The sequence below is a fragment of the Microcebus murinus genome, chromosome 8, assembly GCF_040939455.1.
Source record: "Microcebus murinus isolate Inina chromosome 8, M.murinus_Inina_mat1.0, whole genome shotgun sequence".
Lineage (NCBI taxonomy): Eukaryota > Metazoa > Chordata > Mammalia > Primates > Cheirogaleidae > Microcebus > Microcebus murinus.
The window spans coordinates 86,736,113-86,858,008 of NC_134111.1; the positions used below are offsets into that span (position 1 = coordinate 86,736,113).

At 41.9% G+C, this 121,896-nt stretch overlaps 2 protein-coding genes, 1 long non-coding RNA gene and 2 pseudogenes across 3 annotated transcripts; 2 read left to right on the top strand and 3 right to left on the bottom strand.

Annotated features, from left to right (window-relative positions):
• Nucleotides 1-4,012: 4,012 nt before the first annotated feature.
• Nucleotides 4,013-58,860, bottom strand: MREG (melanoregulin). The gene is made up of 5 exons (XM_012785170.3): nucleotides 58,406-58,860; nucleotides 44,205-44,364; nucleotides 8,058-8,148; nucleotides 6,620-6,783; nucleotides 4,013-5,871 (listed from the first exon to the last, which is right to left on the bottom strand). The coding sequence occupies exons 1-5, from the start codon at nucleotides 58,498-58,500 to the stop codon at nucleotides 5,737-5,739; spliced, it is 645 nt and encodes a 214-aa protein (XP_012640624.2). The 5' UTR covers nucleotides 58,501-58,860; the 3' UTR covers nucleotides 4,013-5,736.
• Nucleotides 58,861-73,256: 14,396 nt separating this feature from the next.
• LOC142872777 (uncharacterized) lies at nucleotides 73,257-73,407 on the top strand (annotated as a pseudogene).
• A 4,040-nt stretch (nucleotides 73,408-77,447) lies between these two features.
• On the bottom strand, nucleotides 77,448-114,689 carry PECR (peroxisomal trans-2-enoyl-CoA reductase). Its single transcript, XM_012785172.2, has 8 exons — nucleotides 114,486-114,689; nucleotides 103,279-103,412; nucleotides 101,623-101,788; nucleotides 97,595-97,676; nucleotides 89,697-89,793; nucleotides 87,686-87,796; nucleotides 81,321-81,432; nucleotides 77,448-78,092 (listed from the first exon to the last, which is right to left on the bottom strand). Exons 1-8 carry the CDS (start codon nucleotides 114,607-114,609, stop codon nucleotides 78,007-78,009), a joined length of 912 nt encoding a protein of 303 aa, XP_012640626.2. The 5' UTR covers nucleotides 114,610-114,689; the 3' UTR covers nucleotides 77,448-78,006.
• On the bottom strand, nucleotides 97,685-101,616 carry LOC105882611 (aldo-keto reductase family 1 member D1 pseudogene; annotated as a pseudogene).
• Nucleotides 114,690-114,756: 67 nt separating the features above from the next.
• Nucleotides 114,757-115,739, top strand: LOC142872305 (uncharacterized). The gene is made up of 2 exons (XR_012920511.1): nucleotides 114,757-114,831; nucleotides 115,569-115,739. It is a non-coding gene; the product is annotated as an uncharacterized LOC142872305 (long non-coding RNA).
• The last annotated feature ends 6,157 nt before the right edge of the window (nucleotides 115,740-121,896 follow it).

The window sequence follows — 121,896 nt, forward strand, 5'->3', positions numbered from 1 at the left end:
TATCTGGACTAAGATTTTGAGTAGTAATTTCTAGAATTGAGTTGGCTCCCATTTTTATAGTTTATATAATTGTTTTGGAACTGCCATGGCGATGTTAAGGGCAAAGAACTTTTAAAACCACAATGTAAATGATATTGTAATTGGCCAAAGTTTATGTAAGGTGGCCTAGACAGCTGACAAGCCAGTTGAAGCCAGTTTTTATCTGTGGATATTATGAGTCCCTCTTAGACTATAACACCTGCATTCATTCTGCCAGCCCCTGTATCCAGCTCCCAGCCTGGTAGCCTAACTAGTTTTTTTCTGAGGGTTATTTTAACACCTGTACTCACTCTGTAATCCCCTGTATCCTATCTCAGCTCTGTCTCCTAGTCTCCTACTCTAAGTGGCTGGCCATTGTCATTCTGCACACGGTTGTGATTTGGAAATTATGAGAGTGTACTCCTTTTAGTGCAACATATTTCTTGTGATCTTAGAAATAAAAAGTGATAAATGATAATACGTTAATCCAATGGAAGGGAAGCCAGGTTTGTGCCATGATCCTGTCCTGATCATTGGAAGGTTATTGGATAAACTAGTTTCTGAGGCTGTCAATGTAGTTCTCTTCCAAAAGTTACTGCCTTTAAACAAGTAATTCCTAGGAAATTGTATACTTAATGTCTTAACTAAAGAAAGGAAGCTTTAGTGATAGTCATTAAAAATTATTTCACCATTTATGTTAAAGAAACTTACAGATAATAACATCTAAGAAAGATCAAATTTTTAAAAATAATGTCCTACTTAATATAAAAGATAAATACATTTAAAAAATGATTCACAATGTGTATTTCAACAGATAAATCCTCTGGGCTAATTTTTTTTTCCTGCAAAAACTCTATTTCCACTTGGCCCAAGGCTTGGGAAAGGACTCTAGAATGGTTAAAAAGTTGCCTAGTGGCTGGAGGGAGAGGCACAGGCAGAAACCCTGATACTTTGCGAGGGGCTCCTCAGAGGTCCCTGGGCTTGGTGGGCTCCTTGTCGTGCTTGAGAGTGAGCCCGGCCCAACCTGGGGGCCGGCTGGCCTGCAGGGGTTGGCCAGGTGGTTGCCCATCTTGTTGATGAGTTTTGATTCTTCAATGAATCATGATAGTGCTTCTGCCAACTCCCAAGTATGTTCAGCCCAATTATTTATTCTGAAAGTAGGAAGATGGTCATTGAGTAGACCCATAAATTCAACACACCTACTATGAGGAAGACCTGGGGAAGAACTCCATATAGTACCTGGATCCCATATGCCCCACTCTAAAGATGGCCTATGTTGGTACTCTGGCCCTGAGTTTCAATGTCAACTTGGACCTTGTGTTCCATGGTCCTCAGGGTGTTTGTGTATTCCCTTCCCCAGTGTCCAGTTATCCAAGTAAATAACCACAGGGGCATCACTGCCATCTATACCTGCAGCGGTGTTTCAAAGACCTTCTTGGGGATCCAGCCTTTCCTCCAGTCAGTAGTTTCTGGGTTTGAAAAAGAACAAAGGTCTGGAAACTTGGCAAAAGATCATCACCTTTTATTATGGTAGCTGTGCCCTCTCTTCCAGTCATCCATCCTTAAGATCTCTTGATGGTATAGCTTGAACAATAACTCACTGTTTGCTATCTATTTTGCTTCCAGGGATGCTGTGTTCTAATAACCATCTCCAAAGCTCTCTGCAGGTATCCTTCAGATCTGGCCACTCATGGTAATCGTGTCTTTGTTCCTGATAGTGAAGCACTGCCACTGGGCCTCTATTCTTCCGTGCCCACGGCCATCAGGGAGCCACCTTCTGCATCTTCTGGCCTACAGAGCTACCACTGAGCTTGTCAGTGAAGCTGGTGCCCCTCACCCATGAGTTCCTTATCACTTTGGTAAATGTGTTCTTCCTGGTGTCCCCCCACCTTAAGGAAACACAAATGCTTTATTCTGTGCAAAAATATTCATGAAATATGAAACCAGGTGTGTGACCTGCTAGTTACAGGGTTCTTCCCCTGGTGCACATTAAAATAAGGAACTATTAAGAATTTCCATCTGTCTAGCACCTGAAAGCAGCCTGCATACACAGATGAACCTCTGAGAAGCATTAAGGTAGTCAACAGGGAGATAATAAAAAAGCAGGAAAACCCTCTAGCCTCCTATGCATGTGTGGCTCCTCATCCTGCTGTGCACACTGTGACTTCAGAAGTGGCCACCTCAGTCACCGTGAGCCTCTGTCATACACTGCAGCATCCATGGGCACACATCTCACTCCTGACTGGCTTTAGGGTCATGGGAGGTCCTTAAACCCATCTGTGCTTCAGCTTTCTCATTATTTTCTTAAAGGATTAAGAAAATAATGTCTGTTCCTTCTTCTTTGTCAGAAACATTGGTCATTAAATATGACATATCCAGTTTCAAATCAAAAGTTTAGTATATATCTCAATTAAGAAGCAGTACAATGAGCCAAAGTATGCACCTAAACTATCAACACGGTTTTGCCATCTTCACGACAGCTTGTTTATGCAGCAGCGAAGAAGCCTGGAGAGCGAGTGGTAATGAGATCATGACAGGTGTTTTCCACGGCTTGGTGAGAACTGAATATCTTTCCTTGTAAAAAGTGGTCCGAAGCCTGGAAGAAGTGGTGGTCAGTTGGTGCAAGGTCTAATGAATACAATGGATGAGAGAGAATTTCCAACTCCAGCTACTGTAGTTTAAGCAGAGTTGTTTGTGCAACATGTAGTCGAGACAGGCAAGAGAATTGGCCTGTCTCTGTTGACCAATCTCAGCTACTTAATCACAAGGATCCTCATAATTTTGTCCAATTGGTTGCAGTAGACATTGGCTGTAATCGACTGACCAGGTTTCACGAAGCTGTAGTGGATAATACCAGCGCTGAACCACCAAACAGACACCATTAGCTTTTTTTGATGAACATTCAGTTTTGGACTATGTTTTGGCACCTCATCTTTATCCAACCATTGTGCCAAACACTTGTGATTGTCAAAAAGAATCCATTTTTCATCACACATAACAACATGGTATAGAAATGGTTCACCTTTATGTTGTGACAGCAAAGAAAGGCAATCTTTGAGACGATTTCTCTTCTGACACTCATTTAATTCATGCAGTACCCATCTATCCAGCTTCTTTACCTTGCCGATTTGTTTCAAATGGTCCAATATTGTTGGAATAGTAACGTCAAACCTTGCTGCTAATTCACACATAGGTCGAGATGGAATTCTTCCACAATAGCCTCCAGCTCATCATTATCCACCTTGGTCTCTGGTCACCCACGTGGCTCATTTTCAAGATTAAAATCACCAGAACAGAACTTCTGAAACCATCAACGTACTGTGTGTTCATTAGCCACTTCCTTCCCAAATACTCTGTTGATATTTTGAGCTGTCTGTGCTACATTTGTTCCATGATGGAGCTCATATTTGAAAATAACACGAATTCTCAACTTATCCATGGTTTCCCCAAAATTGCTCTAAAAAATTTGACAGATAATCACAAGCCAAACTATGCATTTGAAAGAATGAGGATGTACCTTCACAATAAAAATAAAACAAGAAGTGTCAAAGTGAAATGAGATATTAGCTGTTAAACCTAAGGGAATCGGACATTTCATACTTAATAACCTAAATCTAACACATGCTGGTCACAGTGGTTCATGTCTATAATCCTAGCACTTTGGGAGGCCGAGGTGGGAGAATCACTTGAGGCCAGGAGTTCAAGACCAGCCTCAGCAACATGGCAAGACCAGGCATGGTGGTGCATACCTGCTGTCCTAGCTACTTGGGAGGTGAGGCTGGTGGACTGCCTGAGCCCAAGAGTTTGAGGTTGCAGTGAGCTATGATGACCCTAGGCAACAGAGTGAGAGTGAGATGGAAGGAAGGAAAGAAGGAAGGAAGGAAGGAAGGAAGGAAGGAAGGGAGGGAGGGAGGGAGGGAGGGAGGGAGGGAGGGAGGGAGGGAAAAGGAAAAGAAGAAAAGAAAAGAAAGAAAGAAAACACACACATCCAACTGAAAAGTAAATACAGAAACCTTTTAATTCCTTGTAAGGAATTCTTGGATAATTTCATGTGTTTTAATAATCATAGAGGCAATCTTACCCTTATTCATTACCAAAAATAAATACTATGGTAACAATTTATATTCCACAGATGCAAACAATCTCATTTGACATTAAAAAAAGGCAGAAAGACAAAACACAAACTCTGAGGGCAGAGATTAAAACAATACAACATTCTAAGATTGTTAATTTTATTGTTTGTTTCACTGTTGTATGTTTATCTTCCAAGAGCCTACAGAGGTGAGGGAAAATATCTTCAGGCTTATTTTAAACAACTTGAGAAAGGGATTAAGCATTAAATATAAAAAATAAAACTTTTAGCTTATTGATTAAACTAGGAAGAATTTTCCTGAAACTTGTCAGTTAAATTGGTCTGTAATGCATTAATAAATGAACAACATGGATCTCTTCTAAGAAATATTTTAAATACTGCATATACTGCCAAAAATCTAATCAGAATATGAAAATGTTAAAGTCATAGTCCCCTGGACAGACTAAATACAAGTTAGTCTTTAACCTGAAGTCAGAAGTGCAAAGTCTATAAAAATAAAAATATTGCCATTGTTCTCAGCAATCTCCTGATAAATCCTATAAATCCTTAAAGCCTTTCCAATAAATAAACCACAGTCTCTTGACAAGCTCCTTGCTTAGGTGGAAAGTAACTTTTGAAGCTGGACTTCTCAGTCTGTGGACAGCAGCAAGCTGCACGGGCATCATTGCTCCACTTTGAAAATCATCTTCGGAGCAGAAGAAAGTCCAGCAATGACCTTCTTCATTGAGACACTGCCTGCATAGCTACAACTCTGTATAGCAGAAGGTCTCCAGACAGGCACAACTCTCAGCTGATAATCCAGAAACAGATTTAAAAAGAGGAAATAGATGTCAAATATTTCAGTTTACAGATGCTATCCCAGATAAAATGTCAAGGGTTTTTGGAATAAAAATGGACAATATGCAAAAATGAGGTAACCAGATATCAACAAAGTTGGGGATTTAAGATGCACGTACTGCAAGCAAAAACAGAATTTTCTACATGTAGCTGCAGGAAGTTCTGCTTGGGGTCATTCTATTTGGAACTCATTTCCGAGAGGCACTCCTAGTTATTTCTATTATCTGCTATGTCTACACTTGTGAATAATAATCATAACTGATACTTAAAATGATGCCTTGTCACCCTCCAGGGTTCTACAGGTTCTTCCAAATCAAAGAGAGGCCACATAACGCCTAGTATTATTTGGGGGTTAGCGTATCCTTTATAATAATTATTTTTAAATTGGTAATCCATCTTTGGGCTCAATGATAGCTCTCTCTATAAATAATGTTTTTATTAACCAGAATATTCCACTTTCTCGGTAGAATTAATGTTCAGAACTTATTTGACAACCAAAACTAAAACTGGGGCGATGGGCTCTTGGAATGTAAGCACCCATGAAGAACCGTCCCACCGACCAACTCTTCCACTTTCTTTCTAGATGTAGGATCACCAGGGTGTTTCGATGCAACCTGAACATTTCAGAGAGGGGGGTCTTCATGAAGATCTTATATGTTTGTGGGATTCAGAATCACTGTTCACTTAGCGATCCTATTTGCTCACTCTCTTCTGTGTGCAATTGTACAGCTTTGCGTGGCTGTTGAGCCCGGGTGGAAGAACTCCCATCCTGCCTCAGAGCCTCTCCTTTAGGGACTTGGAAACGGAAGGTAGCGCAGTTCCTTCTGGCCATCTGCCGGGCATGGGATGCCGGGCTGCTTGGGGTAAGTTCGACCAGCAATTTTAAAGAACTCTTCTGCAGCGTCAAGTGCAATGAGACGGTCCTGCCAACAAAAAAATAGAACAAAAAAATCAGTATTGCTAAGATGGAACACAGACACATCCATGGGATAATCCAATCTAACAACAACAAAACCCACCTTGGAAATCATAAGGAGCCAGTAAAACATGTATTAACTTTTTCCCAACAAATCACAGACACACCTTAATCCTTTATTTACATTATCCAAGAAACACTGCACCTCTCTTAGAGTCCATTCAAATTAGTTTTCAGTCTTAGATTATATAAACGATACTTCTCACATCTCTTGGATCCTACAAACAGTTCAAAAAGCAGACTGTACAATAGAATCAGCTGAAAAATACAGTCTCGAGTCATAACCCAAGCCTCAGTGGGTCTAGGATCCAGAAATCGGAATCTTTAAAGCTCTTCAGATGACTCTGATACACCGGAAACCAGTGCACACAGTGCCGGCATCCCCGCCACCTCCTACTGCAGCACTGCTGCTAGTGTTGGAACAGGGAATACAGTCAGTGCTCACTTAACATCATTGAGAGGTTCTTGGGAACTGCAACTTTAAGCCAAAGGACATAAAACAAAACCAATTATTTTCTCCTCATTGATGTTATAACAAAACACTATTCAAGGACCTGCTGTATATTGTTTCACTTAAAGTTGCAGTCTCCAAGAACCTATCGTGCCGTTAAGTGAGGACTTATTGCAAATGGGCCAATAGAAAAGGTAAACATGTTAAGCAAAATTGGAGCAAATGACAAAAGGTATCCACTTACCACAACAAAAAGATATCTCTCTGAGAGCTCCCAGCTTGCTGGAAAGATAGTGGTCTCTTCAGCCAGTTTTAACAACATCTCTCGAGCTTTCCTTGTGTTTTTGGAATCACTGACGGTGCTGAGTTTAGTCACTGCCAACAAAGAGTCTGCTTCCTTTTGAAAACCTAAGGTAGAAAAATTTGCCCCTCATGTAAAGTAGACCCAAGGTAACAACTGTCCTGCAATATGGTCCCTGCAGGAGATTAAGAAGGGACCCCAATGTGGATTCTGTACAAACATCAGAGAACTGAAGCCAAAGGCACTGCTCCATGTGCTGCTGCCCAGCTCAATGTGACTCGTGGGGTCTTTAAATTCTCTTGATGTTTTTTCTTATTTAACTTTCTTTGTTACTTTTTTCACTTGGAGCCTCAGATACTCATCCACTGGCTGCTTGCTGCCTTCACTTTGGTTTGAAGCCCTCTTTCCTGTCCTCCCTACTCTTCACTTTCTCCTCGGTCCCCAAAAATGCCACCTGCCTCCAAATCTGCAAAGTGGTCCCCTCCAGGCCCTACTGCTCCAAGCCCAGATTTCCTTGCTCAGGACAATATGGTCAGCTGCTGAAATTTACTCACCCAAAGGTGTAAAAGACTCAAAGACTTAAACCTGCTTAGAGTAACTTACATTATAAGAAGGAGACTATTAGCTCACAACAATATTGGGTGATCAAGGAGGACAGAGGTCCCATCCCATCCCATTGCATCCCAACTAAGGCAACAGGGGCTAGCAATGTGGCACCCCACGTTTGAAAAGTTATGATGCCAGGGTGTCATGTTCTGTTTCCAAGCAGAAGGATTAAGGACTTCAAAGTTGATCAATTCATTTTCTAAACATTAAAACAAGCTTATTTTACAGTGTGGGGGCCATGTTCATTGCAACACAATCCTGGTAGAATTAAGGAAAACCATTACCATTAATCACCAACGATTAGGGTAGATATCTACTTTAATGCCACAGGTATTTTCCCAACTTTGAAGCTTTTCTTCCTTTCATGTCTTCTGAAATCTACACTGACTTTTTTCTGTTTATTTCTCCCAACCTGCCCCATCCTATAAAGCTATTACTAATTGGCCAATCACCCTCATCTAATTTAATCAATGTACAGTGCCAGAAAAGTAAATGGTAATGCCCATATGACTGCACTGCCCTGCGCTGCCCTATACTGGGGACAGATGGAGTAACACATGGCAGAGTGTGTCCCCAAGACATGAGCTGGTGACAACAGAAGTATCAGATGTTTATGCTTGAGGATATAAGGGCAAGGTTGGAAAAATAGTTAGTCCACAGTAGCCTTAATTAGTAAATTACCAACATTCCTTTTATAAAAACCATGGTGGAGTAAATGAAGAGTAATGATCACAAGTAGTTATTTTTACCATTTCACAATCTCTTTCGGACTCACCTAAATCTTCTAAAATGCGTTTCCATCGGTTTCTCACTTCCCTTCGAATCTGCCGCAGGGTATAGATATCATAGTTGAGTTTCTGCCACTCCTGCAGGAAAACAGAAATTCGGTTTTATTCATACCTTCCGGCCTAAACCCTCTACCTCATTCCTAAACTTTATGTTTCTTAAACATGTGGTTCCTCTTTCATTAATCTTCAAAACATGCCTAAAAGAAGAGAAGGAGCTGGAATGGATAGAGGCGATAGGAATACTATTAACTGCCATTTCTGGAGAATCTTCTGGACCAAGTCATATGGCACTTAACATGAATCATCTTATTGAAACTCTTCATGTTATGTATCCTCTCAACTTGAGTGATCTCACCTGTAAAGTGGGGTTAACAATGGTAAATATTCCATTTAAGACTATTATAAAGATCGAAGGTATGCAAAAGCACAACACCTGCACACAGTGGGCACCTAATAAAATCCATGTATTATTAAATCTGTTTTATAGATGAAGAAACTGAGACCCAAAGAGTTTCATTGACTAATCCAGTATCACCCATCTAACAGATATTGGAACTGGCATTTGAGCCCAAATCTAGCTCTGAAGTTCATGAGCAAGCTGACACATGAAAAATCTCTGCCTCTTTTGTTGTCAGAATAAAGTAGACCTGGGAATCCCAAGGCTGTTGAAACCTAGCCAGTGTTTCCGTCACTGTATCTCAGCACTGATCTTTTTAATTTATATTCCTTTGATAGGATGAATCTGTCAATAATTCAGCAGAACTAGCAAAAGGTTATCATTCTGGAAAATTCTTTATCAGTCTTATGTGTTTCATGTTGGCCCCAATACAGAACTTAAATCCTTTAGGAGCATTAGCATCTTCATGGAGATAAGTGTTCCTTTAAAATGTCATGAAAATTTGTTTTTAAGGAGCCTTGTCGATATAAAACAGTCATTTTATAGAGCATACCTTTTTGTCGTTCTTAGCAAAGACATTAGCCACACAACTACCCTAATGCACAGCTTAAAAGAACATCATTCTAAATGCCCAATTTAAGACTCAAGTTATATGATACTTTGACTCTTCTAACTGAAAATGTTTCTGTGATACCATTAGTTCCCTAAGAAGTTCCTTTCAAGGCTTGCCTTGCTCATGGCTGGTTAAGAAAAATCAATTTGGCTGCCATTCACAAATGTTTATAGACACCATTTTGAGAAAGAAAAGCTAGCAAAACTAAGTGTTTTGTTACGATTGCATTTTGGATCTTGTATCTGAGGATATGCCATCAACAGGGCATGGACTTTCAGTGTTTGCTAGAAGTCAGGAAGGGGTGAGTTTGAGTACTCTTTCCTGGTCCTCTTTTCCTGACCAAACCATATATGCACATGCATGTGCACGAGCGTGCGGTGACTGGAGTCAGGGACAGAAACATGCAACCCTGGGCTCATCTGTAGCATCATGTTAAAGCAGCCTTATCTCATCTCCCCCCGCCCCCCAGACTGTGTAAGTTGTGGAGGAAAAAAACTCAAGTATTGCTGTTTTCATTGGATGGGCATTATTGTACTTAAATGGCATTCAATATAGCATATGGAGTACAGGTTTGGATCCCAGCTCCATTATTTATTAACAACCTTACTTTGGGGATGTTCTTAAACTCTCTGCGTCTCAACTGCCTCATCTCCAATGTAGGGATAATAAAACTACCTCACCCCATTGGTTTATTGTGAAGTTCAAGTGAGCTAATACAAGCCCTCAGAATGGAGGTTGATGAACATTCTTCTCCAAATCAGTGCAGGCACAATTAAGAAGCAATCCTCCAAGATTCAGAATTATTTCTGTTATGAGGATGGAAGACAAAATACACTACCTTATGCAGTATCCCATTTGTGAGCACCTTCAGAAGGCAAATTTTTCTACTCTTAGCACCAGATATGATTTTACTTTTCCTAAAAAAATTGTTTCATCTTTTTGGACATTGTGAATTTTGAAAGTCATCAATTTCCACTCATACATGAAAACTTAAAGTCCTTTCCTGGAAAATATATAGGATTTGGCAATCCTTTTTTTAATTCCTACTATTTCTGGCTACATTTTATGTCTTTATTCATATATATTTTTTCTCTTTATTCCTCACTTTCTTCTAGTAAGATAGAATAAGATAAGATAGTAAGATAAGATTTCTGCTAGTAAGATAGCACTTTTGTGCTATCTTACTATACTTTCACATAAGTTACCTTAACTCCTTTTAGATAAAAAGACAACAGTACAGACAAAATACTAGACAGAGCCACACTGTGTTTGTTCTCAATGAAAATGATCCTGCTTTCTGGACTTAATGAAAAGTGCCCAGACTGTTAGTCAGACTTGATCAGAAACCCACGCTATCTGCAGATGAGTTGCCTCCTATGTTCACACAACCTTAATTTATGAAACAAACCACTAGGTGGCTTCATTAACTTGCAATTAAAGGTCTCTCATAAATTTTCTTTTAGCTCCTAAGGCTGATGCTTCAGATTCTCTTCTCTCCAAGTGTAGCCAAATCTCTGTTTTTCAGAGACTCACCCATCATTGGATCATCCGGGCTTTGGACATTTTTTTAAACCTTTCCTTTCCTACTGTCCATCTATCAGTCATTTTGCTATTCCTAAGTATCAACACTGAATGTCACACAAATTCATTCAGTGTCTGTTTCTCTAATAAAACACTTGATGGGGGAGCAACATATAGCTAGTAATCAATATGAGATTTAAAGATCTGCTGAGCATGGAGGCATAACTGGCCTATCTTTGGATCCCACCTCATCCTACTGTGGCTTGTGGACAACTTTCACGTGATAGGTGCTTTTTAAAATTAGTAGAATGAAACTGTAGATCTCATACATCCATATTATTACTATCTTGTTTTGACAGAGCAATCATGGATAGTCATATATAAAAGCATCTGGAAGTTTTGTGCAAAATTTAAAGCTCTAAAACCAGTAGAGGCTTGGGTAAGGTTTTAACTAAGAATTGGCATTTGATAAAATAAATGGTAAGAAAAGAATGTGAATTCCTCTTAAACATATGACCCTAAAGAATAGAATCTAAATGCAGCAAATGAGAAATGGTGATGTACAAACTCTTATCCAATTATGTGTCTCCACAACTAAAAGAACTAACTCCCCTACTCCCTAGTATTAGAGAAGAGCAAGTCTTCTGACGTCCTCCTACAATTTTTAAGTTGTAATAATTTACTTTTTAAGCTTGAGATAAATAATTTGAAAACAATAAAGATTGTCAAATATTCTTCACAAGTGACTTCAATTCTAATAGACATCAGAAGATAAAATCTTATTTTCTCCCATCCAAGTACTAACCAGGCCCAACCCTGCTTAGCTTCTGAGATCAGATGAGATCGGATGTGTTCAGGGTGGTATAGCCATAGGCAAGTCTTATTTTCTAAAAGAAATATTTTATTTCCCTATAATTTCTGAAATAAAATATTGTGGTCAATGTGATGCTATGGCCCTAAACTTTAACAATGGGTGAATCAGCAAATGTGTAGCAAAAGAAATAATACAGATCTAGTTTCATAAGATACCTGGGAACCAAGTCAAATTGAAAAACATGATTGAAAATGAATTCCTGTTTCCCAAGAATGGAAAAACAAGCACCACATATACTCACCAGCAAACTGGTATTAACTGAGCAGCACCTTAAGTGGACACATAGGTACTACAGTAATAGGGTATTGGGCAGGTGGGAGGGGGAAGGGGGGCGGGCATATACATATATAATGAGTGAGATGTGCACCATCTGGGGGATGGTCATGATGGAGACTCAGACTTGTCAGGGGAGGGGGGAATGGGCATTTATTGAAACCTTAAAATCTGTACCCCCACACCCCCATAATATGCCAAAATAAAAAAAAAAAGTGAAAAAAAAAATCCGGAACTTAGAGGTCTATCTCAGACCTACTAAATCAGAATCTGCATTTTAACAATAAAAAAATAATAAAAAGGGGGGAGGGGGGGAAATGGGCATTTATTGAAACCTTAAAATCTGTACCCCCATAATATACCAAAATAAAAAAAATAATTAAAAAAAAAATAAAAAATAATAAAAAAAATAAAATGAATTCCTAAAGACATTCATAGCTGAATTCTTGAGGTTATTCTCCTCTTCATCTTTTGGCCAAATCAGATTAGAACTGCTAGATAAGAAGGCTGAGGCAACAACATGAAAGGCAGAAAAAGCTCAATGTGCTGCCACCATCAACAGCCAATTTTCCCCCAGCTTTTGATCCCTGTGAGCTGGCCTCGACCTTGAGTCCTGACTTAAGCTCCTCAGATCACTTTCTCATGCACAAAATTAAGAGCATTTGATTCTTTAACCAACAGTTCCCCACTACCCCCACCCCCTGGCAATCGCCATTCTACCCTCTGTTTATATGAGTCTGACTATTTGAGACTCCACATGTAAGTGAGATCATGCTGTATTTGTCTTTCTATAGCTGGCTTATTTCCCTCAGCACAGTAACCTCGAGGTCAGGCGTCCTCAAACTACGGCCCGCGGGCCACATGCAGGTGTTTCTGCCCGTTTGTTTTTTTACTTCAAAATAAGCTATGTGCAGTGTGCATAGGAATTTGTTCATAGTTTTTTTTAAAACTATAGTCCAGACCTCCAATGGTCTAAGGGACAGTGAGCTGGCCCCTGTTTAAAACGTTTGAGGACCCCTGGTCTAGGTTCACCCATGTTGTCACAAATGGCAGGAATGGATATGGCCTACAGAGGATGGCACGTTATTGGCTCTGCCTGGACCCCAATCTTTCTGTCCTAAGAGCGTCTAGGCAATGACACGCCAATATACACACCAATACACACCAATATACACACCAATATATACAATATACACACCAATACACACCAATATACACACCAATATATACAATATACACACCAATACACACCAATACACACCAATATACATACCAATATACACACCAATATATACAATATACACACCAATACATACCAATATACACACCAATATACATACCAATATATACAATATACACACAATATACACACCAATATACATACCAATATATACAATATACACACAATATACACACCAATATACACACCAATACACACCAATATACACACCAATATACATACCAATATATACAACATACACACAATATACACACCAATATATACAATATACACACAATATACACACAATGACACCCCAGATATACCAGCAGCCCCTGTCTGTGTGCAGGGCTCACTCTATGGTGCCTTCCCTGAATTCTGTCTAGCAGAGCAGAGTCTCTCACTCTCACAACACTGTTGTTTTAACAGGGGAAAGGGGTGGCTTATATCCAATTGGCTTATATCCAATTGGCTTATATCCAATTGGCTTAACCATTCGATGTCCTTAGGAAGACATGTTGAATCCTTCTGGCTGGATCTAACAATCAGTTCAAAGTTAACTTTGGATTCATAATAACTTTGAGCCAAAATCTATTCACCATCTGAGGCCCGAGCACTAAGATAACCTTGTCTTTTGTCTTTCTTGGATGGTTAAAAACCATCTTCAGAGGAAGATGTTCATACCCAGGCTGAAAGGGTCCTTATTACAGTTGATTAACACAAAAGAACCAACCAGAAAGGTCTTTCTCAAATGTTATAAAGGACACTTTGGTGAACTTATGTAACTTGCCCCATGCCCAACTGCCAGTGGCAGTTAAGCCAGAATTCATATCTAAGAGTATCTAATTCCAAAATGTATATACTATTTTAAAAAAAGAAAGAAATAGAAGACTACTTATTGTTGCTTCCCAAAACTCGGCCTCTTTTTTCTTATAGATTTATCGTTTGTTTAAGTTAGGTAATACATTCATATGATTCACAATTTGGAGAGTATTAAAGGCTCTGTCCTCCAGGGCTGGTGTTCTCCCCACAGGTAAGTAATGTTACTGATTTTTTTCTACATCTTTCCATTTTTTCCCCCAAAAATGGTAGCATGCTATACCCTGCACTTGTCACTTAAAATATTCTAGCAATCATTTTGTATTAGAATATAAGACTTTGGCTCTTTCTTTAATTTGACTTTTTCACCATCTGGTATAGATACAAAAAGAATAAACATTTGTTTTATAGAAAATGGGTCCCCCCCATAATGTTTTCCTCAATCTGCCTTAAAACTAGAATGTTCCTTAAGACTTTTTGATTCCTAGTCATTGTTTCCAATATCACCTCAAAAAGTAGTAAGCATTCCAGTGTATGCACTATATACAACGCTTTGGGAATTTCCACTTCAAGTGAAACAAGGGGAACATGAAAGAAAGACACCACACAACCAGGACGGATAACAAAAGTACATTGCAAAATTTAAACACATCTAAATCAGAGAGCTACAAATTGTATAGTAAATACTTTTATTTCAAAGTAGTAGCTGCTTAGTAAAATGAATTCTTTGAACACAGTAACTTACCTCTTTCTTTTCAGTTTTCACCAATTCACATCATCTTATGCTACTTTCTACTTAAAACGAAGAGGGATTCTCTAAAAGAAAAGTCATATTGACTGCTTCTACAGTTTAGTGTTCTCCCATTTTGAAGGTACTGGGAAATATCAGATAAGTAGGAGAAAGACACGTAATACAAGGTGGGAATCTGGATTGTAACATGCATCCAAGAAATCCTCTCATGTGTGCCTTTCACAGAGGAATTCGAGAGGGATACAGCAGACCAGGGTAGTTCTGCAGCTATTGAGGGGTCCTCAAAGCTGTGGCTGTCAGTCTGGAGCAGGGTCCTCAAACTTTTAAAATAGGGGGCCAGTTCACTGTCCCTCAGACCATTGGAGGGCCGTTGGAGAGTGTGGCACACATTCCACGCATGCGCACTGTGGGCCTGGGCTAATCGGGACAGGCAGCGGTGGCAAAAACACCTGGCGGGCCAGATAAATGTCCTTGGCAGGCCGCATGTGGCCCTCGGGCTGTAGTTTGAGAATGCCTGGTCTGGAGAAAGATCTCCATTAGTGAACCACTGACAGGGGCTCAGTCCACCAACAGGGGCTCAGTTTCAGGGCATGTCCTCATTTTTATCAGTGACCCGGTGAAGTCAAAGATCACCAAAGTAGGGAGAATTACTAACACTAATAGAATGAGCATCATGATCTGAAACATATAACAAATAAGCCCTATGAAGTATAAAATCCGAAGGTCAAAAATGTATGAGGAATATATTAAAATACACCCTAGTTTTAGGCTGGAAAAATCAACACAGCCAAAGCACCAGATTCAGGGACCTGCCCACACAGCAGGTCATGTGAAAGAGAGGCTCAGGGTTTGGATAAACCAAAGGCTTCAAATTCACCCAACATATGGCATTCAGTCTGCATTTATTGGGCACTGAGCCTGTGCCAAGCACAGCGCTGGGCTTGCAGAGAATGAATAGCATAAGGATCTTAAAAAGGAACAAAAATGTAGCCCAAAAAATGTAATATTATACTGCATTCATACAAGCATTGCCCGAAAAAGGAAGCAGCAATCAATGTTCTCTTCACAGAACACCTGGAGAAACTGCCTTTCAAGAGATTTTGCCAAACAGCGCGCAGCCAGGAAGATAGCAACTAAGAGGGTGCAGTGCTTGGAAACCGTGCCATGGTGACCCAGCTGGCAGATCTGGGAATTAGAGGACTTTGAAGGATATGATAAACATCCTTCTAACTCCAGCAGTGCTATGTGGAAGGAGGATTCCTTTTTTCTTTTTCTAAATTGCAGAGCTCCAAAATGCAGAACTTAAGACTAACAGGTGGAAGTCACGAGAAAGAAGAACTCTCTACTCGGAATGAAAGCTCAGTAAAATAATGACTGGGAGGCTCAAGAATAATTTCTATGTTTCAGGTAGAAATATACTATATCATTTTTTAATTTCTAGAAATGTGGTTTCTTTAATTTCTGCAGGCTCTTTCACATATTTTTCTATCACCTGACAAAATCCAAAAAGGATTTAAAGGTATTTGCAAAAAATAGATAGATAATAGATAAATAAATGAGGACAGGTAGAGAGGTAATATTCCTAGAGCATTCTCTACTTCCCAGGCACTGCTCGCTGAGCTCCTTACACATATTTACTCCACTAATCCTCACAATGTGATGCGTCACCCTATGAAATGGACACTGTTATAATCCATCTTACGAATGAGGAAACTGAGGCTCGAAGAGGTTGCGTAACTTGCCCGGGTACGCACAGTAGTAAGTGAGGAGCTGGGGTTTCAAACCTAGGCAGCCCGGCTGTGCGGCCAACACGCTCTGAGAGCAGGAAGGGAGCAGGTAGGCCAGAGAGGAAGGGAAAGAGCACAGAGAGAGAGGGAGCAGCTGATCAGAGACGAGGCCAACCTAAAGCCGCAGCAGCTGCACCTGAAGAAACCAGAGAAACCAGGAAAACACAACCGAAGTCTGGGGAGAAATCAGAACTTTTCGAGAGGCCAAGCGTTCCCAGCAAGAATGCTGCCTAACACAAGAACATTCTTCTTCTAAGGCAGCGATTCCCTGGGATGTAGGGAATCTGAATCTTCTCTGGGATGTAGGGAATCTGAATCTTCTCTGGAATCTTCAGTTCTGCTCTTCCTCCTCAAAGACAGTGAAGGGCAAGCCCAGTGCCCCACCTTGGCCAACCCTTCCTCCTCAGCCTCGCCACTTGGCCTCCACTTCCGCCCTGGGGCAGTCAGACCAGGCAAACCACTCCCTTCGAGAAGCAGGGGCAGGGAGGGAGGCGGAACTCGCAGAGGTCTAGGTTCTAAGGACCGAGGAGAAAAGGCAAATACTGTGGACTGAGCTGTGCCTGTCTGCCACAGAGAGGGCAGTCAAGGCTCCCCATACCTTTCTGCAGCTAGGCTTCAGGGCTGAGAGACCCCTGGGGAGGACTCCCCCAGGGACCCCCTCTGCCCTCTCCCTAGAGCCCCACCTCTCATCTGAAGAGGAAGCCTTTCCTTGGAGGCTCCCCCAGAGCTCGCACCCTTCCCGTCCTGCTTGCGAGATCACAGGGTTGTGAGAAAGCCCAGCAGAGCCTCCTACAGAGCAGCAAACCACAGTTTCGCTCACTCACATGACGGCTTCCTCCTCCCCGAGTTAATCAGCTGGCACATTTGAACACACCCAAATGCTTGACCTCATATGCCAGACCCGAGAGAAAGAGGATTTTGTAGGGAACTAGCTCACTTTCTCACTGTGACAGCTGGCTTCACTGACGCAGGCGGCCACCACACCCTTCCCTTAACCCCTTCACCTCCTCGAGCTGTGGCCATTTTCCATCCCTTCCTTCCCTGCCATGTGACTTAACGGGGAGTCCCCACCACTGAGCTCACCTCCTCTCATCCCCTCGTCACCAGCCCCCGGCCCTCTGCCTTCTTCAGGGCTCCTACTCTCCCCACCCTCCCATGCCACACTAGCGAACCCAGGGGGGCTTCACAGTCCTTTCCCAAGACCCTCATCCTTCTTAAAGTGTTTAATCCTGGTGGCTGTTCTCTTCTCAACACGCCTTTCCAGGTTTCTATGGCAAAGGGAAAAAGGAATGAGCATTTATCATGCCCAACGCAGTACCACAAGCAGCAAGTCCTCTGCCCTCCGGTGAGATGGCCATTATTACCCCTGGATTGCAGAGGAGAGGGTCAGGATCTTGCCCAGAGTAAGTCAGTAGCAGGCCTGGGATTTGGGATCTGCTATCCCTAAAGTGCATCCTCCTCACTTGCTCCTCTCTTCCTTTGCTGCTTCTCCCTCCTCTGTCTCTTCCTCCTCCCAGTTCTTCCCTGAGGTTCTGTCTTGGGCGCTCTTCTCATCTCTACCTCCCTAGATAATTTTCCCTAACATCTGAACTCCTGTTGTCATTACTTCCCTGTTGGTGACTTCCAAGTCTCCTTCTTTGGTCCTGTCCCCAAGCCTCAGCTCCAGGTCTCAGTGTCCACCCTTCTGCTGGATGTCTCCAGTGGGCCAGCCCCGTCAGGCCGCTCCTCCACCCTCCACCAAGCCAGCTCCGTCCCGCTCATGTCCCCTCACCCCATCTTCAAATCAGGCACCTCATCCTGCTGACTCTCCCTCCGCACAGGATTCCTCTTTCCTAGTCCCACTGCCTGTGCCTCGGTTGGCCTGAATGGCTGCAAAAATAGGTCCCTCTGCTTCCAGAAGCTAAATTCCTCAATCTTCTCCCAACCCAGCTGTCTTCCTAAAAATGAGATTAGGTCACTTCCCTCCCACAATCTTCAGTGGCTCCCACTTTACTCTCAATCCCAAACAAGCTACCCACGATCTGACCTTTCTGGTCTTGCTGCCAATGACAGCCCTTCACACATAACATGCCCCTGACACTTGGGACCCCCACTCCATCCTCTAGCCCACCCTGAACCTGCGTGCCTTTGCCCATGTTCACTCACGTCATCCCGATTCCTCTGTGACTTACATCCTACTCACTCTTCGGAGGTTCAGCTCGAATGCATTCACCTCTAAGAACCCTCCACCTTTCTTACCACCTCTCTTAATTGCCTTTTCCTTTGAACTTTTCCAGCCCCTTTGTGAAAACGGATGTAGAACTATTCACTATACAGATATTGTTATACTATAGGTATTTGTAATGCCTCCTGCACTGCTAGAGTGTAGACTACTTGGACACAAGAACCTGGATTCATCCATGTCCTCCTGCCCAGTCCTTTGCACTCTGCAGGTCCTCCAACGGGTTTGCTGAACTCAACTGCACAAGATGATGCATATAAAAGCCACGTTCTGCTGGTAGTTGAGTGCCTATTTTCAATGTGGAAAGCAGCACTAAATCTTACCCTAAAAAGCCACTTGGGCTACAGTCCATGCCATTTCTGAATGAGGTAGGTTTATATAATAAAGATATTTTGATTCTGACATTTTTGGAAAACAGAATAAATTCAAGAAAGGTGATATAAAAAGAAAATGATCCATCCACCTCTTCCGCCCCGTGCCAGATCAAGCATTTGATATTTGAAAAGTACTTTTTGGATATGTCTCTTTAAATCATAACTATTGAGGATGCGTTGTGTGGCAGGCACTATCCCAGGCACCCCACGTGGCTGGGTCTATGGATCCCTTTCTGGAGAGGTGTTATGGGAGGCTCTGGGTCTGGGAGGTTAAATGTCTCAGCCGAGATCTCACGGCTGCTAAGTGGGGAACCTAAAATTTAAACTCAAATCTGTCTGACCCCAAAGCCCATGCTCTTCTTACTACTCTAAGCCATCACTTGATTAGGCCCACATTTAGCCCACTATATTGTCTTTCCCAATCACCAATGGGGAGACCGGGACACAAAGACAGAAATGCAACATAACATGCAGGGACATTCTTTCCAAAAGTGGCCTCTGGCGTGCTGGGTCCATTCTCCAGCTGCCCTCGCCAGCACCCTCCACCCTGCCCCGCAATAGAGAGAAGGTCAATGCCACCAGATCCCCATCCAAGCTGCAGGCTGACAGACTTGGCAGGAGATGGAGTGGACAGTTGATTATGCAGAGGAAGCTCAGAGCTTCCTTTAAAGATACCTGGGCCAAGGCCGGGCGCTGTGGCTCACGCCTGTAATCCTAGCTCTTGGGAGGCCGAGGCGGGCGGATTGCTCAAGGTCAGGAGTTCAAAACCAGCCTGAGCAAGAGCGAGACCCCGTCTCTACTATAAATAGAAAGAAATTAATTGGCCAACTGATATATATATTAAAAAAAAAAAATTAGCCGGGCATGGTGGTGCATGCCTGTAGTCCCAGCTACCCGGGAGGCTGAGGCAGAAGGATCACTCGAGCCCAGGAGTTTGAGGTTGCTGTGAGCTAGGACGCCACGGCACTCACTCTAGCCTGGGCAACAAAGCGAGACTCTGTCTCAAAAAAAAAAAAAAAAAAAAAAAAGATACCTGGGCCTGGATGGTGTCAGGCCACCTGCCCAGGAAAGCATCCTCCTTCAGCACTATCAAAGCCTGTTCTCTCCTTCCCCAAGGCATGGCGTGCACAATAGGATTGTATTTCACTGTTCCTAGACAGCTGGTGCACTCATTAGCTGTCTGCCCCCACATCAGCCCACATGGCAAAGGATCAAATGACAGAGCAGAGAAACCCAGTGTATTAGAGGATAAGCATCAGACTGGATGAACCCAGGAGTGGCAGGGAGGGAGGCCAGGAGGGGCTTGTACCCAGGGAGGCCTTAGGTCTGTGGGAGCTCCAGGACTTGGAGGGGCCCTCAGCAGCTCCCAACGTGGGGTGGCTTTATTGCTTCAGCCTGGACATCTCATCACCCTGGAGCACTCGCTCTAAGAAAGGTACCCAGAGCCAATGCAAATGAGCCTTTTAACCTGGGTAGGTCAAACTCTGATGTGGTGTCTCTCTCCAAGCCTCATGGGGCATACCTATCCAGTGAGATAAGAACCAGCTTCTGGTGACAGATCCACATCTGGGTCTCTTCCTTCCTGACCTTCCAGAGCTATCAAATTGCCCTTTTTCTCTGAATCCCAGGGGCATATGGGGCTTGGAGGAGTTCACGATGCCTCCATGCCTAGGACCAACCTGCTGCTCTGACCACTAGGCCCTGAGGCCCCCTCCCATTTGCTTTATTACTTAAAAGATTAATATAGTAAAATTTCCATGCAGTTCATCTCTACATACCATGCAGAGCCTCAAACCCCAAATATTAACATCATCCTGGAGTTACTGCTTGGAGCACCTTGGAACAGACTGTGTGTACCCTGCATGCTAGTACAGTCCCACTGCCTTTGGCCAGACTCCTCTGTTTTGATCCCAAATCAGAGCTAGAGTTTTGACCTGAAACCAGTCAAACGTGAAGGCTGAGTCGTGCTTGTCCAACTCTTGCAGTTTATTTTTATTCCACAGCTCTGCTTGAGTTCTGGAAACAGAATTCTTTGCAGCCAGAGGCCCCTGACCTAATTCTTTATCTGGTTTTAACCAGATTAAGCCAAGGGATAGCTCCCTAGCTCCTGCTGCCAAAGAAGTGTGCCAGCAAAGCCACAGGAAGGGGCTAGGCAATGAGATTCCAGCTAGCATTCTCTAATTTGAGGGGCTCTGGCCCATGTATGGCTTTCGGGTTAGAAAGGCCAAACCGAGGCTGTGATTTTGCTCATGCTGACTGCCAGCTGGAGGACTGGGGCTTGGAGTCTTCCATGTGACATTGTTATTCCTAAGCAACTAGCTGGAACCAACTCAAGGTTCTGGGGCTGCAGTCACTGCAGGGAAGAGGGACAATGAGTTGCTGTCACCAAAGGCAAAAAATAATATGACTAAATTCCTGCTCACAAAGAGGAAAGAAGGACTTAAATTTCTAACAAGGCAAAAAACAGTGAGTTCATTCAATTACTTTAAGTATGTGCCATTGAGGAAGACCACTTCTTCAAAGTGACAACCGAAGTTTAGATTTAACAATGGCTTGTCTGCACCCAGGGTCTAGAAGACATATCAAAGATCAGGCGGTTTACTAGCAGCACCTAGACCTGCACAGGCCGACACGGCAGCCACTAGCCACACATGGCCACTGAGCACTTGAAGTGTGGCTGTCCAAACTGAGATGTGCTGTACGTGTCAAGTACATATCAAATTTTTGAAGACTTAAAAAAAAGAATGTAAAATCTCTCATTAACAGTTTTTATATTGGCTGAGCACAGTGGCCCATGCCTGTAATCCTAGCACTCTGGAAAGCCAAGGAGGGAGGATCGCTTGAGCTCAGGAGTTCAAGACCAGTCTGAGCAAGAGCAAGACCCCGACTCTACTAAAAATAGAAAAAAATCAGTCAGGCGTCATGGTGAGTGCCTATAGTCCCAGCTACTTGGGAGGCTGAGGCAGGAGGATCGCTTGAGCCCAGGAGTCTGAGGTTGCTGTGAGCTAGGCTGACATCATGGCACTCCAGCCCAGGCAACAGAGCGAGACTATCACAAAAAAAAAAAAGAAAGAGTTTTTATATTGATTACTTCTTGAAATGATAATATTTTAGATATGGTTGGTGAGATAAAACATATTATTAAATTTAATTTCACCTATTTATTTTTACTTTTTTAAATGTGGCCGCCAGAAAATTTAAAATTATTTATGTGAGGCCGGGTGCGGTGGCTCACGCCTATAATCCTAGCACTCTGGGAGGCCGAGGTGGATGGCTTGCTCAAGGTCAAGAGTTCGAAACCAGCCTGAGCAAGAGTGAGACCCCGTCTCTACTATAAATAGAAAGAAATTAATTGGTCAACTGAAAACACATAGAAAATATTAGACGGGCATGGTGGCACATGCCTGTAGTCCCAGCTACTCGGGAGGCTGAGGCAGGAGGATTGCTTGAGCCCAGGAGTTTGAGGTTGCCTGGGCAACAAAGCAAGACTCTGTCTCAAAAAACAAAAAAAAATTAAAATTAAATAATAAAATTACTTATGTGGCTAGAGTGGTATTTTTATTGGATAGCGCTGTTCTCAACAACATAATACTCAATTGTGTAATTTCAAAACGTGGCAAAATTTGCAAAGGAACACCTCCTCAGCCCAATACCACCAGGAAACACTCTCATGTGGGCCCTTCAGAATTGCAGGTTCTCTGCAGGTGACAGTGCAGGTGTCAACATGGTAGGCTTTAACGAGTCCACATAAAGCCCTTAGCACAATTCCTGTGGATTTAAAATCCCAGAATATAGGGGGAAAACAGTGGTATGGCACTATTCCAAGACAGGGTACATTTTAACATATTTGAAAATAAGAGTGCATTTTTTAATAGGTCACTGTATAGTCATTTTTCAAAAGAAAAAGAAATCATCAGTAAATAAAAAATGTTTTACACCCATAAATGAAATAGCTAGAAGATTCCCTTCTTTTATGCTCTTTTTATTTGAAGAATGTCTTTCAGCATATAAAAATGTTTCCATATCCATATCCTCATTTAATTGATAGCTACACTTACACAAATGTCTTATTACTTTTAAAAGACTTCCAAGACAACAGAAAAGATAAATTTGACTAATAAAATTTTAAAGCTTTTATATATTTAGTATATATAAATATATACATTAAGATAAAATAGAATAAATATATATTAAGATAAAAAATATATATTTATCTTAAAATATACCAGAAGAAAAATTCAATAAAATAGTATAATAGTATTTATCTCAGGGTAGGATTATGTAGGAGTGATTTATTTCTTCTCCTATATTTTCCACATTTTCCACAATGCTCATGTCCTTTTATAATCAGAACAGAAACTTTAAAATCCCCAAGAAGGATTATCTTTATAGCTTCTTTTGTTAACCTAATCTAGTGTCCAATTACCTCAAAAATAGAAAAGTCTAGGTATAGGTACTATTGTAATTTGAATTTATTTAGAAAAGCATTTACTATGTTCTGGATGGCAATGCACAGGCCTTAGCTCATCTGATCTCAAAAATTCTGTGACGCTGAACGTCCTGCTGATAACTGTGCAGGTTCCTGTGCACGTGTCAGTATTTAGCCGAAATCCCTGTTGCTTCTGTGGGGCATTGACTCTCTGCTCCAGGATCTCTGCCAGCTTCAAAGAGGAGGCAGCCGGCAGGGAGCAGGAAGACAGAGCAAGAACAAGGTGATGACAAGGACAGGAATCCCAGCAGAGCGGAGGCCATCTGAAGAGGATGGGGGGATGGCATTGGTCAGAGATAGGTAGGGGACACCGGGGGAGAAGGAAGGGAAAAGGGAAATTAGGAAGTTATTGTGTGCTTTTTTCTTTTAACCAACAACCCCAGAAATCTGACCATTTTTTTGTTCTTTCACCCAAAAACCTCTTATTGTGGGTGGTAACCCTTTTTGTAATTACTCTTCCAGGAAACCTTATCACCACTGTCTCTTCTTATAATTGCTCTTCCTTTACTTGAAAGCTGTCAAGTTGACTATGTCTGCTTGGTACTGAATCAGTCCTTTTCATCGTCGCTGCCTAGGAGGAAGGAGTTTAAGCAACAGGTCTGTGATCCATTCATTCACCTAAAGGGAGTGTGTGTGTTGAGGGGGATGGATACCCCCAGGAAAAAGGAAAGAGGGCAGGTGACCCTAATTTCTTCATCAACTGAACCTCCAGGTAATGATACAAATGATCTTCACAAGGAGGAAGAAACCTCATCTACAGACTGCCCTTAGCAGGATGTCTCTGGCCAAAGGATGTCTTAGAATCATGACATACCAAATCTTCAAGGCATGGCTCCCTGAAGAATGTCATGTGTACTACAAAATAATGAGGGGTATAAAATGGAGCTTTTGTGTAACTTAAATGCTTTGCACTGTGTACTTTAGACCTATCTAGCATGCTGAGTCCAGAGAAAAAAGGGGGTTCTAGGAAGATATCCTCAATGTCTCAGACCTCTCTGAGTCATCTGAGCCCCTCAATTGCCTGCATCTTTGAAGTTAGTAAAGCTTGATACTGGATTTGTGATCCACGTGAATCTGACTTGATGATGTGCTTTTTTGCTCACCCTACCCCCATGGCTTGATGTCTACTTTCTAACTTTTCCATATTTTCACTGTCTACCCTAGACCTTCTCTAAATTACCTATATCCTATTTTAAGATGTGGAGCTGCAAACTAACCCGCTTCCCTAATCATGACATCGAGAGCACAGTGTGTCCCCATGAACCAACCCAGCCACACGGACCCTTCCATAAGAGGGACAGGGTGCTCGCTCTGTTGCCTGTCAAATGAATGGCAAGAGGGCTCCTTGAGCAGCTGGGAGTTATTATATAAATTCAAGCCTTGCAAAATATTTTCCTTTACAATCTAGTATCTCCTTGGCTATCCATTTTTACCCTCCCAGACTCTTCCACTGAGCTGCCTCCCCAACCTGAGTGTTTGGGATTTTTCTCTTACAAAGCCTAAAGCGGGATCTGATGGCACAAGCCTCGAGGAGGCAAAATAATCACCTAAGCCAAAGCAGTCCTGGAACTGCCTGGAAACTCACTGGTTAATCCATTTGGTTATAATTATAGTCTTTCCTGGCTACTGTACACATGGGAATGACTCCTTGCCAAGCCAATTAGGAAGCTGCCTAATGAGTCCTGAATTCAGCAGCCATTTGCAGTTCTCAAGACCTTTGACCCATCAGTCATCCGCCTGCCTCCATATGAACATAGTAGGCTTTAACGAGTCCAAATAAAGCCCTTAACACAATTCCTGTGGATTTAAAATCCCAGAATGTAAAGGGAAAACAGCGGTATCGCACTAATCCAAGACAAGGTACATTTTAACATATTTGAAAATAACAGTGCATTTTTTAATAGGTCATTGCATAGTCATTTTTCAAAAGAGAAAGAAATCATCAGTAAAAAAAAACATGTTTTACACCCATAAATGAAATAGCTAGAAGATTCTTTCAGTTTCTAAACAGGACCTCTTTTTCCAAAGTATCATAAATCAGCGGGCACAGGAAGCCCGCCTCAAAGGGGTTGCTTATGTGTCCTTTTTTATAAAAAAAAATTACATGCACACAATCATTTGGGCCAAGTCTACTAGGCACTAAACAAAAGGCAAAGCTTCAATGGCCTCAAGTAGAGGCCAGCAAACTTTTTATGTAAAGAGCCAGATAGTAAGTATTTTAGGACTCTGTTATAACTACTCAACTCTGTCACTAATGCACAAAAGCATAAACAATATAAAACCAAATGGAGCCAGGCATGGTGGCTCACCCTGTAATCCCAGCACTTTGGGAGGCTGAGGCAGGAGGATTGCTTAAGCCCAGTAGTTCAAGATCAGCCTAGGCAATAGTGAGACATCGTCTTTACAAAAAAATAGAAAAATTAGCTGGGCATGGTGGTACACACCTGTAGTTCCAGCTACTCAGGAGGCTGAGGCAGGAGGATCACTTGAGCCCAGGGGTTTGAGGCTGCAATGAGCTATAATCCCACTCTGATCCCCTAGGCAACAGAGCAAGACCCTGTCTCTAAAAAATAGGGGGGAAGGGGAGGCATGACTGTGTTCTAATAAAAACAGGTGGCAAACTGGATTTGATCTGGGGGTCATAGTTTGTCCTTGATGTGAAGAGAAAGATGGCATGGAACAATTAAATCCACCTCTTTTACTCTCACAAATGCCCCAATTTCTACTCCAGGCCCAGTATACACCTCCTGCTCAAAAGGCATGAATGAGGTCTGGCTTCTTAAAAGGCAAAAACATAGAAATACAATATTTAATATTTCTTGAGTTAAAAGCCACATCCCTGCTCCACAGTTCATGGGCCTTTACATACACGGGAACTTCTGAGATCATGTCCTCATGACATGATCTGTCATGATGAGAAGACAGGCCCAGAGAGGTTGAGGGGTCAGCTAAAGGCCACACAGCAAATTAGCAATAGAGTCAAGAAACAATAAATGTGTACAACTATTATGTACCCACACAAATTAAAAAAAAAAAAAATTAACAAAATAAAGTATAAAGGATAAATCTCCCTAGCCTTCGAGAAGTGAATAAAAAGTAAATAAAAATAAAAAAATAAGTAAAGGATAAATGTCAAAAAATATATTATAGTAGAGTTGGACCTGAACCCCAAGAATCCTTTTCTGCTGAGCTACCTTCTTCCTTGTGCTCTGGGAAATAGGCATCTGTTTTACTTTTTAACACCATTACCAGAGCCCCAGGTAAAAGAGTGAAAAAGATGTGCTTTCAACCTTGCTTCACCAGAAGAGTAATTTTTTCAAATGCTGTCTCACACAGAACACCAACGTAAAACACACAAGCAAGAAGGGTGCTTCTCTCCCTCTGCCTGGCCCCAAACAAGGCCAATGGGGCACCTTGAAGGAATCCCAATGACCAAGGAAACCAAGTAGTTCAAAAGTGATTTTATTTGCCAACTACTACCCTCTCACCACTACCCTCCAGCATTCCCCCCTCTACTCCCCAGCCCGGCCTGAATGCCAGCGCCACCCCCACCCCACGGTGCCCTCTCTCCAGCCTTCCCCCCCATAAACTGCATTTATTTAAAACTGGATCCCAGTCCTTTGACAAACTAATTTGTGCAGACCTATTAATAACTAGTAAATTAATTTCTTTGCTACAACATAAATAATCTATCTCTGATAAGAGTTTAATATTTTATTCTTCCCAGATACCAGATTTGAGTTTTAAGGGGGGCCTTATAGTAGCTCAACATAGTGTTTTTGAAACTATATTGGGCAGCTTCTCCAAAGATGCCTGAAAAAGCTGCCTAAGATGGGGAAATCCGGGCTCCCACCTCTATGGCATCCAGGGAAGCTTTCATTTTATTGGTTTCCTGCTAGATTTCATTGGGGAGAGGGCAGGGCGGGAAGAGTTCCAGAGATAACAGAAAAAAATCTTAAAAAACCACACACACATGCCCAAGCACTGACCCATGATCAAGATCTCAGCCACCACAATGCCAGTACAGAAGCTATTTTAAGGGTGTCAAGAACAGCGAAGCATCTGAGATTTCACCCCCCTTACCAGCTAACAAGTTCTCCTGCCAATTTCACGGGTGCTGGCGAAAGTCACAAGACTCCTCGATCAGCCTTTTTTATGCCATTTCTGTGAAGCCCCGGGTTCCACGCAGAAAGGTGAAGAGGAACAGAGGCTGCACACGCGGTAGGCCGCGTGACAGAAGAGAAGCCCTGACTCGGGAAAGCAGTGTCTTTCATGACAGGCAATAAGCCTGCCTGCCCTTTGCGCCACAGGGAGATGCTATGTCCACGTCCCAGGGCTGTGCGTCCTATAAACATCCTTGGGAAAGAGTCCAGAACAAAGGACAGACAGCGCCTCTGCTCACGAGATGTGCAAAGACGGACAGGTCCATGAAGAACTGTCTCCCAGTGGGGCGTGGTAGGGTAGTAGAGGGGGCCTGGTTCAGGGCTAGGCCTGCTCAGGACTCCAGAGGAATGTAAGCTTAGACTGGGAGTCACAGGGGCTGGAGGGAAAAGGAAAAATCTTGCAAAGGGACAAATAAGCGTTTTCTACTTGTTCGGTTTCAAAGCGCATGCTCCCCATGCCTCTTAGGACAAGGTTAAAAGCTCTCAGTCTGGCCTGCAGGCCCTTCATGACCCAGTCCCTGCAGTCTCTCCGGTGTCTCTCGGCACCACTCCTTCCCCTGCTGGCTCTGGGCAGCCACACTGGCCTTCCTGCTGTTCCTGGCACGCACCACGCTCATTCCTGCGTCAGAGCCTTTGCACCTGCTGTTCCTTCTGCCTGGAATGCCCTCCACAAGGCTCACTCCCTCACCTCATTCAGGACTCCCCAGCCCAGAGTTACTTTCTTACCCCTTGCATTGTCTTATTTTTCTTCAAAGTGCTTATTACTACCTGACATTATATTATATTTATTTGCTTATTTGTTGTCTCCCCTCAGCAGAATGTAAGCTCCCTGAGGTCAAGTCCTTTATGTGCTGCTATAGTAAAGAAATAACTATTTTTGATCTTATTAATGGCATGCCTGCATTATGGGTCGAATTGAGTCCTTCCCAAATTCGTATGTTATTATTGCCCTAACCCCTAGTACCTCAGAATGTGACCTTATTTGGAGATAGTGTCTTTACAGAGCGATTCGAGTTAATATGAGGCTATTAGGGTGGGTCCTCCTCCAATAGGACTGGTGTCCTTATAAGAAGGGGCATTAGTGGCCGGGCATGGTGGCTCATGCCTGTAATCCTAGCACTCTGGGAGGCTGAGATGGCGGATTGCTTGAGGTCAGGAGTTCGAAACCAGCCTGAGCAAGAGCGAGACCCTGTCTCTAGTATAAATAGAAAGAAATTAATTGGCCAACTAATATATATAGAAAAAATTAGCCGGGCATGGTGGCGCATGCCTGTAGTCCCAGCTACTCGGGAGGCTGAGGCAGGAGGATTGCTTAAGCCCAGGAGTTTGAGGTTGCTGTGAGCTAGGCTGACGCCATGGCACTCACTCTAGGAAAGTGAGACTCTGTCTCAAAAAAAAAACAAAAAAACAAGGGGCATTAGGACACAGACACGCACCAAAGGAAGCTGTGAAGGCAGAGGGAGAAGACGGCCATCTCCAAGCCAAGGACGGGGCCTGGAGCCCTCCGAGGGAATCGACCCTTAACCTCAGACTTCAGCCTCTAGAACTGTGAGAGAACAGATTTCAGTGTGGAAGTCACCCAGTGCATGCTACTTTGGTACACCAGCCCTAGCAAACTAACATACCCACAAAATGAATGTATTTTCTATTTCAAACCCACAAAATGAAAAAATAAATCCATCTGTGAACTATCAGTTTTTCTACTTTGAGAGTTCTCAATGAAAGGACTATGACCCAAGCCTCTTTTAACAAAGTTTCTTGTTAGAAACTCCTGATCTTGAGCGATCCTCCCACGCCAGCCTCCCAGAATGCTAGGATTACAGGCATGAGCCACTGCGCCCAGCCCAGAAAGTTTTAAAAAACAGGTCCAAGTGATGGAGATAAAATCCACAGCAGTCAGATGTGTCGATAAGCCCAGGACAGGCCTCAGGGACGTGGCCTTTGATCCATTTGCTCCTGTCTCTTTCCCAGAAATCACCTAAAATTTGGGGGACCCCGAGAAGACCTAGAAGTGGGAATGGCAACAGCCTGTGAGAAAGGAGAGACCTTTAGATTAGGGACTGGACAGGGTGTCCAGTCTTTGAATCCAACCTTGGCAGTCTGTGAAAATACATTCAAAAAATACTCTTTGTAGTTTTATGGCGCATGTGCTGTTACCTGTCTAAAGTCAGCAGAGTGTTGATATTTCTTCTAATGGGAGTGACTACAGTACATGATCGTGAGCCATTGTACGTTTGCTTCTCCAAACAGAATTTTGGAAGGCATGGGCTTTGGAATAGGACCAGCCTACCCAGAGATGTATCTGTGACCAGCAAGGCTGGCAGCCTCTGCGTGCAGAACCATTGTGCCTGTCGTCCTGGGCTCCCCTATTAGCTCCTGGAGGGCCCCTCTCCCAGGGTCATCCAGCCTCCAGGGTCCTTGTCATGCTGCCTTATGGCTGTGCCCCCTTCAGCGGGCTCCTTACCAAGTCCAACTCTCCCCCCAAGTGCCCCCATCCTCAAATTTTTTCTCCCATTTTTTCACCCAGTTAAATGTCCATTTACTCTATGTAGGCTTAGCTTAACTGAGAGTTTTAAAAAGCAGGTATTAGGAGAAAACCAGAAGAATTCAGTGTAGGGTGTGAGAGGCTGATGAATTGAACCTGCTTTGCAATTTTGAAAGAGGAACCTGTGAACCCAAAGTCATTGTAATCGGTGAAATGTGAGGGAGAGGAGAAGTTTTCTGAACAAAGAGGCCAATTCAGCTCGGCGCTTTCTTGCTGGACTTCCAGATACATCCGTGGATAATGGTGCTGCAGTTTTTCCTGAATTGGGTCTGGAGCAGCCTCATCCCCTTGGAAACACTGCCAGAGGCCTGGGATCCAGGACTCCCGGGAAGGAGCCTGGGTCCTGAGGGTAGAGGCCATGGCACTGGGGGATTCAGAAGGCTTCTTGTCCCCAGTGATCTTGTGGGGCCCAAGGACTGAGATGTTCAGTGGCACGAGTGGGTGGTCAGTGTCTGACACATCTTTGAGTTGCGTCATGGGAGAATGTGGACACCTAGCTGCGGGTGCCCAGATGTCTTTCCCGTCCGACAGGTCACGTGAGGCAGAGAGTTTGAGAAACCATTGCCCTCCTCGCTGGCAGATCTTGGCTGATGTGGAAACACTGACTGTCCTCATACACGCCACCTGTTCCTCTGCCCTAGTTTCCAAAGGTCTTTTCTCATTCTCTTGTTTCTGCTGCCTCCAGTTCCTTTGGAGTCTTCTTCCAGCTACAGAGAGTTGAGAGCAGGGCTGTGTAAAACTGCCAGGAAAGGGCAGCAAGCAGAGCCACTCTGCCCCTGTGAGCCATCCTTGCAGGGCATTTTCACCTCCACCTGTCTGTGCCTGCCTTTATGTGAACTTCTCACCTGACACAGGGTAAGATCTGGTCATCTAGAGCAGCAGTCCCCAGCCTTTTTGGCATCAGGGACTGGTTCATGCAAGACAATTTTTCCATGGACCAGAGGCTGGAGGGAAGTTCTGGGGATGATTCAAGCACATTACATTTATTGTGCAGTCAAACCTCTCTGCTAATGATGATCTGTATTTGCAGCCGCTCCCCAGCGCTCGCATCACCGCCTCAGATCACCAGGCATCAGATTCTCCTAAGGAGCCTGCAACCTAGATCCCCCCTCGCATGTGCAGTTTACAGTAGGCTTCACTGTTCTTGTGAGAATCTGATGTCAACGCTGATCTGACAGGAGGCGGAGCTTATACGGTGATGCGAGTGATGGGGGGCAGCTGTAAATACAGATGAGGCTTTGCTTGCTCGATCGCCACTCACTTCCTGCTGTGCAGCCCAGTTCCTAAGAGGCCACGGGCCGGTACCAGTCTGAGGCCCCAGGGTTGGGGACTGCAGATCTAGAGGAACTAGCGTTTCATTGTCTCCTCAGTCCTCACCTTAATACTTTAATCCATGACATGGTATTTATCTTTTTTATGTGTTTTGAAGTGATGTTTGGGAAATAAAAAGCACCTGTGGGCATACGGAAACTAGAGAGAGCACATGCTGAAATGTTTCAGAACGCTGGTTTTCTATCCTCCGAGCGTGGAAAGCAGCTGACGCTGCTGGTTTTTAACCCATCATGGCAGCTGACGCTGTGCTTATCATCTCCCAGTAGTCAAAGTTTGCACAGCACCTTTCTTTACAGATCGCTTTCACACGTAACATTCCCGCTTCACAAGCCTGTGGCACTGGGTGTCCCCCATTTTACAATATTTGGTGAAACTGAGGTCACAGAGGCTGAATGACCTGTTAGTCGGGGGCGGAACAGGGACTCAGATCCAGAGCCCAGCGCTGCAGTCCTGCTCTCATGGCTGTACAGGGCTGTCTCTACTAAAAAAATAGAAATAAATTAGCTGGACAACTAAAAATATATTAAAAAATTAGCCAGGCATGGTGGTGCATGCCTGTAGTCCCAGCTACTTGGGAGGCTGAGGCAGGAGGATCTCTTGAGGCCAGGAGGTTGCTGTGAGCTAGGCTGATGCCACGGCACTCTAGCCCAGGTAACAGAGCGAGACTCTGTCTAGGAAAAAAAAAAAAAAACTTTCTGGCAGACTCACCAAGACTGGGAGGGGAGGGGAGGGGAGGGTTGGAAAAGTGTATCTCTACGGGCTACAGAGATGACATCCTTATTTGATTGGGAAGATAGTTACTAAGTCTCATGGGAAAAAAAAAATGGGTCAGTAGGACCCCGAGTCCTTGCTGAGCCTTGGTAGTGCATTAAGTTCTATTTGCAACAATCTGTGTGTTTCACAGGGGGGGGGAGGGGAGGGGAGGGGAGGGGAGGGGAGGGGAGGGGAGGGGAGGGGAGGGGAGGGGAGGAGAGGAGAGGAGAGGAGAGGAGAGGAGAGGAGAGGAGAGGAGAGGAGAGGAGAGGAGAGGAGAGGAGAGGAGAGGAGAGGAGAGGAGAGGAGAGGAGAGGAGAGGAGAGGAGAGGAGAGGAGAGACGAAATGAAACAAAACTAGAACAGATTAAAGGACACTCTGTTGTATAATGGAACAAAAAATATTTGGGTTGTGCTACGAAAGGCTGAGTCCCACTGCACCCCTCTCTGATGACGTGCCCGATATCTGGGCCTGGTTAATCAGCAAGGACACCTGAACCTTCTGGTTCTTCATTGAAAATGTGATTCCACAGCCAAGACTGGCAACCCGTGGCTCCAACACACGCTTGTGGCCTCCTCCCGCAAAACGCAGTATTTATAGAAGAAGGAACTAGGCTAATTTGGACTCAGGTCCATTGAAAAATTGCTGCAACTTAATTGCTTTAATAACAACAATGACAACAGCAAATTGGTAAAAGAGCTTGGGTGTGACTTCACCTCACCTAATTTGTTACTAAGCATGGCCATTATTTCCAGAGGGTGTGCCCAGCTCGTACTCCTTAGCTGTGTGGCCTGCCCCTTAGACTGCAAAACTATAAAGGGACATGGCTCCTGGGCTGTAAATAGCACGATCACGTGTGAGGATTATGTAATAACCGGTATCCAGGGACCTGGCACCCACATGGAAGGGTTGTTTCATGTCAGGAAAAACACAGTCTCCTTCCAGAACACTGGGGGTGCAAGTCTGAGAAGCAGCAAGACTGGCCCCGTCAGAATGGGGCAGGTGCTCCCGTCTCCCCACATCCAATCACAGCCAGAAAGAGGCCAGTGGTTCTCACTACGGAGGACTCCTCAGAATCCTCCCCCAGCCCCCAGCCAAGCTGCACGCACGCCAGGAAGTCTCCGTGCATCATCAGTATTGAGGGTTCCCTGCGCAATTAAAAGCCATTTTCGTTCATTCTAAGTGGAGCCAGAGCAACCAAAGGAAGGGGCCGGGGCGAGGGTGGAGGTGAGGGTGGAGGGTGAAAAAGCCTGCAGTAAGGTCTGCTGATTAGCACGTGAACTCGCAGGCTGTGGGAGGGGCAGAGGGCTCCAGCCTGGTGTACAGGAAGAACCTTGCAACGCTGGAGAGATATTAACACATCTGACTGATGGCTTGGCGCACGTTCTGCCTCCGTCCACTTGGCAGGATTCCTCAAAGCCTGCTCCAGCTCCTCCTAAACCCACAGACATACACACACACACACACACACACACACACACACGCACTCTCTCATTCTCTCTCTCTCTTTCTCTCCACCTCCCCCCGTCTCCAGCACACCCACAGCAAAACAAAGCAAAACACTTTAGAAAGACCTGGGGAAACACCACAAAATGTGTGGTGAAATAACAGGGAGAAAACTTTATTTTATATGCAGTAAATGTATATGCAATGATACATCCGAATGGTCTTCAAACAGCACAGAGAACCATAAAGTTAAAGCAAAGCCTCCTTCCCTCCACCTACTCCTAACAAGTTCCTCAGTACCTTTCCACAAATCTTATCACTGCACGTTAGCATATACACGCTTCTACACAAATGGGATCATACCATACCTGCCACCCAGCAACAGGCCACAACCGTCTTTCCAAGTCAGTACCTGTAAATCCTATGTCATTATTTTCCAAGCTATATTGCATTCATTAGTATAGCTATTCATGATATATTTAACTGGTACTTTCAATGGATAGTTTTATTTCCAGGTTTTTACCTTTGAGAACAATACTGCAAAGCGCATATATCTTTGTTGAACAGTGTGAGAATACTGATGGGGTAGATTGATAACAGCAAAACTGCTGGGCGAGTCGATTTAATTGAGTCTCGATATTTAGGCTATTCCACCTTAAGAAGAACCTCAGCCTGGTGACTGCGGCCTAAATGACTGCTAAGGAGCTATTTTGATCACAAGGAATACCACTCTGGGGCAGCCACTTCCCATGGGCCCAGCCAAGGGAAAAAGTAAATCTTGAATGAGTGCTGCCCCAGTCCATTCAGGCAGAGATTCCCCAAAGCTTAATAACTCCGTAGGTTTCTGTGCCCTCAGTTAGCTTTACATATTAAATAATAAATCAAGAAAAGGAATGAGCCTGCAGTTGGAAAAGTGTATCTCTATGGGCTACAGAGATGACATCGTTATTTGATTCGGAAGATAGTTACTAGTCTCATGGGGAAAAAAAATGGGTCAGTAGGACCCCGAGTCCTTGCTGAGCCTTGGTAGTGCATTAAGTTCTATTTGCAACAATCTGTGTGTTTCACTCAGATTACAATTTCTAGAGGTCCCTACCCCCATTCCATCCCATGCCTCTTGCCTTCCACTCCTAGTCTGTTGGTCATCTGGGTATCTGCCTAGCCTTCTCAAGTTGAGCCTTTATTTGAAATGCATCCCTTGCTCTCAGCCAAGATTCATCCATTACATTATTCTAGATTTCCCTTGATTCAGAATTCTGCTGTCTGCCCTCCCAAATGCCTCTCTGTCTCCAGTGCCTGCAGCTACTCTTTGTCTGGGGATGATGTTCAGGAATCTCCATCTAGCACCATCAAGAGGCAGGAGGTCCTAACCAAATGACATGAATAACTTTATACTAGAGATGAAAGCACCACGTTATCACATCTTGAAGACAATGGTAGTTGGGATAGTATACATAAAGTACTTAAAGCAAAATCTGGACTACAGTAGGTGCTCCATAAATGTCAGTTGCCATTGTCCTTACTGTCTGATTCCTTTTCACCAAGCCACCTTCTTGTATGGTCACTGGCTTTCCTTATAGATTTTATTACAGGGGAGGGACTGTACTGACCAGTCAAGTTTATGGCCCACCAGAGGATTATATGCATTTGGGTTTACATGGTAGTCTCTTGAGAGTTTGGTCAGTGTTAGCAAAACCCTGTGATGGTTAATTGGCAACTTGGCTGTGCCATGGTGCCCAGATAATTAGTCTAATATTATTCTAATATTTCCATGAAGGTGTTTTTGAATGAGATTAACATTTAAATCCGAGGACTTTGAGTAAAGCAGATTACCCTCCATGATGTGGGTGAGTCTCAGGCCTCAAGCAATCAGTTGAAGGCCTTAACAGGATAAAGACTGACCTTCCCCACAAAGGAATTTTGCCAGCAGACTACCTTTTGACTAGAACTGCAACTCTTCCCTGGGTCTCCAGCCTACCTACCTCCCCCACCAGATTTTCAAATTGCCAAACCTTCACAATCATGTGAGCCAATTCCTCAAAATAAATCTGTCTGTGTAATCTATCTGTCTATCTTCCTATCTATCTACACATCCTATTGGTTCAGTTTCTCTGGAGAACCCTTACCAATACACCCACTAAGTACGTTCAAATAGCTTTAGCCCTGGAAAAATCAACTTCAGAGATCTGCACAGCTGATCACCAGATCTTGAGCAGAAACTGCCCCCCTCCCCCCACGGTATTGCAAGCTCTTGAGCTTTGCATGAGCAGTCAGTCAACCGGCCTCCTTCACTGACATGTCCATCATGTTTCCCTAAGAATAGCTGCGAAACTGGAAATGGGCACACGCTATGATGAAAGGAGAAGCTCTAATTCAGGCATCCTCAAACTACGGCCCTGGGGCCACATCCAGGCCGCCTAGCACATTTATCCGGCCCTCCGGGTGTTTTTGCCATAGCTTAACAGCAGACTTGTCCCAGGCCCACAGTGCGCACTCTCCAACGGTCTGAGGGACAGTGAACTGGTCCCCTGTTTAAAAAGTTTGAGGACCCCTGCTCTAATGTATGGTAATATCAACCAGCTCGTTCTCATGCTGAGTTGGGAGGTAAGGGATCTAGGAAAAACAGAAAAGAATTTCCTACATCATTAACCCAAAATTAGCATCAAAACTAAAAAATATTAGCTTTCGGGTGTATGAAGAACTAACTGACAACATTCTAATTTCGAATCGCACCTACTTGATTGAACATTATACACACAATTTTTAATAAAATTAACTGATTAATGGACACATAAGGCAGGATTTGAGCTTTTGTTAAAACATGTCCTGTGTATGAGAACAGCCTAGAAACAACTAAAATTAATAATCACACATTACAGTTTTCGTATGGGAAATAAAGCAAAATAAATTGAACAGTGTCTTACATTTTTTCTAAAAATTTCTATGCTTAGGCCGGGCGCAGTGGCTCACGCCTGTAATCCTAGCTTTCTGGGAGGCCGAGGAGGGTGGATTGCTCGAGGTCAGGAGTTCAAAACCAGCCTGAGCAAGAGCAAGACCCTGTCTCTACTATAAATAGAAAGAAATTAATTCGCCAACTAATATATATAGAAAAAATTAGCCGTGTATAGTGGCACATGCCTGTAGTCCCAGCTACTCCGGAGGCTGAGGCAGCAGGATTGCTTGAGCCCAGGAGTTTGAGGTTGCTGTGAGCTAGGCTGATGCCATGGCACTCACTCTAGCCTGGGCAACAAAGCGAGACTCTGTCTCAAAAAAAAAAAAAAAGTAACAAAAATTAAATACAGAATTATCATATGATCCAACAATTCCACTTCTAGGTATATGCCCCCAAAGAACTGAAAGCAGAGACTCAAACAGATATTTGTACCCTATGTTTGTAGCAGCATCACTCACAAAAGCCAAAAGGTAGAAGCAACCAAGTGCCCATCGACCAAAGAATGGATACACAAAATGTGGTATATACACACAGTGGAATATTATTCAGCTTTAAAAAGGAAGAAAATGCAGACAGTAGCTACAGTATGAATGAACCTGGAAGGCATTATATTAAGTGAAGGGAGTTAGTTACAAAAGGATGAATATTGCATGATTCCATGTATATAAGGTACCTAAAGTAGTCAAATTCATAGAGACAGAAAGGAGAAAGGTGGTTGCTAGGAGCTGGAGGGAGAAAGAAGGGAATGGGGGCTTATTGCTTAATGGGTACAGAGTTTTAGTTTGGGAAGATAAAAAAATTCTGAAGATGGATGGTGATAATAGTTGCCCAACAATATGAATGTACTTAATGCCACTGAATTGTAACACTTAATTTAAAATGGTTAAAATGGTAAATTTTGTTATGTATACCTTATAATTAAAAAAGAAGGTGATCAGCCGGGCGTGGTGGCTCACGCCTGTAATCCTAGCACTTTGGGAGGCTGAGGAGGGCGGATTGCTCAAGGTCAGGAGTTCGAAACCAGCCTGAGCGAGACCCCGTCTCTACCAAAAATAGAAAGAAATTAATTGACCAACTAAAAATATATATACAAAAAATTAGCCGGGCATGGTGGCGCATGCCTGTAGTCCCAGCTACTCGGGAGGCTGAGGCAGTAGGATCGCTGAGCCCCGGAGATTGAGGTTGCTGTGAGCCAGGCTAATGCCACGGCACTCACTCTAGCCTGGGCAACAAAGTGAGACTCTGTCTCAAAAAAAAAAAAAAAAAAAAAAGAAGGTGATCATACATCCCAGCTTGTCTGGGGCAGTCCCAGTGGGTACTTTTGGCCTGGCATATTTAATATTAACATTAGTGCCCCCCACTTTCCTCTCAGGTAAGACCTTAAGTGACTGTGTCCCTAAGTGGACAACAAACAGTATAAACACTCTAAAGTTAAATAACTATCCAGTGTCATGTAGCTAGACTAGAATACAGCAGAGGTATGACTCTTATCCACAAAGCTGCCTGATTCCAAAGCCCACATTCTTTGCCACTGCACACCTAACTGAATTTCTAACGATGTTCCCCTACCTGTATATCAAGTTTGGCAGTGTTTATTGTCTCAACTCTGCTGGCTCTGTGGAGCACTGACATGCTACCTACTTAGTAAGAAACATTGACTCTCTCACTGCTAATCTCCAAAAATGCTTTTATATTTTTCAAAAGGGAGGGTGAGCAAAGAATAGAAAGAGACGTCACAGACAGATAAACAGAAGGTCTTCTGGTATAATCCAGTGGATTTTAGTATCCAGAATGGTGCAACAGCCTCAGGGACATGTTATAGGTAGTGTCCAACACAGGTTGATGCAAACACCAAAATCAGCCGCTCTGTGATTCAGGTGGTACAAGGTGAGCAATGATGAGCAAACACATAGACCAGAGCGTCTACTCGAGGCAGGAAGCCAACATCCATTTGGTAACTTTGTCTTTGACCAAAAAAGGTTCCACTGAAGCTTTTCCTAAACTCACTAGAGAAACTGGAGCAGTGTTTCAAGTTGCACAGGTTTCTGGCTCATACAGACCTGAGCTGGGATTCCAATCCTCCCAGTCATTTCCTCCAACACCTTGTACCTGATGACTGAAAGTCTCTAACTGTATGAGTCAGAATGCTTCCTTCATAGGGTTACTGTAAGAATTCAGTATTTGAAGAGCATGTAGCATGCTGCTTAGCACCGTGCATAATACTCAATAACTATTATTACCTAGAAAACAGAGGGCAAGAACCCTTGATTCTTGGATCCTATAAGCTTTCATATACTCCCCGAATCCTCTAACCCCAAATAGTCACTAGCAAAGTAAAATAAAGAGTAAATGCATTTAATAATGCAGGTAATCCAGACCTCAAAGAAAGAGGCCTTTGAAGGAACCCAGTATTATCTACAGAACTGCCTCAGTTTTCCACTGTTATTTTGCTCCTCCAGGGTTGGTGTGAAACTTGCAGTCCTATTTCCAATTGTAGCCAATGTTCACCCACTTGCAGAGAAATCAGATGGCCCTCAAACAGAGGGCCTTGTTCACTCCGTGGAGACCTGCAGAGACAGAACGCAGAGCTGACCTGGAATATCCGGTTCTCCCTAGTGTTTGGGATTCCAGGGCTGGTCCATGATCAGTTCAACCCCTGGTCCCCATCCTCACGCTCTCCCACCAGAGACTCCAATCAACTCTGCTGTGTAGCCTCTTTCTGTATTCAAGACGTGATCGGCTAAGTGTGTAATCCAGCCCCTGGGAAGGCCTGTTGTTATTTTAAACATTTTATAGAAACTGTTTACAATACCTAGCAGCACTCTGGCAGCAGGTGGTCTTGATGCACCGGAAAAACAAACATATTATTTTTGCCTCTGTAGTTTGATTTTTTTCCTCTTATTTTTAGTTGACATGTAATAATTGTATGAAATATTGCCTCTGTAGTTTTAAAACATAATATGTAGCTGTTCCTCGGGGCCCTGCAGTGGGAAGTTTTCACGGGATCACCCCAGCTGCACAGGCATCTGGTGATCATGTGGTCCCTGCCGATGAGAAAGTCCTACCTCTCCCAGTGAGCGGTGGGCAGGCACTGGCCTAGAGAAATGCATGCACTTTAGAGCATGCAGTTACTCGAGAGCTATAAAAATGAGCACAGAATTTCTATCACTCATTATGCCAAAATAAACATCACCTATTTTTGTACCAAAACAATGCTTAAAAGTGTTTATAAGCATGATCTGATATTTAGCATATATTGTGTTAATCAAAAGTATAAACTTTTTTTTTTTTTTTTAGCAGAGTAAAAACATGGAGGGTATATACAAACTCATAAAGGAATTGTTGCCAAACCATCGGAAGAGGTACCAAATAACACAGGTCAGAGAACACTAAACAAAGGGAAGAAGGGATGGGATGAAGCAGAATAAAACATTTTGAAGGTGTTAGAGTAAAACAGAAGCCTGGGGAATAAGTCTTACCCAGCTGGGAAATGTGTGTTGTGCCTGGGAATATTTCCTGAAATGTGGTCACCACCCTCAAACCAAACACTGCTCTCATCCCACTGACATGAAAATGCCTTTCATATGCATCGGTATCAACAAATCACAGAGACAGGCTCTGGGTAGACTTTTGCTGATGCATTTTGAAATCTAAATTTCATCACACACAATATCTGCTCCTCTCTCACGATTTCCATCATGATACTCATTACATTATAGGTCTCTGCATTCACAAAGCCCAGATTCAAATCTGGCTCCAAATTCCACAGCTATGTGGCATTGGATAAGTTGATTAAAATGGAAATAACAATGGTACCTACTTCTCTGAGTTGTTAAGAGGACATAGTTAATATACGTAAAGTGGTTAGAACAAGTGCTTGGCACTGTTTTCATTATTATAAGTAGCTTGGAGGATAAGATCACCCAGTATGATTACAATTATTGCTAAATAAATAAATAAGCTGCATTAATATATCATTAGCAATTATTAAGCTTCCTAGAACAGAATGTGTTATATAAAGTACAACTAGTTTAATGAGAACGAACATAAGGATAATGATTTACTGACAGGATTTTGAGGTTGTTTACTATTTCTTAGTTAAACATAAAGTACTTTATGGCATCATTCAAAGATAAAAGCAATAATTTTTCCACTACTTGGAAGTCTGCAAATGTATCATTCTTCCACTAAAAAGTCTTTTTCCCATCAACTTTTTTTTTTTAGAGACAAGGTCTAACTCTGCTTCCCAGGCTGGAGTACAGTGGCACGATCATAGCTTACTGCAGCCTCAAATTCCTAGGCTCAAGCGATCCTCCTGCCTCAACCTCCCAAGTAGCTAGGAGTACAGGTACATGCCATCACACTGGCTAATTTTTTTTCCCCATAGCAATAGAGTCTCGCTATTATTGCTCAGGCTGATCTCAAACTCTCGGTCTCAAATGATCCTCCCACCTCGGCCCTCCAAAGTGCTAGGATTACAGGCATGAGCCTCCAACAGCTCTTGAAGGTTCGTGTAAATGAAAGTGGATTCTGTCTATAAAATTTAAATAATATTGCCTTTTATATTTTTTTGACATTGCAAGTTACTTTAAGTTTATGCCTTGTTTCATTATTTGCTCTCCTATATCTCTTCTTTTCTGACTTGTTTTCAATTTGGAACGCCATAAATTTAGCCTTAACAAACCAGCTTCAGAGTCATATGGGAAAGTAGGGAGTACACACACTGTTTTGAAGTTATTTTTCATTACTCAGAGAATTCCAAATATGGACATTCCTGAGTCTTCTGTACTGTAGCTACTCAAGGAAAAACATTATGTTCAGTTTTCCTTAATACCTTGCTTAGCTTCTAAACTGCATCACACAAAAATACCTAGGGTTCCTTGTTCCTTAGTACATAGAATTTTATTTTCTATCAAAACGAAAATCCTTTGTTTTATTAAATTCTGTACCAATTTTATCCTGTGTGGAAAAGAAAACAAGCAATAGTAATAGATACAGAACTTGTTCAAACTTAAAACAGCCTCCCACTCGCTTCCCACTTTTACCCTTCTAAATAATTTTTCAATCATCCCAGACAAAACAACAGTAAGAAGTAGCAGTCGTCCTCACTATAAATGTCCTTACGTATCAGTAGCCCATTAACATATTTTATTTAGCTGACACATTTTTAAATGTGAGTTATCATTTTAAAGTCTGGACATTTGATATAAAAATTTGGATTTTTCTGTTTCTTTTTAAAAGTCACAACTTCCCTCATTTGTAGGACCACATTCTCAATGGGGCAAATGGCTATCTGGAGCTGAACAGCTGCTCCCCTTCAAGGCAGCGTGAGTTTCCAATGCCACTCAGCATGGGGGGAAGGGGTGCTCGTCACGCCCATTGATGTTACCCCCTAATCCCTGGAGGAATCTGAGATTGCAACTTCTGTTCTCCACCCTGAAGTGCTTTTCCTAGTTTCCTCCAAGGATGAAGTGCCATCATGATTCCAGCATTTTAAATCCACATGCTTTGATCCAACAGTTCTACTCCTGACGAAACTATGGAAGAGCAGACACATACAAATGGGTGTCCACTGTAGCATTGCTTCTCATAGCAAGTCAGCCTATCAGTAAGGACTGGCTGAAGAAATAAGTGATGGCAAATCCCTGCAAGAAAACACTAGAAAGTTCCCAAAAGCAACAGGGTAAATCTAAGCATATCGAAACGGGAATATGTCCAAAATATATTCAGTAGAAAAAAGCAAAGCAAAGTATGTAATCTATGATCTGATCTATAGAGAAAATGAATAGATATATTTAATATATGCATGCAGTTCAAAATTTTAGAAGAAGAGATAAGCAACCTTTTTAACCATATTACTTTTATACCTAAAAGGAAGCACTATGAACAGGGATATTTCAAATCATTTCATAATAATTATCATCACATCTTCATGTTATTTATTTGGTTGCCTGTCTTGGTAACAGAGTTCCTCCACAGTCAAGCTTGACTCCATTTCTTGGCAAGGAGAAGAAAAAGGCTTCTGGATGGCCCCTCACACCGGGCCCAAAGACCAGCCCAGAAAAGACACAAAGGGCTTCTGTAGAAGCTGTGCTCACTGAGACTGCTTTGGAGCTCATGTTGCCTCCCTTGCTCTCTTTTGAAAAGTAGAGAGAAGCAGAGCAAAAAGGCAGGCACTCCTCCAGGGAGAGCTCTCAGGCCCAGCTACAAACGCCTTCTCAAGCCCCTTTCACATTTTCATGGGGCCCTAGTATCAGAGAGAAATAGAGAAATATATATAGATAGAAAGAGAGAGAGAGAGATGCTATACATTATTTCATTATTTCCCTGTTGCTGTTACTGTTTTGCCAGGATTGGGAAAAAAGAGGAAGAAAAGAAAAGAACTAGTTCCATTTATATCAGCAGAAACTCTAATTGGTCAACACAATACAGTAGTGTAAGAATTTGCTCTCCCCATTAAAGGAAAAACAAGGCCACGCATTCCACGTGCTCAAGAAGGACAGCCAGGCAGTGCTACTCTCGGCAGGGCTTGGTCACTAGAGGGACGCTACGCATCAACAGCCACTGTGGGACTCTCCAGCCCACCCTGCCCTGGGCCTCAAGGACCAGAGGCAACCATCAGCCCTTCCCCACCCTGTGATTTCCCAAGGCATCTATCCCGTCAAAGGCATCCAAGTCGCACCAGAATAAAAGGATCAAGATACACAGCACTTCTAGAAGTTATCACCTCTTGCTAAAATATGTGTTTTTGGGGAAAATAGTTAGCAATTACTTAGAAAAAATAAAGGAACTTAGATAGAGCTAGAAGAGCCTCATGGGGCCATCTTCCCCACTACATGCACCAGTACTTTTTCCAGAGCCAGAGCCTGGGGTTTTGTCTCCCTGCTCTTCTCCATTACTATCAAGTACAAAGAAGCACATAGTGTGTATCCAACACAGGCGTCCATTCAGAGCTAAATGATCAACACAGAAGCCAGAAAACCTATGCGGCATGATTTGGAAAATGATTTCTGTATTCTACATAGTACTCTAATACTACTTCCGAAAGAAAGGAAAAAAAAACACCATCCTCTTTGCTGTTTTCTCTTAACTTAGACAGTGCTCTCCTTTTTATATTCTAGTGTTCCCATACCCATAACAGATTTAGAGTCATTACGAGGGTTCAAGCCGTATGACAAGAATGATCTTAAATATGGTGGATCCACTAATTCAGAATTAGTGATTACACAAAGCACTCTCCACACTTCGGTCTGAATCATTTAACTGCAGCTTGCTAAACAACTGGAAGGATTAGAGATGGACTGTTTAAGCCATTTAAGACCCTAAACCATCTTCACACTCCTCGACAGTATGGCCTTGAGTGTAATTTGAACCATTCAGGTACGAATTAGAAATTCGTCTTATCTGTATGTGAAGCAGGTCAATCAAGACTAGCTATAATTAGCAACTAGTGATAATAGATGCTGCTGAAGTATCTGCCCTTCACTTCAAGTATCTCATCCTTCATTCTTTTTGTTACTTCAAGCTGGTCTTCTCCGGAATTGCTATTTTTCGGTATACGGCGGCGCCATCTGCACACAGCAGGATGTCAAATGGTGCTTACCTCTGAGTCTTTGGACTGCTGATTGCGAATGACTATCAAATTGTACAGGATTCTGTCATCATCTGCCTCCGTGTGGGACACGTCATGGGGGATGCTCCATAAATTCTTTTCATCATCTCTCGCCAGAGTCGCTCCGAATGAGGAATACAGATTGCCATCACTATGGCATAAAAAAAGGGAGGATGTGGGATTTTTGTTATAAAATGTTATATAACATAGGTATGCAACATACAATATAAATAAAAAATATATACTGTAATCTATAAATATATGTTAATATCAGAGAGGTCAGAATTAACTTTAATAATTAAGCACACTACAATAGAGCAGTGAAAATAAACCAAAAATAAATCAACAAACAAGTCACTTTAAAAAGAGCAGAGAACACAGATACCTAGGCACCTGGGCAGAGGTAATTGCTACTGTGAAGCATAAAATGCAGCACTGAGTTCCCCAGCAGCCAAGACATAACAAGAAATCCAATGAGGAACAGAATTCTTGTGTGATTAAAAGAAGAAAACCACATGAAGAAAAGAACTTTTTACTGGCTCTGAGTTCAAGGAAGCACAGCAAACTTAGAGGACAATGATACAAAATATCTATCAAATTTCTTACACCAAGAAAATTAAGTAAAAATATGCATATCCAAATGCTTTCAATAAACAATGCAAGATGCTGAGTATGAATTTCAGTGGTCCCGTTTTGTACATCTGTTTTATGATTTATCCTTCATAAGGTAGTAGCTGTGTCTGGGCTCATGGAGGGGGTCTGTGACAGGGGAGCACATCTAGGACATGCCTGCACACGGCCCCAGACAGCTTCCGTGGGAAGGGCAGGCAGGGCCACGCTGGGGCTGTTTACTTCTAATAATATGTATGAAGCATTGACTACACGGTAATCACAGGGCTCAATAAAACTGTGAGCAAAACAGACGCGAGTCCTGTCCTTGGACCTCACCTCGAGTCTCATATGGGAAACAGAGTAATGAGTGATCACTGACTGCATAATAAAAACCGAGGTAAGTGCCATAGGGGTGGAGCTCAGGGAGCAGCAAGAGCACATGCAAGATGCTGACAGAAAGTCCTAGAGGAGGTGGGCATCAGAGAGGGGCTGTGACGAGGAGGTGCTTCAGCCTTAAGTTGAAAGACGGGAGCGGAGTTGCAGGCAAAGGGAACAGCGCGTTTAAAGGCCAGGGTGGGATGAAACGGGGTTGTGCCACTGGGCACCGACCAGAGCCCGGCAGGGAAGCTGGGGCGGTAGCTCGGGGCTAGACACGCACGGCTTTGTGGGCCGTGTTTCCTAACACTCTTCTATTGTGGTCTGTGTTCCTACACGCACGGTGAGACTGGGAAGGGTCTTAAGCAGGACCGTGAGGTGACATGAACGGTGGTATGTCTTTAAAAGGCTAACATCTGGCTAAAGTGTGGAGAATGCATCACACGGAGCAAGCGTAGATTCGGGAGACTCATTAAATCATCTGTTCTCACTCCTGCTCTGCCACCCGATTGGGGCACCAGCCAATTTGGTTTAAAACTTTGGACCCTTCAGGCAGACAGACGAGGACAAAAAAAAAAAAAAAAGCCTGCAGCAAGCAGCCTGAGGAGAAACAGCGTGGGCACCTCCATGTATCCCCGACCACGAAGCGCGTGTAGAGAGAATTCGTGCAAAGGCCCTGAGGTCTGGGCCGGAGAAGCCCTGGGAGGAGGGAGGGAGGAAGAGGCTGCAAGTAGGGAGCTTCTCTTTCTCTCCCTCCCCCACATACTGGTTCCTAAAAGGTTCTAAAGAAAGCGAGAGTGGCTGTTTTGCCCCTGGCCACCATCTGCTGCTGATGAATATTTTATGAACTTCAGGCATTTGAGAAGTGGCTCTGATGTTACATGCTAAGCAGAAGCTGCTTTTACTCGTGAACAGTAGGGTGAGAAAAGTCTCAGATTTCACCGCTAATCCCACCCAGGGGCACAAGACCCAGTGGATCTGGAGTCTTTAATTTCAATGTGATCTATAGCAAAAAGGAGACTCAGGGCTCACCTCTCTGCCTGGGGACATGTTGCAAAGCGCTACTCGGCATCATAGCTATTCACCAAGAGGTCCCCAGGATTCCTCACTGCCAACAAGGGCTGCATGGGAAAGATTTCGAGAGACCCCACTAAATGCTGTACACACAGCTAGGCTCCTGGCACTCACAGCTCCTGTGGCTTTACTGCCACCCCATAGGCTGTGTGTCAGCTTAAGACAGAAGCTCTGAAAAATCTCCAGTAAACAGTAACCCAAGGTCTGGGAAAACAGACCTCAAGAGGCTGTTCCAGCCCCTTGACTGCTCGAGTCCTCTTTGTCTGACTCTCCACTACAGCCCCCTGGATTCCAGACCTTCCTCTTCCTCCCTCATTGGAAACGTCCCTAGGTAAAAGCAAGTGAGCTCATGACTCCTTCAGCATCAGAGATGCACCCTACCTCAGCACGAGGGACGAAGAGCACAGCGCAGCCCTCTCTGGCTCACACCCCTCTCTGACCTGATCCTACCCTCTCGGCTTCCCACCCTCAGGGCTGAGGCAGAGCCCTGTGCGATCCTGTCTCATCATCTGAACTCTGCTCCCACAGCTTGCAGAGGGTCCTGACAGGCGCCCTGTGAGGCAGGCGGGGCAGCCATGGCTTTTATCTTGTCCAGCTGAGCAAACGCTGGGCTCAGGAAGATGAGCCCTTGGTCTCCTCCCTGCTTACACTCACTCCTGGTTGTTTCATCCAGTCTCATGTCTTTAAGTGTCATCTACATGAGGAAGATTCCCAAACCCCTACCTGTCTCCCTGGCTCAGACTTCTCTCCCAAATTTCAGACTTGCCATCTCCATTTGGATGTCTCACAGACCACGCAAGCTCTAGGTGGTCCCAACTGAGCCCTTGATCTTCCCACTAACGCCAACACCAGCAGGCTCCCCGCTCAGATGATGGCCATGCCACCCCCCTCCCACGGCTCAGGCCAAGACCCTGGAAGTCACCCCCAACTCCCTCCCCATGCACCCTATCCATCAGAAAATCCTATCAGCTCTACGTTCTAAACATACCCACCTCTACCACCACACCCAGAGCCAAGGTTTCTCATGTCTTACTCAAGAATTCCTGCAAATTTTTTTCACTCATCTACTTCTTTCTCCTGTTGCCTCCCACCAACTCTATTCTTAACACAGCAGCCAAAGCGGTTCTTTTAATGTGTAAATCAGATCATGTCATCCATCAGCTCAAAACCCTCCAGTGGCTCCCATTTGACCTCCAGTACAAGTCAAAGTCCTGCAGTGGTCCACAGGCTGGCCATGACACCTCGAGCTCTCTGGCCTCTCTGCTGTTCCCTGAGTCCAGCAGTCTCACTGTGACCTCAGAGTGTGACCCCTGCACCAGCTGACCCATCTGTTTATAATGCTTTTCTCCAGACACTTATCTGCCTCACTCCTTCCCCGCCTTCAAATCTTTCTTTAAACACCACCTCCTCACCAAGGCCTGCCCTAATCTACTTACAATTGCAAACATGCCCCCTTCCCTGCTCTACCTGTTCTGTTTCCTATACAGCCACTAATCTCCTAGTTTACTATGTTTACTGTTTATTGTGCTCCCAGCACCACCACTAGAATAGAAGCCCCTCGAGGACAGAGATCTGTATCTATTATGCTCAATGATGTATTTCAAGGGCTTAGAGGAGTGCCTAGCACATAGTGAATGATCAATAAATATTTGCTGAACGAACGAACTCTTGCTTTCCAAGTTCCCAGGGCTCTGAACTGTAGAGATGAGGCTGGAATCTGTGTCTTCGGGCTCACAGATGAGCTCTTAACATTTTCAGCTGTTTAAATGTGTGAAGGTCGGGCGTGCAGTCTTGTGGGAGGAAGCAGATGATGAGCACGTCTGCTCGTGTCAGATGACGATCAGGACTATGCAGAAATGCACAGAGAATAAGGGAGCGGGGTCAGGGAAGAGCCTTCTGCTACAATGGCTTTGAGCAGAGATCTGAGTAAAGTGAGGGAGCTACCCATGCAGGTAACTAGAAGAAGAATATTCTAGGCAGGGAGGACGGGAAGCACAAAGGCCCTGAGACAGGGGTGTGTTTGGTACATCTGAGGGACCAGGAGGAGGCCAGGATGGCTGAAGGATGAACCATTAATTTCTCCTTCTGTGCTGACTTTGAAATCTAAACCATGCCAAATAGCTTCCAACTGGAAACCACCCAACAGTCCACCAACAGCAGGACGCATGAACAAAATGGAATACACTATAAAGCAATAAAAGAACTAAGCTACACACAGCAACATGGACGAATCTCACCAAGTGGGGCAAACAAAGTGAGTCAGACGAGAGCACGCCACAGTTTGATCTCATTTTTGAGAAGTTAAAATTAGGCAAAACTAAAGCTCATCTTTAAGGTGCACATATAGGTAAAGCTGGAGAGAAAGACAAGGAAATGAGTACCACAAAGGTCTACATGTGATCAGGAAGCAGATAAGGGGCTGGCAATAGCTATCTCTTACCCTGGGAGGCGGTTACAGGAGTCTCACTTACACTTGTTCTTTACACAGTATGTACTTTTGTATGTTTGTCGTCTGTGATATCACACATACAAACACAGGTTTTCAAAAGGTTGTTTTTTTAAGGCTAAGTAAGAAATAATTCAGGACACTGTCAAACAGTTTAGGGGCTCTTTAAGACATACACACTGTCTTTGGATACACACTGTCTCACTAAAATTACTTTCTAAAGGTGCACAAAAGCATAGAGTGTGTGGTATATACTGAGCACGAAACAAATATTTATTAACCAGACTAAAAAGGACTTCACCCATTAACAGAATATACTATTTTACCCAACACTTAATCAGAATTTACTTTTTTTTTTTTTTTTTTTTTTTTTTTGAGACAGAGTCTCGCTTTCTTGCCTAGGCTAGAGTGAGTGCCGTGGCATCAGCCTAGCTCACAGCAACCTCAAACTCCTGGGCTCAAGCGATCCTCCTGCCTCAGCCTCCCGAGTAGCTGGGACTACAGGCACGAGCCACCATGCCCGGCTGATTTTTATATTATATATATTAGTTGGCCAATTAATTTCTTTCTATTTTTATGGTAGAGACGGGGTCTTGCTCAGGCTGGTTTTGAACTCCTGACCTTGAGCAATCCGCCCGCCTCGGCCTCCCAGAGTGCTAGGATTACAGGCGTGAGCCACCGCGCCCGGCCAGAATTTACTTTTTAAACAAAGGTGTAGTAATACAATCACTTCAAGATATCTAGAGAATAAAAGGTTTCAGGAAACCTAGATCACATGATGCATAAGAGAAAGAGAAACCTAGATCACATGATGTATAAGTTCTGGGGAACTTCCAATGTCACTAAGACTGACTAATGCAAGTCATAAAAAGAGAACAGAGATGCTGTGGGTTGCCTGGGAAGAAAACCTTTAAAAGTCATCCTTGTGACTTTTGAACAGTTGGTTTCCTGTACAGCACTCAGCTCCTACTATTGGGCCTGAGGCCCTGTTCAAGGAATAGCATCCATGGCCCTCTGACCCTCCCCATCCCTCCTCTGTCTTTCAAGAAGGAAAAAGTGCCGAGCTTGGAAGGGGATTCTTTCAGCCCAGGGCACCTTCCTACAGTAATAGCCTTTTGTGCCCCTGTGTGTGGCCCCAGGGCTACCGGCTTTGCAAACTGCAGGTTTCTGCAGGGATGAGGTGAGCCAGCTCTTCCCAATCTGCTCAGAGACCTGGCTCCAAGAAACCCAACAGCATGTTGTGGGGGGAAAGTCAGGCCATCTGGGCCCCAGTCTGAGAGATGTCACTGACACTAACACATTCACCGACATTTTTTAAGAGCCCTTCCAACGGTAGAAGATGATTTGATCAGCATAAAGGTCATGTGAGTCCACGCTGAAATGAAAAACTCCACAAAGGTAAAAGATTACTGTACTTCTAGAGCTGGTGGTGATCCCCTTTTAAATGTTACAAGCCCTCCCTTACGCCTATCCTTCTTTCCCACTGGCACCTGGTTTCGCCAGCCTCAATACAGGAAAAGGTGTTTCTTCAGAAAGTCTCATACTTCAAACACAATTTCTAGCACACAGCATATAAGCATCTAGTTACACACGTCTCTGTGTACCAGAAGGGCTCTACTCTTTCCACGGCATTGTAATATAACAGGATGTGAATCCCAGCTCAGCCATGTGTGCCTTAGAGCAAGATACTGAAGTTCTCTGTGCCTCAGTTTCTCTAACCACCCAGTGGGGATTACAGGCGTAATTACAGTCAACCCTCATTATTCACAGATTCTGTACTAGCAAATTCTCCCACGCACTAAGATTTACCTGTAACCCCAAAATCAATACTAGTGATGTTTTCGAGGTCATTCGTGAATATGCACAGAGCGTCACAAAATACAGAGCTGCCCAAGGCCACATGCTCAGCCAAGGTGAAACAGGCAACACCTTGCCTTCCTGCTTCAGTTCTCAGACTGGAGACAGGTGTCCTTTTTGTGGCCTATTCAGTGTCACTGTTTTGTTTTTGCTTTTTTGTTCTTTTTGTTGGTAATCTCACTCTTTAGAATGTCCCCCAAGCATAGTGCTAGTGCTGACATACATGTTAAACACATAGGCTTCGTTCAGACGTGAGATATAGTGCTATTGGCTGTGAGGTCAATATTAATGAATCAACATATTAAATAAGGTGTCTTTAAGCAGAAACACATAAAACAAGGTTGTATATTGATCAGCTGTCAGAAATCTAATCTTGCAATCAGCTTGCAGAAGCCTAACCCTATATGTCCTCTAGGAACAATGGTTCAATATTCACTAATTAAGTGTTCCAGGTGGCTTTATAGAACATAACTACCACAAACAACAAGTATCAGCTGTACCTGATAGGGTTAGGGTGAGGATTTCACTAACAGGTATAAAGCACTTACAACAGTGCCTCACACGCCATAAGCACTAAGTCCAACTTGCCAAAGATCAGGAGAACAAATTGTCAGAGATGCTCTCCTCCTCAGTCCAGTCTCTCTCCTATGCAGTGCTACCCAAACTAAACCATTTCTTCACAGCCTGTGGGCCGTGGAGGGAAATTCAATTCTGTTTTGAACTTGGCCCACATCCACAGGTGCAGATCAACTCCTCTTTAGAACAACCCCTTGTAAGGGCACAGAAACAATCATCTAGTGCAGGGGTCCTCGAACTTTTTAAACAGGGGGCCAGTTCACTGTCCCTCAGACCATTGGAGGGCCGGACTATAGTTTAAAAAAAACTATGAACAAATTCCTATGCACACTGCACATATTTTATTTTTAAGCAAAAAAACAAATGGGCAAAAACACCCGCATGTGGCCCTCAGGCCGCAGTTTGAGGACGCCTGCTCTAGAGCAAGCTGAGATTTTGTTTCACTTTTCCCTAATACGAATTCAGACACTAGAAAACCGAAACACTCATGTCTAGTCTCCATTCACTGCCCACAGATAAGAACATCAATTCTGTTATGAATGGCAGCTGCAGGTAGGCACTGAGACGAACAGGGGGCAAAATAGATTTGGAAACTCATGCTATGGTCCACTTGGGTGGCTTAAGAGAGTGCCACGAATAAAAACCCAGCCATGGTTGCTAATTCTTTCCATTTCTTCTTTTGCTTTTGAGCAACCAGACAGTCATGATGATGCTTATCAGTTATTAACAGCCCATAAAAATTAAAGATTAACAATTATATGTCCTGAGGAAGTTCAAAGTAATTCTTGTGAAAGATGCTTTAGCGCATGACATGCACAGAGCAGCTGGCTCTTTCGCATTCTGATTTATTGTGGCAGCCCTGGGAAACTAATAATACATACCCTAAATGTTTCTTTTAATGAGTAACATGAAATCTTCGACCACGAAATCACTATTTTACAGACGAATGACCAATGATCTGGCCATTTCAAAACAATCCATTGCATTATTATCCTCTTCTCAATGCAGCCTGGCTTACTGCTGTTGTTCTGATCACTATTTACCCTAGTTGAGAAATGTGTAGGGAGACTGGCATACAGAACCCCAAACCTTACAGAAATACTCGATAAGGTGACTCTTACATGACTCAGGCCTAAAATTGGGATAAAGGAGAGAAAACAGTGAGTATACAACTCAAAGGCTGAATAAGACCTTTGGCTTTCTTTGGGATGGAGGGCTGCATTAGGGTCAGGCCTGTGTGCTTTCTCCAGGCCCAGACTTGTTCTTAAGCTTCCTGCATAAAAAATGCCCATGCAACTCTTTCCTGGTAAGGCAGCCCTGGGCAGCTGAAGAGTTGGACAGAAGGTCAGGATTCACTTTTCCTGGGTCTTCAGGCTCCTACCCGGTACTGCTGACAGCATCACCATGCCTGCATTCCATGGCAAGGCTAACATATTGTCAGCTGGCACAGTCCACAGGAAAAGGATGATGGAGCCTGGAACGGCCCTCCAAGATCATGATTAAAGCTGGATCTCCCCATTTTACAGAAGAAGAAACTAAAGTCCAAGGAAGTTAGTGTAAGGCTGGTGGCGGGCCCCCTCCCTTCCCTGGATCAAAAAGAGAAGACTCATGAGACCAGACCCGCCAAGGACAAAACTGTCAGGCCCTGCTGAGAGGATCCACACCCAGATGTCCACCTAGATAAGAATATTTTGGCTCCTGGATTCCACAAACACCTCCAGCCCCTCCTAAAATCCCCAGCTCTTCCCGCCAAAAGTCCCTAGCCAGGCCCAAAGGATATAAAAGGCCTCAGCCCCTTCAAACTGCGGCGACTTCCGGGGCCCCGCTCTTGGGGCCCCAGAACCTCGTCCACGAGTGTATAATAAAGCCACGTGGTTTGGCCCCCCACTCTTTCTCTTTCTGTGTCTCTTTTCTTCTCGCCACCGCCGAAAAACCTTACAGTTAGGAGACTTTTTGAGACAGGGTCTCACTCTGCTGCCCAGGCTGGAGTACAGTGGTGCAATCATAGCTCACTGCAGCCTTGAACTCCTGGGCTCACGTGATCCTCCTGCGTCAGCCTCCCCAGTAGTTGAAACAACAGGCATGTGCCATCACACCTAGCTATTTTTAAAAATTTTTTATAGAGACAAGGTCTCGCTTTGTTGCACAGACTAGTCTTGAACTTCTGGCCTCAAGCAATCCTCTTACCTTGGCCTACCAAAGTGCTAGGATTGTAGGTGTGAGCCACCCAACCCAGCCTGAATTACTTAAATTCTTTAAGCTCTGAGTTCCTCCTCTATAAATGGAGATAACTAACACCTATCTCAGTTGGTCATAGTGACTATTAAATGACAATGCATGTACAGCAATCTCACCTATTCAAGAGCCGACATGCAGTACGCACCATGATTCACTATAGAGGTCACCTCTGGTGGTGGCAGCAGGATGAAGCTCTGGAGGGGTATGTCAGGGCTCCACTCTGTTGTGAATATTTTCCTTCTTAAGGTGGGTGCTAGGTATATTGCTTTTGCTTTTTTATTCTTCATAATGTTTTGTTTAAATATATGTTTAAAAATGCACTCATAGGAAGCAATTAATAAATGAAGAGTTATTATAATTATTAATCAAAAAGTAGTTCTTATTCCATGCAAAGCACTGTGCTGGGCACCACAGGGAGAACTAAAGTGAGTAAGATTCCACCCCCTGCAATCCAGACTAGAACCTCTGGTCTCGCTGGGATTACAGCACCCACTTCTCACTGTAAGGCCAGGCAGGATGCAGTAAGTGACCTGAGGGGTAAAAAGAAAAGAAAAGAAACACCCTAACTTCTTAGACTTTCTAAGACTTCATCAGAAAGGTGGCAACTGGAACTAAGCAGAGTTTTTAAGGTGCGAGAAGTAAACAAAAAAGTGTCTCCACTAACAATTATGGCACCAGAGGAGAGACCAGCATGATTAGGTTGGTCACAGACAAAGCGACTAGAGAAGCCAGAATCTGAGAAGCCAGGGCAGAAGGAAATGGAAAGGAAAGGATGAATGGCCTGCACAGAGGTATTCCATGTCCACAGAGAAAACAACATCCAATTTCTTTCTCTTGTAATTTTCAAGAGAGCAATGTTCATGTAATTATACAAGGGGGCAGAAACCAGATTTCAGTGCCTAGCAAACAGTAAGAGCCTAATAACTACTCTCTTAATAAATGGATGCTACCTAAATGGGCTCACCCCCAGAAAGAGGTCAGCAATCCCTCAATCCCACCTCAAATGTAAGCTTTTAGAGCTGCGCTTCTCAAAAGGTGCCCCCAGACCAACTGCTGCAAAACCTCCTGGCGTATCTACTAAAATGCAGAGTCCTGGGACCCTCCCCAGATCCAGTGAGTCACAGTATTTGGGAAGGGGTTCCCAGAGCAGCATTTTAAGCAAGTGTACCAGGTGATTCTAGGGAAAAAAAAAAAAACATGGTGAAAAAGGAGGTGGGGTACAGTTGACTATTCCGTCAAAGATATTTGTTCATGACACAAAGAACAGCAGAGAACAGCAGTTGAAGGGCATGGCAATATCAAGATGGATTTTTAGTCAGGGTATTTACTCAGCAGATTTCTAGAGAAAGAAGAAAAAAAAAAAAAAAAAACTAGTGGGACAGAGAGAAAATACCCATGCAAATCAGAGAAGGCACAAGCATTCCCCTTCAGGTACAAGGTTCCCGAAAAAGCAGAAGGACCAAGGTCAAAGACATAAGCAGCATTATCAGACTAGCAAACAAGCTGAGAGAGACCAAGACCTGTTTTTCCTGAACTAACAAGAGTCCCTGGTGTGTTTTGGAAAAGGATTAGAGATGATCATGCACATAGAGGACAAATGTCGTCTCCCCTGACCCTATCTCGTCCCGGCACTATTGCCTTGGGGGGTAAAATAAAACTTGAAAACCATTCTTGTGGACAGTAAAGAATTTGGTTTGGGAAAAAGAGATGTATGAACAAAACTCTTTTATAGATTAAAACCTGACATAAAGAGCTGGGCACGGTGGCTCACGCCTGTAATCCTAGCACTTTGGGAGGCCAAGGTGGAAGGATCGCTCAAGGTCAGGAGTTTGAGACCAGCCTGAACAAGAGCGAGACCCCGTCTCTACTAAAAATAGAAAGAAATTATTTGGACAGCTAAAAATATATATAAAAAATTAGCCGGGCATGGTGGCACATGCCTGTAGTCCCAGCTAATCGGGAGGCTAAAGAGTAGGATAGCTTGAACCCAGGAGTTTGAGGTTGCTGAGAGCTAGGTTGACGCCACAGCACTCTAGCCCAGGCAATAGGGTGAGACCCTGACTCAAAAAAAAAAAAAAACAAAAAAAAAAACTGACATAAAAGACAATAAATAAAAATAATAATTCAGTCCATCTGCCCATGTGATTTTACCACATCAAGATTTCAAAGCAGTCACTTTCAGTTGGCAGTTTCTAAAAAAAATTAAATATACAGTTACCATATGACCCAGCAATTCCTCGCCTAGGTATTTACCCCCGGGGAACTGAAAACAGACATCTACCCAGAAACCTATATGTACATGAATGATCAAAGCGGCACTATTCAATAATAGCCAAAAAGTGGAAACAACCCAAATGTCCATTAACTGATGAATGGATAAACAAAATGTGATGTATTCATACAATGGAATATTTATTACTCAGCCATAAAAATGAATGAAGTGCTGATACATGCTAAAACACAATGAACCTTGACAACATTATGCTAAGTGAAAGAAGCCAGACACAAAAGGCCACATATTGTAGGATTCCATTTATATATAATGTCCAGAATAGAGCTAGAAAGTAGATTAGCAGTTGCCTGGGCAGGAGGTTGGGGGAGTGGAAAGAGTGATTCCTAATGGGTATGTTGTTTCTTTTGGGGGTGATGAAAAATTAGACAGGTCACTAAGGTGGCTGCACACCTTTGTGAAGATACTAAAAACTACTGAATTGCATACTTTTGAAAAAATTAAAAATAAATTTTTTTAAAAGTTTCAAACTTGATCTTCAGATGATTGTGATAGGAAAGATCATGAAGGTACCTACACACATACACACACCACTGTTCCAAATATCCATTAATAAGCTGCTCTTCCCAAATATTATTATATTGAAATGGTGCCAGAATGCCACTAAACTACATGAGCCCAGTCCACTCATATTCACATGCTCAGAATAATAACAATGATAATCAATAACTAAAATTTATTGAGTATTTACTATGTGTCAGACACTATACTAAGCACTTTATATGTATTATCTCCTTTCATCTTTCACTGTAACCCTTTGAGGTATGTACTATTATCCCCATTTTACAGGTGAGGAAATTGAGGCACAAATAATTTTAATAACTATGCCAGGTCACCTAGTTGGGTGAACTGACTCATCCCAGGCAATCTGATTCATGAGCACTGTGCTATTCTGTTCCAACTGGCCCTGTCTTCCTAAAATCACTTGCAAAATTCACTGACTTACATTCACTGGATATAAGCCAAGACAGGAGACTGTCTAGATTTTAAAACAACCAAAACTATTAACTGAAATATCAATCCTGGACAGAAAACTGGAAATACCCAGGGCTCTGAGGATGAGACTAAGCTGAAGGCTGTACTTTGCTACTAAGAGCATTGACAAGTTGACAGTATAACTCAAGCATAAAATTCTGTATTGTTACCCACTACCTTTTAGACGAGGGATAATTTGGTTTCTTCCTGCCTATAATAATCCCACAAATCTAAGTGGGACTACCATCAGCAAAAGCAATCAAAAACATTGTGTATGTATGTATGACTGTTTATATACATATAATACAAGTGACATGCATGTTTATGCTCGTGTGCTCACTAAACAGTGAGAAGCAGATGGTAAATTCTAAGTTTTTTTAAAATCACAGGAGAGGCTAAGTGAAGTATCTCAGGAATGGAAAGCCAAACACCATATGTTCTCACTAATAAATGGAGCTAAAAGATGGGTACACATGGGCACGAAATGATGTAAAAGACACGAGAAACCAAGAATGAGAGAAGGCAACATGGTGGGTGTAGGATAAGACTCACCTATTGGGTACAATGAACACTATTCTGGTGACCGGCACACCAAATGCCCTGACTTCAGCATTATGCAAGATATTCAGGTAATAAAAACACTTGTACCCCTACCCCTTCAGTTAATAGTTTGAAATAAAAAAAAAAATCATAGGAGAGGATGATGAATAAGGGCAAAGTAATCAAAGAAGACTGCTTGAGAAGCCTTGAGAAACAGCATTTAGGAAGGGGCAGCAAGGATAAAGGTCACCACTTGAGGCAAGCTTGGAGGAAACAAGAGCAGATTGTTCCTACAGCAGCAAGGAGTGTGCAGTGTGTAATGTGCTGGAAAATAAGAGTGGACAGGCAGGAAGGGGTTACGTAAGATCTCCAAAGTCAAGGGAAGTGTTTGGACTTGATACAGTAAGAAAAGGTAAATCATTCTTCAGAAAAAGTTGAGAATATTCATAAGAAAGAAACCCAAGCTTCAGTATTTGTTTACCCAACCCTGGAATTCCACTTTATGTACTGTTTCCCAACCTCATTTTAAATATTCTGTTTCTGTCATACCGACCCGTGAGGCATAACCTAGTCAAACCTTAATTTCAGGAAACTCAAGATACAAAATCATTGCTTAAAATCACAGCCCTCAACACAACTGTATTTTATAGTCTCTTCATGCTAGCGTATTGCTTAATGAGCATTCGACTTCCTCACATAGCTTAACCTATAAGGAATCAACATATCCTCGTGGACAGGCTGTCCCCTGACAAAAGATGCTTTTTTCATGTGAAAAAGATTTCCTGTGCTCAGTCAGTGAAACGGGCTTCTTTTGGTCATAAAATTGAATGAGAAGTCTCCAACTTTTTTGCTGAGGGAAACAGAAATCCTGAGTCGCCTATTCCACAGTAATACACCAGCCCCTGCGGAAACTTCTCTCCCGTACTTCCCCGCCCAGGCGCTACACCTGAATTCTTGGCACTGTCCACAGGCACCCAACTGGGTCTCAGGTGCCACTGTGGATTTGCGCTTTGAGGCAAAAGTCTTTCCCAAGGAACAAACCCACGATGTCCTGTACGTAAGGGACCAAAAGGCTGGGCTGGCGCCTCAGTGTGCCCTTACAGCGAGCCCACCTCCCCGCCTCAGGCGGGCACACGGGTACCCGCACTCCGCGACGCGACGCCCGGCTGCGGCCAGGTGGCCCCAGCTCGCGCCCGGCGGCGCACCCACCTGACCAGGGGCTCCTTCTCAGGCACGGTGGGTTCCTCCAGGCACTTGCAGGGGCAGCAGCAGCACACGATCCTCAGCCAGTCCCTCAGCCCCATGGAGAGCGAGGGCCCCACCGGCGCCGCCGGGATCCTCGGAGCAAGCCGCCGCGGCGAGCGATCGCAGCTGGGGCGCGGCCACCGGGCCGGCGTCCAGGTGCGGGGACAGTGACGGCCCGGGCGTCGCCGGCCGGCCCGTGCGCATCCCGCTGTGGCCGGTGACGCGGGCGAGGGCTGCAGGCCGCGCGCCCTTCGCTTGCGTTTTGTTTTGGGGCTTGGGTTTTCCTGGGGCTTTTTCCCCCTCTTTTAATTCTCCGAGCGCAAATTGGGGCGCATGCGTCCCCGAGGCGCCCCGCTGCTGCCCTCTAAGGGGGAGGCGGGGACTCCAGCCAGACCGCAAAATCCCAGGGCACCCGCGGCTGGCAACGCGGCTGGCAACCCGGCTGGGGGCGGGCGGGGAGGGGAAAGCCCTCGGGCCACAGAGCACGAGGTCCGGCTGCATCCACTTACACCTTTTACGGGATTCACCGTGCAAGGAAATAAAAGGCCCTCCCCAACCTCCACACGCCTTCAAAGCAGGGTTTAAGGCGTATTTTTAACGTGTCAGCTTCACACAGAGTGAAAGCAAGAACATGGATTAAGGCGTTACAGAGGTGGGGTTATTTTTAAATAATATATTCACAATGATTTGAAAAATTGTTTTCAAACTTCTTGGTCCTTGACTAGCCCCCTCAAAAAAGGCAACCACTTGTGAATTTCCAGAGCTATTTATGTGTTTATTTATGTTTGTTTATATGGAGATGTATTTATTTGTGCTTATACAAACTTGTAAATATATGCAAACTTATAAATATAAAAAATATATCCTTTTTTACCCAAACAGTGGCATACCCCACACATTCTGCACCTGGCGTGTTTGACTCCGAATATCATGGAGGCTGTACCATATCAGCACCAGGGTATTCTCCTCTCTGCTTTCAACAGTTGCATGCCATGCAGTCTTGGGGATGCCCACGTGTCATCTAATGAGACCCCTACTGATGGACATTTAGGCCGACTGCAGCCTTTTGTTATTAAGATAATGCTGCCATGAACATCCTTGAACCAACATAGCTGGACGAATCTGCAAGAGACACTGAATAAATGCTTAGCAGTCGAATGCTGGGTCATGGCATTCCATTTTGATGGATCTTGCCAAATTGCTCTCCAAAGAGATAATCCCAACTTGTACTCTGACCTGCAAAATATGAAAGTATCGATTTCTCTATACCCTCACCAATATAAGGTGCGATCTAATTTTTTGTCTTTGCCAATCTGATTTATTCAACAAATATTTATTGAGTGCTTGTTCTGTAGCAGGCCTGTTCTGAGAGCTGGGGATACAGCAGTGAACAAAACAAACACAAATCCTTATTCTCGTGGAGCAAACATCCTAGTGGAACAGTTAGACCAAAAAAAAAAAAAGAAAACAAACAAACCTGAGTGTATTATTTAGTATGTGAGAAAATGCTATGTACTATGGAGAAAAATAAGGCAAGGGAGGGGATAAGAAGTGTCAGGAAGGGGTTTGTGTGTGTTGAGAGGGAGGGGAAGAATGGTGTCCGCACTTTTAAATGGTGTGGTCAGGAGATGGCCTCCCTAAGACTATGACATTCAAGCAAAGATTTGAAAGAGATGAGCAAGCTAGCCAGGATACCAGGGGAAGGCTATTTCAGATAGAGTGAAGATTATGTGGGAAACCACAGGGGAGAGAGAATAAACTATAGGGTGCCTGAGAAAGAATATGAACTCGAGGGGCCGTAGGGAGAAGGGGCCTGGGGAAAGAGTTGTCAGAGATAGTGGAATATGGGACCTTATAGGACGTTGCAAGGACTCTGGATTTTGCTCCACGTGAGCTGAGCAAACCTGTGGAGGTTTTTTAGTAGAGAGAGCGATATGGTCTGACCCAGATGGCAATAGGACCCACTGGCTGCTGTCTAGACAAGAAACTGGGCGCCAAAGGCTGTTTTAGGGCGATGCCTATGGAGTCCACTCTGATGAGCCAGGTAAGAAGTACAGTGGTTTGGACCAAGGTGGTGGCAGTTAAGATGGTAATAAATGGCTGGACTCTGGGTGGAATCTGATTGAAGGTAGAGCCAACAAGATTCGACCAAGCATCATAAGTAGGATGTGAAAGAAAGAAGGGAGTGACTTGAAGGTTTTGGGTTTAAACGCTGTGAAGGTTGAATCACCACTGACTGAGGTGGAGGGGTGTGGGAGGAGCAGATTTGCAGGGGTGAGGAGGGAGAGAGAGAGTTTATTTTCAGAAGTGTTGATCCTCATGGGCGGGGTATTATTTTTAAAAAGTGTGTCACTTGACATAAATGCGTCCTGCTCTGGCTACAGCATGAGGCTGAGGGGACGCATCAAGTTCATGTTCGCTGAGAGGCTACCGAGGGGTGAGGGGAAATAACAGAAGGTCCCCGTGGCCTCTGACTTAGCAGAGGAGACAGGATATGGATCCATCATGAAACATTAACAGGACGTGACAGAGCACCAGCTGTCACCAGACCGCACCATGTCATTTATCACTTGCAACTGGTGCCAGCATGGAGGCCGAGTGTTGTTGTAGAAGGCAAACTTCCCACTGGCTGTAAAATTTCCTTGGGTAGAAATGACTATGTTCTGAAATTGGATTTTGGGTTTTGAGTCAATCCACCTTAGCTTCAAGTAGAAAGTGGATAAAGAAGGCTGCTAAAATGTGAACTCAGCTAGCAACAGGACGAAATCTAGGGTCTGACAGCTACTATTAACTATTGGAGTTGGATCTGTTGAGAATGGAGAAAGTAGATAAAGTATTCAGCTCCTGGAAAATATAGGTACTCTGTCCAGTTACTAACTTGGATTTTCAGACAAGTCACTGAATTTTCCTGAACCTCAGTTTTTATAATCTGTGAAATGGTGATGACAAGTCTCGCCCTATTTGGCACAGTTCTGAGACTCAAGCGAGATAGTTTAAAAACAATAAAGCCCTGAAGAAATGTCAGAATTCAACACTATTGATCAAAAATCCAAATAATACAGGCCTGTTGGGAAAAATGTCTGTTCCAAAACTACTCAGCTTTCATATGGTAATATTTCTCTTTACATTTTTACCTCTGCAATGTGTGGGCATCTTTTATGTGGTCTGTTTTAGACAGAATATTTATAGAAAGCCATAGAACCATATCTATTTAACAAACTTGCCCTACCTTACTAAGGATCATGTCTAACAGTTATTAACAGTTATTCATGTTACTAACAGTTATTAATATTTTTCTTTTTAAATTAATTTTAAGTTTTAAAAACTTCTAAATAAAATGTTCCCCTAAAAATTGAAGTATTACAGTTCAAGTTCCCTCTGATGGCTAGCCACAATCCTAATGCCCTTTCTACCTTCTTGAGGGTAAATTTTATTATCAGTATGATACAAACCTTTTTCTGGACACATATACACATATGTGTCCCTGTGATGTAGTGTCATTGTGTGTTTTGTTATTATGGGTAATAAGTTTTATTTTATTTTCATCTTAAAGGTATACATGCACCTATGTGCAAGTGTTTTCCACGTATTGTCTTGGAGATCTATCCTTGTAAGTATGCATAGTACTACCTCATTCTTGTTAACTGATGTGAATATTCTTTTCATTCATTTTCTAGGGATTATATTAGTGTTTTTCATAGTGTTCATCTTCCCAGAAGGTGAATACCTTCATATTTCCCTGTCGAAAAGTTGGACCTTTGATAGGAATAATAACATGACCAAAGCCTCCCATTTCACATTCAAATGCGGTAGCTGAGCCCACGTTTTGGCAATCCCATTTACTATTTCTGACATTATTCACAGGAAAGCAGCGAGCTTCCCTTTTTTTAGAGTAGTGCTAGATGGTTTCTACTGCCTGAGTTGACACCAATACCGCCAACCACACAGCAGCATCTGACATTTCCCAAGAGCCCCTGGGCACCTGATGTCAGGGAGTAGGCAGTCCTCTGGGGCAACTAGTGACTCACGACCCATCAGCTGCTTGTTTTCAAGGCTGAACTGCTGGCTCCTATTTTCAGATTTCCCCATGGTAGGGAAAACCCTAGAGTCCAGTTTGAAAACAGCTAGTGTAGTTTGGAGTCCCCTCTCTTTAAGAATGTATTGACAACTTCTGAGAGTTGAAGGAAAAGCATATATCAGGGAGGGAAAATTAGAAAATAAAAATATTTAAGCTCTAATGCCAAATCATTAACACATTCCACTGAAAAAGCTATGCTTGGAGCAACATAGCATGAGCTGGGGTCATTCAACTATTAAGTCCACAAGTATTTATTGAGCCCAAGCACTGGGGATACAATGGTGAACTAGAATGTAGATTCCATTCATGAAGGCGGGGACTTTGTTTGGTCCTTTGCAATATCTACAACACCTAGAACACTGTAGACCCATAGTACAGACTCAATAGATAGAATGATATGCTATACCATAACATCTAGAACAGTGCAGGGACATAGTGGGCACTTAATAAATGTGCTAAATAGATGTAAGAAAACAGGAAAAGAGCAACTTAGTGTTTGCGTGGAAGTTATGTTTAATTTCTGAAAGGTCTATTTATGAACTGCCCAAAGCCAGTAAAGAAAAGCTAAAGAGCACTGTCTTCCTTAGAGAAAACAGAGATCTTCTGAAACCACACCGACTTCAGCATCACCACTCACCCCAAGCAATCCAAGATGGAAAGCCAACATGCCCCACATCTCCAGAGAATTTGCACCAGGGAGTGGCATGACCAGTGTCACCAAAGTAAAAGCCAGCCAAGGGGCCCCATGGGGGTCTCTTATTTCTGCCTCTGCAGTATTCTTCACCCTGCCTTTTGGTAACTGTACTTTGCTTTCTTTTCAGGAACAGACCCCCCCCCACCCCTCCAATTCCATGGGTTGGCCATAACAATGAAGTCACCCCCACATCCCTTGCCCCCTAACCTACAACAAGGGATGGGCATAGTGACCAAGATGGGCCAATAGAACATTCTTTACACAATTTGCTTCTTAAGGGCAAGGACTCAAAGATGAAAAATGGTTGGAGTTGAAACATGAATTACTTTAGGGACAGGATCTTGAAGAACAGGCCCAACCACAAGTGCTGTCTAGATGCAACATCTAGAGCTTTCCTGCTCCTGCATTTCCCAAGGTCTAGTTGTTCTAGCTGCTTAGTTTTCCATCAGTCTGATACTCCATAACTTATCCATCAATACTGTTTTTTTCTTTTTTTGCTTAAGTTAACCAAGGTCAGATTCTGTTGCTTTCAGAACTAACCCCATACAGTCCAACTGAAGTGGGTTAAGAGGCAGGACAAGGGTAATTGTCACAAGAGAGCTATTCTTGAAAGAACACAAAATAACACAACCTCTTTAGGCAGGGCACAACACACCAAAGTTTGCTTTAGTCAGGTGACATTTTTATTTCTGTTTCTTTGCCTGGCCTCTCCTCCACGAAGAAAAATAGACAATATCTGCTATCAGAGAGCCCTTCAGTCCTATCACTCTGTGGTTTTTTTCATAATGCAAACTACTTTCTAACTTTTGAAACTATTTTTATTTGGTGTCTGCTGGTAGATTTCACTTCCCTCCCCCGAATATATACTCAGAAAACCTCAGTAATCATAGTCTTTGCTTATTCTTCAGTTTCAAGCCAAATATCTTAGCTCTCCTCAAAATTCAGTAGAGATTCTTTTCTAGACAACTGCATACTTAGGAATAATTCTGCTCTTTTAAAGGGGGAAAATAATTTCTCCCTAGGAGAAAATAAAACACATGAGATGGGTTAGAAGAGGTGCCGCGCTTCCTAAGATGTTCTTCAAGAAAGCTTTATTCTTTCAGCCTTTCCATGAAGGGGCTCTAGCCCTGCTGTGTGTCAGCTCCATCTAACACCTTTTTGTCTAGATATTTGTGACAGTCATCCTCTGAATATTAATCAGCTCCTAATTAATAATGACAAAAACATCACTCAGACTGGTTTAAGTGTAACAGAAAACTTATTGCCTCGAGTAACTGGAAAATTCAGAAGTAATGCTAGGTTTAGACATAACTTGATCCAAGCCCTCAAAAGATAAAATAAAGGTTGGTTTCTTTTCATCTCTGGGCTCTGAGTTATGGCATTTTCAGGTCACATGGATTGCACCCTCTTTTCTGCTAGTAGTCCCAGCACAAAGAGAGCAGCTTCTTCCAAGTCAGGTGATCAACAGGCCCAGGCCTGACTCTCATTGGCCTGAAATGGAACCAGTTGCTCTGTTCAGAGGGAGGGAATACATCTGCCTAGCAGGTTCTAGTCTCATGCACACACTTGCAGAGCTGAAGTGAAGAGGAATTGGGAAGACAGGAAAGGCAAGCCACTTGGACTAAGAATGGAAGCAGACTAGTGTCCTAAGGAAAATCAACTGGCAGTACAAAAAGGGGAATGGACATTGGCAAGGCAAAAACAATACACATCCAGTACACTTGGACATGGTAGCTGCTCACACACCAATTCAAACATGCTGTGTGTGTCCAAGGAAATCTGCCATCTGGAATGAAGAGAAAGGACTCCACAAAGAATAGCCAGTCCACAGTTCTGTCAGGCCCAGGACCTAGTGTCACACCCTGCAGGAGCTCTCTACGAGAGTAACTTCAGAATCCCACTGCATCTCCTAAAAATTCAGATAGTGAATTGATGAGTTCAGCAACATCTACTCCCCAAATGAAGCATAAAGAGAGAAATTATTTCATTGAAAGTAAAGAAATTCTCATACGAGACTTTTGGCAGGAGCACAGTTTCTTTTTTTTTTTTTTTTTTTTTTTTTTTTGAGACAGAGTCTCGCTTTGTTGCCCAGGCTAGAGTGAGTGCCGTGGCGTCAGACTAGCTCACAGCAACCTCAAACTCCTGGGCTCGAGTGATCCTTCTGCCTCAGCCTCCCGAGTAGCTGGGACTACAGGCATGCGCCACCATGCCCGGCTAATTTTTTATATATATATCAGTTGGCCAATTAATTTCTTTCTATTTTTTTATAGTAGAGACGGGGTCTCGCTCAGGCTGGTTTTGAACTCCTGACCTTGAGCAATCCGCCCGCCTCGGCCTCCCAAGAGCTAGGATTACAGGCGTGAGCCACAGCGCCCGGCCGAGCACAGTTTCTTAAAGGGTGACTATCCTTAACACCGGCAGTAGAATCCCTGGGGAAGCTTACTGAAACTCCAGGTTCACAGACCCTACTTGAGATCTACTGAATTGTAAGTTCTGGGGTGGGGGCCCCAGAATCTGCAATTGTAAAAGGCTCCTAAGCAGGGCAGGGATGAGGGTGAGACAAATGAGGGGCCAAGGGTGCTCCATGCAAGGAGGCACTTACTCTTGGGGCCATCCCTGCAATTTCACAGCCCCAAAAGTGAGTGCCTTCTTATATGGGGGACCTTAGGCCCTGCCCTCCCTTCACCCTGGTTGGCTCACCTGCTCCTCAGGCTCAGAAATTCTGAGGCATGCCAAGTTTGAGAACTGCTGCCAGGGCAGTTCTAGGCCTTGGCATAACAGTGCCTCCTTGTGGCTGCAGTCAGGATCAGGTGAAATAATCCACGTAAAGCACTGAGTACAGTTTCATGGGAAATGGGAAACACTGCACAAATGTTAGCTGCAATTGTTGTTGTTAATGAAGTATACGTATCTGGGTCAGATCAACCCCCTCGCCTTCCATAGACAACTGTGGCTACCTGAAATTAGTCAACTGCACAAATACTTATTGAGTGTCAATAAGCACAGCATGTGCTCAAGCCCTTGTGGAATACAAAGATGAAGAATAAACAGTACTCATCCTCAGAGTACTACCCAGAGCAAATCTACCCAGAGCCCAAATTAGGAAATTATGAAACTCAAATGTTCTGTGTTCATCTGTGCCTCACAGAATCCCTTTCGGTTCTGACAGTATGTTCTTCCTTAACACACCCTCATCCTCCCTGTGATTAACTATACCACCATAGCTGACTATACTCCCATGGCTAACTATATTTGCATAGCTAACTAAACTGTCATAGCTGACTATACTGCCCTACCTATAGTTAGCTATATGCCCATAGCTATTCTGCTACATCTAACAATATTTCCATAGCTAAGTATACTGCTACATCCAACAATATTCCCATTCTACTTATGTCCCCATATCTAACCAAATCCCTATATCTAACTCTGCTGTCACAGCTAACTATCCTGTCATCACAGACACTTCTCAGATGCCCAGAACAGTCTTCATTCTCAGCTCGAGGGAGTTGATTTGGAATCTGACTTCTTTTCACCTCTGGAAGACCAGCCTCCCTACAATCTCAAGTATTTTATGTTCTCCAAAGTCTCTCCAGAGTATACATAACTAAAATTAAACATAATCCTGGACCCACCTGTCATGCAATATCTCCTCCTAGTTCAATTAAACTCTAACAAGCATTTATTAAGCACCTGAAGCACCTGCTATATGTAAGGTGACACAAAGTTACAAAATAGGAGAAAACGTGCATCAAAAACTATAATAGGTGACATATAAGCATGATTCATATTTGCAGTGAAAGTCCCCCGAAGGTTTGCTCAACTTTAAGTCCAGATCCTACCAATCTGAGTGTTAATAGATAACCAGATTTTGTATACCTTGGGTTTCTAGTTTGCCATTCCTTTATATTGCTTCTTTCTTTCTTTGCCATTCCTTTATATTGCTTCTTTCTTTCTTTGCCATTCCTTTATATTGCTTCTTTCATAACACTCATGGAAATACATAAACAGGCCAGAATTCTGCAATTCTTCCGGGCAAGTTCTACACAAGTAAAAATACCAGGTAAACTTCCCCACAAAGGTTATATTAAATAATACAAACTTTCCTATAATTCTCTGTGCTGCCACCTCCTGGCCTTCGATTGTAAATGAAATGCAATTTATTGGGACATGGAGTTAAGGATCTGAAATGGGTTAGAAAGCGAGTCTGTAATCCCAGCTACACCAAAGGCTGAGGCAGGAGGATCAGTTGAGTTTAGGAGTTCAAGACCAGCCTGGGCATTATAGTGAGACCCCCATCTTTAAGTTTTAAAAAAGAGAGATTTTTTTTCACTCAACAGGTAGAAAGTTGCCACAGCTACAATACCTATGTGGGCTTAGAGCTTAAAGGGCTGTAGTAATGTTTAAGTGTGAAATTTAAACTAGCTGTAGGCCCCTTCAGGGCACTGCTAAACTGAGCAATAAGTCCTCTCTCCTCTTGGGTACCATGTGCTAAATATCATTGATTATTGTATTACTATTTCATTTAATCATATTAAGCATTGGTATTTGATTTGTTAGCCTAAAAACCATAGGCCATTGCACATATTTCTTGAATAATATAAAGGAACTAATTTAAATAAATGATTAAAATTGTTTTGGTTTTGTTTTAAAATTTTATTATTTATTTATTTTGCCTTTTATCTATTTAAATAAATCTATCTTGAAAACAGCTTGGAAACATAGAAGTACAAATACTTCCCAGGGAAAGAACTGTCTTTTGTCTGGTAAAATACACTGGAGGACCATTTTGGCTATGTGAAAATTCCCTCGGATAAATGGGATAGGAGGGAGAGAAAGAAAACTATATCGTTCTGTGTGGTAATGGAAGAAAAGTATGAGGAGTGCTCATACTCGGTGTGAGGAGCAGGGAATGGGGAGAAGCTGGAACAGAGACGGGGAAGGGGGAAGGAGAGAGGCTGGTCCCCAAAGGGCGTTGACAGTGAGCCTTTGCTAGAGGAAGGTGGCAGTCAGCCCCCCATGACAGCACAGCACTACATGCCAATACCGAGACTCGTGGACAAATCGAACTCTCACACTGATGAATGCTTAATGTTTTTTGCTTATCCCAAGTGGAGGCCTCTTTGAAGGGTATGCCACGAGTTCCCCTTCCAACAGCTTTGTGAGGTTTTAAGATTCGTCTGGAAGCTCCACTCTCTCTCCCCAGACTGAGCCTCACAGGGTCTTCTCCAATGAGCTCTGGTTTTGAGCTGTTTTCAATTTAGAAAGACCTTGTCACTTCAGGTAGGGACAGTAAACTGAGCCACCCCTCCTCTTTATCTCTTACATCTTTCCTATATGCCCCATAAGAAGACTAGGTGCCCTATTTTTGTCCCTAGGCTCCTTTGACTAATCATGAGTGTTCCTTAGTCTAGGCGAGAGCTGTAAGGACAGCTTTTGTTAAACAAATATGGTTTACCTGCACAGCTGATGTTAAACAAATATAGTTTCTTGCTTATAGAAAATAGATTACAAAGATGAACTGGTATACCAATTTGACCCAAAATTTGAATATATACCTTTCATGGTTCTTGGCACCATGACATCCTTGAAAATATAAGACAATGAGTGAAAATGCACATCTTGGCCAGATAGGAGAATGGTTTTTGTAGGAATGTAAAGCTTACAAATAAAGGCAAAATCCTTAATTGCCACCCCGCCAATACCCAGAAGAGGTTGATTTAAAGACGTTAAAAAATTGTAAAACTAGGAGAGAAGACCTCTGATGCCCACAGACAGCCTCCAGTAGCAAAAGAGCAGACCTTTGTTCCTTCTCTGGGACACCGCGTGTAACCATGTGAAAAATCTGGTATCATAGATTGGGTTCTCAGGAGAGCTGACTGTGAGATGGAGCTATAGGAGATGTATCAGGAAGTGCTCATGGAATCAACACCTGTGGAAAAGAAGGGAAGAAAAGAAGCAGGACTGGCCCTCAGTCAGCGACAAAGAAAATTCAGAGCTGTTCTGAGTTGGTGTATGAGAACTGGCCCTTAATATCTCTGCCACGATAGTCAATCTCTGAGTGAGGGCCACCTGAGAAGGGAACGTGGCCTTGGTTGAGGCAGCTCTCTTCAGCTGAGGTTGTCCCAGAAGGGGCTGACAGCTGTGGGCTGTCTGTTGGCAGACTCCCAGCAGCTTGCCGAACAACCCTTTCCCTCCTGAGGGCCGGTCTGCATGGTGCATCACCACAGTCACCGCCTGGCAACCCTGCGCCTAACACCATCCCAGTGGGGAGTGACACAAGCACAGGATTTCCTCCCTCTGGAAATGCCAGCAATTCTTTCCTCAGATTTCTTCAACATAAGATTAAGTCTTCCAGGCATTATCATTTAAGCCTTCTGCTCTTCAGATGGAACATTCTAGAAATAAGTTTCAGGAAACTCCCGTCCACAAATAGAGGCAGTCTCATCCATATTAAAATGATTAAAAACTCCTCCCTAGGAGTACTGATACTGTAGATGAACTTCAGAGACATCATGGTAGGTGAAAAAGCCAGACACAAAAGGTCACATATTATATCGTTCAGTTTACATAAGATATCCATAGAAAGAGACATCATGCCAACTGGTGTTTGCTAGAGCTGGGGGGCCTGGGGAATGGGAGGAGCAATTGCTTAACGTATATGGGGTTTCCTTATGGGGTGCTGGAAATACGTTGGAACTAGACAGAGATGATGATTGCATGGCATTGTGAATGTACTAAATGCCACTGGATCATTCACTTAAAAATGGTTAATTTATGTTATGTCAATTTCACCTGAATTAAATGGGGTTAAAAAAACACAAAAAACCAAATACAAAAACCTCTTCCCCAGGACATTTAACCTTCTACATAGGGGCCTTAATTTTGAGAAATTATTAAAATATTGTTTACTCTGCCCTTAGTAAACTTAGATTGCACAAGACAAGTCAGGTAGAACTATTTGTATTGAAAATCAAGCTTCTAGCCACGTGTGCTAGTTAATGCCTGTAATCTGAGAACTTTGGGAGACTGAGGCAGGGATATCACTTAAAGCCAGGAGTTTGAGACTAGCCTCAGCAACATAGATCCTGTCTCTACAAAAAGTTTTTAAAAATCATCTGAATGTGGTGATTTGTGCCCGTAGTCTTAGCTACTCAGAAGGCTGAGCTGGGAAGGTGGCTAAAGCCTAGGAGTTTGAGGCTGCACTGAGCTACGATCACGCCACTGCACTCTAGCCCAGGTGACAAAGCAAGACCCTGTCTAAAAAAAAAAGCACACCCCAAACAATCAGTTAAGAAATACTTGATGAAAATTATTCATCTCTTATAGGTAAAATCTGAAGAATCGCATATGAATATTTTGCTTTAATGTGTTTGGTGTTTGATGACAGAAAGACAAAATAATAGTGTGAACATATTTATTAGAAGCTAAAAATTATGTGAATCAAACTATATTTAAATAAATAATGATCTGCCAACACCATTCCACCCCTAGTACCCAGCAGAGTTTCCATTTGGTCTTTCTAGACATATCTGACATTTTTCCAGTAACTGTGTATCGAGTTCTATTTTATCTTAATATACTCTAGATATTTTCTCAAACATACTTGAATTTTGGGAATTGGAGTTTAGATAACATTAAGGTAATGCATATTTGAATTTATCCTGCTATTTGAGAAACCAGAATTCTACTTTAGGGTTGTCTATAGTTACAATAAGGATCATACACTTAAAAATAGTTTAAATGGCAAATCTTATATTAATTATACCACAATTTAAACAATGAAAAAAATATGGATCTATCTTTCTATCCATCAGAGAGAGAAAAAGAGAGAGACACACAGTTCTGATATTTTTCCCCCACTGGAATATAGAACTAAGTGCAGACCAATCAACCTATGCAAATTTGTGATCAGAGCACTTACAAATAGCAATTCAATATAAATACTAGTATAATCAAAAGGACATGTTAGGCCGGGCGCTGTGGCTCACGCCTGCAATCCTAGCTCTTGGGAGGCCGAGGCGGGCGGATTGCTCAAGGTCAGGAGTTCAAAACCAGCCTGAGCAAGAGCGAGACCCCGTCTCTACTATAAATAGAAAGAAATTAATTGGCCAACTGATATATATATAAAAAATTAGCCGGGCATGGTGGCGCATGCCTGTAGTCCCAGCTACCTGGGAGGCTGAGGCAGAAGGATCACTCGAGCCCAGGAGTTTGAGGTTGCTGTGAGCTAGGCTGACGCCACGGCACTCACTCTAGCCTGGGCAACAAAGTGAGACTCTGTCTCAAAAAAAAAAAAAAAAAAAAAAAAAAGGACATGTTATTAATACATTCTTAATAAATAATTTCTCTTTAAAATACAAGGATGAAAGCAGCTTGTTGGAAGGGGATGCAAAGAAGCATTGAGGCTGCTGAGTTAGGGCAGCAAAGGCAAATTGATAAAGACCAGGCAGGAGATGCAACAAACTCCCACTGCCTCCGGCCTGGCCTGTGGGCTTGTAGACTGGAAACTCAAACTTGGTATTCCACTCTCTACAGTTTTCAAAATTCAAGGATGCTAAGTCATGCTCACAAGCTCCCCAGAAACTGCAATACATGCTCTAGACTGACACAAAGCTCCCAAACTAGCTGAAAATGCCTATAGGCCAAGCCAGCCCAGTATTTTCCTTCAGGCAAAGCTGCCCTGCAAATCAAAACTTTAGATTTCTTTTTGACATGCATTCAGAGAAAAGGGAAATGGTTTAATGAATTCACTTCTGAGAGCCTGAAGCATCCTTCTAAAAAGAGGGATGTATATGCCAAGCAAACCAAACATTTGTAGCATGTGGATGGGCGTGTCTCTCATGGCTGTGGTAGGTGCACATGCTAATGGTGGCCACATAGGCGTTTGCATGCTACCATGGCGACTCAATCTCCCGTGGACAGCCACATTTTTGTGTTCACGTTAATATTGTCAATCACATTAAAATTACTACTTGCTATGCAATGACAAATTAAAAGGTTAAAGAAGGTTAAAATTTTAGAATTTGGTCTAAAGACAGATCAAGTGGGAGAACTAGACAAACAAAATCTAGAAAAATATGGATAATCGTCAAAGCTGGGTGATGGGAACTATTACACTATTCTCTTTACGCCAGGGTGTATTTGAAAAGTTCCATTAAATGTTTTTAACTACCCAGTACCTGGATACTAGTCTGTCTCTCTCACTATATTGCAGTGGTCACAGGCTCTGAAGAGAAACTCCTTTAGTTCCAATCCACTTTTGCCATCTGCAATCTTGAACAAGTTACCTGACCTGTTTGTGCCAGTTTCCTCAATTATAAAATGCTGGTAATATTGGAACCTACCTCACAAGGTTTTTGTAAGGTTCAACTGAGATAATACATGCAAAGTGCTTAGCAGTGTCTGGCATATAGTAATCACTTAATAAATGCAAGCTATTGTTATCCATCATATTTTGATTCTGCAGTTTGACTTTGTGGGCAATTTATTTCTGCTCTCCAATTTGAACACACAAGCCCACCATGAGGCCCATTCTCTCTTTCTCTCTCTCTCCCTCACACACACACACACACACACACACACACACACACACACACACACATACACACACACTAACTTTGCCTGTTCATCAAAATGTCTACTCTGTATCTCACTGAAATCTCTGTCTTGAGTTTCATTCCTCCAAGTAAAACGGTAACAACTAATTAGAAAAAACTGGGTAAAGATATCCACTCTCCCCAATTCCTCTAATATCCATACCAACCTCCGTGCCCTCCATAATCAATCCCATTAATCCCAAACCCAAATTCGATGCCAGGTAAGTCTCCCAGGGAGTTTCATCTGCCATAGAGACACCTGTTGTAAGATCTTTGCCCTTCTCTTCAGCTTTTACTATAAAACCACCAAGGATTGTTAAAGGGCTTCAGTAAAACCAGGAATAGGCTATTCCTCTCTTTTTAGTTCCTCTGAGAGCAGGAAGCCAAAGAAATCCAACAAAATAACCCATGGTATACAGCTTTTATTCCAAAATGTTAAAATTAATTGCTTCTCAGCCTTTTGGCTAAGATCAAGTGTAGTATCTCTTCTTATCAGTTTAATATCTATATACATCCCCTACCCAAAAGGTTAAAACTACAGGGTAAGAAATTCTGACTTACATCTACTCTGAATCACTTACAGAAAGGACTCTTTTTAAAATCTTTGCTATTTAAGTCCATGATAATTATTCCCATTTGAAAAAGCTGACTCTGTTGAGTCATACTTAGAACTACAAACTCTGACTAAACTTGTGACTCAGTCTCAGCAAATGAAAAATAGAAGCCAAATGGGCCAAAATATTCAAACAAAGAATATTGTTTTTAATTTGCTGATTTGTTTGAGTTTTTTCCAAATTACCAACTGAATATAACTTCCCTGGTCAAAGCATAAGAACTCAGGTACATCATCACTGCCAAATAATTGGACTCTGTTTACGCAGCTGTCCTACTGGTAATGCTGACTAATTCAGCCTGGGGCACGTGGAGTCTCTCCAGGTCAAGAGGCAATAGTTCTGCACCACCAAATCCGTATTCCATTTGGGATCTGGCCCTCTAGGCCCTCCACCACACTCATGAATCCCCATAAACCACTACAGGCTCATGCAAACTCCCTCCTGTTCCACCCCAATAACCATTACATGTATATAAAGCTATGTACATACCAGCTAACTCTTTCCTATGTTATCCCTATCCAAGTAATTAATGAGCCCATTTTCATTTTACGCTTTTTGTTACAGGAATTTCTAAACTTACCCAAAGGTAGAGAGAACAGTAGAATCAACCATATAACACGTTATCTATCACCAGCTTAAACAATCACTACCAAGCTGCACATCTCCCTTCACCTACCCCAGCCCCTCCTCCATTTGTTTTAAGCTGGAATATTTTAAAGTAAATCCCAGACATCAACATTTCTTCTATGATGGGGAAGGACATCAAAATAATAATAAATGTCATGGCATTATCACATCTAACAAAACAACCAGTAATTCTGTATTCAAATTCCTTAGCTGTCTCAAAGGCCTCACAGAGCAAGTAAGTGATAGAAGCTGGGATTCGAACCCAGGCAGTTGGACTCCAGTGGACTCTAAAGTCTGTAACTCGTGGAAAGAGAGTCCAACAAGAGCTCTGAAGGAACAAATAGAAAAGGACAAAAAAAAAGCACAGACAGGATGCAAGGAAGCAGTAAGCAGAAAGGTTAGTAACCTCAGCAAAGGGTGGCCCTCAGTCTAGAAGGGGGTTTCAAGAAGGAAGTGTCAGTTCCTTTTAGGGAACTAACAACATCAAGGAAAGCACGTTTGGAGGCTACCAATGGGGACAGGTGGCAGGCCTACCTAGACCAGAGGAGTGAGGAGACCATCAGGAAGGCAGTGCGGATGCTAACGGCACCAGGACTTGGCAGGTCCTGACAATCCAACTCGCACCAGGCAGAGTGCAGGCGTGCCTCTCACCTGACCCAGCCCCGGCCACTTGCAAGCTGGCATTAACCAACAGAGGGCCTTGGTTACCACACAAATCAGTATGGTCCACAAGATGAGATTCAAAATGTCCTAGAGATCTGGGCTATCTAAAAACAAGGGCCAAATAAACACCAGCTTTTGATCTAGCAAACCTTTCTTGAATATGATCTCAGAGTATTCCTGTATTATAGGTTTTTTTTGTTTGTTTGTTTTTGTTTTTGAGACAGAGTCTCGCTTTGTTGCCCAGGCTAGAGTGAGTGCCATGGCATCAGCCTAGCTCACAGCAACCTCAAACTCCTGGGCTCAAGCAATTCTACTGCCTCAGCCTCCCGAGTAGCTGGGACTACAGGCATGTGCCACCATGCTTGGCTATTTTTTCCTATATATATTAGTTGACCAATTAATTTCTTTCTATTTATAGTAGAGATGGGGTCTTGCTCTTGCTCAGGCTGGTTTCGAACTCCTGACCTTGAGCAGTCCGCCCGCCTCAGCCTCCCAAGAATGCTAGGTTTCCCTGGGCCAGTGGGTACTGAGGCTTGGTCAGTAGAGGGCGATGGAGAGATGTCGCAGGAGGAGGAGGTCTTTGCCTCCTGCCAGTGCAGCGCTGGCCCCTCCCAAACCAGCTGCCTGGCCCTTCCCTCAGGGAGTTTCACAGCAGGGGTCTCTGGTGAGCCGTCTCCCTGTGCAGTTCTCCCCAGCACCCTCGAGGGCAGGTTTCTAGGAAGTTCCACCAACAGAGCACCACAGTGCCTTCTCTGCCATCCAGTGAGCCACAGCCATGGCTTCCTGACTAGGTCTGGGTGTCAGCCCCCGGGGCGCTGGGGACAGCTCTTCCTTGGGCTCTTCAGAAGTGCCGGCTGCTCCCAACACCTGCTATTCTCACATTCTTTAAAGTTCTCTTCACTTCCTGCTAGCCTCACCCTCATCACTCCAATCCCCTGTAACAGGTAATAATGCTTTATATGAAATTTTCCCTGTTTGGATTGTTGTGTGGTATCTGTGTTACTCTTCATAGCAACAGACACCTATTTCAGGTAAGATTTTGCCTTTTCTGCCCACAGGGACTCGGACACCTCCACTGCCTGGGGGCTTATAGAAAGCCTGGTCCATAGGCAGGAATCCCATGCGACATGGCATCCAACCAGGTAACCCACTTCCCGGTGAAGGAGACGCGAGGCGGGTCCCTGAGGGTGGAACCACTGCTTGTATCACATCCACACGCACAGCTGAGGGGCCAGGATGGAGCACCATTTTTCAGGATGCATGTCCCCAGTAGGTTTAGGAACATGTCTGGGAACCAATGGGTGAAACCAGGAGTAGCCCAACTTTCCATCACTCCCAGTGATCCACTGTGGGATTCCAAGGAACAGCAGCACTGGAAATCTGGTCCCAAGGAGGGCAGGCGACTATTGCCAGGGGGCACGGCAAAGTCCCATAGCTACAAACTATGACTGATGCCAGGACACTCTGGACTCCCTTTGTCGAGGCACCAGCAGGAGGAGATAGGGCCACTTTTACATAGTGGGACAAGGAGGAACACAAGTGGAACCCAGGTGACCCGCTGAGTACCTCCGGGCACTCCCTTGGGCCACTCTGTGACCGCACACAGACAGCAACCCTGGCCTGCGAAGCCTGAGAAGCTTTTTGCCCAATCCTCCCTCCCCCCTTTTACTGGTGTCGGCCTTGCAGCACAGTCCAAAGGCCACTGGTGCCATCCCAGGCTCCTTGCCTTCCCCTCCACGGGCATATTCCCCAGTGAGTCTCGTGCACATCTTATGACATCTTGGCATCTGCTTCTCAGAGGCCCCGAACTGACACAAGCCACGGACCAAAAGATCACTGTGTGGGTGAGGGATAGCATCCACAAGGGTCATCTTTATCAACAGACTCTTTTAGCACGAGTAATTATAGAATCGTTTTGTTTTCCTCCAGATGTCTTTTTCTTCCTATTATTCACCTTTGGCACCATGGCCTTATCCTTTGTGGCACTTAGCACATTTGGGAATTTTAAATTTATGGGTGTGGTTTGATTCATGGTTGGCCCACACACGTGTGCATGCTCTCTCACTCTGGATTTTAAAATCAATGAGAGCAAGATCCATGTGTATTTTTTTTTTTTGTCACCATTGCATGTCTGATTCCTAGCATAATGATGAGCACATAGTAGAATCTCAAAATAATGAGCTGTGTGAATGATTAAGCCTATTCAGGAATAGTCACTCGATAGCAAAATTTACTAAGTGTAGTAACACAAGAATATTATTGACGAGACACTGTTATGATGTATACAAAAGTCTCAGAGCCTAGACTTACAATTCTAGAATACAGATAATGATCACTGCCCAGTGACAGTTTAAGAACTTCTAATATGGAGTTGTAGCTAAGTTTAGTGCTATGCAGGGCAGGCTCCATGTCTAAATCAGAAACATACAGATGTCAACATTGTGGAGACTTTACGTGAGTGTCACGATCAGGAAAGGGGAAATAGCTACTTCTCTCTCAGTCATTTAAAAGACGCTCAATTGATCAAGTCAAAGAATGAACACATGCAATTTGTTAATGGTATTTCATAAATAAGGGTTTAACTGTCAGAATCAAATGAAGGCAGAATACTGAACCCCAATATATTTGCATAAAATTTAATTTTAATTGTTTTTGCATACAAAAGGAGATACATGGAGGAAAAAGGAATACTTTTGCATAGGAAATAAAGACACAAATCAAGCACTGCAAAAAAATTTTAAAACCCACAACAGATAGCTTTATTTTTTTTTTTTTTGCTTTAAGAGAGGTTATACAAATTTGACTTCATGAACAAAACAAATTACACATCAACAATTACCATAAGGCTTTATTGATCCAAAACTATTTTCCACCAAAGGGAAATCACTGTATAATCCTAGTTGTAATAATCACAATTATGCCACAATTTAGATTTATTTTCTACCTTTACAATTAAATAATAAAACCTTCTGGGAGCTCATGATCTCTTTAATTATTATTGATTTCAAATTATTTCATTTTTCAAATACCTTTTTTAGAAATTAAAAGTAAAATCATTTAAATATGTTCACTTCCGTTACTTATAATTTTTTTTAAATCGTAGGTTATAAAGACACTGGTTGAGACATAAAGTCCATTTATTTCAGGAATAATTTTTGCCTAGATATCATTGTAACATTAAAAAAGCAAAAATTTTCTTCCATACAAATTATAAGCTCTTAAAAAGTACAGAAGTGCATTCTCAAGACGTAAGGCACTCAGGGATAAAGAACACCTCCTGGTTCCTCAGCTTAGAGCTTAGCTCTGAGCTTAAAAGACTCCTTCATCCTTTTGACAACAGTGAGGTCTCCTGGGCCGTCTGGCCAGTTGTCATGATCTGTTAAGTAAGTGGAGAGCCTATGTCACTTGCACATCTGTTACCCTCATTTTGTCCTCTTAGTTCCCACCAAACCCACTTGTATTGTCCCTGGTTCACCCATTTTCTCAGCACCCCAAAAAGACATCCTTTGGACAATTGTTTGACAGAAGACCTGGATTTGAATCCCAGGTCTGCCATTCACTAGCTTCCTTGAATTTGGGGACATTACTTTTCCTGAGCCTCAGTTTTCTCCTCTATTAAAGGATCTGACAACATCTATCTACCTTTTAAAATTGTAAGGGTTAAAAATGACACTGTAAGTACAGTGCTTGGCATACTATAGATATTCAATAGTGTCTCCTTAACAATAATTTTAAAATAAAGTGCTTACTTTGTACCAGGCACTGAAAGTGGCCTCCTCACCATTCGGTCCCCCATCTCCTCCTTCCAACAGCCTCTGTTTCCATTTGAAAATCCAAGTTTCTGGGGAAGCCTAGCCCCAGGGCTGGGGCATGCAAGCTGAGTTAAGTTGGTCAGTGCACTACGTTTCCTGGCTGTGGTTATTAGTTGAGGATGGACATTTGCATAACCTGGTCTAAAACAGAGTGGATCTCAGAATTTCATTAGAATTTCTGGAACAAGTCCTTCATCTCTTTCTCTCCCTCTGTCTAGCTGGAACAAAGAAGGATGCGGCCTTAGGAACAGCAAGCATCCATCCTGCAACCAGAAGAGCCAGCCTTAAGATAAAGCCAACATTGTGGAAACAAAAACAGAGGCAAGAGGGGAAAATCACTAAGCTACAGAGAAAACCTATTTTTCAATTATGTGAGCCAGTGCATTCCTTTATTGGTGAGGCCAGTTTCAGCTGGGACTACAAGCATCCTATTTGACACAGGGCTTTAAATGTGCATTATCTAATTTAATCCTCCCAACAGCTCTATGATATAAATACTATTATGTGTCCCCACATTATAGAAAAGGGGGGTTTATAGAATTTAACTTTCCAGGATCATACAGTTAACAAGGGTAGAGCCAGGTTTCCATCCCAGGCACTCTTGCTTTGGACCTGGTAATCTTAAAGAAAATACCATGTTGAAAGGTTGAATATGCCCACCTATTATTGGGGAGGGGGGCATATTCTTAAAAGATAGATGTAGTTGCTTTCCTCAAAAAGTTAAAAAATATATATTTTTATACTGATAAAAAAAAAAACATTAGAAGTACAAAGAAAATCATTTCACTGGAAGCCTGGTGAAGCAGACTTTGGAATTTCTTTCCCTTTCTAAAGAAAACCCAATACAACCCACCATAACAAATACTGATTCAACTCTACTAGTAGGGGAAGTGGAAAGGTTCTCTCCTCCCACCCCCTGCTTTGAATGCTTTCAGAAAACCATAATCCATAGCCATGTAGGCATTCCTATCTCTCCAACTGAGATCCTTAAAACTGTAGTATCTTATGCAAATCACCACATTGATGTTATTAGTAAAAAACTATAGATGGGGGGGGGAGAATAAATAAAATTAAAGTTCTACTGTGATATTATAAAATATATATTTGGTCTTTGACCCTGTTTGGTGGCATACAACTCCTAAAACCCTTAAGACTCTCCAAAGTAAGGTATTTTTGTATGCTAATGATTGACTGATGGCTGGCAGCCTCTCTGTAGCCGGTGACCAGATAGACCAAGGTACAATTAGAGGGTTGGGACTTCATCCCCCCTACCTCCAGGAAGGGGAGAAGGGATGAAGGTTAAGTTGATTAACAATGGCCAGTGGTTTATTTAATCAATTGTGCCTATGTAATGACGCCTCCATAAAAATCCAAGAGGACTGGGTGCCAAGAGCTTCCAGATAGCTAAACACACGGAGATTACTGGAGGGTGCTGAGCTGGGGGGGCATGGAAGCTCCGTGCCCTTCTCACATGCCTTGCTCCATGCACCTCTTCATCTGTATCCTTTGTATATGCTTTATAATAAACCGGTAAACCTAAGTGTCTCCCTGAGTTCTGTGACCTGCTCTGGGCAATGAATGGAACCCAAACAGGGAGTTGTGGGAACCCCAGCTTGAAGTTGGTGGGTCAGAAGTTCCAGAGGCCCAGACTTGTGACGGGTGTCTGAGGGGGTAAGTTCTTGTGAGACAGAGCCCTCACCTGTGAGACCTGATGCTACCTCCAGGTATTGATAGATAGTGTCACAGATGAATTAGGAGACACCCAGCTGGTATCTGCTGCAGAACTGCTGTTTGCTTAGTGTGTGGGGAAGAATCCCCACATATTTGGTCACAGAAGTTTTCTGTGCTGATGGTGGTTGTGGTGGGAGAGCAGAGAGTAAACAGCTGGAGGTTTTCCCCCTTCTCAGATATAGCCATCAGTTATTAATGCAAAAAAAGGTCTTAAACCTGTAGGTTGAACCTCAGTTCCTGATAAGAAATTCAAATACACCTGGGTTGCATAAATCTTATGTCAGTTTGCTAGTAGCCACTTAATCAATTATCTTTAGCAAGAGAAGATCAAATACATTTATATTTTATAACTTTTTCCACATTCTTAGAATGATACAGAGTTTTTAGTTTGGACATACATTTTTACTTCTGTGGATTGTTTTATCATTTATAAAATTAGGATATTGGACTATCTGATTTTTTAGGACCCTTCCAACCTCAAAGTTCTATGGTCTAGTCATGAGATACATACACATGCACTCACACACTGACATTTGTCTGTAATATCAGTATCTGTTGGAACTTAGAAAACTACTGGTTTTTGCACATAAAAATGATAAATACAACAATTTCATGTGGTTTATTTCAATATATATCCCAAAGAGAGTACAAAATAGCACCGTGCCTCCCCTCCCCATCTAGTAGGTCTGATTCTTCTGCTCAGATATGTAAGCCACTTTTTAGAGGAATAAAAATGAATTAAACCGTAAAAATGTAGCAGCCTCTTGCCTCGTTTCTATCTCCTTCTTATATACATATATAGTCATACTGAGAATATTTTCCAGGGTTCAAATTCTACCAACCTATACATGCATAAAAACTTTTTAGCTATACAAAGCTAAGTTCTATAATAGAGATATTTAGATATTTTCTGTGATTAGGAACATTTCTTTTAAAAAATCATATCATGAATATAAAAGCATTTTGCACATTTTGATGTTCTGTAACAGAAACTACTTAAGAAATTTTGAACACCTGAACATGAAAAAGCATAGAGCCAGTGACCTTCCTTCATTGCTCACCTGGTATCTCATATGAATGACTGTAGAGAGACTGGCCCCCATCCACATCCACCAACTGTCCAGTGATAAAGGAAGCTGCAGGAGACAACAGGAAGCACACCAGGGGGGAGATCTGGAAGCAGAGACCCACACATGCATACATAAAAGCAAATCCTCCCCACCTGTAGCTGTTTCGCATTCCCTAATAAGCACATCTCAAAGCACATGATCGTGACATGAATCCCACAGTGTGCGTGCACCGTAATCTGACACAACATCCTTTGTGTACCTGAGCATCATTGACATCAGGTAAGTGAATAGGGAAAAGGTGGCAAGACATGAAGGAGCCTTAGATTGTGTCGGACAAGCTATAGCATGTGAAGAAGCCAAGCCAAAAGTGAGCTCAGTGCTTCATTTCTGCTTTCCCATTTCAAACTATTCAGTTCCTTCCACATCTTTCATTGCCCACCACAACCCCATTTTCCATCACGACCACATGCCTTTTATGAAATGGTCAACGTGTCTGTGTAGCAATAAATCGGCATTCTGGTTTGTTCAGTCTCTGCTCCTGTCAGGCCAAAAGTCCAGCAACACACTCTATAAGAGGTCTCTACAAGAGGAACTACTGCATCCCCTAAAAATTCAGATACTGAACTGATGAGTTCAGCAACATCTACTCCCAAAACCAAGCAGAAAGAAACTATTTCACTAACTGTAAAGGAACTCTTATCTGAGGCTGTTGGCAGAAGCAGAATTTCCCAAAGGGTGATGGGAATTTCCTAAACACCTGCATTAGAATCCCTAGGGAAGCTTACTGAAACTCTAGATTTCTAGATCCTTCTAGGATCATAGGAATTGTAAAATCTGGGATGGAGCCCTAGAATCTGCAATTTTAAAAGGCCGCCAGGCAGAGCCAGGATTGGGGTGAAGCAAATGAGGTGCCCAGGGTGCAAGAGTTAAGGAAGTTTTCACTCTCAGGTATGCAGTCACCCCTAAGGGTGAGCACGTCCTTAAATTTTGTACCCACACCTTGCTAGCCTCATCCCAGTCCTGGCCCTATTAAAAGTGCTTACATTTGTGTTTATAGGACTTTGGGTCTTTGAGACTCTGAGAACCTGGAGGGCACCCACAGCCTCCTCCCAGGTAGATTGCAGAAAACAGCACTTAAATGAGGCCACTAGCCACACGAGTCTACTAAAACACTTCCAGCACAGCTGGTCCAAATTGAGATGTGCTGTGAGTGTACACACACCAGATTCAAAAGACTTAGTATGGCAAAAAGAATGTAAAATATCTTATTTATAATTTTTATGTTGATTACATGTTGAAATGGTGATGTTTTGGATATATTGGGTTAAGTCAAATATATTATTAAAATTAATTTCACCTCTTTTTACTTTTCTTAATGTGGCTCCTAGAAAGTTTAAAATTACATCAGTGGCTATTATTATATTTCTATTAGACAGACCTAGTATGGAACTAATAATTTAAAAATCCCCACATTGTTAGGAAAAGGCAGATTGTACCAAGCCATGGTAAAAAGTAGCCATCAAGGGTGTCGGGAGGGTGGGAGGGGAGAGGAGGGGATGGGTATATACAACCACAATGAGTAAGATGTGCAACGTTTGGGGGATGGACACGCTTGAAGCTCTTACTCGAGGCGGGGGGGGGGGCATGAGCAATATATGTAACCTTAACACTTGTACCCCCATAATACGCTAAAATAAAAAAAATTTTAGGCCAGGCGCGGTGGCTCACGCCTGTAATCCTAGCTCTCTGGGAGGCCGAGGTGGGCGGATTGCTCGAGGTCAGGAGTTCGAAACCAGCCTGAGCAAGAGCGAGACCCCGTCTCTACTAAAAATAGAAAGAAATTAATTGGCCAAATAATATATATAGAAAAAATTAGCCAGGCATGGTGGCGCATGCCTGTAGTCCCAGCCACTTGGGAGGCTGAGGCAGAAGGATTGCCTGAGCCCAGGGGTTTGAGGTTGCTGTGAGCTAGGCTGATGCCACAGCACTCACTCTAGCCTAGGCAACAAAGTGAGACTCTGTCTCAAAAAAAAAAAAAAAAAAAAAAAAAAAATCTTAAAAATTAAAATTTCAAAAAAAAAAGAAAATAAAATTAAATATTTAGGAATACATTTAACAAAGGAGGTGAGAGGCATATATAGGGAGAACTATGAAATACTGAGAAAAGAAATTGTAGAAGATGTAAAAAAATAAAATAAAATGTAAATGCAAGGACAAAGAGCAACCATTATTCACCCACACTTCAGTAGGATTTTCTTTAATCAGATTGCCGTCTTCCCACAGTGCACCATGGTCAGCTGTAGAGAGCAAATATGGCTATTGACACGCAATTGATGCGATTTCAGTGTACCCTGCCCAGGTGGCCCTATGTGTCCACTCAGTTCTCCACTAGGGTTGTTTAGCCCCATCAGAATTAATGACTCTACCATCCCTAAGGTGTAGCAGAATTGACATAAAAGGGCAGGTGTAACTGACATAAGAAAACAGGGGTTGCTATGGAAAACCTGGAACTGGGTAGCGGGTTAGCAAGCAGTGTAATCGTTGGGAAAAAGAAAAAAGTAATCATCAAAGCCGGTTTAAACCTATTTAATCGATCAGTAACAACTCACCCTGTGAGAACGTTTTGTTAAAGTCGGCCAGGCAGGAAGACACTCACTCCAATCAGCTCATTTCTGAAACACCAGCCCAACAGCCACCATCTCACCCAAATAACCACGACCTCCAATAGCCTGCAAATCCCAGTAAACCACACACCCTCCCAGAAAACAAAAAAGATCCGTAGTCAGCTCTTCTTAGAGAAGACTATGCCTGACCAGCCACACCTCCTCCTCATGTAAACATGCAATAAATTCAGCTTTGTGCTGAATTTTGTTTCAAATATTGAGTGGTGTTTATGCTAACACTGTCAAGAGACAGTGTTTAGCATAAAATAAGCACTAAACAAATGTTTGCAGAATGAAGGAATCTTAATGTAGCCCTTACCCCCAAATGAGATTTTGCATCACTCAGCTCCTAATACAGTGTTTCACCCATAGATTAGGCATTCATTAAACTATACTCAGTGGACTTGAACCTTGAACCCAGGCAGTTCTTTTTGAAACCACAGCTACATTCTGACCCTCCTGACTCTCTCTCCAGGGGCTGTCACTTCAGAGAAGGCAACTCACTCCTAAGTAGGCAGCCAATAGCCTGGTGTGGAAGCTCTGCCCACCTACAGACTCTGGGGCACATCAGGCAGGGGCCAAAACTCTCTCCTGATTCTGATCTCACCATTCTGTCTCCTGCCTGTCACAACCAAACTCTTTGCAGGAACTGCTTACATCAGCAGCTGACAAAGCCAAGTAGGCCAAATGCTAGGTTGTCCCCAAGATCTTTTCAGGGGATTTGCAAGGTCAAAAATACTAAGTTCTTATTTGTCTTTTTCACTGTGTCTATTGACATTGGTACTGATGGTACCAATGTCAATAGACATGGGAAGTGATGGGAGAAATTGCTGGAGTCTTGGCGTGAATCACAGCAGGAACACAAAACTGTATTAGTAGTCATTACACTAGCAAGTCATCATATTCTTCACTGGCAAGGACTCCAGAGGGGGGAAAAGCCAGTTTCACTTTAGAATGTCCTTGATGAAGCAGCAAAAAATGTTCAGTGAATTAAATCTCAACCATGGAGTTCACATCCTTTTACTATTCTGTGTGATGAAATGGGAAATATACACATAAAGCTCTTCTGATGCATAGAGAAGTGTAATTGTTGTCTCAAGGAAAGGAATGTGCCACTGAAGGCAGAACTGAACTTTTTTCATGAATACCATTTCTTACTGGAAAGAATTACTGACAAACTATAGTTATTCATATTTAGGTATTTGGCACACGTTTTTTCAAAAACAAAGTGAGACTGCCACTTCAAAGGAAAACAACTGACAGCATTTGTTGTTAATATTTGAGCTTTCAAGTGAAAATCAGAATTTTGGAAAACTTGCACCTGTCACCATGAGACTCAATGACTTTTCTGAAAATATCAGTGGAGATATTAACAAATGTGATCTTTCAGTATTGTGTAATGGATTGTATGTCAATATTCAGAAGATCTGCATAACTCAGTGAACGAATAATTTCTAAAAGACCAATGCCTGATGTTACAAAATCACATTTGGGTGAAAGATCCAGTTAAAGTGTGAGAAAAATTTTAATGTAACAGAGTACACAAAGTTCACTGCCATGGGATTTCACATTGCAGCCAATCTTTAAGAAACTGCCATTTGTTAAATATCAAAGAAGAACATCCACAATTATCCAAAAACGCTATTAAAATGCTCCTTCCTTTTCCAACTATATACTTGCATGAAGCCAGATTTACTTCATATGCTTTTGCCAAAACGACATTGCGACAGACTAAATGCAGAGGTGGAAGTGAGAGTCCAGCTGTGAGCTAGTAAGCCTATTAAAAAGATATGTAAAAATGTAAAATAAATGTAAAACAATTGTTTTCTCTTGTTTTTGAAAGTGTAGCTATTTTTAACTAAAAATGTTATGTATGTTAACACATCATGCTTTTATTACTACTATTTTAAATGAATTAATAAATATTTCTTTTTTGTTTTTAAGTTTTTCTTAAATTGATTTGTTATTAAGTGACTTGATTGATACCACTAATTAATCATAATAAATGTAATACCGATGATACAAATAAAAGTAAATTTGCAGTGATGATAGATGCCATGAGGAAAAAATAAGTGGTATTATGATAGCATAAAATAGGAAGACTTAATTTGGCAGAGGTCAAGGAAGACTTCTTAGATTCTCAGGTATGAAGTGTGAAGAATCAAGTGGATGGAGAGTGTGGAAGGCTTGCAGTAGGTAATGGGGAGGGTGGTAAATGAAGTTGTCCTGATATCACAGCAGTTTTGATGGAGAGTGTTGGAAGCCTACTAATTTTTTATTTTTCTATTTTTCATTATTATAGGTATATAAAATTTATATATATTCATAGGGTACATGTGGTGTTTTAATACAGGCATACAATGTGAATTAAACAAATCAAGGAAATTGAGGTATCCATCACCCAGAGATTTATCATTTATCTGCATTAGGAACATTCCAATTTCACTCTTTTAGTTATTTTAAAGTATACCCTAACTTTTTGATTATAGTCACTTTGTTGTGCTATCAAATATTGTTCATTCTAATTATCTAAATATATTTTTGTACTCATTAAGCATCCCAACTTTATCCTCTCACGCCTCTACCCTTCCCAGCCTCTGATAACCATCATTCTACTCTCTGTGGTTTTAATTTGCATTTCCTGATGATTAGTGATGTTGAGCATATTTTCATATATTTTTGGCCATTTGTCTATCTTCTTTTGAAAAAAAAATGTGTTCATGTCTTTCACCCACTTTTTGATGGGGTTATTTGTTTTTTTCTTGCTGATTTGTTTGAGTCCTTTGTAGATTCTAGATATTAGTCCTTTGTCAGATGTATAGTTTGCAAATATTTTCTCCCATTCTGTAGGTTGTCTATTTACTCTATTGATTATTTCCTTTGCTGTGCAGAAACTTTTTATTTTAATCAAGTCCCATTTATTTATTTTTGCTGTTCCTATATTTCCTTTTGAGGTTTTAATCATAAATTCTTTGCTTAGGCCAATGTCCACAACTGTTTTTACTACATTTTATTCTAGAATTTTTATGGGGTAAAGCTGAATTTCAATAAAATTGATTCTTCCCATTGAGGAATATGTTTCTATTTATACTGGTCTTTCTTCCATTCTTCAGTAAAAAAGTTTTTGTTTTGTTTTTTCATTTATGAAACTGACACACTGCCTATCGCACTAAGTAGGAAGGTGATTTCTTTTTTTATTTAGGGCTAAGTTTACTGCTGGGTATTTTAGTTTTCATTATTATGGAAAAGATATCCCTTTTTTAAAAAAATTACTTTTTAAGACTGATTCACTGGCATTTTGGAAAGCTATTGATTTTTATGGACTTTAATCTTACTGAAATCTCTTTACCGAAATCTCAAATGGAACTTTCTTAATTGTCTAACTTGCTTAGGGTCCTATGTACCAACAAATGCCATATAATAAAATAATGTAGCTGAAAAGTATAATGAAACAACAAAAATATGCTATTATTAATTCACACTACATTCACTCCTAATTAAAGACTGCTCTCAGTAGTCAAAGCACAACCAGGATGTTCCTGAGAGCCAGAAAGAACAGGAGAAATGGTTGGGGGGCAGTGAGAAAAATAATCTCTATCAGCCAGCTATACCACATGAAAAGGACGCTGAATGTTAGAAATTTCCAAAGTATAAAGCATAGTAATTCCAATCAGTGCTAGAAATATACGTTACCTCCTCAGGAACACCAACTCGTTTAGCTGGGATATTCCTAAAGTACCCTTCAAAAAAGTCTCGTCCCAAATCACCGTAGTTGCTCATAGCAGTCTGGGAATAAATTACTCCCTATGTTTAAAAATAAAACAGAAACAAAAACAAACATAAAATTAAATACTAATTATAAAGATACTAAGGCAGTCTATTGACCAATATCAAACATTAGTGACTTAAGTTAAAACACAAAAGTCAACAGTTCTAATATTAGTTTTTCTCAATATGTCAAAGGAGTACAGTCAACGGCTACCCACAAATGCATTATCTGAATGTTCATTTTGTGACCTCCTCTCCCTTAACAACCAGCTGAGCCCTGAATTTTTTCAAGAAAGTCTTGCTTTCTGAAGAGCATAATAATATAAGTAGAAAATAAGAGAAGCACTTAAACAGACACAATTGGACAAGAGGACTCCATCTACTTTATCCCACTTAGGCTTCTCTGTTGTACAAGGGAGAAATGAGCTATGGCTATGTGAGACTTAGACAATCCAACATACTCTTGGCTTTTCACCTGGATTGAAATCACAAATAAAACATCTGAATCCAATATAAATACACCAAAATTTTCATTGTTTAAGAGTTCTTTTATTTAGCTTTCAAGGGCTTATAAAGTCAGGAACATTGCTCAAGAACTGTATACCACAGGATAAAGCTATTTGTTATGGATTCATAACTACAATAAACTACTATAGGGAGGAAGGCAGGAAAGAGGAGTGAAAGTCAAATGAGAAAATCTGGTTGTGTTGATTGTTCCAAATGATACTGGGGCAATATATTGGTTTTCAATTAAATAATTTGTAACCTTTTATTTAAAGAAGATGAAATCATCTAGTAGTACTGTATTAAAGTTTGGCCATTTAACCTAAAAAAATCTCTGGAGAACAAACATGAATTAGTATTATGCTTATAATATTAACATACCACTAAAGGTTTTCAAGATATGAACTTTTGGAGGCTAGTATTGAAAGATGTCAACATTAAGAATGGAACTATATTTAATTTATTTTATAAATATTTGAGTAAAATATGTGGAAGGTAATTATCAGCTGTGGAGGATTGAAGGAAAATATGAAGTTTCTGGCCAGGTGCCTGCAATTTTGTTAGAGATGAGATTACTAACTTCAAGCATGAAATCAGTCATGCTTAACTCCCACTGAGTAGTATGGATAGCAATATCTATACATATTATATACATAGATCTATAAATACTACCCAAAGATGTTACAGAGTTTCAGATGGAGGGATGATTAGTATCTCTCAGCAAAAAACCAGGAAAGATCACGGAGGTAACATTCGAGCTGAGTTGTGCAGGATGAGTGAGATATTTCATTTAATGTTTTTCTTGGAGTACATGGCCAGTATGTAACGCCAAGAAAACTTAGACCATAGCTTGTTTCACAAAAATAATAGTTTTTGAAGTTGGCTATATTATGATTCCTCCTCTGCCCCCCAATCATTTACATTATGATTCAGAGAAATTTTCTCTTTACTACTAACTTTAACTGGGAGTTCCTTGCTAGAACTCTGACTTTTAAGTTTCTCTCTCCTAATAAAGGATTAATGATTTACCAAGAAATCATTTAAAAATCTGAAAAAATTCACTCCTTAAAGCAGTGGTTCTCAACCTTCACTGTGCATTTGAATTTTCTAGGCTGCTTTTAAAATATAAATGCCTAGACTCCATGGTTTGGGGTAAAGCTCACACATCACTATTGTTTAAACATTACATGGATAATTCTAACATATCTAAGCCAGGATTGAGAACCACTGGCTTAAGTTTACCTTCTTGACAATCTGACGGTAAATCAAAGAATACTTCTGTAATGTAAATTAGACTTTCTGATTTTATCTATGTTTTAAAGTCAATCTTTTGTACTATATTTGCATATTAACAAATATCTCTATCAATACCACCAATGGAATCAGAAGAGCACAATTTGCCAGCAGGTTTCAATGTAGAATGTTTACCTACAGGGGCAACACAATTGATCCTTACTCCACTATGGGCCCATTCCAAAGCTAAGGATTTGGAGAGGTTGTAAACACCTTCTCTTGCAGCTCCACTGTGCCTTTGAAAGACAAAACATAAACAACATTATAATCAGCTTCTCTTGAACATTTCTCTCTCTTTTTTTAAATTTCAAAATATTAAAGGTGTACAAATGTTTTAGGTTACATGGATTGCTTTTGAAATGCTTGAGTCACAGCTACAGGTGTGCCCATCACCCAAATAGTGTTCACTGTACCCATTAGGTAGGTTTATGACCCTCCCGTCCTCCCCTATCCCCCCTTTTTGATTTCCACTGAGTTTGAATTCCCTCTATGCACATGTGTGCTCATCAGTTAGTTCCAATTTAACATGTGGTATTACATTTCTTCTCTTAAGCAAGCTGACAGGTATACCAATGGCCTGGCAGAGCTCTACCACAGCATTCTTGTTATGACTCTCTCTCTCTTGTTGACTTTCTGTCTAAAGATGGAGAAAAACTGGGTCCTTCAATATAAAAGCCAAATCACAGCTATCTAATGGTCAAACAATCTCACACTGCGTAGACCTACATAAGGTTCCCCAAATCACTACGTGCATAAGAATATTTTGAAGAACTATTACTATAGAGGAAAGAAAACAAATTGGTAATTTTAAGGCTTACAAGTATGGGGTTATTTTCTATTTTAAATAATAAGGGATATAAAATTCACATAGCACACTAGAAATATTGTCAGTAGAATTTCTAGACACGTCAAAATTTAAATAAATGTTAACATATTTTCAGATAGGAGATGCAAAATATTAAAGTCTACATTTGTATGTGGCCGTGTGCAGAATATATGGAGATATTATCGCTTAGAATTTCTAATTACAGGATCTTCAGAACCAAATATAGGATGACTTCATGTTTGAAAATTAACTTACAAACTAATTAGGAAAATTATTCCAATCAAAGGCAATTAAAATCAACTGGTAGGTGGAGCACAGTGGCACACCTATAATCCTAGCATTTTGGGAGGCTAAGGTGGGAAGATTGCTTGAGGTCAGGAGTTTGAGACCAGCCTGAGCAAGAGCGAGACCCTGTCTCCACCAAAAATAGAAAAAATTAGCCAGGCATGGTGGTGCTTGTCTGTAGTCCCAGCTACTAGAGAGGCTGAGGCAGGAGGATCCCTTGAGCCTAGGAGTTTTGATGTTACAGTGAGCTGTGATGATGCCACTGCATTCTACCCAGGGCAAAGGAGTAAGACTCTGTCTCAAAAAAAAAAAAATCAACTGGCAAAAGACAGATTACTTAGTAAATGTTGTTGGACTTCCTTCAACATTTATTTTAGCACAGGTCTGCTGGTGATAAATTCTTTCAGATTTTGTACATTTGAAAAAGTATTTAATTCATCTCTATTTTTGAAAGATATTTCAATTCTTGGTTGGCATGTTTTTCCTGTCAGTACTTTAAAGATGGTACTCCATTATCTTCTATTATAATTTGCATGGTTTCTTAGGAGAAATATGCTTCTGTACAGAATGTATCTTTTTCCTCTAGCTGCCTTTCAGATTTCCTCTCTAGTGCTGGTTTTACTCAATATGATTATGATGTGCCTGGTGCACTTTTTTTTTTTTTTTTTTTTTTTTTGAGACAGAGTCTCGCTTGTTGCCCAGGCTAGAGTGAGTGCCGTGGTGTCAGCCTAGCTCACAGCAACCTCAAACTCCTGGGCTCAAGCAATCCTGCTGCCTCAGCCTCCCGAGTAGCTGGGACTACAGGCATGCGCCACCATGCCCGGCTAATTTTATATATTTATTAGTTGGCCAATTAATTTCTATTTATAGTAGAGACAGGGTCTCGCTCTTGCTCAGGCTGGTTTCGAACTCCTGACCTCGAGCAATCCGCCCGCCTCGGCCTCCCAGAGTGCTAGGATTACAGGCGTGAGCCACCGCGCCCGGCTTCTGGTGCACTTTTGTTCATGCTTCTTGTTCTTGGCCTTCGTTGAGCTTCTTGGATCTGTAGGCTTTTAGTTTTTATCAAATTTGGAAACATTTCAGCCATCATTTCCTCAATTTTTTTTCTGTTCCCGTTTCACTCCCTTCTCCTTCACAGACTTCAACTATTTCACAGTTCATGGGTGCTCTGTTTGTCTTTTGCAATCTTTTTATCTCTATTTTGTTTTGGGAAGGTTTCTATTGCTATGTCTTTAGGTTCACTAATATTTTTTTCTGAAGTGTCTATTCTGCCTTAATTTCATTCAGTGCATTCTTCATCTCAGGCACTATAGTTTTTGTCTCCGGAAGTTTGATCTGGGTCTTGTAAAAATCTCTTCCTTTTCCCAACTTAGCATTTTCCATCTTTCCTCTCTAGCTTCTTGATCACACGGAATGCAGTCAATCGGAACTGTTTTAATATCCTTATCTACTAATTCTATCAACTCTGTCATTTCTTTTTTTTTTTTTTTTTTGAGACAGAGTCTTGCTTTGTTGCCCAGGCTAGAGTGAGTGCCGTGGCGTCCTAGCTCACAGCAACCTCAATCTCCTGGGCTCAAGCGATCCTACTGCCTCAGCCTCCCGAGTAGCTGGGACTACAGGCATGTGCCACCATGCCCGGCTAATTTTTTCTATATATATCAGTTGGCCAATTAATTTCTTTCTATTTATAGTAGAGACGGGGTCTCGCTCTTGCTCAGGCTGGTTTTGAACTCCTGACCTTGAGCAATCCGCCCGCCTCGGCCTCCCAAGAGCTAGGATTACAGGCATGAGCCACCGCGCCCGGCCAACTCTGTCATTTCTGATTGACCTTTCTTCTCATCAAGGGTTGTACTTTCCTGTTTCTTTGTATACTTAATCTTGTATTAGATGCCAGACACTTTTATATTTTTGTAAATATTGTTGAGCTTTTGCTGAGGAATGCTGTTAAGTTACTTGGAAAAAGTATGATCCTTTCATGCCTTGCCTTTAACTTCTGTTTAGTAGGACCAGGACTGGTTTTAGCCTAGGGATAGTTTTCCCTACTACTCAAGTTAGATCCTGTTTAGTACTGGAGCCAGGTTTTCCAGTCTTTATTGTTCTGAGATTTTCCAGCCTGGCTTTGGGAATAGGCAGTATTCTAGGCCCTGCATGAGTTCTGAGCACTCTTCCCTCTAGTCCTTGCAAGTGGTTCTTGCCCAAGTGTCAGGTGGTTTCTCATATACCTGTGTTTATCTGATCTCCACATGTCTAGACTTCTCTCTTCTCAGGTACTCTGCCCTGCAAACTCTAGCCACCTGGGCATCTCTGGTGTCCTCATCCTTTTCCTCAACTCAGGAAGACTGCCAGGCTCTGCCTCAGTTCCCCTAACCTGAATCATGATCCCAAAACTTTCCCAAGGCGGTAAGTTGGGACAATCACAGAGTTCATCTCAATTGTTCTGTCATTCAGAGATCACTGTCCTTCACTGCCTGATGTCCCATGTCTTCAGTGCCACTGATTCATATATTTTGTCCATTTTATAGCTGCTTCAGTAAGAGGTTAAATTCTGTCCTGGATACTCCATCTTGACCTGAAGTGGAAGTCTTGATACACTTTAGTTCAAAATTGGTTCAATATTTAATATTAAATTAAAAACCAAATTGAAGAAGAGTATTCAAAATATGATTCCATTTGTGCTTTTTAAAAAGCATAGAAATATATGTATAATATCATTTCTTCCATTTGTCCATCTTACCTGAAATGTTTAACTTCAGGGAGCGAGATGGGATGAATTGGGCAAGGACATGAGACTTTTACATTTTGCATTTCTGTACTTCTTTTGTTGATAACAAAACAAAACAAAAAAAACAAATCAACAAAAACAACCATCAGACTAAAACTTCTCTAAGTAACTTCTTCAAGATTATCTCCAAGTGACACTGCAGAAAAATTTCAAGTTTTAAAAATAAACAGTATTGGGGCCAGGTGCAGTGCCTGTGCCTATATGCAGAGTGCCTATAATCCTAGCAATCTGTGAGGCCAAGGAAGGAAGACTGCTTGAGCTCAGGAGTTCGAGACCAGCCTGAGCAAGAGTGAGACTCCCATCTGTACTAAATATAGAAAAATTAGACAGGCATCATGGTGCATGCCTGTAGTCCCAGCTACTCAGGAGGCTAAGGCAGGAGTATCCCTTGAGCCCAGGAGTTTGAGGTTGCTGTGATCTATAATGACACCACTGCATTCTACCCGAGGTGACAGAGCAAGACTCTGTCTCAAAAGAAAAAAAAACAAAAAAAAAAAAACACAGCATTTTCTACCTTCTCTCAAATGAATATTTCACAGATTGAAATATCCCTTATCTGAAATGATTGGCACCAGAGTGTTTTCAATTTTGAATTGTTTCAGATTTTGGGATATTTGCATATACATAACTGCTTGAACATCACTCATCTGAAAATCCAAAATCTGAAATGCTCCAATGAGCATTTCCTTTGAGCATCATGTTGGTGCTCAAAAAGTTTCAGATTTTGGAGCATTTCAGATTTTGAATTTTCAGATTAGAAATACTCAACCTATATTTATATAATTTTTTTTCAGTGCCTGATATCTAAGTGAATAGAAAAAAAAAAAAAACCTTCCCTCATTCCCTATAAAAATGCAATATCTGGCTTCCTAAAAATATTAGGAATCAGAATTTACAGAGACTTAAGAAATTAACAAAAAAAAATTTTAAATTATACTTTTCAACTGCTAAACTTGTGGTTTTCAAGCAGCTTCCTGGTATACTATTTTTCTCCTGTTCTATTTGGATGGTCTTTCAGACTCTCATGAAAGAATCAACTGAGCCAGCATGCCAAGTAAACTTACTGGCTCATTTCTAAAAAAATAAGAATCCATTTCCAACCTAAAAATCTATCAAAATCAGATTAAGAGTCAAATATGTCAAATTTCTATTATAGTGAACTTCAAGAGATATTCCAAATTCCTCAGTCATAGATTTTATATATTTGCCATTAGCTGAAAAATACATTTTCATTATTTAAAGATACTTGATACAAAAAAAAAAAGATCCATTCCCAGCTCCTAATTTTGCTGCACCACCCTCCATCACGAAGAATTATGTGTTGTTCCACAAAGTGCCATGGTGTTTCAAATCTCTCCGCCTTTGCATGGATGTTTCCTTTACTTGCCTTCCTTTTTCTTCCTTGTATGTCTACAAAACTCCAAGTTAACCTTTGGGACATTGTGCCAGAATGTCATCCTCTTTGGTGCTCCCTACTAGCATACTTGCAAATACCTTTACTAGAACGCCCAACACGTTCAAGCCCATTGGACTGCTTTCATGCTTTGCTCCCTCACTAATTGTTGGCTCCCTGAGAATGTGGATGGTTAGTGCTAGATTCATTTTAGTATTCCCAGATGTACCTTGTACCTGTACCGCACTATACTTCTATGAAATATTGGTTAAGTAAATGAGAGACAGCCAACATTCACCATGTGTCTCTTAAGAGAGCTAAAATTTAAAACAAAGGCGTGCTCAACCTCTGACACTCACTCTCCTTTTCTACTGTGAAAGACACCTAAACCTGTGTCTTTCAAACTAGAAACTACAACACCATACCAGTAGTGAAATAAATTTTGCAAGTAATAACTAAAACTTACAAAAAACAAAACAAAAATAGAGGAGAATACAATATAATACAAAATACTATAATACACCATACATAGTGAGAATAGATTTGTTTCGTGAATTTTTGTTGTTGTTTCAGTTACAGAGACACAAACACAACACACCCTCACACAGGTGTTTACTAGATCAAGGTGTAAAATTTATTTGTTACTATGAGTCATGATAGAAAGTTTGAAAGCCACTGGAGAAGGAAACTACTGCTAAGAGAACAAAAGCAAGAAATATCTGAAACGTTCCTTTTCCATGGCAGAGACAAGATAGGTTTTTTTTTTCCTAGTCAACTAAATATCAGAAAAGCCACTGGCTTCCTCAACAAATTTACTTTAAGCCAAGAAACTCATTATTTCTTAGATATTACATAAAGGATCATAATAAGGGAACTACAACTTCTATGAAGGGTAATTTGGCAAGATCTGTTAAAGTTACAAAGGCACATGACTTTTGACTCTGCAATTACACTTCTTGTAATTTAAAGAACATGCTATATGATACATATACAATATTATATATTACAGGTGTTTTATTTGGTTTTGTTAGTAACAAAAGGTTGGAAACAACTCACATTTTATCAATTGGAAAATGGCTAAATAAATTATACTTTATGATTTAGAAAGTGCTATTTTAGACAACCATGGAAAATAAGAAGAAATCTCTTAAGATTCTTAAGAAAATATCTCCAGGATATACTATTCATTTATGAGAACAGCAAGATACAGAATAGTGTGTATATTAATACAATTTTTGTATAAAAGTGGGGAAAAATATGCCCCTAAACTAATAATAGTAGTTTCCTGTGAGAATGGGAAATACCAGATAGAACCTACAATCTCAACTGACTTTATTTCTTCCAAGACTCTAAGAAAGGCAAAGTAAGAAAAGTAAGTAAAGGTAAGTAATGAATAATGAGCAAGAAAAGGAAGTACAGCAGTATCACTTACCTGCTCTGCATGCTTTGCTGTTTTTGGTAACATCACCTTGATTTCCACTTACGGAACCACTCTTGCCTGTTCTCAGTCTATGTCCAAGTGGTGTGGACCCCAGTCCCTCTGGCCATGCTCGGCTGGCCATGCACAGTAGAGCAACCTCATTCCCACTGTATTTGGTTGATGGCTGCACCTGTGACCCAAGCGGGGTCAGTTCATGGGTCTCCTCTCTGGGACTTGCTGGCACTAGTATTTTTTTTTTTCTGGTTCAATTCAAGAAACACTCTCTCATTGAAGTTTTACAGATAGCTAGAGTGTTGACCTCTAACTCCTGCTAGCACTCCTTTTGCCACGTGCAGAGAAGGCCTGCCAAGGAATGAAGGCAGACACGAAGAAAGCAAAACCAAAAGGAGAGGCAGCTTCTTGCCGACATGGCGGCTGAACCTAACATGCCCCTTGTGCAATGGTTCTGAGGGTACCACAATTGCCCCGGAGGGCTGGCACAGTTTGCCGGTCCCTGAACCCAGAGTGTCTGATGCAACAGATCTGGAGTGGGCCTGGGGGATTTGCACTTCTAACAAGTTCCCAATGATGCCGATGCTGCTGGTCCAAAAACCACACTTGAAGAACCACCGCCCCAGATTTTTCCTTAAGCCCATTTGAATTTTATTTCTATTCCACACAATGAGGGAGTTCTGAATACTGTAGGAATTGAGTAGGGTACTAGAATTTGCACAGAGGAAGCAAACTCTCTGCTTATAGAATGGCTAATTAGAAGTACAAAACCTTCTAAACTTTTGGGGGAAAATTCTGGGTTATCTGTTAGGAGTATCAATTTAGCAGTCCTGTCTAAAATCAAATGGGTATATTTATTGTATTCAAATCCAGATTAACATAGAATAGTTTCATTTCCACACCTTAATAAACAAGCAGTCTTCAGACAGTGACGGCAAGTTTAATAACACCTGGATTAGAGTTACCTGATAAAACACAGGATATCCACTTAAATGTGAACATCAGATAGACAACAAATAATTTGTTGGCACAAGTATTCTCCTATGCAATATTTAGGACATATTTATACTAACAAATTATTGAATTGGGCATCCTGTTTTTTTCTTTTCTTTTTTTGGTAAATTTGGCCATCCTAATCTGAATGGGAATGTTTTAGAAGTACATTTTTAAAGTTCAAGTAAAGGGAAATGCTAAGTATTGAGGTTGCAACTCATTAAAGGTATTAATGATCTTGATTTAAGAAATATTCCCTACCCCTCTTCCTCCCCATTCAGAGAACAACCCAATGACATAGAAAGAAAAAATATAAAAATGCTTACGCAGCTGACGGAAATCCACTTTTAGTAAGGATAATGATATTAACAATGGATCCCCCATGCTCTTTCATCCAGGAGTTGTAAACTGCAGGATGCAGACAAATGACAATCATATTAAATTATTAAATAGTGTCCTGACCCTCCTCCGATACCTTTTCCAGCATGTGACCTGTTTGATGTTTTACATTTTTATTTACTATTTTTATAAAAAGTCCTTTCATGTCAATAAGAACATATATCTACCAATATTTTAATGGCTGCATAATTCTCTATCATAGAGATATATAAAATTTCACTCAACTAATACTTTACTCTAGAATATTTACATGGTTTTCAATTTGTCACTATTATTATTATGGCATAAAAATATAACTTGTAGAGACTAAAATCTAAAGGTCCTATTTTTAAAAAGTAAAAACAAACAAATAAAAACTATTGGCCCTGTATTCCTTTTTTTTTTTTTTTTTTGGTACAAAACAAATCATCACACTGTATTATTTCTTGTGAACAAAATATTTTCCAGAGGGCAACTTTAGAACTATTACTATTGGAATCAGTGGAAACAATGAGTATAGATCAAATTTTTTAAAGTGATAATTTCTCAGAAATGTCTTCAGGTCATTGAAGATTATCTATAAGTAAATGGTCTTGGGAAAACATAATTTTTGAAGAACTCTCACACCTGGTAAGAGTGACATAATGTGAATGCACAAAATGTATTTCTCTAGTTTAATTGAAAATTGGTACATCTCTCTTGCTGAATTCTAATAATCTTATTCATTCTTTAAAAAATTTACATACAATAATATTACCAGTGTTCTTTTGATCTTGCTACTTTCCAAAATTGACAAAGCTATGCCAATAACACTCTTAAAGTCTTAAGCATAATAACTTTATAAAGCCTCTTCTTTCAAAATGTCTCCTAGAGTTCCATTATTCCTTCTTTTTAAATGGCCATCTATGGACTATTTTACAATGCAGGGTTTTATTTGTGTATGTTGCTCGTTTCGAGCCACTTCACATAACAGTGGTTCTATGATCTGTGTGGGCAAGAGTGACATGACAATGAAAGTTATGTTTGCCAATCGTGTGGAAACTCAGGATGCAAGAGAGAACAAGGAAGTATCCATTCTTCAAGTAGGTAAATGCTTAACAAACATACATTGGACAGAAACGAACAATGACAACAAAATCACTATAGCTTTGCTGACCACGGTGGTGTTTAACTCTATTTTAAGACTTTTCTATACTTAGCCTTTTCTCTCTAAATCACTTCCTTGTTAATGATGCATATGTGGACCTTATCTTGGCTGTGTCTCTATTACAATCAAGGCCACTGCCAACACACTGGCTCAGACTGGCTCTCCACTCTCTCTGTCATCCCTTAACTGCTAAAGAACTCAGACCACCAATGGTAGTAACCAGATTCATGAGTTGTCTTTATATATGTTGCTTTTGAAGTTTTTTCTAAAGCCTAATGTTTTTCTGTCTGGGACTTAGAAGGCATTGATCTAATAAAATATCAGCTGACAATTTTTCAGGAATTATTTCAATAGATGAAAACATTTTTTTTTCTTCAATATTGTTGAGTCAAAGTCACTCACACTACACAAAAAAAGTTGAGCATGCTTCCATCATCAGTTCATCTGAGGACAGTAAAAGCCCTTCCACTTCCATATCCAAAGGAACTACCCACCCCAAGATCCTGGCACACATGGGAGAGAAAAGTCTGTCCAGGAGCTCTCTGAGGTCAGTGGTCACATGGAATGGGTATTTTGGGTGATCACATCACATAAGCATTTCATCAAGCAGACATTGTTATGATATTTAATGCCTCAGTGTCCTTCATTTCTTCTTCAGTGAAAGAAAAATCAAAGGTCTGAAAGTTTTCTTTGATCCTTTCCTTTAGGAATGACAACCACCCCTCACTGGATGTTGAAATGCAAAACAACTTGAGCTGGCGTCTCACTGTACTTTTCCCCCAATGAGTTTAGAAGTTCATCCTTTAACAAAGGTGTAGAAGACATATTTGCTCAAGTTGGATTCCTAGAGGTCCTAGTGCTATATGCAATAATGACAATGTCATGGTGTTGGCAAAATTTCAAGAGTTTTGGCTGGGTGAAAGATGAGTGGCATTCAACCTGGTTGCTGACTGGCTTGTGTTTGAGTCCTGGCTTGTTCAGGGTTAGCTCCAGCTGCCTGTCATTAAAATTTGCAAGATTAAAATATCCAAGGGATTTTACTAAGCCAACAACTTTGCAAGTTCTAAAGTGACAAACAGATTTGAACTATGATATAACCATTTACCATTCTCATCACTAGGATAGATTTCATCTCCTGGCTTAAGGGGCCATGGGGATTTTAATCTATCTGGAGAACTTTGAGCATCCTCCCCAGGGTTGGGTGGATCATCTCTGGGTCATGATTCGTAGCCCACAGTTTTCCACACTAGAAGATACCCTCCCTCTGCACCTTTCCTTCCACTATCTTCTCCCTGATGGCCTTCCCAACTTTGTGCTTGTTTTGGTGGATGTAAGCCCTGTCAACGTGCCAGTACCCCATGTCAATGGCAACCCTCACCAATGTTGCACAGGCCCCCTCAGGGGTCAACTTAGGTTCTGGGTAGGTATCAAGTCCAATGATGGGAATTCTGTTTCCTTCATTTAGAGATATGCAATGATTTGTGGCACTGAGGTACATCTTAGAGAGAGAATCTAAGGTTTCAACTTTCCAAGAATGATGCCTGTATTCTTTAATTCAGTTCTGGCTAATAAAAATCATGGCCAGATCTAGAGTCTGCAGACTTTATATTAACAGTTACTTGCCAGGATCCTTGGATTGGTAAGATTGATGACTTGTGTGTGAGAAGGAGTGAAAGCACTGAGTTATAAAGCTTGGGTTAAAGACTACTAGTTGTCTCCCAATACTCATTCTCCCCCTCTTTCATAGAAATAGAATCTGTATGAAGCACATAGCCACCTAAAGACTCATCCCTTCCTTACAGCTAGGTGGGATCATTTAACTGAAGTCTAGCTGAAGAATGGGAGTAAAAATAATAGTGCAACTTCCAGACAGTGTCCCTAAAAGGAATGGGTGAGCATTACACTTTTCCCCATTCCTGCTGTCTGGAATACAGATATGATGGCAGGAAGTGAAGCAGTCATCCTGAACCATGAGATGGAAACTGCAGGTCAATAATAGTAGAGCAATAAGAAGGATTCTCAGTCCATAATGATTATGAAACTATCATACTATCCATAGACTACCTACTTGGGCTTTTTAATGTGAGAGAAATAAACTGTCTTATTCAAGCCCCTGTTGTTTCTGGTTCTCTCCACTGGAGCATCCAATCCTGAATTACAATGTACACAGAGCTCGATACTGCTAGTAGCTGATGGTGAAGTCTGGGGATATCTGCAAAACTTCTGACTTGTAGATATTATGAAATATAAAGCCTAGTTTATGTTGGGGTGAAGACTTTTTGGATCAGAGTTATACTTGTTCTACATTTTTCATCATAAGAATGTAATGGAGTAATTTTTAAGGAAAGCTTTGAGCTACTCAACTTAAGGAAGTTAATATTAACCAGTTATGAAAAATAACTTTTAATTGAAAGACTATACAGGCATGCCAATTAGTTGTTAGTCAGAAAGCTTGTGGGCTCTCTGTGCTATTCTGAATTTAGGAGTTGGTCCTTCTAACAGATTTAACAAATTCATTTCTTAAAAATGAACTAAGTGTGAGAATTTTCTCTACTTTCATGAACAACTTTACAGCTAAATCTTTGTACAGATCATTAATTATTTTCTCATGATAAATTCCTAGAAATAAAATTATAAGATCAAAGGCTATCCACATTTTATAACATTGTCAAATTACTATCCAGAAATGTACTAATTTACATTCCTATGTTGTATGTGAAAAAATCAGGGCAGTAAATGTTAACAACATGGGACTTGTGAGTCTCTAATAGGATTCTCTATGATCTCTAAATAAAGACCCATCGATTTGTGAATATTGATAGCACTTGCCTGCTTTGCACATGTAGAAGGTGCCGGTCAGGTTGGTCTCAATCACAGCATGCCATCCCTTTGAAGTGATGTGTTCAGCAGGGGAAAGGAACTGGCCTCCTCCATTGTTTACCAAGAAATTGATCTTACCATAAATATCTAAGGTAGATTTAACCAGATTATTCACCTAAAGAAGAACATTGAAAGTAAAAACACTAAAAGTTTAATAACCTAACTTGCTACTTGGACTGACTGCTTGCACTAGAAGTATAACAAAGCTTGCAGTCTCTCACAGTGAGCAGTAACTCCACGTACTGCAATAAGTAAACATGAAGTTGGCAATGAATAAACCTAAAAATCCTACATCAATGAGTAATTTACCTGTATCCAATATCCATAGATCACAAAGCTAAAATTGTAATTTTTTTTGTATATATATTTTTAGTTGGTCAATTAATTTCTTTCTATTTTTAGTAGAGACGGGGGTCTCTCTCTTGCGCAGGCTGGTCTCAAACTCCTGACCTCAGCAATCCGTCTGCCTCAGCCTCCCAGAGTGCTAGGATTACAGGCATAAGCCACCACGCCGGCCTAAAATTGTAATTTTGATGACAAGATATATCCAAGGGGCCGGGCGCGGTGGCTCACGCCTGTAATCCTAGCACTCTGGGAGGCCGAGGTGGGCGGATTGCTCGAGGTCAGGAGTTCAAAACCAGCCTCAGCAAGAGCGAGACCCCATCTCTACTATAAATAGAAAGAAAATTAATTGGCCAACTAATATATAGAAAAAATTAGCCGGGCATGGTGGCACATGCCTGTAGTCTCAGCTACTCGGGAGGCTGAGGCAGAAGGATTGCTTGAGCCCAGGAGTTTGAGGTTGCTGTGAGCTAGGCTGACGCCATGGCACTCACTCTAGCCTGGACAACAAAGCGAGACTCTGTCTCAAAAAAAAAAAAAAAAAAAAAAAAAAAAGATATATCCAAGGGCCTGGCTCACCCCTAAGTAAGCTAGGCCTTAGTTATGTATTAATTTTTAAGCTACCAACCAAGAATAAGAAGATAGCAATAAAATTAGGTCTAAATGAACATCAAGAAATGATGTTGGCTGGGCACAGTGGCTCACGCCTGTAATTCCAGCACTCTGGGAGGCCGAGGTGGGAGGATCACTTGAGATCAGGAGTTTGAGACCAGCCTAAACAAAATTGAGACCCTGTCTCTACTAAAAATAGAAAAAATTAGCCGGGCATGGTGTCACATGCCTGTAGTCTCAGCTACTCAGGAGGCTGAGGCAGGAGGATTGCTTGAGCTCAGGAGTTTGAGGTTGCTGTGAGCTAGGCTGATGCCACCACATCACTCTAGCCCAGGCAATACAGCAAGACTCTGTCTCAAAAAAAAAAAAAAAAAAAAAAAAGAAATGACTTAAAGGTCAAAGCATAAGCCAATGCCCCCAAAAATAAATGACTGAAAGGACAAAAGGCAGTCTCTAGCTGAGATCACTTCTTGCTTCCCTCCCTCTCTGGCTCAGTAAAGCATTAACACAAGAATCTCCTTTGCAGGCTCTGCCTCTAGTGAACCTCACCTAAGACAGCTACCATGGGAGAACCCGAAGCACAGCTAGGTTTTGGCATCACTGTTGCAAATTTAAATATGGGAATAAATTATACAGATATATTTGCATTACCTCCTCTTCGTTCCGGATGTTGCATTGTATGGGAGTGACTTGAGCCTGGCTGGTGGGAGGTAGGTTGTCCTGTAGTTCTCTTGCAGCAGATTTCAACTTATCAAATTTACGGGATGCAATGACCACATTACTCCCTGAGGAGAAACAAGCCATAGAACAAGTAAATATGCTTTCATGTGTTGTCCAAATTCCAATAATAATATGTTGAGAAATTATTTCATGTGGTCCTATTTAAAAGAAAAAAGACATGAATTAGGACTTCTGCTTCTGGACAAGATGGAGTAATAGGAACTGAATTTACCCTCCAGCTTGAAACAACTAAAAAACTGGATGAAATATATGAAACAATGGTTTTCAGCCATTGGACATCAAGTAGCACTAGACAGTTATCTCTGGGAGAGTGAAAACAAACAATATGAGCCGTCAGATTGTCCCAGCTTACTGCCTGGAGTGAGCTTCCAGACTGCAGCACAGGAGGAGGATCTCATTCAGAACCCAGAAGTCTCCCTGGATGGAAAGGATGGAGCTGGGAGTGCAGGGAGGCCAAGGCAGCCAGACTGCACAGGCATAGAGAGAAGAGAGGTACACAGAGAAAAGACTCCAGAGATCAGAGCCCGCCTTGAGTCTCCAGCAGAGTACTGATCAGCACACAGGAGTAAATCAAAGTGAAAAGAACCATCCAAAATGAGCAGGAGGAACAAGCCCTGGCACTCACACAGCACTGAGAATAGTCAGCCCACCAGGAGAAACCTTTCACCGGGCATTGAGTGAAAAACTCAGAAGAGGATGGCCTCAGCAAAATTTGCCATAGACTTAAAGGCTGCTCATATCAACACAATTTAAAAGCAAGCCTCAGGCGGTCAGGAGTTCAAAACCAGCCTGAACAAGAGCGAGACCCGTCTCTACTAAAAATAGAAAGAAATTAATTGGCCAACTAAAAATATGTAGAAAAAATTAGCCAGGCATGATGGCGCATGCCTGTAGTCTCAGCTACTCGGGAGGCTGAGGCAATAGCATTGCTTGAGCCCAGGAGTTTGAGGTTGCTGTGAGCTAGGCAGACGCCACAGCACTCTAGCCTGGGCAACAGAGTGAGACTCTGACTCAAAAAAAAAAAAAAAGCAAGCCTCTTTTAAAACATCAGACTGTTTCCAAGTAACTTAACTGCCTCCCAGAACAAAGCTTAAGAATATTTGTAAGAATAGAAAAATAGCCTGAACCCCAAAAGTAAAGTTTTAAATATCTAGCATCCAACAAAAAACTACCAGGCATGGAAAGGAGCAGGGAAATAACAACCCATATTATTAACTGAGAAAAGTCAGTTAATAAAAACATATCCAGCCGGGCGCGGTGGCTCACGCCTGTAATCCTAGCTCTCTGGGAGGCCGAGGCGGGCGGATTGCTCGAGGTCAGGAGTTCGAAACCAGCCTGAGCAAGAGCGAGACCCCGTCTCTACTAAAAATAGAAAGAAACTAATTGGCCAACTGATATATATATAAAAAATTAGCCGGGCATGGTGGCGCATGCCTGTAGTCCCAGCTACTCGGGAGGCTGAGACAGAAGGATCGCTCGAGCCCAGGAGTTTGAGGTTGCTGTGAGCTAGGCTGACGCCACGGCACTCACACTAGCCTGGGCAACAAAGCAAGACTCTGTCTCAAAAAAAAAAAACATATCCAGAAATGACACTGATTATGTAATTAAATAGAGAAAACAAAGTAGTGATCACGAGAAACATCTTAAAAGCAGCTAGTGTACTTAATATACATATTAATAACAAAAATATGACTGCTTTCAGAGACAATGCAAGCCACAAGACAGTGAAACAACATCTTTACAGTATTCAAAAAAGTAAAAAACATTAAGAACATAGAAATCTTGACCTAGTGAAAATATCTTTCAAAAATGATGGCAAAATACTTTTTCACACATATAAAAGCTGGAAGAATCCATCAAAGCAGCCCACACCACAAAAAAAAGATTAAAGGAAGTCCTTCAAGCAGAAGGAAATGATACCAAATAGAAATCTAAATCTAAACAAAAGAAGAAAGAGAACAAGAATTGGTAATTACATGAGTAAATATAAAGACTTTTCTTTTTTCTATTCAGATCTCTTTAAAAGGTACTGGTAGTTTAAAGCAACATAATAACTATGTATTCTGGGATTTATAATGTATGTAGAAATGCAATGCTTCTCTCCCTCTCCTTGAGAATAACAGCCCAATGACTAGGAAGGGTGAAATGCAAGTATAGGCAGTCTTTGTTTTGCTCAGCTCTGACATGCACTAATTTCAGTTACTTTAGCTTAGTTCAATGACACCAGTCCTCCAACAATATGGTTCAAATTTCTGTTATCACAGCATATTAACTGTGAGTAATTGCATAAAATACAAACTTCACTGCTGGCTCTTCAAACCTCAAATCACTATGTAAACAACAGAGGCACATCTGTGATTAATCATGTCATTTCTTTCAACGTCTGTCATTGATCAGTCACTGTGCATCTCTTCTTCAGTTTATGCACAGACAGCAAAAAATGTAATTATGTCATCTCCTTGTCTCCCAACAATAAAATCCATGCGACATTTTATAAAAATAGATGATCAAAAGAGGGACTGGCCAACAAAAATGAGAGTGAGACAAAGAAATGAAAATTGGTGACACTGAAAGTGAAATTAGAATTGACCACTAAAGAAGTCAAAAGAGGAATAGCTGACCACAGGAATATTCACACTGCTGTCATTCTAGAGACCATAGATAGGCAGCCAGAAGACCTCAGTGGAGGCAAACTTAACATCAGTGAAGAAAGTTGTTGTAACAAAGAGGATGAAGATGTCCCAGAGAAAATGACACCCACAAAACAGTAAAGAAACTCTTGGAAATATTTCATGACATTGAAATGTAAAAGCTTAAATGTTGGAGGCTGATCCAAACATAGAAAGGGATACGACAATTCAGCAAGGCATTAAAAAAATTCTTGTTTCATATTGTAGGGTATACAACAAGAAGAAAATGCAAGCACTATTCAAATATTCTTGATAAATTTTTCACATACAAATAAAATACTTTCTCAATGTTTACTATTTTTTCATGTTAGTTTACTTTTAGTTGACAAATGATAATTGGGTACAAATAATGTATTGGCTTCAAAGTGATGTTTTGAGACATGTATACATTATGCAATGATCAAATCAGGCTAATAAATACCCATCACCTCACATACTTATCATATTTTTGTGGTGAGAACACTTAAAATCCACTCTTTTAGCAATTTCAAAATATATTCATACAATACATTGTTATTAACTATAGTCACCATGCTGTACAAAAGACCACCAGAATTTATTCCTCCTAACTGAGACTTTGTGCCCTTTTACCAACAACTCCCCAGTAAAACTGGCTTGGTCTAGTTGTACTATTTTTTTCATTTCCCTATATATTTATAACTGATAGTAAAAGAATTTCTAATGCTTTAACAAAAATTTGTAAAGGCCACGAAACATTTGTAATTTTCCCATTATTTATTAAGTTTGGTTTGCAGTTTCAACTTGCACAATCACGCTTATAATCCCACAAATGCAAAGCAAATGCAAAGCAAGGACTACCTATAAACTGTTAAGTAGTTTACTTATTGGTTTGTTTGTTTGTTTAAGAGACAAGGTCTTGCTATGTTACCCAGGCTGGAGTGCAATGGCTATTCACAGTCTTAAATTCTATGTGAAGTGGTACAGTATTACCAATCACTGTAAGATAGACCATGATATGTTAAATATATATATTAAACCACCACTAAAAATAAAAAGAGTTACAGGTAATAAGCCTATAACAAAGGAGATAAGATGGAAAACTATAAAAATTATCTTGATTGTGGTGATGATTTCACAGGTATGTCAAAACATAAGTATGTCACATATGTCAAAACTCATCCAATCGCATATTTACATTTGTGCATTAATTATATGTCAATTATACCTCAATAAAGATGGGGAAAAAAACCCAGAGGGGGCTGGGCACGGTGGTTCACACCTGTAATCCCAGCACTTTGGGGGCTGAAGCAGGAAGACTGCTTGAGCCCAGGAGTTCGAGGTTGCAGTGAGCTATGATTGCACCATTGTACTCCAGCCTGAACAACAAAGCAAGACCCCCTCTCAAAGAAACAAAACAAAGAAAAGAACCAAAAAAAAAAAAAAAAAAAACCCCAAAGATTAAATTCTCTCTAACCTGAATGTTAGTAAAAGCTAACTATGACTTAAAATTCATGTGCAATCAATAGATTAAATAAAACAGACTGTATAAAAAACCTTTTGCATAGCAAAGAACACCAAAAATAAATTAAAAATTTAACAAACTAGGAGAAAATATTTACATATATCACATATCAAGGACAAACATCCCCAATATATAAAGAACTCTTAAATTAAGGGTTAGGCTGGGCACAGTGAATGGCTCATGCCTGTAATTCTAGCACTTTAGGAGGCTGAGTTAGGAGGATCACTGGAGGCCAAGAGTTCAAGGCTACAGTGACCTATGATCATGCCACTGTACTCCAGCCTGGAAGACAGGGTAAGACCCTGTCTCTAAAAATAATAATAATAACAAAACCTAGATGGATTATAAGGTCAAACAGTAAGCTACAACATGCTGGAATATCCATTTATCTTACTAAGTAATGCTGAAACCTTATTGCTCATTGCTGCCTTATGCCCTAGCTCATCCTACATGAAATCCTTCTTTTCATGTAAAATGTTACATATGTGTATATAAAAATGTGTATATATGTATATTTTACATGTATATATGTGTATATACATATAATATGTACAGATACCTATATGTACATAAATGCGTATTTATATATATGTAAGATATATGTAAAATATACTTCAAATATAGAAATCAGAAATACTTGCCATGTCAGCTTCAAAGCAGAAAGAAGGAAGAGGCTCACGGCCTCTGGAAAGCCCTGGTAACACTTCTTCCTCTCCCTCATCAAGCATAAGTTCACTGTTCCTGCTACGTGTTCCTATATCCCTGTCCTCACCTTAATACAGCACTTAAGCCTTCACTGTATCATAAGTACCTATTGACTTAGTCTCCCCTGCTCACTGTCATGTCCTGAAAGTAGGGACCCCATCATTGCTCCGTTATGCCAACACATGTCCGCGTTCAATACACACATGAGGAGTATATGAATGCTTTATATTTATAAATGCAAAGAGTAAAATAGCTCTCCACTTGGCATGAACTATTTTAGTTATATAGGATGAATAAGCCACTGCATATTAAAATAAAGCATTTAAAAAACTATTTTTCAAATTTAGGTTATAATTTAGTAAACTACAAGTGGTGACAATTTTTGGAAATTCTAATGGGCAATCTGAGAGAGTTATAAAGCAAAAATATAAAAGATTCACACCTTATGAGTCTAACTTTAAAATATTAATATAATCCAATTTACCAAAAATGTATGTTAATTTTCAATAATGCATAAATTATACTGTTAGAAGAATGCTTATTCCTTTCTTCTTTTGTTTCCAGGAGGGGCCCTCTTCTTCCAGGAGGAAAAAGAACTGAAATATAGTCATGCACCTCATAATGTTTCAGTCAATGGCTGACCACATATTCGATGGTGGTCCCATAAGATTATAATGGAAGTGAAAAATTCCTGTCACCTAGTGACACTATAGCCATCCTCATGTTATAGCTGCAATTATTTTTTAATAAATTTAGTGTAACATAAGTGAGCTGATCAGTGAAATAGAAAGATCAGACACTTTCTCTGCCCCACACTCCCCCTTCCCCCACCCTCACTTCTTTCTTCGATCTTTCTGCTTTGGTCATGGGCATTATTTGCTGTTTCCCAGAACAGGGCATAGGCTGAGAAGAGATTTTAAAACGTCCCACTAAAACTCTTCCTAAAACCATTTAAAAAGAGAAACTCTTAGAAATATTAAGATGATTAATGTCTAACTTTGCCCAAGATCTCAAATAAAAGATACAATGAAAATATAAATAGGATGATTCACATAGATCATCTAATTAGTACTTTACTAAATTATCATTGATTACTAACTGAACCCTGATTACTTCAGTACAGTCGTCTAATACAAGTAGAGCTATACTAGAATACAACTTTACCAGACTATTTAATTTCTTTTTTTTTTTTTTTGAGACAGAGTCTCGCTTTGTTGCCCAGGCTAGAGTGAGTGCCGTGGCGTCAGCCTAGCTCACAGCAACCTCAAACTCCTGGGCTCAAGTGATCCTCCTGCCTCAGCCTCCCGAGTAGCTGGGACTACAGGCATGCGCCACCATGCCCGGCTAATTTTTTCTATATATATTAGTTGGCCAATTAATTTCTTTCTATTTTTAGTAGAGACGGGGTCTTGCTCTTGCTCAGGCTGGTTTAGAACTCCTGACCTTGAGCAATCCGCCCACCTCGGCCTCCCAGAGAGCTAGGATTACAGGCACGAGGCACCGCGCCTGGCCCAGACTATTTAATTTCTAGGACTTTTCACTACATTCAAACTTGAACTGGGGTGCAAAGATTTTATAGGGGAAAAAGACCACAATAGTGGCTAAAGCACTAGAAACCTAAATGTCCATTAGGAAGTGGTTAAATAAGTTGTTACCTATCCATACAAGGGAATACTAGACAACTTTGAAATGAATGAGCTACTACTATGAGACCATCCTTACAAATTAATAAAAAGGGGTGCAAGGCAAGAACTGTGGTAAGGGCCTGGCTAAAAATAAGGCACAGGCCTACCTAAAAATAATGATAACAATTAGCCACCATCCCCCTGTTTACTTCTCTATAATTGCCACTCTGGAGCCACATAACTGGTGGTCACAAAGATTCTTAGCTTTCTCCATAAATAATATGACCTTTTTGAAACCTAGGGGTAGTTTCTGAAATATCTTCCAGGTCCTGCATTCCAGCAGAACGGCTGACCCACCCAGACCAGAGGCCCATACCAAAGAACTGACTCAACTGGACTTGTGACCCCCACTCAAGAACCTGGTCAGCAAAGAATACAATTGCTACAACCCTACTGTTCCACCCCAAACCCGGCCAATTAGCAGACTCAATTGCCTACACCAAACTGTCTTTAAAATCCTTTCTCCCAAATTCTTGTGGAGGTGGATTTGAGAAATTTCTCCCATCTCCCCGCATGGCGCTATGCAGAATAAACTCTGTCTCTGCCTTATAGACCCTGCTGGTCTCAGTGAATTGGCTTCCTCTTGAGCACTGGGCATATGAACCTGGTTGGTAACAACTACAGGTAACAACTACAGGTACTACCATTGAGAAATACAAGATATCTCAAGCCAAAAAAGTTACAGAGCAATAAGAATACTGTGATCCCACTTTTGTAAATAATAAAATACACACAGGTGTGTATATGAGTGCACATTAGTAGATTCATAGAAAATTGCCAGGAAGGGGATTTAGGAAAAGGACAGAATGGGAAAAGTTCACTTTTGCTTTTATATACTTCTATAACATTTAAATCTATTACAGACCTCTTATGCCGCCTCATAATAAACTAGAAAACTGTTAGATATAATCCTTCTCTTCATTACGCTAAATGATTTGGATAGACTGTTTTTGTTTATATGAGTAGGTAGAGAAATTCAGGAAGCTTGATGGACCTGGTTAGAGTAAAGTACAGAAATAGCTTATGGATAAGGAGTTATTTCCACATCAGGGGCTTGCAACCCATTGTGTTGCATTCTTGTTTGGGCTGATACTGATTGCTTTCAATCTTTAACTGAGAATACTACGTTTATTAAGCACCTTTTAAGTCCCTGGTGTTGGTTACAGACCAGTCAGTAGAGCAAGAAAAAATGCTGTCTTGTCTCACAATTTCCACTTGCATTATATCTGTACGTTCTGCTGTGGTAACAGAAAGCGAAAGATTAGAGAAAGAAAAGGATCTGACATGAATTCAATTTGAATGGTCTTCAGTATTCCTTGATGAAATCAAGACTCCCTGTGCCTAAAGGCATCTGTCAAATGTACAAAGGGGATCCAGTTCTGCCTGCTACATCCTACTCCTGAGAGCTAGGACTTTTTGTGTCCTCTCAGCAAAAGGAAAAGTCAAAATCATTTGGATGTGAAAAACAACACAGTAATCATCATTTTAAAAACCATGCCTTAAAATTCAAGTTGTATTTCACACCAAAAAACAGTGGCCTTCTCACTGGACAAAGAATTGGCTACTATTAATATTATTTTATTTGCCCAATAAGTAATATGTAACAATTTTCAGAAAATAGCCATTAATTGTGGCATTAAAAAATAAAGATGTGAATGTCATAGTAAAAACTATTTTATATTCTTTCACTGGGGAAATCCATTTTCAGTACAACAACAACAAAAAAATTATGCATATACTTTTTCTAAGTATATAGATAGCATCTTTTTCTAGGGAGAGGCTCCATTGCTTTCATCAGAATCTCAGAGGGAACCATGGCTTCCAAAAGATTACAAGATCACTGTCCTTGTTTCAGTCTCTGATAATAAAAATAAAGTCTGCCACCTTACTCCAGGTGATACACAGTGTTTGGCCAATTTGAACTTAACAAATGGAGAACACTGAAATATTTGAAAACCCATTAAGGGTCCTATAAGGTAAACTAGGATCCTAACAAATATGCTGGGAAGCCTAGCACCTGACCTTGGATTAAATGATAAACAATTCTGATTTTATTATGGATTTTCCTAAGAGGGGATAGAGTTTGGTATTGGAAGTGGAGTGGTTATTAATGGTGATGAGGCTATACCATGGTTCAGCTGGCTAATGTTATTTTCCCATTTTTTAAAATAAAAATATATAGCATTTCTTTTTTTTCTAATATAACACTTTTTTTTTTTAGTTCATACTATGCCAGATCTTGGAAACACAATGGTACCATAGGCAATTTACATATTCATTTTAAAATTGAAAGACGAAGACAAGTTTAACCACTGTTGGGGAGAAAGGAAAACTTTCCCTTTGTCCTCGGAAGGTTCACTGAGAGATCAACTCACAATAAGGCAGACTAACCAGAGAAAGGAATCACATATTTTTTTACCTTGTGCACAGGGAGAATCACATAGTGGTTGCCCAATATCCCAATGGGGTTCAGAAGCTTGTATACCCTCATTTTAGAGGGAAGCAGGGAGATGAGGAATATAGGTAATTCTGTTGAGGGGCAATAAATCATTACTAGGGAGAATGAGTAGAAACTTGGGAGAATGAATGGATGAGGGAAGCAGACTGACTTGTAAATACTACTCTTTGGAAATTAACCCGAGAGATAGGCATTATTTTTTAAATGCATTGGGCAGGGCTGGTTGCATTTTTAATCTTCTTTGCCGCAATAGAAATTGAGATAACAGGAAGGAGTCTGGAAAGAGAATTGTTCTTCTGGATGGATCCCTCCAGTCTTTATGGAGACAGAGGGAAAGCCCCTACCAACACCAGTGGATCTCTAAGGGCCTTTAATTCAAAATACTCTTTATATCATGGAGTCTTATTTTGAAGTGAAATTCTCTAAGCTCCTTCATCACTCATAATTAAAACTGTTTTTAGGCCGGGCGCGGTGGCTCAAGCCTGTAATCCTAGCACTCTGGGAGGCCGAGGCGGGCGGATTGCTCGAGGTCAGGAGTTCGAAACCAGCCTGAGCAAGAGCGAGACCCCGTCTCTACTATAAATAGAAAGAAATTAATTGGCCAACTAATATATATATAGAAAAAGTTAGCCGAGCATGGTGGCACATGCCTGTAGTCCCAGCTACTCGGGAGGCTGAGGCAGGAGGATTGCTTGAGCCCAGGAGTTTGAGGTTGCTGTGAGCTAGGCTGACACCACGGCACTCACTCTAGCCTGGGCAACAAAGCGAGACTCTGTCTCAAAAAAAAAAACAACAACAACAACAACAAAAAAAACTGTTTTTAGAAAAAAGAATTGCTAACAATGTTGTAAATGTCCATTCTTTTTCTGCATATATATTTTTCATTAACAAATTGGAATGCTATTTTGCATAGAATCCTGCTTTTTCCAATTATATGTGGTATTTCTCCACATAAAATCTTCAAAAGCAGGATAAACAGCAGCATAATATTTCATTGTTATTGATTTATCTGTTTCTCTCATAATGGATAGATTATTTCTAGTTTTCATTACGCATATATGATTACATCCTGGTATACAAATCTTTGCTTTTCTCTGCTTACTTCCTTAAAGTAATTTCCTAAGAAAGGAATTACCAAGTCATAGAGAATGAACATTGTAAAGGCTTCGGATCTTATTTTCCAAATTGCCCTCCAGAAAGGTTGTAATAATTTACATTCTTGCCTGCCTTCTCATTCCCTCAGCAACATTTTCATTTTTCCAAATGTTTCAAAATTTTGTTAGAAAAACAATGGCATCTTATTGTTTTATTTTGCATTTTATTATCATTAAAGTTGATTATTTTCTCATATACTTTTTGCATGTCTGGAGTTTTTCTTTTGGAAGGCTTAGTCCATATCATTAGCCTATTTTTCTATTAGTAAGTTGGGTCTTTATTCATTTGTAAGAGTACCTTATACGACTATTTGTCTTCTGCTGTAAACACTTTTCTTCATATGCCTTTAAACTTACATTGTTTTTTAATTCAATGAAGATTTACATCTTCATATGTATATTTACATCTTCAAATAGATAAATTTATCTATTTTCCCCTTTGTGGTTTCTTCCCTCCATTATGTGTTTGGAAGGGCCTTCCTTCACCCAAGTCAAGGTAAATAGTCACTATATGTTCTTGCTGTGGTTATGATTAAGAGATGTGAGAAGACAGTATGATGAGAGTGTCTCAATATGCTTACATCTTCAATATGTTACATTCTCATGTTTTCCAATCACTCAGATTAGGCAATACATAGAATGGACTAATTTCAAATATGAACATAAAATTAATTTCAGCACGTGTTTTCGCAGATCTACCTATTGCCTGCCTTGGGCATGGGAAATTAGCTCTAAGTGTTCCCTTAAGTTTATAAAGGAGTGGCCCCACACTGTTTCAGGAAGAACCGCTCTCTTCTCGCCCTCTCTTGGCAGTGCTACACTTTCGCCCACATCTACGTCCCCTAGGCTCTGCAACTGCACGCTCCCGACGCCAGGTGACCCTAGCCCTGTCTCTACGGACCCCTAGCTCTGGACACCTTGGCCAGGGGCCTGCTCACGTACCCAACTGCAGGAGCTCCTTCGCGATGGCCTTTCCTATCCCCGTGGCCCCGCCGGTGACGATGGCCACTTGGTTCTGTAGCAAGGAGGCCGCCAGGCAACTAGTGCCCTTGCTCCAGGAGGCCATGGCTGCCGCGGAGAGACGAGTGTCCCCGGCGCAGGCCAGTCCAGGTCACCCGGCGCCCAGAGGTGGGCGGGGTTAAGCGCGCCTGTGCCCACGTGATCCCCAGGCCCCGCCCCGGGCCCGCCCCGGCCCCGCCCGCGCGCCGCGGCTGCTCCGCATCCTCCCAGGGCAGGACCGCTCCCCGCGGCCGCATCCTCCGCCTGCATCCGTCCCGGGCACGTGTGGGTGAGCATCCTCGTTCTTCTTCTTTCTCTTTATTTCGATGTCATTGAGAGAGGTTTAGGGAAATGCAAAAAAAGAAAAAGAAAGCGGGGGTGTGCTCTATTTTGAAAATTCAATCCTCGGGGCTATCGCTCTCACAGTTAATTAAGGTTGAATCTCCGGTGCATCTGGAAAAAGGCTGCAGCTCTGCGCCCTCGCTGCGCCCACCCGCGTCGCTTGTCGGGAGATGCCGGGCCCCAGCTGCTGCCTGCCGCTGGCTGGGCAGGGGACAAGGGGCAAGCTTAGCCGAGGGGAAGAAATCCGGCTTCCAGATCCTTTCATACTCCGGGAGGGAGCCTGGGGAAGGGAGTGAGGGGGAAGAGGAGGCACAGTTGCAGTTATCCACAGAACCAAGGGAAAAGATGATTTAAAAAATAAACTAGGGCCCACCTCCACCTCACCTCTTGCTCCTCACTGAAGAATAAAGGGGAAAAAACAAGCTTTATCAGATTTGAGATCTGATTCATTTCAACGGGCTGCAAAACAAGTCCAGAAGAGATCTCTCATTGAAGGGTGCCTGCTTCCTGCAAGACACATCCATAGGTGTGTGTGTTTGATATCCTAGTTCATTCCTTATGCGAGAGGGCAAGCCTGCCGAGGATGGGGGACATTTCTCTTCCATGTTTTGGTGCCCAGTAATGGTGATTTATTATTCTGATCTGCTCCTATTTTTCATCTTGCTTCCTCTGTCAACCCACCAGAATGACATTACACCTGGACTGGCCCACTGAGACTTCTTCACCTTAAGAACTTGGCGGAATGTGTCAGGTGCAGTGGTCTTATCAATGAAGGCAGGATGCTATTTTTAAGTCTGTTGTCAGAGTGTTGTATTTTCCATTGCCGAGTATTAAAATAATGTAAAAGCAAACAAATGCTATTATTCCTTTGTTGGGTCTACCACCGTGAATTCACAGAGCTGATTGGAAATGGGTCTGGTTGGGAGTGGAACCAGACATCACTTCCTCCAACGGTGCCACCCACCCGCAAGGTTGCAGTTCTTGTTAGACAGCTACCCTTCCTCCCTGTTCCTCGGTTCCCCTTCTCTGACCTCCTTTTAGAAACACTTCTTCCTCTGTGTTGCTTATAGATTCCAATCTATACTCATTAAAGAAAGGAAGAAATCTCTTCTGGTTCCTATTTGCTAGATAGTTTACTGAGGAATCACCTACCTCTACAACTTAGTTGGTTATGTATTTATGACCAGATTTTTAAAAAATTACAATACTGTCATCTCCTTTAAAACAAAGTAAATTCAAATAGGAAATTTCAAAGTATTGTTACAGAAAAATATAATTTCTGGTGGTTTGATGCAAATGGCAAAGTATTTTCTTTTAAACAGGACAAGAAATATTGACTTAGTTCTTAGGGATATCTTATTCCAGAAAATTCCAGACTTTCCTTCTTGAGAGTGGGGACACTTTAAATTCCTTTGAAAGATAATTTTATCAAAAATATAATTTAACATGGTTCATGACCAGGTCTGGACCTATAGACTCTCAGAGATCTGCCAGGGAGGGGCAGTGTAGCCTGGCTGTACCAAAGCCTCTATGTGGCTGCTGAGTGGAGTGAGAGGGGCTTTCTGATGTCATGCAGTGAAAAGGTGACTAGGGACTGTGAGCCACTTATGCCTACTGAGGATGACAAGGGCCATTCCTCAGTTGCAAGCAAGTTGCAGGATGAATTGTCAGAAAGCTGTTTTTCACAATCCAGGTAGAAACTAAGAGACATCACTCTTCAAGTGAGCTTTTGTTAAAAATAAGCAGGTATGGTCCCTTAGCCTCTGCCTCTGACCTCAATCAGGGCTTGAAAGCCCTAACCCCAAAAGGCATGACCAGTAGTTCTGTGCAGAAGCCCTTTGTTTTCAGATTTTAATTCTGACCCCTAGAGGATGCATCTCCTTCCTGGGCAACCACGCCGTGCCGTGCTGACCACTCTTTTGGCCAAATCAAATGCTGCCCCTCCCTGCGCTCTGCATCACTGCCCCTTTTGTCCTGGGGAAAAAGGCATCGCTGTGGCTATGATCCTTTACACCCCTCCCTCCCGTCACGCCCCATTAGCAATGACTCCCTTCATCTTCTGAGATGCTCTTGCTGCTCACCCGACTTCCCACCCCTCCCCCACCCCATCTGCCTGGCAACTTTATTTTTTTCCTTCTGCAAAGCAGCTGCTGGCTCAGACTGACAGGGGCTTGTGGGATTCTCTCCAGTTAGACTCCCAGAATCTCAGTGCTGAAGGAATGTCAGTGAGGTGTCTGGTCCCACCCTTGACACCTTGAGGCAAGACCACTCTTGAGCCAGCTCACATGAGCGAGGCTCTTAACCAGCTCACAACATTCAGCACCTGCCATGTGCCAGGTACTGCTCAAGGGATGGGAGATACCCTGCAGTTGACAAGACAGGTCTCCCTGCCCTTGTGCAGTTTATATTCTAGCATGTAGGTATGTTGGGAGTGAGAGTGGAGGTGGAAGAGGTTTGTGTGCCACCAGAGGTAGGACAATAAGCAAACAGAAGATCAGGTAGCAAAGATGAGGTCGTATAGCTTTCTCAATAAGGAGATGCTCCAGCTCCTTGTAACCAACTACCCTGGCAGCCAGGAATATTTCCCCTGGAGAGTCAGATGCTCCCTAGATGATGAACCTGCTTCAGTGTGAGAGCCTTTCAGGACCAGACAGATTAGGCAAGGGCAAGAGAAATGCTGCTCACAGGATCACAAAGAAACAGGGCACAGCCTGACTGTGCTCACAGCCAATTCACAGCAACTGGCCGGCGGCTACGAGTTTCCAGATGCTGTTCCAGTCACTTGGCATCAGTCTGAGCCTAATCACCCTCCATGTTTTTACACAGATGAGACTGTCTTTCTGAGAGGGAAAATGGCAATTTTCTGTGATAAAATAATAAACATTTTATTTCCTAGTTGGTAGGAAGCCTAATGGGGTAAACCAAGATGTGACTGGGGGAGTCTGGCCAACCCAGACAGGTAGCCCTTTGGGTGACAGATACACAAATTAGAGAAGGGTTGAAGGAATAGCAGAACTGGGGCAAAGCACAATTCACTGTAGTAGTAGTAAATTAGCTTAAAAACGACAATACTGCCCCCTTGCAGCCCCTGTAGTTCAGATTCAGTGTGGGTAAAGGTGCAAAGCTCCAGATCCTAATATTCTTTTTTCTTTTTTTTTTGAGACAGTCTCGCTTTTGTTGTCCAGGCTAGAGTGAGTGCCGTGGCGTCAGCCTAGCTCACAGCAACCTCAATCTCCTGGGCTTTAAGCGATCCTCCTGCCTCAGCCTCCCAAGTAGCTGGGATTACAGGCATGTACCACCATGCCCGGCTAATTTTTTTCTATATATATTAGTTGGCCAATTAATTTGTTTCTATTTTTATAGTAGAGACGGTGTCTCGCTCTTGCTCAGGCTGGTTTCAAACTCCTGACCTTGAGCAATCCGCCCGCCTTGGCCTCCCAGAGTGCTAGGATTACAGGCGTGAGCCACAGCGCCCGGACTGTATCCTAATATTCTTAACCCAGTGGAGTAGGCACACCTTGATTTGGGAACGTTGTCAGCCAAAGGTGGCAAAACGACAGCCCATTTTTGTTTTGTTTTGGTTGTTTGTCCACATGGTAATATGTTTAAATTTGGACTAATCTTAACAATTAAAATCAGAAATTTTCACATGAAATTTCAGACATCTCATACTAAATATGCCTGCCTTCCTCTATGAAAGGACCTGGCTTGGTGGGTGGAAGAGGGGAACAGTAACTTCCTATTTTAGATGAAATCCGAGCTCTTGTGTTTGCCATAGTCCCTACCACTCCTTATTGTGTCTAATTGCTAAGGCTTGGTGTCATTGCCATTTATTAGCTTATTCCAGCCACACTTTATCCAAATATGTTACTTGCTTCCTTGAAACAAACATAAGGGCAGAGGCTTCAAAGCTTCCTGGCTTCTCTATCTACCAAGTCCACAAGTTCTGCTGAGTATCTGGATGGGTTTGGAGAAGGCAGTGGATCAGGTCTGCTCCTATGGTCACCTGGGAGACTAGTGACTGACTGATTGATTGGATGGGGACTGGCCAGCAGGGAGTAACAACCAGACTTTCTGTTGATGTCTCAGCCCTCCCTGAGATGCTACAGCTGGACAGGTATACTCATTTCATTGTGTTGTGAGTCTTGGATTTTTATTGAATGCCTAAGAACTATTGGTTTCTTTCAACAAGACTTGTTTTTGGTACATTGTTGGCCATCTCCTTACAAATAGGGAACAGGATCATATACTTTGTTGAGCTCTCTAGTGTGTTTCTGGCGGAGCTTGAGCCTGTAACAGTGATCTCCTTTGTATTAGACAGCTGAGTTTCAGAATTCCTGGCCCATCCAGGAGACTCACAGCTGCTTGAACCACCCATTATGGGTGATGCCATTTTGTGCTCTAACTCTGAAATGCATACCAAGGTCTGCCTGTGCCCCAGGGCTGACAAATTGGAACATAGCAGACGGGTTGAGATATAAAATAACCTTGGATAATCCCAGTACATTAGTTGGGATTTCTGTCTGGCTGCCTTAAGAGACCAAAATAAATAATCGTGAATTTTAAAAAGATAGATATTTATTTTTTCTCTCATATTATAGTCCACAGGAACAGGGTTTATGACTGTTAGGGTGGCTCTTACTCCTTTCATCTCATTTCTCTGCTATCCTCAGGGGGTTGCCCTTGTCTGCGTATGCTGCAGATGGCTCATCCAGCCCATGTTCCAGCCCTCAAGAAGGTGAGAAGGGGAAGTAGGGGCCAGACAGAGAAGTTGCACACATCACATCTGCTCACATCCCATTGGCCAGAGACTAATTACATGATCACCCCTGGTTGCAAGAGGTGTTGGGAAGTGTTATCTTTACCAGGAAAACCGTGTGACCAGCTGAAACTTCCATCATTAACAAAGAGGAAATACGGCTGGGTGCGGTGGCTCACGCCTGTAATCCTAGCACTCTGGGAGGCCGAGGCGAGAGGATCTCTCAAGGTCAGGAGTTTGAAACCAGCCTGAGCAAGAGCGGGGACCCCTGTCTCTACTAAAATAGAAAGAAATTAATTGGTCAACTGAAAACACATAGAAAAAATTAGCCGGGCATGGTGGTGCATGCCTGTAGTCCCAGCTACTTGGGAGGCTGAGGCAGGAGGATCGCTTGAGCCCAGGAGTTTGAGGTTGCTGTGAGCTAGGCTGATGCCATGGCACTCACTCTAGCCCGGGCAACAGAGGAAGACTCTGTCTCAAAAAAAAAAAAAAAAACAGAGGAAATAGACATAGATGGAATAATTGTGCCATAACTAGGCATATAAAGGAGCTTATTAATGTCTTTTTTTTTTCTTCTTTTTTTTTGAGACAGAGTCTCACTCTGTTGCCTGGGTTAGAGCACTGTGGCGTCAGCCTAGCTCACAGCAACCTCAAACTCCTGGACTCAAGTGATACTTCTGCCTCAGCCTCCTGAGTAGCTGGGACTACAGGCATGCGCCACCATGCCCAGCTAATTTTTTCTACATATTTTTAGTTGGTCAATTAATTTCTTTCTATTTATAGTACAGACGGGATCTCGCTCTTGCTCAGGCTGGTTTCAAACTCCTGACCTTGAGCGATCCTCCCGCCTAGGCCTCCCAGAGTGCTAGGATTACAGGTGTGAGCTATCATGCCCTGCCATTAATGTCTCTTTATTAAACTTCTCTTCAGTCTGTCTTCGACAAAACCAGGCTAGTTCTTAATTGCTACCACTTCACCGAGTCACTTTAAAAACTTTCAAACACCTACTTATTAGCCTGTTTGTATGGTACCACCTCATGGAGCTTATAGTCCAGTGGAAGAGATACACAATAGACAAATAAAAGAACAAATAAATACTAATTACAGGCTGGGTGTGGTGGCTCACACCTGTAATCTTACACTTTGGGAGGCTCAGGCGGGAGGATTCCTTCCATCTAGGAGTTCAAGGCCAGCTAGAGCAAAAGCAAGGCCCTGTCTCTACAAAAAATAGAAAAATCAGCTGGACATGCTGTTGGGCACATATAGTCCCAGCTAGTTGGGAGGCTGAGACAGGAGGATTGCTTGAGCCCAGGAGTTTGAGGTTGCAATGAGCTACGATAACGCCACTGCACTCTAGCCAGTGTGACAGAGCAAGACCTTATCTCAAAAAAAAAAAAAAAAATACTAATTACAAATGTCAACAAGCCTTGGAAAGGAAATAGGCTGTTGGGATGAAGAACAATGAGAAGCAGGGCAGGGAATGTTTTTTAGCTTGGGTGTCAAGAAGGCCCCAGAGGAGGAGACATTTGAACAGGGACTTGGGGAAACAAAGTAGGTGACAGTGTGCATGGGGAAGGGTGGAGCAGCACATCAGCAAGGTAGGTGTGAGGGAGGTGGGATAGCACAGGAGGGCAGGACGGGGAGGGGCCAGACCCTGCAGGTCCTCCGGCCACATGGAAAGTTTGGATTTCACTTTATAAGAATGAGAAGTCACAGGAGGGTTTTAAATAGAAAATGCATGTTTTTCTTTATGTTTTCAAAAGACCTTTCTTACTGCTGAGTGGATAATTGATTGGAAGGCAGCAAGACTGGAAACCAGAAGATAAGGAGCATTTTTTAGAACCGCAGGTAAGAGATGATGGGCTCTTAGACCGCAGTGGTAGCAATGAGGGCAAAGTTGATGGATTAAGAATTACCTGGAGAATTTTCTTCAAGAGTGGCTTAAAAACAGTTGTTCTAAGCATGAATTCCCAAGTATAAACATGTTCTTTGAAACCTGCTTTCCCCTTAGGATGGCCAAGAGTCCAGAGCTAATGGTTGACTGAGGTTAGCATGCTGCAATATCACATTCGTTAATAATCTTTAGACTGGGGTGGAGGTAGAGGATGGGCAAAGTCCAACTTCCAGAGAAAAGAAAAAGTCCCATCTCTTCTCTTCATTTTATTGATTAAAGCCTTGGAAACTGAGTTTTAAAAAAGTGTTTACTCCTCTCTTTCATGGAATCTAAAAATTATTTACCTTCTCTCTCATAGA

Bases quoted from the DNA above. Each gene is read 5' to 3' on its own strand.
- MREG (XM_012785170.3), bottom strand. From the start codon at position 58,500: ATGGGGCTGAGGGACTGGCTGAGGATCGTGTGCTGCTGCTGCCCCTGC. The intron at 44,365-58,405 runs GTGGGTGCGCCG...TTTATGCCATAG, and splicing joins GAGAAGGAGCCCCTGGTCAG to TGATGGCAATCTGTATTCCT. The intron at 5,872-6,619 runs GTAAGTGGATAC...TTTTGTTGGCAG, and splicing joins AGAGATATCTTTTTGTTGTG to GACCGTCTCATTGCACTTGA.
- PECR (XM_012785172.2), bottom strand. From the start codon at position 114,609: ATGGCCTCCTGGAGCAAGGGCACTAGTTGCCTGGCGGCCTCCTTGCTA. The intron at 89,794-97,594 runs GTAAGCATTTTT...TGTCTTTCAAAG, and splicing joins AGTGGATTTCCGTCAGCTGC to GCACAGTGGAGCTGCAAGAG. The intron at 78,093-81,320 runs GTGAGCAATGAA...CTTACTTAACAG, and splicing joins TCATTCATATGAGATACCAG to ATCATGACAACTGGCCAGAC.